At 44.3% G+C, this 144,179-nt stretch overlaps 3 protein-coding genes and 1 long non-coding RNA gene across 9 annotated transcripts; 2 read left to right on the forward strand and 2 right to left on the reverse strand.

Moving 5' to 3' along the window:
• Positions 1–2,092: 2,092 nt before the first annotated feature.
• Positions 2,093–58,521, forward strand: SUSD3 (sushi domain containing 3). The gene is made up of 5 exons (XM_081185258.1): positions 2,093–4,143; positions 36,579–36,767; positions 40,607–40,754; positions 44,139–44,303; positions 58,123–58,521. The coding sequence occupies exons 1-5, from the start codon at positions 4,056–4,058 to the stop codon at positions 58,337–58,339; spliced, it is 807 nt and encodes a 268-aa protein (XP_081041384.1). The 5' UTR covers positions 2,093–4,055; the 3' UTR covers positions 58,340–58,521.
• A 6,366-nt stretch (positions 58,522–64,887) lies between these two features.
• CARD19 (caspase recruitment domain family member 19) lies at positions 64,888–97,398 on the forward strand. Of its 6 annotated transcripts, XR_014005600.1 has the most exons (7): positions 64,888–65,386; positions 81,112–81,254; positions 84,899–85,052; positions 88,024–88,160; positions 91,659–91,718; positions 93,815–93,886; positions 95,809–95,876. XR_014005600.1 is itself a non-coding variant. In XM_081185261.1 (6 exons), exons 1-6 carry the CDS (start codon positions 65,371–65,373, stop codon positions 95,922–95,924), a joined length of 561 nt encoding a protein of 186 aa, XP_081041387.1. In that variant the 5' UTR covers positions 65,120–65,370; the 3' UTR covers positions 95,925–97,398. The 6 variants fall into 6 exon arrangements, 5 of the variants coding, with proteins under 5 accessions (XP_081041391.1, XP_081041387.1, XP_081041389.1 ...); XM_081185261.1 differs by lacking the exon at positions 88,024–88,160 and having other exon boundaries at positions 65,120–65,386; positions 95,809–97,398; XM_081185262.1 differs by lacking the exons at positions 64,888–65,386; positions 88,024–88,160 and adding an exon at positions 71,407–72,226 and having other exon boundaries at positions 95,809–97,398.
• LOC308582288 lies at positions 78,698–86,122 on the reverse strand. Its single transcript, XR_014005603.1, has 3 exons — positions 85,832–86,122; positions 80,062–80,111; positions 78,698–79,090 (listed from the first exon to the last, which is right to left on the reverse strand). It is a non-coding gene; the product is annotated as an uncharacterized lncRNA (long non-coding RNA).
• Positions 97,399–107,261: 9,863 nt separating the features above from the next.
• Positions 107,262–134,055, reverse strand: NINJ1 (ninjurin 1). The gene is made up of 4 exons (XM_081185266.1): positions 133,592–134,055; positions 121,158–121,389; positions 113,534–113,689; positions 107,262–110,562 (listed from the first exon to the last, which is right to left on the reverse strand). Exons 1-3 carry the CDS (start codon positions 133,664–133,666, stop codon positions 113,544–113,546), a joined length of 453 nt encoding a protein of 150 aa, XP_081041392.1. The 5' UTR covers positions 133,667–134,055; the 3' UTR covers positions 107,262–110,562; positions 113,534–113,543.
• Positions 134,056–144,179: the final 10,124 nt, after the last annotated feature.

Genomic DNA, 144,179 nt, shown 5'->3' on the forward strand with positions numbered 1-144,179 from the left:
CTCAAATTCTGTCCTATCTGGTCCTGCCAGCATTATAGGACCATCACAAACCTAGTTACTTGGCTTTGGCAAAGAACCATGGTGGGCAGCTCCCACATGAGACAGAATTTGGGAGCACGGATGAGTGTTACAGACTGTCTTGTTCTTAAAATGTATTGGCAGCCCCTCCTGACTAGCTCCTTCGGGAGCAACAAACACTGTTCACCTGCTCCCATGAACAGTTTTTGATAGTTTATTAGTGTCTGCTCATTTTTTTAAAAAAATGTTCAACGGGATTATATATCCCAATTACAAGAGATTAAAGGCCTTTTTCTGTAGCTGTGATGGAGGAGCAAAAGGAGGCTTAGCCTTATTGATTGTTCCAGCTCATAACTAGTTCTGTCTCCCTTTGGCTTTGGACCTGTGGAGCGTGTGGCTTGGTTTCTCCTGCCCAAACATCCAAGACTGCTGCTGTGTGTCACAGCCTTGCCTCAATGTGACAGGCTCTCTGGGATCAATTTGCGCTAAACACAGGGCTGATGACCTAAGGCTGAGAAAGTTGACAAATGCATTGTGGTGATGAGGCAAATGGATATCAGTGTGCAGGTAGTGTGGCAATTTACAACTGTTTGGGCTGCAGCCTTCAGGCCATGTCTAATAAGGGTGGCGGCGGTATTGGGCATATCTTAGCCAACGCTAAGCCCCTTCAAACGACGTTTATTTCCTTGGGAAAGCAATGCATAAATTTCCTACAGTTGGATGGGAGCATTCAAATTTCCTACAGCAGTGTTGGGGGATGAGGGCCACATTGCTTTCTGGCCATCTTCTGGGGGGTGTCTCATGTCAGTGGTTGGTGGTATCAGAAGCACCAGTGGTCAGAGAAGTAAATGTGAATGGTGCTTTTGTACAGTAGGCACCCCTCTCTATTCTCCATCCAGGAGAGAAATGGAGGATATGTGGCATGAGGAGGGCCTGAGAAAGAGATGTGGAGGGCCATAGCCAGCCCCAGAACATGAGGTTCCCCATCTCTGTCCTGTGAGTGACTTGGCTCTAGTCAGGTAGGTAGCAGTGTTGGTCTGATGCAGTCAAAACTTTTTTTTAAAATTGTCCAGTAGCACCTTAGAGACCAACTAAGAAGTTCTGGGTATAAGCTTTGAGTGCTACTGGACAATTTTTTTTTTTTTTGCTCTAGTCACCAATTCTTGGCCTAACCTACCTGACATGTGTGACACAAGGGTCAGTTGGACCCAGGCCCAGCCCATATGCTGTCCTGAGCTCCTCAAAGGAAAAGTGGGAGAGGGGCAACAGAATTAATAATGACAGCACTCCTTCGCTGAATTTTTTTAAGCACTTTTATGAAACGCCAATCATAATAAACATACAAAGACTACTTCTATCTGTAAGAATATTTTTCATTTGTGGTGGGGAAGGATTAGTCTTTTTAAATTTCTCATTGCCTCGTGCTTCAGGTGGTACCAGTGGCTAGCAGTGCTTTTAAACAACAGCATCCTAATAAGACTACAATCCTTTCTTCTTTCAGGTATAGAAGCACTATTGCTTGCTGCTGGAGCACATGGGAAAGGTCCCAGGTTTAATCTCTGACATCACTAGGTAAGGCTGAGAAAGACCCCAGAAAGCTGCTGTGTCAGTCAGTGTCAGCAGTGTTGAGCTGCAGTAAAACTTCAAATTGGTGCTTACCCTCAAAACTGGCAACTTAGCACTGCTAGCTGAATCTGTGTTGATCTTCTGTGATTTTTTGTATAATGAAGACTTGGAAAGAGGCCATGAGTGTAAGGAGTAGGTCAGTTTGGTCTCAGGGTTTGGATCTGAAATGTCAGGATTTCAGCCTCCTCAGGATCTCCAGGGGAAGAAGGAATTTGTACCACACAGAATCTTAGTAGGAAATTAAGTGACTGAAAACCATCAACACAAATCATACACATTCATTTTTTATAACTGAGCATTTGGTGATGTCACAGGAGCACAATGGAAGGCAAATTGAGCTCAGATTAAATCTAGCTTTGTTTGATGTTTTGTTTCTTTATATTTTGCTGGAAGCCGCTCGGTGTGGCTGATGTAACCCAGTCAGATGGACGGGGTATAATAAATTATTATTATTAATAATTGTTGTTCAGGACAATTTGTATTATTCTGGCCTTAAGACATCTGCATGCTTTTGTGCCCACAAGCATGCATGGCATCTGTCAACAGAAATGTGTAACTGCTTCAGAAGCAATCCCTAGTGCTGATTTTAAGATTGAAATTCCTAAGTACCTGATTTTCTACAGACCACCATTCCCTCTATTTCAATGCCACACTAACCAACATGATGGAGACTGTACCATCTACACTATAGGCTACGCACCCATGCAACAATTTGGGGGTCTTCTCTCTGTGACTGCTCACTATCTCTGTATGCGGTCTACCACAATCTAACCATCACAACAATAACAAAAAGCAGATTGCTCTTTCAGTAATCAGGTTCCCCTTCTTCTAGCCAGATTGTCAAATTGTCTGAGCCCCTCACTTAATAACCCAAGAATTCCACCTTGCTTTTGGTTCACATGGCCACAGCAAATCTGGGATTCCCACAGACAACGCCTTGCCTGCATTCATGCCTGTGGCTACATTTGGTGCTTTTGCTTAACCTGCATTCTTTCCCACCACTTCCTGATCTGCTGATCTGATAAGGCCTCCTTCTCACGAAAGGTGGCTTCTACCTTGAAAATTGCACCCTGCTCGCTGCAGATCATCAGGCCACGGGAATATAAACAGATGGCCTTGCCCTGACTTAGCCCAGCCCAGATCAGATTAATTTCCTGCAGCCAGCCAGTCAGCTGGTGGCGAAAGCTACCAGGCGGGGATTAGGTTATCATTTCCAAGGCTCAGAATTAATAATGACAAATTCATTAAGAGTTCTCTCTTGGGTAAGGTTGAGAGAAATATGTGAGATTCCTGGTGCTTCCTCTTTATTGCACACCATTTTTATCCTCTTTGGCTCTTGACTTTCCCCTCATTCATTTTCTTTGCCCTTGACTCTTCCTTTTTCTTCCTTTCCACAAACTGGGAGGTAATTTGCACAGAGGCGTTTTCAAAGGGCGAGTAGGTGCACATCTAAGGATCTCAGCACCCTTCACTCATTAGGGCGTTTTTAATATATGGGTAAAAAATTAAAATTGAAAGCCAAGTCTCCTAAAGGAAGTGCAAAGTATAAGCACAAAGTACGGTACAAATCTATGCTTTTGTAAACACCCAGGCACAGAGACACGTGCCTGATGGAAGCCTTCTCCTGATGTCTTCACCCATGATATTCTTACACGCGAGTAAGAAACTTCAGCCACGTGTGAAGATCGGGCAGGTCTGCGTTTTGCGCCAGATCAGCCGGGTAACCTTCCCACGAAGCGCCCATGATCCATCCGGCCCAGCAGGCACTTGCCTGTTTGTCTCACCTCCCGACCCGTATGCGTTTCCCCCGGGCAGCCTTAGTAGTGGAACCAGACGGGGCAGCGACCCTCCTCCTCCAGCCAGGCCTGCTGGCAGCTCTCTCCGGCCAGGAGAGGCGTCGCCGCTGCCCGCGCAGCCCCTGAGCATGTGGCTGAAGTGGAAGGAGCCCAGCCGATCTTGCCATCTGCAGCTCCGCGCTGCTGATCTCGGCTAAGGAGGTTGGGGGAAGCGGGCCAGAGGCGGGGGGCGGCGGAGGAGGAGGAGGAGGGCGGGGTCTTCAGGTGCTCAGCACCGTCCTTCGCTCGCTGCGAGCCAGACGCCGTTGGAGAAGTGCGAGGCGGCAGTTGGGCGGCGAGAAGTCGCGGGGAACGGATCGGGTCCCTCTGCCACGGCACCCTCGCGGAATCCTCTGCCTGCAAGCGACGCCGCCAGCCCTTCCCCGGAATCCCCTGCATGCCTGGATCCCTCGGCTGCCAGAGGAAGAGCCAGAGGCCGGCGGGCTGGAAGACCTCCGCTTTGAAGCTGCTGCACTCACCGTTGGGCAGTACTACCTCCTCCCTCCCTCCCACACGCACGCACACATTCTAGGTTGGGCGCCCCGAGGGTCGCGCGAAGGGTCCAGAGAGGGAGAGATGCAAACGGCGACTGCCTCGATCCTCGACGTTTCAAGGACGGTGGTGATCCGCGAGGACGGCAACCACCCCCAGAATAACTACACGGGTAAGGAAAGAGCCGTCTTGGCAGCTGAGGGTCGCCTGGAAGGGGGGCGGGGAGGGGGGTCTGCGCTGCGCTGCCTGACGCTTGAGATGGGCGCAACGACACAAAATTGGGGGGGGGGAGGGAAGAGGTCTTGGATTGTATGGGTGGGAAAGCCCAGCCAGGTGTGGGATCTGGGTTTGGGTAGGTACCCCGAGAGACACAACCCCCGCCCGCACACTTTCTCTGTAGGCATGATGAACCCCCTGAAAAGAGAAGCCCCGGGTTTCCTTTGGAAGGGTTGCTCTTCTGAGGGATCTGTCGTCCTTATGACTGCACGATGCTGAAGGATGGGCACTCTGCAGATGCCTCGAGGCGCTCTGGTTTGGAGCGTTGCTTGCTAAGCTCCAACCTTGGCGCTGAAACAGGTTCCGGGGCTGAGCCCAGCTTCTGTTCCGTGATGCGGAGGAGCCACCGCTCAGGCGCAAGCCATGAATGGAACAGGCTCCCGAGTTCATCTTCTGCCATCAGCGCCACTTAAAAGTTCAGAGGTGGCTGGTAGGAAAGATCTTTTCTTGAGCCCTTGGGGAACTGCTGCCTGTCAGAATACACAGTCCTGGGTTGCACTGACCAGCGGGCTGAGTCAATGCAAAGTTTGTTAGTGGTCAGGAAGATCCTTCAGAGGCTCACTCCTGAAGCCCTGCGGCGGTCTTTCATCTTCAAACGGGCCTAACCAAACTCTGTAACATTTCTAAGGAGCAAATTGCTTTGCATTTGGTCCCAGGTTCAATCCCCAGCCTCTCTAGGCAACCCTGGGAAATAATTCTGGAGAGCAGCTACTGTTCTCTTGTAGCCAGTGGATGGATCAAAGGTACGACTCTGTATAAGGCAGCTCCTTTTGTTTCTATCTCATTTACCCCAGCCTCATGAGACAGGCCACCTTCTTATTTTATAGACTTAGGGAGAAGTTTAGAGACAATGAGTTGTCTGCAATACCACCTCCAGATTCACAGAGAGATCAATCAGGATGCAGATTTCAAAGGCACTCAAGGTATCCTGTGCTGTATGTATCCTGCACGACTCTTCTCCTGTGTGGGAAACATTTCCCTGCAGTGAAATAAATGTTGGATTGAGCTTTTGGTGGGGGTGTTTGGAACCTATGAAGAGGCCCCCAAATCTGACATGCACGTCAGGCTGTATTTTTGGGTAACCCATATCAGATCAGAGGAGTGACTTAGGCGTAGTAAAGCAAGGTGCAGGATAATATATCTGCCTGTGCTGTAGTTTGCCCAATCCGGCTACCTGGAAGAGGAACTAGCTTCTGAATTTAAATTCAGATTTAATGAAGCTGACTTCAGGGCCAAAAATACACATTATGTGAGAAATCCATAACAGTTCTTGCTTTAAAGTGGAAGCTTTCTCCTTCCACTATTTTCCTGATCTAACCTTTTCCATCTCCGGAAAAAAAAGGTAACCAAGCTGCTGTTAGCCCACTGGAGGAAAGAAATTGCAGATACATCCCCCCTCTAGAGTTAAAAGCAGGTTGTTGAGTGTGATTTAGAACGAGAAAATGGTTTGTGTGTGTGTGTAAAATCATCAACACTGACACTGCTCCAGTCAAATGTGAAGCCCCCACAGCTGCTTTAATGTAAAAAAAAAGAAAGACGATGGGCAATCTAATAATAGAGTTTTCATGTAATGTCTATTTTGGCTTTAGTATACCTACAGAGGATTTTTCTCTTCCTCATCTTCAGAGGAAGCAACTTACTTTTGATTTGGGCACCCTTCAGGATATCCTAAAAAATATGCTCATCGTGATGGCATCTGTCAGAGCTGCTTCAAGATCCTAGCTCACAGAGGATCACGCTAGCCAGCGGTCATTAAGTAAAAGTCTTTATTGAATTACAGTTTCCATTCTCACGCTGCTGTCTGCAACTCTACGTCTACTAGCTAGATCGGCGAGGCTCCGTCTGAGTCTCCGCCCCGTGCGCACCAACTTAATATCCTAGCCTTGCTCCACCTTTTCCTCCTGACTGTCCTCCTCTGGGTCCCTCTACCCCCCGGGGCTTCTTCCTTCCGGGATTCTTCTGACGCTGACCCGGACCCTTCTGCCTCCTTGCGCCGGGCTTTAGGACCCGGTTCCCTTTCGGGGCTGCTCACTGCGCCGCCTTCCTCTGCATTTGAACTTGGCGCGCGCGCCCAACCTTCCACTTTCCTCTTAACCGTTTCCTCGCTCCCCGATGGAGGTGTGGCCACTCCTGACTCCTGCCCTCCCTCCTGTGGTGAGCTGCCAGCGCTTCCCTCCTGGCTCCTTTCCTCTTCCCTGCTTCCTGGCGGTGACGCTGGTCCCGATCTCCAGCTGCTCCCCCCTGAGTCTCCTCTGGCTCTATCTTCCTGGGGTGCCTCCCTAGACTCCCCCCTTGCCCTGGCCACTGGTGCTCCTTTCTGTGAATCCTCTGATTCACTGGAAAGACTGGGAGATCTCGGGTCGTCGTCATCACTCATCCTTTCCTCTGTCTCCTCCCCTTCGCTCTCTGTTTCCTCCCTTGCCCGTGCCTCTGCACCTAAACCCCTGACATCCATCCCCCCCTCGAAGCCCCCCAGTCCCCCCTCCCCTCCTTCCGGTGCTGGAGCTGGGGGCTGCTGTTGCAAAGGGACGAACGTCGGATATCGGTCGCTTCCCGTGGCAGGCCTCCAGCGGAACTCTTCCAGGTCTTCCTCTCTGCTCTCGTTGACGACAGTCACCTCTTCTTCCATCTCTGTGCCGCCGTGCTCGAAACCAGGGTCGTCCCCGAAAATGTCCATGTCCGTCTCTCCCGCACTTCCTCCAGGCGGCGTTGCTCTGCCGGAACAGTCCAGCCACTTCCTGCGGAACTGCTCCTCCGGCCTATCGTCCCACCAATACGAGGGTTCTGAGACCGATCCCGAGGGTGACCCCTCCGGGGAACGGACGTCTCGTGTTGGTTCCTCGTCCGAGTCGAACCCCCTGAACGTGCTGTCCGAAAGCGTGGGCGTGAAAAGCCAGTCGTCGAAAAAGTCTGCTGGCATAGGTCTATGTGGGAAGAGGGCATGAAACTCGTCTTTGAGCAGAGGTTCGTCTAAAGCGTAGCCCGGCACCCAGCTGTTCGCACTGGCCGGGGTGCCCTCCCTGGCGAGAAAGTATTCTACTCCCTCTTCCCCCCATCTGGAGTCCAAAATCTCCGTGACTTCGTTGATGCGCTCCTCCTGTGCCACTCCCGCGTGCCCCGTTCCTTCTCTGAGCGGACTCGGCGCCGTTCCGGGTTCCTGGAACCTGTGCGGTGCCTTGTAGGGAGTGAGCACCGATCTGTGGAACACCGGATGCATTCTGGAACCCTCCGGAAGCGCCAGCTTGAAAGCCACCGGGTTGACCTGCTCTTCGACTTGGTAGGGCCCCAGTTGTTTATGCCCTAGTTTCTTCTTGGCCAACGACCTGGCCGGCACTGCGTGGGCTGCTAACCAGACCCAGTCTCCCACGTGGAGCTCTTCACCAACCCTTCTGTGTTTGTCCGCTTGTACCTTGTATGCGTGTTTAGCCAGCTCCAGGTGGCGCCGCAGCTGATCGTGGACTTCCTGCAGCTCCGACGCGAACGCATCTGCTGACTGCGGCTCCCCTTCTCCCCTGCATTCCAGTCCCGGAAAGGTTCTAGGGTGCCGCCCGTTGTTGGCGAAGAACGGCGTGACGCCCGTGGATACGTGCTTCGTGTTGTTGTAGGCAAACTCTGCAAGCGGCAGGTAATCTACCCACGTCGCAGGCTGTTGGTTTGCATAACATCTCAGGTACTGCTGCATGATGGCATTGGCTCGCTCCGCTTGCCCGTTGGTCTGCGGGTGTCTCGCCGACGCCAGATTGATCTTGACGTTTAGGAAGCCCATCAGTTTCTGCCAGAAGTTCGAGATGAACTGCCGCCCGCGGTCGGACAGAATAGACCGTGGCAGACCGTGAACCTTGAACACGTGGTCTATGAACAGTTTGGCGGTTTGCTCCGCCGTGGCCACCTTAGCACACGGAATGAAATGCGCCATCTTGGAGAACAGGTCCACCACCACCAACACTGCCGTCTTGCCCCTTGAGCTGGGCAGATCCGTGACAAAGTCCAGGGCCACTCTCTCCCAAGGTTCGACCGGAGTTTGCAGCGGCTCCAACAGTCCAGCCGGCGGTTTGTGCACCGGCTTTGCCCTCTGGCAGGTGTCACACCTCGCTACGTAGTCTGCGACCTCCCCTCTCATTCCAGGCCACCAGAAATCCCTGGCTACTAATTCCACCGTCTTCTCCTTGCCGAAGTGCCCGGCCGTGGGTGCGTCGTGCAGCTGCTGTAGCACCTTGGCTCGAAGTTCGTCACCCGGCACGTAGATGGCCCCTTTACGGATGAGCAAGCCATCTCGTAGCTGGAAACCGTCGGCCGCTGCCTTGCCCCCTCGCACCTCTGCCATCTTCGTTCGTGCGAAGGAGTCCCCCTGCAACGCTCGCCGCACCGCCTCTAGGTCCACGGTCGCCGCGGCGCACGCCCACACTGTCGGTGCAAAGATGTGCATGGCGGCCGCTGGTGTTGCGTCCTCCAGATACTGTGGCTTGCGGGAGAGAGCGTCTGCCATGATGTTGGTGTCCCCCGGGACATACTCTATTCGGAAGTCGAAGTCCGCAAAGAACTCAGCCCAACGTATCTGCCTCTGGTTCAGGAACTGTGCCGTGCGCCAGTGTTCCAGATTCTTGTGGTCCGTGCAAACCTGCACCGTGTGCTTGGCGCCGATCAGAAAGTGCCTCCACGCCTTGAACGCTGCATGAATGGCCAGCAACTCCCTGTCCCATATGGTGTAGTTCTGCTCGGACTTGCTGAGCTTCCTGGAGTAAAACGCTCCCGGCCGCCACACGCCCTGCGGGTCCTTCTGCAGCAGGACCGCCCCCACTGCTCTGTCCGAAGCGTCTGTCTCCACCCTCATCGGCATGCTGGGGTTGACATGCAGCAGCTGCTCTTCCGACGCGAAGAGACGCTTGAGGGCCTGAAAGGACTGCTCCGCCTGCTCTGTCCAGATGAACTTCTTCTTCTTGGAGCTAAGGGTGTCAGTGATGGCCGCCGTCTGCATCGCGAAGCCCTTGATAAACTTGCGATAGAAGTTCGCAAAGCCGACAAACCGTTGGACCTCCTTCCGGTTGCGTGGGCTCTTCCAATCCAACACCGCTCGAACCTTGGCGCTGTCCATGGCGAGCCCCTTGGCAGACAGCTTGTAGCCCAGAAAATCCACCTCCGGCACGTCAAATTGGCACTTCTCCAGCTTGGCGTAGAGCCTGTGTTGCTTTAGCCTGCCCAGCACTTCCTTGACGTGCTTGTCATGTTCTTGCTGCGACTCCGAAAAGATCAGGATGTCATCCAAGAAACAGACGCACGTCTTGTAGAGAAGTCCCGCCAACACGTGATGCATAAATGCTTGAAAAACGTGAGCGCCATTTTGCAGTCCAAAAGGCATAACTCTGTATTCGTAGGTACCCAGTGGCGTGAACATGGCTGTCTTCCACTCATCACCTTCCCGCATGCGAATGAGGTTGTACGCCCCCCGCAGGTCCAACTTGGTGAACACCTTTCCCTTCCGTACCTTCGCCAGGAGGTCGTCGATGCGGGGCATGGGGAAGTCCGACGGCTTGGTCACACTGTTCAAAATCCTGTAATCCACTACGAGTCTTTTTTGGGGCGTGTCTCGCTTCTTAACAAAGAATACAGGACTGCCCCCCACTGCCTTAGACTCCCGGATGAAACCGCGCTCCAAATTATGATCGATGAAGTCTTTGAGTTCCTGCAGTTCGTCCTCAGACATGGAATACAGCTTCCCTTTAGGCAGCGCCGCCCCCGGCAGCAGGTCAATTTTGCAGTCATATGGTCTGTGAGGGGGTAGCCTGTCCGCCTCCTTCTCGCAGAAAACTTCCAGAAATTCTGCGTACTTGTGGGGAATCGCTTGCAGTGTGCCTAGCAGCAGCTGTGACTCCTCTTCCTCTCCTTCCTGCCTGGGTACGATGCAGTGTTCAGCACAAAAGGAAGAGCCGAAGACCAGCTGCCTCTGGAACCAAGCCATCGTTGGGCTGTGCTTGTCCAGCCAACTCATACCCAATACAATGGGCGTGTCAGACAGTTGAGTGACGTTGAAGCTGATGACTTCCCTGTGATTCCCAAGTCGCATCACCATTGGTGGCGTCTGCTTCACCACTTGCCCCCCTAGCAGCTCCCTGCCATCCACCGTGACAACCTGCAGGGGCAGTGTGGCCGGCAGCAACTGCACAGCGTGCCTGTCGACAAATTCCTGCCCTATAAAGTCCGCGTTGCTGCCGGAGTCGATGGTGATTGGCACGTCCATGGTGATTCCATTGGGCAGCTGGAGAGATGCTGTGAGCCTCACTACTGGTTTGGGCGGGAGGGGGTTCACTGGCTGTAAAATTTCTGGGGACTGCGTCACTAACACGTCTGGCTGGGCCCCAGTGCCTCTTCCTCCAGCCAGACATTGTCGTTTCCCTGCTGTGGTCCTCCCTGCTGCGTTGCTGCAGTCACCATTGCTGAGGCTGCAGTAAGCTTGTGGGGCCTCTGGGGACACTCTTTCGCCATATGCCCTGGCTGCTCACAGACGTAACACTTCCTGGTCCCTCTAGGAGGCTTCGCCTTCACTGCTGCCGGTGCTAGGGCTCTGGTTGCTGACTGAGCCCTTGCACCTCCAACCTCCATAGGTTCGGCTCCTCCTCCTGGCGGAGGCGTGGATTGCGTTCGCGCTGCTTCTCTGGGAAAGAAGGAGGGGCCCCCGGCTGGTTCGCGCCCTCCACGTCCTTCGTCCTTGCTCCACGGACGTCCTTCCAGCCTCACCCCCACGGCCAGTGCCCTCTGAACGACCTCCTGGGTGGTTCGGGGTCTCTCCCCCCTCGCTATCTCATCTTTAATCGAGTTGTGCAGTCCCTCCCAAAAGAGGTCTCTTACAGGAGCCGAATCTCTGTCCCATTCCAGGGCGCTGACCAAGGCGAAAAAGCGTGCATGATACTGTCTGACGCTGGCCCTCCCTTGTCTCAGCCCATGCACCTCCTTCCGTGCAAGATCAATGTCAATACTTGATAAGAAACACCCATCCATCGCTTTAATAAAGGCATCCGCATTCTGGAGCGCCGGATCGTTATCTCTCCATAAATTGCGCAACCATGCTTTCGCCTCCCCATGCAGATGGGACATGATGAACCCCACTCTCTCCTGTTCATCTCTAAAGTCTTTATGCAACAGTTGCAGTGCGCACAGTACGTCGGCTCTAAAGTTGGGATACTGTTGCAGGTTCCCATCGAAGTGAGAGAGCAGCCCGCCTGTCCGTCTCGCCAACCCAATTCCCTCCTGCCGGGGTGGTTGCTTTGCCAGTACGTCTAACCTGACCTGGAGATCCCTGCAGGCGGCAGCTGCCTCGTCCTCTCTCTTCCTGGATGCGAGAACCTCGGCGTTCAGTTGTGCCACTGCTTTTCTGAGGTCCTCTATCTGCTGCTCAGCCGTCATGTCTCCTGCCGTTCGTGAGCTCGCTAGTGGGCGCCTGTTTCTCTCCTCTCCTCGAGGCTGCAGATGCCCACAATGTGGAGACGGAGCCTACTGTCAGAGCTGCTTCAAGATCCTAGCTCACAGAGGATCACGCTAGCCAGCGGTCATTAAGTAAAAGTCTTTATTGAATTACAGTTTCCATTCTCACGCTGCTGTCTGCAACTCTACGTCTACTAGCTAGATCGGCGAGGCTCCGTCTGAGTCTCCGCCCCGTGCGCACCAACTTAATATCCTAGCCTTGCTCCACCTTTTCCTCCTGACTGTCCTCCTCTGGGTCCCTCTACCCCCCGGGGCTTCTTCCTTCCGGGATTCTTCTGACGCTGACCCGGACCCTTCTGCCTCCTTGCGCCGGGCTTTAGGACCCGGTTCCCTTTCGGGGCTGCTCACTGCGCCGCCTTCCTCTGCATTTGAACTTGGCGCGCGCGCCCAACCTTCCACTTTCCTCTTAACCGTTTCCTCGCTCCCCGATGGAGGTGTGGCCACTCCTGACTCCTGCCCTCCCTCCTGTGGTGAGCTGCCAGCGCTTCCCTCCTGGCTCCTTTCCTCTTCCCTGCTTCCTGGCGGTGACGCTGGTCCCGATCTCCAGCTGCTCCCCCCTGAGTCTCCTCTGGCTCTATCTTCCTGGGGTGCCTCCCTAGACTCCCCCCTTGCCCTGGCCACTGGTGCTCCTTTCTGTGAATCCTCTGATTCACTGGAAAGACTGGGAGATCTCGGGTCGTCGTCATCACTCATCCTTTCCTCTGTCTCCTCCCCTTCGCTCTCTGTTTCCTCCCTTGCCCGTGCCTCTGCACCTAAACCCCTGACAGCATCCTAAAGTGATATACTCAATGCTAAATGTACCAGGAGAGATATTTTTTTTTTTGGGGGGGGATTCATTGCTTTTGATAGGGGAAATCTAGGCACATCTAGGGACTCGGACGTGTGTATCTTTGGCCGGATACGACTGTTATTCAGAACTAAGAAATCACCAAGGGGCAAACTACCCAGTAAATGCATTACTTCGAAGCATGTCAGGGGTTTCCTTTTAAAAATGTAACAGTGAACATGCCCCCCCCATTGATTTCCATTGAGGCTATCAGGTGCAGGTAGGTAAGGATTAACTTTTCAGTCCCCAGCCACAGTCCCAATGAAACTTGCTTTCCCTGCCCTATTGCTGTTAGCCTTAGAAAAGCTCCCATTGTTGCTCTTCCTGGATGAAAATTCCCTCGTGTCTATTTTTTTAAAAAAAGAAAACAAAACTGGCATGCTTCCAAGTGACATGTAGTTGGCCCTGATTTAACTTTGCTGCTCAGCTTGTTAGTGTCTAGAACAAATGCTGCCCATTGTCTTTTAGTAGAGGAGGCAATAAAGAGAAACCTATTTTGACTTGCTGATTTCAGCTCAGTTTGAGCAGAGCAGAATGCACATCCTTTGAAAGAGACTAAAATCGTACCCTTCACTTCCCTCTTGCTGGTGCACCACTCATTTCTGCTTCCTTTACAATTCTTACCATAAAGAGGGAAGTGATGTCAGCTGAGGTCATGCAATAAGCTGGCCTCACGCAGAGCGAGGATTTCTCGGCAAGGACACTTTCAGTGGTCATTAGTGGAATGTGCTTGCAGACACACCGTGATACGGAGAATAGGACAATAGTACGTATTGAAAGTCAATAATGAGTTCCTTTATACTTAGGAGAAAATGAAACTGACGCTGTGGTGCAGCTCTCTTGAGAAGTCATCCATTCGCGGCAGCAGTAAACTTTATTTCCTATCCCCTTGAGCTAAAACGGAGGATTCATTGCGCTTTCCAAAATCTGGAACTGGGAGGAATGGCCTGCTGGGCAGTTCATGATGAGGATGATAAAATAAAGCAGTTTCCCTGCTTTTATTGCTATCTGGAATTTTGAGTGCAATGCTAAGCATTCACTGAACATCAAAATGAATGGGTACAGGATGTGCCAGTCCTTTTCTTTTAGCAGAAGCCATCTCAATATTTTCAGCTAAAACCAAACAAACCTTTTGCAAATGATGCTCTCCTTAATGCAGTTTCAGTTTTGAAGTAAACATTCCATCTTTTTCTGATGCTCTGAAGTCAATATGGCTACACACAAGATGGAGGTGTCAGCAGGGTCAGGGAAGCCCCCAGGTTTGCAGAACTATAAAACTATTTTGGGGCGAAACCCCAAAGTGAGGTGGGGAACCCCAAAAGCAGTCCAGTGAAGACTGGGTGCTGTCACTGAATGCTGACTGACAGTCAGGAGGAGATGGGAAAGCATGGTGGAGAAGCAGTGGAATGGAGTACTGTGAAGGGGGCATGGCTGGCTTGACTGGAACAACGAACAGGAGCACTCCACACGGCAATGTTTTGTTGCAGGTTCTACTTGTCATTTCATAATAGCTATTTAGCAGCTGGCGTTTGTACCATATATTTTTGAAAAGGCTCACTTGTGTTGTAGAATTGTACTGAAAATCTGTCAAGATTCTACTTAGAGGAAAGGCTATGGGAAAAGAAGGGGAGCATGTCAACATCATTTAGTTCAGAAAATTCCCTCAGCATGCTTAAGACTTATAAATGAGCTTTGCAAGATGTACATCTTTGCAAAGCTGCAAATGCATATTCTCTAACGTTAAAAGTATATATTGCTGGAGAAATCCACAGGTCCCTGATCACGTAAAAATGTAACGCTACCAAGATAGATATCTTACATTTATTTTTGCAGCCCAGATAAATATGAAGAACGGGGAAGTCTTCTGTTCCCCATTTACAGCCCAAACGTTTGTGCCAGTGGCAGAAGTTGCCTGTCTAAATCTCTTGCTCCCGGAGCAGCAGCACTGAGTGCACCTGTCTTTCACGTCCTTCTTTTCACTTGTATGTTTTGTTGCAAGGCTATTAGAAATGTAATCTACTTTGCTCACATAAAGCCTGATTCTGTGGGCTTTACTTTACTATTTATGGTACAGTAATGGACCACCAAGGGAGCCGTACACTAAGAAGAACGGCCTGTTCCAGGTTGGCTGCCTCACTGAACCCATACAGCTTATCAGTCAAAGGTGCTGGGAGGCTGGCAGTTGAAGCGACAGAGTGATCTGTATGAAAAGTGGCATCTCTCTCTTATGTTGCTGTTCTGCCCTCACTTACGAAACTATTCAAACAGAAATGCACAGTGGTGGGCACGCTTCCCTCTCCCAACAAATGTCACACACCCCTTAAATATGTTGCGGCATCAGGAGAGTGCAGTCCATAGCTCTTCCTGTCAACTGCCTCAAAATTCCTCTAAGAAAATGGCTGCCCTTCTGCTTGTCAGCCCTTTGAAACAGCTTACATTGGTGGTCATAGATCATGTGTGTCTGTGTATCGGGGGTGGTTTGTGCAATGCACCATGCTTTTCTAGAAGGAATTGTTGCTGGTTGTAGTTAAGTAGCCTACTGCAGGGCTGTGACGACAGTCCATAATGTTACACTCATACAACTTCTTCAAGGGATGAGAAGTTCAGATGTGCTGCTTTTACCAAGCATTGGTGTCCTAGAAAATGGGGTTATGGCATATTGTAGTGTTTGGGTTTATTTACCAGTATACAGGTTGAACTCCAAAAACAGCCAACTTCGTTACCTCACATCAGAGCTTTTTATTATATTCTAGAGGATGGTAAACATCAGGCCAGGGTGTGTGTGAAATGAGGTCCCCCAGGCTTGACCCTTAGGACTCTACCCAGATCATACACCCTCTCTCTAGGCTTCTGGCATTTCTTCACACACTAGGTATTTTGGTCACTGTCTGGCCCTGCTCACCATTGGTGTGTGGCTCTCAGAAGCTTACCCAGAAGGGATTGCGGCCCCCGGGCCCTACTGCTTGTAATGTTTATATTTTACTTTCATGCATTGCTGTAAGTCGTCTTCAGACCTTTGTAATGGAAGGCAATAAATCAAGTAATAAAAATGAAAGGCATTCAGCATTCCAGAATGTTCTTTATAGACAGCCTCTAATAGCGCAGCAATAAAATTGCTAGCACATTTGCAAAGCTAAGCAGGGTCCAGTATGGTTTTGAATTGGATGGGTGACCATGTGTAGAATTGCAGGGGGTTGGACTAGATGACACTTGGGGTCCCAGCTCTACAGTTATATGGTTCTATGATTCTTAATCTCTTTGTCTTTCTCTCTCTTGTCATATGTACACACCTATGGAGACCTATATTGCATCAAAGTTACCTAGGGAGAAAACTATGCCCGCCTGCTCCCTCTTCTGATCAGCTTTCCCTATTCAGAACATTCCTAAGTGGTCTTGCATCAAGAGGCAGTCTTCTAACAATTACGGTATCTCCAATGGAGACCCATTGCCAGAATACCCCGGGCTATTAACACTCCTTTGTCAAGTTCAAGACTATGTCCCCTGCATATTGACATGAGTAGTCAGTGTGGTTTCCTCCAAATTTTGTTGGGGAAGCACCATGTTGCCTTAAGGCAATCCACAGTGATGGCTCAGTCCATGTGAATTGGATTGTAAAAACCAATAGCAATGAATTGTCATGAGGAATTTGAAAGAAACTGTATGCAGGGAGTGGGCTGGGCCCTCTGATTTCCCTTGCCAAATACAGTTATGGCATCTAGTCAAGATAGATGCTCAAATCTTTTTGTCATAAAACGATAGCAGAAATCATGTCAGGATTGAGAGCACACTTAGAAATTCAGCTTCTCTTTGCTCAGGGTCTGGGTGAACAGACAGATTATCCTGGAGTGGACTTATTATTTGGAAAGACCTGCAGAGCCATAAAAATGTGTTTGTATATGAGAGGGTAGACCACACATATATCCCTGAAGTGACTGCATGGGAACTTCTCTGTGTGAAATGCTTACTGCCAATAAATAACTTCATTTACCTGAAAACCATTTATAACAGAAATTTTACACATGTAAAACAATTTCTTATTCATAGACAAAGCAGATTGGACAGGAATTTAGTGAGGGGAAAAGTGCGCCCATTTGCACTGTCTTAGGCTGCATTAAATGTCCCCTCCTGGCGCTGAGTTGCGCAAAAGGTCTAGAGTCCCCACTTTACGTATAGGCATAATTGTCATAGTCCTGTCATTTCTCAGCTTACATCAAAGGCCATTTACCTTATGGTTGCCATTACTGCCAAGGGACCCAATTTCACTGCAAAACAATGACTGACCAAAAACTAAAAGCGCAAAAAATTGCTTCTATATTTTTGCATTAACGGGGGATTGGATGAGGTGGCCTTTGAGGTCATTCCAGCTCCATGGTTTTACGATCACTCCCAGAAATCACCAGTCATTTAACTAGAGAACTCACAGCAGCAGGCAAAGACATTCAAATTGCCAGTCTCCAGAAGTAAAGCCAGTGCTTTTTTCTGGAGTACTCTAGGGTACACAGTACCAACACCTTTTTTTTTCTAGAAGAAAAGGCATTGGTTAAAAGCATGGCACGTACTGTAACAACTTGTGAGTACCAGCACCTTTTATTCTAGAAGAAAAACACTGAGTAAAACAATATAATATTCCCTTATAGAGGAGCTGCTTGAGTCCTGACTTTATTCCCCTCAGACACAGACCCTGGAGTGAATTAAGAGAATGTAAGTCTCAATCAGTCTTTAATTCAAGGTTCTACAATAGCCATTGATTGCTTTTTTATTAGTTAGGCAGACCAGAGGCCTGAGGTAGAAGCAGGGTAATTAATCTGGCTGGAAAACTATTAATAATTCCCAGGCACTCCCATTTTAGCCAGCATACTAATGGACACCGGAGTTCTGCATTTTGGAGCGTAACAAGAGGCCTTCTGGGGTCAGGCCAAAGGCCTTTCTAGTTCAGCATTCAGTTTCCCAGAGGCCTCTTGGGAAGCCCACAAACTGGGCATGAGAACAATATCCCTCTCATACTATGGCTCCTCCGGTGACTGGCATTCAGAGGTATGCTACCTCTGACCCTTATGTCCATGAAGACTAGCAGCTATTATTGATAGTGTTGTTCTCCATACATTTGTCTAATCCCATTTTAAAGCCGGCTGAGATGGTAGCCATCATTGCATCTAGTGGCAGCGATTTCCAAAGCTCTGCAGCGGTGTTTGTGTGAAGACAGGTGAAGGGAACAAAGGGGTTTGTGATATCTTTTGAACACAGCCAAATTGGCTCTCTCTCAGGGCATAGGCTGATGTGGTGGTTGGTTCCACAGAACTAGCCATAGCTCAGTGGCAGGGCATCTATGCTGTGTGTAGAAGCTCCCAGGTCCAATCCCAGTTAGGGCTGGGAGAGACTTCCTCTCTGAAACCTTGGAGAGCTGTTGCCAGTCAGTGCTGACAGTCCTGAGCTGGACAGATCAATGGACAGACTCAGAGTCAAAACCAAGGATGCCTTTCTACCAATATGGCAGATAGCATCCCCGCCCCCAAACAAAAAACCAGGCAAGTCCATTCTATGCTCATTGCATCCATAGAGTATCTTGAGTAAAGTTCAACAGGTGATGGGAATCATTCTCATTGAAACTGGGCCTCCTCTTCACAGGAAGAGGGCAAAAGGCTTTGTCAGCGATTCAGAATTAATAGGTAAAGGATAAAGGACGGGGTGTCTCTCTGTGTTGCCCAGCTGCTTGTAAATGATTTGTCTCAGTGATGTTACCTTGTGGGAAATGCTTAGAGATAAAGTGTGGGCAGGTGGGTGTGAGCGAAGACTTTACCTTGCAAGGCGCTTGCCTACCTTTCTGCCTCAGTCAGACCCGAGCAACCTTGTGAATCCCTTTTCAGACGTCAGTGTTTCCAGAAGCAATGGTCCGCAAATCTGCACTTTAAAAAGCTGCCTGCTGCTCAGCCATGAAAAGGTCAAGGGAACTGTGCTTCTAGCAATGTCCGTCCTCCCCGTTCCAAGCGAAGAGATCAAAGCCAGGATATAAGTAATATATTACCTGCAATATAAAATGTGAGCACACCAGGCGGGCTGCATATCCTTGCTTCAGTTAGAATCTGCCATAAAGGATAGTTGACTGTGTGGAAAGAATTAATATGACATATACTTAACATGACTTTGGTGCTCCAGGTGTGGATCCTTGCGTAATGAGAATGGCACTGTGCAATGTGTGCATGCACAAGAGGGCAGTATGAGCCGGCTTGGATATGGGAAGGGGAAAAAACTCCTTAAAGCCTTAAAACAGGCACTATTGCAAGCGTCACATCATACTTGTTCCACATTTGTAAGAAATTGGTCTTTTAATGTGGCAACACACACACTTTGGAACTCCCTGCCTATTGACATCAAGCACGCTCTTTCACTGTACTCTTTTCATTGCCTGCTAAAAACATTTTTGTTTAGGCAAGCCAATCCAGACATATTGAACAATTTAATGCGTTTTAACCTGGTTTTAGCTAATTGTAGATTTTGATTATTTTTTAATGTTTTAAATAGTTGTTTTTACTGATAATTTTATATTATTAGAATCATTTTACAGTGGTGCCTTGGGTTACAGACACTTCAGGTTGCAGACTCCACTAACGCAGAAATAGTACCTCGTGTTAAGAACTTTGTTTCAGGATGAGAACAGAAATCACATGGTGGTGGCGCGGCAGGCCCCATTAACTAAAGTGGTACCTCAGGTTAAGAACAGTTTCAGGTTAAGAACGGACCTCCAGAACGAATTAAGTTCTTAATCCAAGGTACCATTGTATTTTATTCCTTTTGGAAAAACCACTTGGATGTTTCATTACAATGAAGTGGTATATACAGTTTGTGAAATAAAACCAAATAAATAAATAAAGACATCTCAATAAGGACTGAACACATGGTTAGCGGCCACAGAATGCTGGGTGATGTTGGTGGGAGGCCGAAAATGGAGGAGTGAGGGAATGGAATGGAGTATCGTGGAAGGAGGTATGGCAGAATAGAAGTAGTCCACACCACAACATTCTGTCACAAGTTCCATTACACACACACACACACACACACACACACACACACACACCTGCCTTAGCCTTACTCTTCAATACTTTCTTTAGACCAGTGTTTCCCAAACTTTTTTGGGCAACGGCACACCTGTTTACTGAAAAAAAATCTCGCGGCACACCACCATTAAAGCCCCGCCCCGTGACGTCAGCGCGCAGCGTCACGCCGGGAGGGACGCACGAAAGTGAAAGTTTTTTCCCTCCCCCTTGCCGGGGAACCTTCAAGCTTTGGGGGTGGGAGGAGGCAGCAGAGCGAGGGACTGAGGGACGGCGGCAACTGAGGCGGCGGCGGCTGTTGTGGTGGTGGCGGCGATAGCGGGCGGAGGAGGGGGCGGCGGCAGGGCTTGAGGAGCCGTCGCCGGGAGTTGCTGCAGCTCCTCGAAAGGCTTCTCTCAGCTGCGCTCAATCCGCTTCGGAGAGGATTTCCCCTCCGGTCCCATGCGTTCGTTTGGGGCATCGCTCCGGCTGCTCCCTCTCCCGCCGCGCAGGAGCGATGCCTCTCTCTGGCTCTCCCTCCGCGCAGGCTGAGGGAGGGAGGGAGGTGCGCGTGTGACCCGTCTCTGCTGGGAGACCAAACCCAGTGAGGCAGAGTCGCGCGGAGGCGCCCAGGCAGCGCTGCCGGCTGCGAGGAGGAGCGCCAGGCAGCAGCAGGAGGCGCGGCCTCTCCTCGCCGCCGCCCCGCCTCTCGCCGCCCGACTCGCCCGCCTCCCTCCAGGCATCTCGCGGCACACGAGGCAACGTCTCACGGCACACTCGTGTGCCGCGGAACACCGGTTGGGAAACACTGCTTTAGACAATGTATGAAAAATTTGTCTTTCTACTTTATCATCATTTGAGAACTAAAAAAGTGGGGTGCTTTGAAGGGCTGGCTTGACAGAGTTGTGTGAAAATCCTCATGCTTCAGATGCTGTGAAGCTTTTGGAAAGTTCTAGTTGTGGTGCTTGGCCGATGACGACCACTTTGCTCATGGAAATCACATGCTGCACGAACACAGAAATAAACACATACACATGTGAAGCACCGTCAGAGTTGGACATATGAGCAAGGCCCAAACAAGGAGTGTGTGGCTGAAATCATAATATATAATAAACCCTGTGATAGTAGTCTGAATTTCGACTGTGAGAAGCACCTAGACAGCAGCTGTGGATGGGGTGGTGAGGCAGCACTACACACCTGACCTCTGGCTGGTCATTTTGCTGCTGCTTACTAGGAGGTACAGAGGGAGGTGGTGGTGAGTCTGGCACAGTGCGAATGCGCCTGCAGAGTCAGTCCAGACTCCTGCCAGTGTGTTCGCACCACATCCACCTCCCTTCTCTCTTTATCTCCTGTTAAGCAGCTGTGATGTGTCCAACCAGAGTCAGCTGAGTGATGGAACCCCACTGCTCGCTAGTGCTCAAAAGTCATATTCTCTCCATCTCTTTGTTTGTTTGTTTTTAAGAATTAGATTAGCTATCTTTTAAGTTTAACATGAGGTTAGAATTGGTACTGAGCAAGTAATCAGACACAATTAGGGTTTGCCTCTCTTGTTTTCTAGGCAGATGTGCTGATATTGATTGAAAAGGTGAGGGCCATCTCTGCTTTGCTACATTAACCAAGGAAGTCTGTTAGAACTAATTTGCAGCATTTTGCTTTGCCATTCTTTTCATTACAGTGATAAACAAGCTTAACTTGTGCTTGATCCCTGTCATCTTCCCCTCGTCCCCCAGGGTCAGGGGAGCAAAAACTTGGGCACAGCAGTTTAATCATTTGTAGGATGTGCAAAGGCTTCCCGGTTATCTTATGCATATTCCTGCCTTGCCAAACAACAGTGTTCGTGCGTTTGCCACAACATTTACCTGCCAAGGTTGGTGTGCGATTTTCAACAGGGTAGGATCACCTGAACGTGCATTGTCCATATTATTTTGGATGATGCTATAATTACGATCCCATCTCATAGGCATAGGGCAGGGCTGATGGGAGCTGAAATGATATCTGCTTAATTGTACAAGCTTAAATGTATATGATTTGCACAATTATTACATGTACAAGCATTTCATGTAGATGTGTGGGTGGGGGTCCAGCCGGATGTCCACCTCTCTGGTCAATACAACTGACTGCCTACATGATTCTGACATGAGCAAACTGTAAACACGAAGGCTCTGTATGCATAGTGCAAAAAGCACCCCCCTACATATTAGTAGTAAGAACAGCCATTGTATGAATAGTGCTAGTGCTGTGGTACTAATAGATCAATCACCACCTCCCAGCCTAACCCACCTCAAAAGGTTGTTGTGAGAATAAATAGAAGGGAAGGAAGAATAATGTACACCATTCTGAACAACTTGGAGGAACTGGCATAGTAAATAAATATGTACAAATGCTCTTGTTCATATTAAAAGATGGAATGGCTGACTAATTGGTCACGATACCCAGTGATGGCTACTGCAGATCATTCAGAAGAACAGACCATAGATTTACTAATTCTCTGCGATGAAAAGTACAGCTCTTGTTACCTTTCCTGTTCTGGTGAAGCTTTTTGGTTTCTGTCATAAAATGAACTGATCCACTCCTGTGCTTCCACTATTTTAATGGTTTTAGTGCAGGAATTCATGTGGCCACCTCCTCTGGGTTCAGTAAAGTACATTTCTGTTCTAGCGGTTCTGTAATGGAGGTCAAAATGGTGTGAAAAGAATGAGCCTCGCTTAGCCTTGAGCTGGGTCAGCTTGAAAATTCAGAAATGAAAAACTGGCTTGCATCTTCACCTTCCTCCCACAGAGAACGTTTCCCTTGTCTGGCACGATCCAGTCTGACGGATGTCATGTCACTCTTGCACGAGCATGGTCATGTTGCCATTGTGAGATTCTGTAGATGCACCATGGGCGTTATTTGGGGTGCTGAACAGCATTCGAATATAATAGCTTCCATGTTGTAAAAAGTTGAAATAAAAGGAAGCCCTGTGGAACTCTTTTCTTAGAAAGTGGGCTTGTGAGATTTACTATTTCTTTTCCAGAAAGAAAGAAGCTTGGCTGTTAAGACTGGGATCTTCTGTTGTTTTCATTTCGTACATCTTTTGCAGCTCCAAGGTTTACAGGTTAAAGCAAAACAAATGCAAACTATTAGAAGTTTTCACATTGTGTGTGTTCAGATAATATTTTCTGTTCTTCCTTTTGTCACCCGCCCCAGTAGTGCATACATTAAACCAGGTGTGGGTTACCTGTGACCCTCCAAATATTAAATCATGTGGATGGTGAACCTTTGACCTTCCAGCTCATATCAGCCCCCGCCAGCATGACCAATGGTTAGGGGTGATGGAAGCTGTAGTGCAGCAAGTATTTGGAGGGGCACAGGGACCTCATCCCTGCTGTACGTTTCTAGATTCTGATTAACAGCTGGCTCTAACTGGCATGGAGGGTGTAATAAATGCATCTGTTGATATTTGTGTTTCATAGAGACAGAACATCCACTTGGTATCAATAGTCTGTTGCTTGTCTTTATATTTTCTTTTTCTCCCCAGCACACCTTTTTCTGTGGCTGAGATTTAGTTTAAGCACAGCACTGTGACAACAAAATATGCCTCTTGCAGGACAGCACAAATTGATGACTATGACAGCTTTTTTTGATAACGTGCCAAGCAGCTAGTAAATGTAATGTTTAAAAATATATACGGTAATCTCCTCTGGACCAAACTGGCTGAGCATGTTCAGTGAGCTACCTGAACATAAACCATGCTCTGGTTTGAAATGCTGGATAATTTATGAAGGTAATGGCTGCTCAAAGAAGAACTGGGAAATGGGCAGCCTTTTCCATACAAATGTCCACACTTCCCTGCTTTGACAGTTCTGAGGGGGAGGTGAAGGATTGTTTTGTCTGCTAATGCTGGTTATACAAAGTGTGTGTGCTGCAACAAAAGGCAGGAAATTCCCTAAAGCTACTGCTGAGATGCTGTCTTGGGCCCTTTCTGCCAATTCAACCCCCATTTAATACTTCTTGTCCCTTCCTGGATTTCAGTATCCTCTAGTTTGGGGTCTGCCGGCCTTCCTCGGACCTTCAGCCATCCTGAGCTGCTTGCCTCTGTCCTCTAAACCAACCTTGGACAATGGGGCAGCTCTAGACTTGGTTATGCTAAGAGGACACCCAATGAAACGATGACTAATTTAAGGCATATTGATGCCACCCTGTCTCCAGCAAGTCTGGATCCCAAACCCCATGGTTGCAGCTTCCTTTACTACTGAGAAGTTTCCTTCCTTTTCATGGTGAAAATCTGCTATGGTTACCCTTTGTTCTGAATACTGGAGATGTGACCTAGGTGAGTATCATGGATCCTCATGCCTGGACTGAGAGGTGGCATAGAAGAAGGAAGTTGACATACTAGCTGCCTTGCCATTTTTAAAATGCAGCTCAGTGGTAGAGCATGTGCTTGACCTAGAAAAGGTTCTGGCTTCAGTCCTCAGCACTGCCAGGTAGTTTTGAAAAAGATTCCCGGTCCGGAATCAGGGGCACTGCTGCTAGTCAGGATTCCCTGAGCTTAATGGACCAATAGTGCTACTCAGTATGAGGCAGGTTCTTTGGCTCCTATGATATGCATTGTTCCCTTTAGGTACCTTATAGCACTCCTGGGGCTGTGTACACTATGCATTTATTTAAAGCACACACCCCCTCTGAATCCTGGGAACTGTAGTTTCTCCAGCACACAGCCACAATTCCCAGCACCCTTAATGAACTGCAGTTCCCGTAATTTTTTGTATGTGCATGATGGAATGATGTGCCTTAAAAGAATGGTATGCATGCAGTGTGTGTGTGTGTGTGTGAGAGAGAGAGAGAGAGAGAGAGAGAGAGAGAGAGAGAGAGAGAGAGAACTCCAGGAGGCCCTGGATGCCTGGGCACCCACAAAATCTTCACTGTGGGTGCCTGGCCTCCACCCATCGCCACTACCTGCTGCTTTACCTCTGGCTCCACGGTGGTGACTGGGCTGGGGCCTTCGCCTCGGGGCTTCTGTTGGGGCCTACTGTGGCCACGGACGTGTGCCCAGGGTGTGCTTGTGGCCTAAGTGGAGGTCTTAGCTTGGTCACTGCAGTGGTGGGAGGGTGTGGGGTGGCGGAACGCCATCTCCATGGGACTGTGGGCACCCATTCTCTGCTGCCCCCTGCCACCGTAGAAGCACATCCGCGACCACAGTGGCTCCCAACATAAGCCCCACGGTGGAGGCAGATGTGATGTCATGTCATCGTGATGTCATGTTGTGCACGTGTGTTGCTGGGCACCCAGAGTCTGGGGACCAAGTCAGTACCTCTGGGGTGTGGGTGTGTACACACACACACATCAAATATGATTTCCTGTGAAATGAGTGTAGGACGCTCAACATTCTTGTTCAGTCTCTTGACATCTTTCTTCCCAATACTGTGGTTTTTGTGAGCTGGCAAGCTGGAGATTGATCTGTTTGCTTTTGTAATGTTTGTCTGTTCGTTGTATATGGAATATTGTACAGGTTGGAAAGAGGATCTAACATGAAATATCTTTCAATAGGAGATATTTAAGTGTGTGCCCTTAATTTTTTCATTTGTAAGTGTGCTTTATTTTTGGTGAGCTGGCAAGATGTGGGTCTGTGTAATATTTATTTATTGCATGTTCAATATGATACAGTTTGAAAATTGAAGTTAAACACTCTAGTTTTCAATTTATTTCAGTGAGAGAGATTTAAGTGTGCGCTTAACTCTTTCATTGAAATCAATGGGAATTCAAAGTGTTTAATTGTAGCTGGATTTTGCTGAGGTTTGTTGTTTGCTAATGGCTTCCTGTGGAATTAAGTAACAAACATATTAATTAATAATGAATTAATTACACATACAAGAGTTGCACATGCATGCAAACATATTTAGTAATGTGAAGGATTTCTGCCACTTTTGCATTCTACGCACATAGAACCAAAACTAATAATAGATTCACTGTGAAAAGCCTTGTTTCTCTGTTGAGGCTTGATTCATAACATCAGCAAGATATTTAGATGGAGGTTAAGATTAGAATTTTTATGAGAAAGTTATACATGCCTCCCAAATGCATAGACTGGATTTTTTTTTTGCTTTTTTGTATTGAGTGCTGTGACACTTTTAATGGAACTCTTTTACGGTTATTGGAAATGTTGAACATTATTTAAACATTATCCCCAGATAACATGTCAGCTTCACTAAGGGCATGGGAAAGTTAACTTTTCTCTTCATTGCTGCTTCCATTTGAAAATATGGGTTGTAGTTAATAGGTACCATTTGGCACTGTCTCCAGAAGTAGCATGGTTGGCTGCACACATTTAACAAATGAGAGGCTATTCATGAGTACAGGTAGAGAATAATGATTAGGGCTGAGCCAAATGTTCTTCTGGTTTGCTTTTTGCCTCAGAAGCAGAAATTTGGGGTGTCTGGCCCTATCCCTGTGTTTAATCTTTAATCCTGCATTTCTTCATGGCTGCTAGTAGCAATTTATGTTTCCATTCTCTTGTGGTGCTTCAGTGCCACTTTCTATCTATATTAAAAATAATCAGTTTTATTTCTTCTTGAGTGGCATTATCCAATAAACTGGGCTTGCCATATTTCAAAAAGTGAAAATCTGTTTTTGGCCAAAGTTATTGAGCTTTTTCTGCAAAATCTCAAAAACAAAAAAAGTGAGAAGTATTTTGCCTGTTTTTGAGAGCCAGTGTGGTTTAGTGGTTAAGAGTGGGGGACTCATAATCTGGTGAACCGGGTTCGCATCCCCACTCCTCCACATGCAGCTGCTGGGTGACCTTGGGCTAGTCACACTTCTCTGAAGTCTCTCAGCCTCACTCACCTCACAGAGTGTTTGTTGTGGGGAGGGAAGGAGATTGTCAGCCGCTTTGAGACTCCTTAAGGAAAGTGATAAAGCGGGATATCAAATCCAAACTCTTCTATTTTGGGGGGGAAATTGCAAAAAAAATATAATAATCAACACTTCCGATATGGACATTTTTGCCGCTTTTAGATAATTCTGACCAGATGCCATTTTTGATGGCTATGTCTGGAAAATTCTGGATGTATGGCAGCCCTAAATAAACTGGACACTGGATGGTGATGTCTTTGTGCTAGTAATCCAATCAGATTTGGCTATATCCTGATGTCTTTGAGGGCAAATGAAGTAGGGGAAGCACTTCTAATATAGATTACAGGCAATATAGACAATACTAACCAATCAAGGATCACACTGGCCCATTAACGATTTCATTGCCTTTTGCAGTGATCCCTGGGAAAAAACAGTCCCAAGGGGTGGGGCTCCTGTTTGACACTTGACCATACGAAACTGCCTTATATGAAGTCAGATTGTTTTCTTTGTCCACCCAACCCACTATTGTCTACTCCAATTGGTGCCTTATTCTGCAGGAGCTTAAGGCTCACAATTATAACTTTCCATCATTGATTAGTTGCTACAGCCCCTTGATCTACTGCCCATTGAATGCAACATCTGCTTCTTTCTGTCCCCTATGAACCACACACACAACTCCTAATCTGCTCTGGAGGCTTGGGGAACCCAAGAGGAGGAAGAGGAAGGTCCACTCTTGTGACATTCAGTACAACCCATGGATGCTCTGTGCACAATCAATGGGTTGCGGTTAGGTTGTGGTCTTCCACCATCATCTCAATGCCCCTGTACATGATGATTGCACACAGTATTTAGTCAACCTCATTGGGCTATTAGACTGTGCTGATATTTGGGGTGGGGAAAATACTTCTGCTTCAAGTCCATGTACTGGTTCTTAGGATGATGAACAAGCAGTCGTGTTCTTCTGTTTCAGAGCTTGTTTTCAGTTCAATCCTTTTTAGACTTTCTGTTTAAAAGCACAGAAATTAAGTGATTTGGTAAATACTTCATTTTTCTACTCTCTATTTACTTTACAGTGGAATGATTGAAAGTATATAACGTGATTAAATTGTCCCCAGTGGCAAAGGAAGAAAACTCAAGAGTTAGCAACTAGTGATATATGTTAATTGCAAAAGAAATGAATGAAAGAATGGGCACTTTACATCTCTTCTGTGAGTAATTCAGATTTGCAGATGGCATTGCACAGAAGCATAATTGTTCCGACAATACCCGTTGCAGCCTATTTTTAAGTAGAAAATAACAGTCAAGATGTAACTCTATAACACCTTTTTGATTTCCTTTAATTAGACCATCTTTATAATTATCTGAGGTGTTTTATTGTAAGTCAGTTTTTCTATGCTGTTGATGGATGTTTTGATGCATTTGGAGGTTTTCATCTTTAAATAGACTAATTTGGCTGTTTTTTTCTTCTTCAAACGGTTGAATTCAGCAATGGAAGGACAGGAAGATTCAGTTTCCATGCTGCTCCATGACAGAGAACAACATCTTATTGAACATCTGGCTTCGATGTACATAATAAAACTTAGCAGCTGGAAGAAACAAACCCACTCCTCAGAAAGTAACATAAAAGACACAGGAAAGAATCTCCCTGTTAAGATTCCACATACTCTGACAAGGGAAGATGCACTAGTCTCTCTTTCAGTTGAAATACTGAAAATTTCTAAGGAGAGTCTTAGCTCATAATGGGCTAACAATACAGAAGCACAGATTTCACCTGAACATTGGGAGAAACTTCTAGAGCAGGGAGGGTAGGACTTTCTTTTCAGTCTGAAGGCCACAGGACCTTCTAGGCAATCTTCTGGGGTCACATGGGCAGGGCTAGAAGCCAAAGTGGTTGGAGCAACAAATACTAATTTACTCACACAGCTCTCACTACCCTTTCTTCCAGTCAAGCAAGACACATTAACGGAGTTCAAGGACACATTCTAGACAGGCAGAAACACTCAAGGATGGAGCAAAGCAGGAATGGTGAGGGATGTAGCCTGAAGGTAGTTCAGAGGGCCACACAGAGAGGCCTGGAGGGCCACATGCAGCCCCTGGGCTTGAGGTTTTCCAGACCCATTTTTGTTTTTGAAGGGGCAGGCTCTTTCAAAATGACACCAATTACCTCCTAGATTGGTAGTGGGTTCAGACTTGCTGGAAGTCTTCAAGCAAAAGTTGGGTCAGCCATCTGATGGGATTCCTCTAACTCTGGATTTTCTGAATCAGTTGTGGACTTAGACCAGGCATAGGAAAACTCAGCCATCCAGATGTTTTGAGACTACAATTCCTATAATCTCTGACCACTGGTCCTGTTAGCTAGGGATGATGGGAGTTGTAGTCCCAAAACACCTGGAGGGCCGAGTTTGCCTATGTGTGACTTAGCCTAAGTAACCTACAGGCACCAAAGATTTTGGCTGTTTACACCTATTACATTTTATTCTAGAGTCAATGGAAACTGGGCACTCCTTTGTTCTACCTAGTCCACTCATGTAATCTAGAGATCTACTGCATATTTTTTGGCCCCCAAAAGCACTTCTTGAGAAACTGTTTTCATTCTCAAAATAAAAAAAATTCCTTCCAGTAGCACCTTAAAGACCAACTAAGTTAGTTCTTGGTATGAGCTTTCGTGTGCATGCACACTTCTTCAGATACACTGAAACAGAAGTTGCCAGATCCTTCTATATAGTGAGAAGGTGGGGAGGGGTATTACTCAGAAGGGTGGTGGGAATGGGAGATTGGCAGATAGCTGAGATGAGCCTGTTGACGACTCTTAACGACTGCGATAGGTCTTACAGGAAAAGTTGCAACTCATTACCAAACTCAAAACCATGGAGAGACCTGGTCTGAACAAAGACATTGGATTCTTATCTCATTATACATGACTAAGCCATTTTTCACCTTCTCGCCCCTTGCCTTTTCCTGTAAGACCCATACCCACCCTTGTGGAAGGCAGTCTCTAGAATCCATCCACATTGAAAACAGCATGTTGAGGACAAGTGTGAATGCGTCGGGGTTGAGAAAAAAACAAATAAATACATTTTTGTGCTACAAAATGGTTAGTGTGTACACAGCCTCTGTGTTGTGGATGTGAAATTGAGATTTCCCTGTTGTAGTAAATTGTCTTGAGAGGATAAATTTTTAATTATTTGCTCAGATGTATAGCCTACCTAACACCTGCTGGTTCAGCTGGATAACATTTCCTCATAATGCTCGATGTGATTTGAGGTTTATCTGCATAGATATAATGTATTTGCTATGGTTGAAGAACAATATGAAACTGTGCTATTGCGTGAAATTGTGTTTATGCCAACAGCAGTAGAACCCAGTGAAATTAGGAGTGCCTGGTGAATAACATCTCCCGTAAGGGGCTATGCTAGCTGGGCATGTACCCTTCTAGCTGTGGCGAATCCTAGGAGTCAGCTAATTATTTGAGGTTGCACAAGCAAATAAGGTCGCCCCTATCACCTTTATCCATGAAGACCGTGCAATTTGTGCGGCTTAATGGTGGCGTAATATATTCTCTGTTTATTTCAGCTGTTTTTATGCAACAGGGGCACTAGGGTTTCTAAGCGGTGTTCAGAAGGGTTACATACATCATACGGTGGATAAAACCAATTTAAAAGTACTGTAATAATAAAATAAAAAAGGCAACCCTGTTTAGGGAAGTTTTTAATGTGTGACATTTTAATGTATTTTTAATCTTTGTTGGAAGCTGCTCAGAGTGGCTGGGGAAACCCAGCCAGATGGGCGGGGCAAAAATAGTAAATTATTATTATTATTATTATTATTATTATTATTATTATTATTATCATCATCATCATCATCTTCCTTAAAATGCCTGCTGAAATGGAAAGGACTTGATGAAGCACCTGAAGTTTGACAGGGAGTGGGCCTGTCTGATCTCAACCAGGAGATCAAAAATGAAGGGGAAATGTGTGTGCGTCCTATGGGGCGAATGCAGGCTTCAGGAAGCTATCCGCAAGCCTTGGGAGCCCGCGGGAGTTCCCGCCGGGCTCCCCCGGCTTGCGCAGCGCTGCCTCTTATCCCGAAGCCCTGGTACGCTCAGCAGTCGCGCCGGGGCTTCGGGTAGCTCTGCGCAAGCTGCAGGAGGGCTTGCGGAGAGCAGCCTGTTCTGGGGGCTAGGGTCGGGGGAAGCTCGGGCTTCCCCTGCCCCAGCCTCGCGCCTTGGGGGGGAAAAATAATTTCCCCCCCTTTATTCCCCCCCCAAAACTAGGCGCGCCTTATGGGCCAGTGCGCCCTATGGGGTGAAAAATACGGTAATTAGGATTTTAATTAGTGTTATTCTTCCATTAATTGCCCATCTTTTAAAGGAATTTTCCATTTGTCTTTTTCTGCCCCTTTTTTTGTTGGTACCATACAAATGATTTATAGGTAGGTATTGTGAAATTGCTCTCCCGTCTTTTGTTTTCTCATCAAGAAAGCTAAATCCACAGCTTACCAGCAGCGAAACCATATGGTAAGTGTTTCTAAGAAGTGCTCCAACTATGCAAATCATATAGGCATTGCAGAGGATGAGATTATGTTTTCAGCTCATTTAAGTCCTGGTAGATTACATTTGTTCATTTTTCAGTATCTGGAATATATATGGCATCCCCCCTAAAATTCTGCTCATTCTTAACTTTTCCTTCTTTGTGTATATAAAATTCACATATATAACTTATAATCTATTTATTAACCTATTGATTTGAAAAATGTACATGGCACTTTTCAGATTAAAATAAAACTTTTTCTAGGTTTTTTAAAAAATGAAGTTTTAGAGCAGCTAATAAAATCTGAAATGTAAGTACAACATTATAATATAAAACATTACAAAATCTTTAGCAGCGGAGATTAAAACAAGAACAGTGAGTCTTATTCAAACTTTAAAAAAGGTATTTAAGGCAAAAAAAATTTATCAAAGTCTGTGCCAGGCAAGTCTCAGGGAGAACATTCCGGAGGTGTGGTGCCACAACTGTAAAGACCCTGCCAAAGGTCACATTTATGTTTAAAGGTGGGGAGATCCAGGGGAGATTTAAGTGAAAGAAGGGGATTGTTAAAGTAACCTGGCCTCAAGCTCAAAACTTTTGAAATCAGTGGTGCTTACTTCTGAATATACATCCATAGGATTGCAACATTAAGGATGTTTACTCTGGCATCTTGAAAGTTTGTTGTATAAAACTGTAGGGTGGAATTCAGCATAGCGCTAAGGAGACTGTTTCATCAGTGCAAGCATTTCAGCTTGCCTCTTATTGCAGGCTAATTGTATCTGGCCCCTTATATTCTAAAGTGGCCTTTTTGGATGCAAATGAATGTGTGTGTGGGGGGGGAATCACAAAGCAAGTTTAAGCACACCCTAAGTGTCAATTCAACCTTCAAACTAGAATAAGCTTAGGCTTGTGTTAACAGACAAAGCAAAGTTTGCTGGTTTTTCAGACTATGACCAAGAATATGTAATCATTTAAGACTAATGAGCAACCATAAAATGTGAGCCTTTATGGAAAACTGATTCTGTCCAATGACTCTGCTTAGCAAACATTTTGTAAAATGATTTTCTCATTACCCAGCTAAAGCAGCCAGAGGTTAAAAACATCCCCCCCCCCACACATGTTATGACAGGACTCAAGGATTTGCCTCCTAGTATTTCCTTTCTTGAAATACAAAACATGGCAGATGCCAGTTCATTTGGAAGAGCAAATGGTGATGGGAATAGTTAATCCTTTCTTCCCATCATGTGCTCCTGCCTGGTAGCATTTCAGTGAAAAATAAATTTGAGCATAACGTGAGATTCCAATGCAAAAGATATGCTGATGTAGCATTTGGTATATTCCTTCCAATATGTCACAGGTGAAAATGGGGACATCCTTGTGACACCCCACTTCCCAAGGATCACTGCCCAGGCTACCTTCTCTCCTTCCTGGCTTTCCTCCACTTTCTCTATTCAGTCTTCATTCTATTTGCAGTTCTCTGTGTTCCACCAGAGAAAACCCAGGAAGGTGTTAAAGAGATACTTGGAAAAACACATTTTCTACCATATGTGATCAGTATTCAAGACAGCTGCTGTGTGTGTGTGTGTGTGTGTGTGTGTGTGTGTGTGTGTGTGTGTATGCTTGTGTAAGTCTGGCTGTGCACTGCATGGTGCCTTGGTATTCACGCATGCCTATTGGCCTACATGTGAGCTGAAGCCAAAATGTCTTCATTCACCGACTCGGATATATAACTTCTAGAGATGACCCTGGGGAGGAAACCGAAACCTGAAAAATGACAGCTCTTGTGAAGTGCAGTCAGAAGATAAAGACAGCGAAAAAGGAAAAAGCTGAGACAGTGTTTTACCAGGGACTAATAAATAGGGACAATGCCTGACAAACAGGGATAGTTGGAGTTACAGATAGGTAGCCGCGTTGGTCTGCCATAGTCAAAAAATAATAATAATAAAAAATCCTTCCTGTAGCACCTTAAAGACCAACTAAGTTAGTTCTTGGTATAAGATAGTTGGATTATAAGGATAGTTGGATTCAGGATAACCACAAGGAAGAGGAACTGTACCAGTAAAGAAGAGGGCAAACGAGGCACTGGATTGCATTAAATTTGCTAATTTATATGTATCCAACATTTTTTTCTCGGGGGACACAGGGGTACGTGTACCCCCAAACATTTTGTGAATCTAACAGGGGGAAAAACTTTAAAAATTTAGATTCTTCTCTAGCACGGTGAATCTTCAGTTCTGTTGCTACCCCCGATGGCGGCCTCATTTCCTGTCACAGTGTTTCCTGAGTCTCAGACGGAAGCGAGCGTTTAGTGTGTGAAGTAGGAGATGGAATCTAGCATGGTGATTGGTCAGTTTCGTAGTTTCCACCTCTGATGGCAGTTTCATTTCCTTGCCCGGTGTTTCTTGAGTCTCAGACACAAGCAGAGGAATCGGGAAGATGTTAGTGCACACAACCTCATGCTAATGTGGAAGTTACTGTGAGCTGTCAGCTGTGTAATTTACTGTATTTATTTCCCCCCGATTTGAAGTACAAAATGGTATTTTCTTGAGTCAAAATGAGAGTACCCCTAAACATTTTTAAAGAAACAAAGCAATGTATGTATCTATGCAAATTTAGAAGCGGTTATTGACAATTAGCAGAAATACAATACCTTTCACCATGGCAAAGAAGATGGAGATATTGATGGGCGACTTCAAGGTCCTTCCCTACTCTCTCATCTTAGGGTCCTTTATCTTTCAGTTGGACCTGGACTAGACAAGCCTTCAGAGAGAAGTCCCTCAAAGAGAGCATTGCCCTCTGTAAAGTAGGACACATGGGCGCCTTCATTGGCGTGTTTGAATCCAACTCAGTCCCAGGGAAGAAACACTGAGTCTGATCAAGGAAGATTCTAAGCTGTCTCTAGATCAGAGAGCTAAGTCAGTGGAACACCTTTCAGATAGACGTTTAAATGTTGAGATGCTCTGTTGAACACAGGTATTAAATCTTCGAAAACACACCCTTCGTGACAAATTGGCTCCCCTTTTAATCTAGTCCACACATACAAGTAGTAATGACGTAATACTATTAGGGCAGGAAGGGCCTGTCAGGCAAAGGACACGTAGCTTAATGGGCCATCGACTGACTAGTCCTAAGTACTCTTTGAAGGGATCAGGAGAAGGTAATGTTTGAAAATACATGGCTCAGGAAGAAAAGCCTACAAGCTCAATACTTTTTAATTACTCTACAAATACGACTTCAGGTAAATGACAACAGATAAAAAATCAAGCATGCCACCTCATAGACATCATTTTCCAGACATTAATTTGCCATTTGACAAGTCATTTTAATATGTTGTGATGAGTGTTGCCTATATTTATCTAAATCAGTACTATTCAAGATTTTCTGCACAGCAATCAGCCCTAGGAAGAACAGTTGGAATTTTTTAATTTCTTTTTGTCCACCCATCTGATTTCCCTCTTTCCCCTCTGTTTACTCCCCATTCCTCAAATCAATAAAGCTTTCTTTGTTAGGACCAGTCAACATAGTGCTTTGTCCTACTCAGCCTGGCTGTGCATTCACATTACAGAAAATGAGAGTGCAGAGAGTGAGGTTCTCTTCAGAACTGGCCACCCTGAGTGGCCCCCACCCCACTCCTGTCAGATATAGGCTAACGAAAGGGAATGTGTGTGGCCAATTTATGAAGCTTTTGTTGGTTTGGAGCCAGCAGGTCTGATTCTTGACATCCATGATGTTTCTCAGTTCTTCAGTCTGAACAGTTTCTGAGGATCTGACCTAGAAGAATACTCTTAATTCCTCTTCCTTTCCAGCCTGTCTTAGACTCACACTTTGCTCCCCTTTTTGAGTTTTTGGATTGCTATGTGACGGCTAATCTTGCTTCTTTCATCAGAGATCATATCTCTTGTCACCACTGTCCTCACTGACACCACCCCACCTGTGATTGGAGACTCCTCCTTAGGCTGTGGACTTCTACATCTTGAAGAAACCTATACAGACACAACCCTACAACTCTTGTGGGACCTCACATTATGTATACACCTGCCCCCCCCATATATATTATATAATGTAGCTTATATTGAACATAGGATCAAGTTCCATCAAAATTACTAAGATTTCCTTTCATAAACTGGTTGATCCCACTTGTTGTAGCCACCCTCTATAACTGTCTTTTCTTCTTCTTCTTTCAGTAGTATAGTAAACAGCTGTACTGGGAGATTTGATGTAGTGATAAATTCTATCCTGGGTTTCTCCAGCTGAAGTAATGGCCGTGACTGCTGCCAACAGTGTACTTACTAGTGACGCCAAGGACATAGAGTAAGGGGTGGATTGTTGCAGTGGCTGCTCTTTTGGGGCTGGCTGGCAGTGTTGGTGTAAAACTGTTCATGGGAGCAGAACGCTTCTAATGGTATCTTTGAATGCGCTGCACTGCTGTGATCAATTTTACTGATAAGTGTCCTCTAATTAAACGGAAAGAGAAGATCACGACTTATTTTAAACTGGGAAATGAGTTGGATGTAATTGTCTAACACTCCTAATGGTTTTCCTGTACCAGTCTTTCATTTTTATTTTGCTGGTGATGAAGATGCTGCTGTTGCAGCTGGAGACTTGAGCACCCTAGTCTTCATAAAAACGGGCCTAATATGTACTGAATGAAAGAGATCGCTATTCAAGTGAATCCCAGAATAGAAGAAAATGCCGCAATACTGCTAAAACCTTTGAAATAAATGCCGTGGTTATACAATTTAGTACTTATACCAAGCACTGCATTCAATTAAACTGAATTACAGCATAATCCTATGCACGTTTTCTCAAAAACATATCCCTGTATGCACATGATTATTCCCAGGAAACCGTGCATAGGATTGCTGCCATAATCATCCTGTAGCGGTATGTTTAAGACTAGATGCTTTTAGCGCCTGTATTGTTTAGTTGTTTATTTAATTAGTCAATGAAAAGCATGTCAGTATACTTTTTAGCCTTAACATATATACAACAATGTGAAGTGTTTATAAATTGCTTTGTGTCTGAACATTCTTCTTAGAATAAAGCTTTAATTTAGATATGGAAATCCTTGACTTAATGTACCTGGCTTTGTTTTCAGCATGAGATAGGGACCAGGATTCTTGCTGAAGAAGAGAGGGACCACAATTTATCTTTTTGAGATTGTCAGAGTCTGACAGCTATGCACTTACAATCCAGTTAGCTTGTTTGCTTTTCGTAGCTGAGATCGAGAGCTAGTAAATCTTCTCCCTCATCTCTGATATTCTAATGCTACTACTTAGCATTTATAGAGCACATTTCAAGCACGTAAAGCAGTTCTATGCATCATCTGAGTAATCTTTTTTGCCAACTCTGTAATGTAGGGCAGCACATTATCTCCCTATTGCAAATGGGAAACTGAGGCTGAGAGGCTAGCCTCACCCAGTGTTTGTGTGTATATGTACACGTGTGTGTGCTATTGAGTTGATCTGAACGCAGGATTTTTGGGATTATAGTGCACATGTGTGTCTTCACTGTTCTGCACCAGATATTAATGGCCATTTTAATCTGATGGTAATATGGGAATGGGCTAATGCCAAAGATGTTTCAGGTCTGCTGAAGGTACACGCTGATAAAAGCATAGCAGCTATTTACTCTCTCCTTTTAATAGGACAATGCAGCCGAATATTCCCACCTCACCTTGGCACATCACAGATAATCCATGGCAATGGTACCACCGTTGGCACAGTAATAACATTCCAGTGTTCTGCAGAACACCAGCTGATTGGACAAGGGGTTGTCACATGCATTTGGAAAGGAAACAGCACACAGTGGACAGCAGACATTCCTTCTTGTAAACGTAAGTATTTCCCCCCAACTGATTTGGACAATTCTTTTACCTTATCTTTTCCGAGTTGATCCATAACACTGGCAAAGCTGATGATGGATGTGTATGGAAATAATGAATGATTGTTACTGTATTTTTCCGTGTATAAGACGAGCTATATGAGGTTCAAAATTTAGGCTCATCTTATACATGGGTAGTGCTGAGGGGGGACGTGCGAATGGTTTTTTGGCAGGAACCTGAGATTGTAAGCGATTGGCTGCTTGATTGCTGGGGGAGGGGGGGTGCCGAAAATCACTCACCCACCAGAACGCAGCACGCAACCGCTCGCGTCACTTACAATTGCCACTTGCGTCGCAGAAACCACCTATCAGCTCCCTGATCGCTGCCAGCGGCCACCAATCACGCTCCCGCTTGCTGCGACAAAGGCAGCTGTTTATTGGCTGCCGCAGTGGCAAACAGAAGAGCTAATGGCAGCGATCAGGCAGCTGCGAAGCGAGCGATTGTGTGCTGCGTTCTGGTGGGTGAGCGATTTTCGGGATTCCCCCCCACAACAATCAAGCGGCCAATGCTGAAAATCGCTCACCCACTGGAACAAAGCGCAAGCCGAAGTTTTTAAGCGGTGATTGGCCACTTGATTGTTGGGAGGGGGGGCAGATGCCAAAAATCGCACACCTGTCAGAACGGAGTGCGAGCCTGAGATCATAAGCAGCAATTGTAAGTGACGCGAGTAGTTGTGTGCTGCATTCTGGCAGGTGAGCCATTTTCAACACACCCCCCCCCAAATAATCCTCCCCAAAAGCTCAATCCCCCCTATTTTCTAAATTTTGAAGCCCCAAAATAGGGGGCGTCTTATAGATGGAAACATATGGTGCTACCATGTGCAAGAATACTTGAGTCACATTCTGATACCACCAGCTACCATCAAAGAAAGGCTTGTGGAGAGCTTTATGAGGGATATAAATGCTTACGCTTGTACTTGTTTCATTTTTGCAACTGTGAGACATGTTCTGTACCCTTTCTCAGAAAACTGCAGGTCTGACCAATCAGGCTGATTTTTTATATAACTTGTCTGTGAATAGCTCTCGCTCGCTCTCTTTAATTTAATGCTAGGCTTTTGGGGGGAAAATTGATTCATCTCCTAAAAATATGGATAGTTCTGTAAAGCGCAATTAGGCTACTGCCGGTAGATAGCAGAAAGAAGAGGCTGTCACATTGACAGTGGGCCTTAAATGGCAACAATATTAGCCCCTTTTCACTCTGTGCTTTTTCTTATTTATTACATCAGTGGTAATGGTCCAACTGGGGGAAAAGAAGCTACAGCAAAGCCACAGGATTTCAGCAAGTTGCTATCAATCCTAAATAGACCGGAAGTGCATCCACATCTAATTTTAAAATGACAAGGGTCTGCGTGGCTTGCCCACTCATCTGAAATTTGCTTGCAAAGCTGAACCACAGTGGCGCATTCCTGGTTAATTGTGTTTCCAATCACAGCAAGACACTGCCAGCAACAGCTGCTCTAAAGAGTATAAAAGCCGTCTTTGGAAGGTGTCTTAATAAGATATTACCTAAATATCTGAGCCCCATGTTAAAGTCTTGACATCCACTTATTCAAATAAATCAATATGCACATTATACTCAGTTCTGTTCCTCCTTTTCTTTGCACTCTGGTGTACCTGTAGATTGTGGGCTGCTTAGTCTGATATCACTATTGAGGGCCAATATGTTCATGGCCCTGGAACTCCCTTCTTACGGTTCTTGAACTTCAAACCACAGCTAGAGTGGACAGCCCATCAAATAGAAGATTCTCATCTGATAGCCCTTCAGAGAGAGGACACCGGGCCACCCTAGTCAGTGGCAAACGAAGGTGTCATGACACCCGGGGTGGAGCATCACTATGTAGGGTGCATGTGCGACGTATGTGCATGTGCATGCACTGTACGTAGCGACGCCACACATGCACTGTACATAGCGGTTTGCTGCTGGAGCTGGGATCCTCCACATGTGGCTGCGGCGGCGCGATGGCTGCGGCCCCCACGGGGTGCCTTCTTGTCAGCCCCCCAAACCACCTGGGACAAACCACCCCACCCCCCGTTGTGACGCTACTGACCCTCGTACAAGCCATCAAGTGTGCCTAGTTTTGTGTGCTGACTTTAGCGGATGCAGCAGGTGATATAGCAGAACCAAAGATTATTCACATGTGCCTGATATCTACCTAGATCCAAGCTAGCAGAAAGAAACAGTCCTAGGAATTATTCTACCTTAATGTAATATGTGAAACTGCCAGGAGGATAGCACAGCAGTCAATGACTGCTGCTTACCTGTCTGTGCCTCACAGCTAGCCCTGTTAAATACCACACATGTTCCTTTCTAATATTAGGAGTATCACTTTTCTTATTGTTTGCCCCTTGATCCTTCCTGCTCCCTATTCTTTGGTGTGCTGAAGCATCACAAGTATGTCTACTAATATTGGATTGATGATAGAAAATCTCTTGCACCTCCTTAGACTTGAAAAAGTGTGACCCTGAGCAGCGTTATAGCTTTGCTTGCTGGGAAGATGAACCCTGACACTGTCATCCATAAACATAACCCGTTAAATATCAGCTGCCAGGCGAAGTATACAATTAAATTAAAGAGCTGTCCTAACCATTAACTTCTTTAAAGGTTTGCCTCCCATCATTCCCTCGCCCACCCATTTTTTTTGGTAGCTCTAGGATTTGTTAATGTCATTCGTTTAAAAATTCAAATGCATGCATTGTATTGATTCAAGACTGTACAGCATGCGACTCACTTATGTGGTGTCCGACCAAGGGCTTCATAAACATCCTGGTGTCCCCACCACCACCACCTCCCTAGGACTGAAAGAATAAAGAAACAATCTAGCACTGAACAGGCTGCAAAGACCTAACCGGTAGGCTGTGTTTGGATTGGCGTGCCACAACAGCGCCCAGGGCCGGCCCTCCCATTAGGCCAAATGAGGCAACTGCTTTAGGCAGCAGGTGCTGTGGGGCAGCAGTGGCAGCTGCCTGCTTCTCCCAAGCCACCTGTCCATTCTGCTCTGTCAGAAGGCAGAGATGTATGTTTGTCATGAACTGCCTATGCTGACTTGCTGCTTCAGGTGTATAGGGGATGCTATCCCATCACCAGTGCTGAAGTAAGATTCAGTTGCCAGTCCAGTCAACTTCTGTTCATGGAAAGGCATCTTGCCTTTTGCCCCAGGCAGCAAAATGTCTTGGGCCAGCCCTGGCCATGTCGGTTCTGAATTTGATGGGCGATATTGGAAAATAAGCTATCAGTGCCCTCCTCGCCGAGTACTTTAACTTCCTCTTCTTGCCGCTGTTGCTGATTGGTTGGCTGTTCCCTCTGGGCCCAATCAGCACTGCCTTCTAGAGGAAGAAGACAAGGTACATGCTCTTTGCTTTCTTGGAGATGGAAGGTGAACACTCAGCAGCAGGAAGAAGGGCAGTAGCACAACCAGGAGACTCCAGGAATTGGCAACTGGACCCTTATTGAGGCATGGCTCTGGGCAGGGTGCCTGGCAATGCCAGTCCCTGGCGCCAGGCCTGTGCCACAAGCTGTGCATATAGACAGAGTGCTTCCCTCTGCCTCCCTTTTCCGTTCTTCTTCTTCTCTGCAGGATTAGTTACTGTGCCAAGTTACTTGCGAGTATTTCATTGCTCACTTATAAATAGGACACTTTTAAATAGTCTGCCTTGAGATGCTCCCAGGTTGAACTGAAGCCAAAACACTCCACTTGTCAGCACATACCAAAGTGAGGGGTTCATTAGCAGGAATACAAAGGAGGTAGATATCAGGGCGGATGTCAATCTCTGACTGTGTTTGCTGTATTGCAGCCGTATCCAAATACGAAACCTTTGGATTTAAAGTTGCCGTCATTGCCTCCATTGTGAGCTGCGCCATTATTCTGCTGATGTCGATGGCTTTTTTAACCTGCTGTCTTATCAAGTGCGTTAAGAAAAGTGAGAGAAGAAGAGCTCAAAGGTATGTCATGTTTGACAGGGAACGTCGTTTCAGGGGAAAGGTTTAAGAGAGGTAACTTGAAGGCTCAGCTATACGAGAGATAGCATGTTATTGTTCTACTGCTGATTTTCTTTGAGACTTTCGCTGTACTTGTAGAATTGTAGAGTTGGAAGGGACCCCAAGGCCATCTAGTCCAACCCTCTGCAATGTTGTTGTTGATGTAGTCTGGAAGTGCAAAGTGGAAGATTCCCTTGGTTTCCCATGCTGCAGTGTCTGAAAATTTGGGGATGTGCTTTGCTGAGGGGAAGAAAGCCAGTTATGTGCTAGCATTACACATCATTTTTGGCTCTGTGAAACTGAAATAACTGATAACAAAACAAGTGTTTAAAGCATTGTTTGATTTTGACAGGTTCTCAGCTTGATTCTAGTGATGATACCCCAGTGTTTGCTGTGTCTAGGGAGAGGCAGCATACCTCAAGGAAGCCACGACTCGTCCAATCTGTGCAACACTCCCTGCCATATCAGCAGCCATTCTTCTCCTGCTGCTGCCTTGGAAACAATGTTTACACCATGCTGAACAATCACGGGCAGGGTCAGTGGAACAGAGCAGGCCTGACATGAGGACTGGGCTTAGGGAAGCAAATGTTGGGTGCCCACTGCAGCTGAGGCTGGTCACTGACTTCCCTTTAAGATAATATATATTCATATATATATTTGGAGAGCAGCAGTACTCAGCCTGGCACCGTGAAGAGAAGTGCATGGCAAACTACTGCAATAACCACCACCATTTTCATTTCCACAGAATGGTTCTGAGCCCTGATGTAGCAGCAGCTGAGTCCTGTAGTAACAAATTTTAGACTAGGCCAGGCAACCCTTTACAGACGGAGGGCCTCATTCCCTTCTGGAGGCCACACACAGGTGGTGGGCAGGGCCAGAGACAAAAGTGGCTGGACCAACAAATGTATACTTTCCTTTTATACAGTAGTTTCTGCTAGGGTTACCATATTTTGAAGAGCAAAAAAGAGGACATATTTGCCGACTTCTACTTTTAACTATGGGTCGGTATGAGGACTCTACCCATGAAAAAGAGGATGTGTCCTGGAAAAAGAGGACATATGACAACCCTAAACACACACACACACACACACACACACACAATTTTTCTTGAGGAACTGGCTTAAAAAAGGGACAGATGAGTTGCCCTGGGCAAGCTGAAGTGAGTAACAAATTTAATTTATAATAGGAATAATTTCAGGAGAAACTTCTTGAGCAGGGACAGGAAACATTTTACAGCCTGAGGGCCACAGTCCCTTCTAAGCAACCTTCTGGGGGCCACATGCAAGTGGTAGGCAGGAGCAGAAGAAAGAGTGGGTGGAGCAATATATGCCAAATTATTCTCAAACCCCTCTCTATCCTTGATCCAGCCAAGGAGAAGCCATTATCAGAGCTCAATAACACATTCTAGCCAGGCAGAAATACTCAAGGAGGGGCTCAAAGTTTAGGGGTATGGTCTGGGAAAGGAGGGGTGTGAGATTCTTCAAGAGGCATGGAGTGTAATTTCTGTATACAATTTTTGTAGCTGGGGAGGGAAACACAGTGGCATCTCCAGTTGGCAAATGTTATGTGTAGCCCAGCTTCTTATAATCTCCAATGCTATTTGTGAGGGTCGTACAAAGGCCACAAACACACCTTGATTTTTAAATAATGTAGATAGGGCAGAAGCAAAGAACTCACAAATATTACCAAGAAAAAGAACAGACTTTTAATTCTATCACCTGACTGAACCATGGAGGGGTGAGAGATGTGTCCCTTTTGTTAAAGATTTAACTATTATGTATGAGGAGGAAGTTAATCAGTATTATGTCCTGCAAATATAGGCCTGTGATGAGAGGGCAACAGGTGGGTTGTCAGTGCTTTAATGTAAAAGAAGGAAAGCCATGAAACCAATTAAAAAAATTTTAAGCTGGAAACAGCCAGTGACCGCAGCACAGCTTGTTTATATAAGTGCTGTTCAGGAAGGCAGATAATGGCAATTATACTTTACTTTCTGAAATACTAGTGCTTCCATATTATATAATTGAAGGGTTTTTGACACCTGTCTTTTGTTCTTACATCTCCTGAGAATTGTATTGGACTTTCCCAAATGCCAAATTCTTGTTTATGCAAGCATTTAGTGGATTAGATACTAAGGATGCTTAGTACCCTGCTGGATCCTTCCCATTCTTATCCACTACAAGCAGCCTCCTCACACACATGAAGATCTTCTTTCGGGGTTTAATTTGTATGTCAAAGGTAAAAAGAACAAAACAAAACACTGTTTTGCTTCAAAATCAGAAGTTTGTCTTGTGATGGCAGTTTTCCTGCATTTATTGCAGAAAACCGCAGTAAAAGTTTCTAAAAGTAATCTAAATGTGGCTATTGGAACTCTGGTGAAAGTTGTCCCATCTGTCTGTCTGCAATGACACGTCATTAATGCATGTGGCAACTTGCTCTGCTCCCAGCCGTTGTCATGTTCACAATCTCTTAAAAGGTGAAAGGTAAAGGACCCTTGGACGGTTAAGTCCAGTCAAAGGCGACTATGGAGTTGTGGCACTCATCTCGCTGTCAGGCCAAGGGTTGCCAGTGTTTGTCCACAGACAGCTTTCCAAGTCATGTGGCCAGCATGACTAAACTGCTTCTGGCATATCAGAACACCGTGATGGAAACCAGAGCACACAGAAACACCATTTACCTTTCCGCTGCAGCGGCACCTATTTATCTGCTCACACTGGTATGCTTTCGAACTGCTAGGTTGGCACGAGCTGGGACAGAGCAACAATATCTTACCATATTTTAAACACTTCCTGCTTCCCAAATGGCACCTTTACCCACCCTGATATTATTTAATAATATGCATTATTATTTTCCAGATTTATTAGTTGTTTGCTACAATTGTAAATACACACAATAAAACCACCCACGTCCAAATTGCACAGCTGTTCCAGAAGTCCTGATAGTGTGACTGATGGTGTCAAAAGCTACCAAGAGCTCAAGGAGCATGAAAAGCTCCCCGTCCCCCTGTCACTCCTTCACAGTCCCATATGTGTCTACATGATGGGTGTATACTTTCTAAAGCAGTAGCAGAAAAAGTGGAATAGCAGTAAAAATAAAAAAATGAAAGTATCCCCTGCAGATTTAATACTATTTCCTATTTATTTTCCCTGACTCCAAATTCTGCCTGTTGATGTTACGTGGTCTCTTTTCATGGGTTCTCTTCATATTTGGGTGTCCTTCCTTTGAAACTCTTCTCTGCTTTGCTCTTTGCCTGTGCTACTGAATCCTTTTTAGCTCAGTCACCTGCCTGGCTAACAACACTGTTGCCACCCATGTTTATTGCCATCCTTTCCTCTGTGTCCATTTTTACAGGGATATGCAACTATGGTACCAGCTCAGAAGTGAAGAACTGGAAAACATGCAAGCAGCTTACTTTGGTTTTAAAGGCAGAAATAACAACAATAACAAAAAGATAAAGAATAAGCCAGTATTTGATGATGGTAGTAACATGGCGTATGACAACCGAGGCTTCTGCAGGTAAGGTAGCCCAGGGTACTGGATTATGCAGCTTTGCAAGACCAAAACTCTTTAACATATTGAAGAGTCTACAAAGTACCTTGGACTGAGGTGGGCTGTTTGCTGAACTGCCAAATCAGGGTCTGAACTAATTCTTGAGGTCTGTGGACCCCTGTACTAGACAGTGGCAAATGACTGACTTCTCTGGTGTTCATACATAGCCCTGCATCATATACATTGTTTGACTGTATGGGCTCCATTCAGATAGTGCTAAAATGCCTCTGTTCTCCGTAAAAAACACACAGTTCCAAATGAAAACCTTTGATCATTCTTGGCATTGTGCCTCCATTTTTTGTCTACATGTCATGATTCACTGGTTTAACTTAATATTTATCACCTACGTGATGCTGTCTTATTTGGGATAATGCAACATAGAACACAGTATGAAGCTATAGTCCTGATTGTGCATACATTGGGGCTATGTAATTCGAACTGGTCAGTGACTCTGATTTGGATGTAGTAACAGAAAGTGCAGCCTTATTACCTTTTGCATTCACCAGTGTCGTCTGATGCTTGCATACACATCAGGTTCTGCTTTCCCTGGGCCATGGGCACACCCAATTCATGGGATGTGAAGTCCATTCGAGGTGTATGTGCTGATGGAATCTGCACCTTTTCACTCAATGCTTCTCTCCCTTCCTGGGAGGAAATCAAAATCTGGTTAAATCAGAATAGAAAATCTGATAGAGCAAAGTTGGATAGATTCTTGGGGGGGGGGGCAAACTTTTGTTGAAATCTCTCTGAGGCCACTGCATTCATTTGGGTCATCTCCTTGTTCCATACTTATCTGTCCTACAGGAGCACTAACCAGCCAACTGGTTGTCTCTTCAGAATAATTAAAGGAGAGACATGGTACCTCAGCCCCCTGGGCTGAATGTAACCCTCCAGGTATCTCTGCCCAGCCTGTGGAACTCTCCTCAGGCCATGCCCTTTCACAAACCATTGTTCATGCTTTTGCGTGGCTGGAATGTGTCCTTGAACTCTGGCAATGCCTCTCGGAGAGGTGTATGGAAACCTCTGTTGCTCTCACCATTTTTTGCCTCTGGCTTCCATCCACCAGAAGACTGCTTATGAGGGAATGTTGGATAGCTCAGTTGGTGGAGCACGAGACAGGGTCATGAGTTTGAGCCCCACGTTGGGCAAAAGATTCCTGCCCTTGTGGACTCTTCCAACTCTAGGATTCTATGACCCCCCAACTTAAAGCAATATATTTTTTAAAAAACTAATGTCATTTGCCTCTTCTTCCATTCTTGGCTAAGGAGGCAGACCAGTCTTTAGTGCCCCTGAGTGATAACAACAGTAGGGCAATGCCTTCATTTCCATTGAGGGCATTGGTGGGGAACCTTGGGCCAATTCCATCCTGCCAAGCCTTATTAAGAAGAAGAAGAGTTTGGATTTGATATCCCGCCTTTCACTCCCCTTCAGGAGTCTCAAAGCGGCTCACAAACTCCTTTCCCTTCCTTCCCCACAACAAACACTCTGTGAGGTGAGTGGGGCTGAGAGACTTCAAAGAAGTGTGACTGGCCCAAGGTCACCCAGCAGCTGCATGTGGAGGAGCGGAGACGCGAACCCGGTTCCCCAGATTACGAGACTACCGCTCTTAACCACTACACCACACTGGCTCTTTAGCGCTTTTCCTAGGCCACATTCCTCACCGGCTCTGCTCCACACCATCCTGAAGTGAATTTGCTTGGCAGGAATGTGTCCCTGCCGCTTGCCCAGATGGAGAGATTTGTATGTAGGAACTGCTGACCTGCGTGACTCAAATGCAGCCTCTATCCAAAAACCAGAGTCCCCTTCCTTGCCCTGCCCACTTCTTTGTCTCCGGCTGCTCCATTACCTCTGGCTTGCAGCCCCTGGAAGGCTGCCCATGAAGGCAGTGTGTCTACTCCTAATTTAGGGTTTTTAAAGGAGTCGTTTTACTTGTCGTGGAGGTTTTATTTGGTTGAATAAAGAGTATAGGCACAGTCTTCAATTTTTCTGGGAAGGAGATTTATTTAGAGCAGCAGGGAGCTGAGCTCTATAAGCTACCCCATAATAGCAATTGTTTTTATTGTCGGATATTCCACTCTTTGTTTTTGAATTTATTACTGCTGCTTTTTTTGCTGGAAGAGAGCGAGCAGTTTAAATGGCAGATGCATGTTGCAATAACACTCAGGCTGAGAGGGTCAGAGGAGATAATGCAAATAAATTACGGTACATTCAATTCAGCTCCTGCTTTGACGGATGCCTGATTCTGACTCATAGGCCAATCCTGGGCACTGCTTTGCTGCAGCACAGGAAAGTACTTCAAGGGAGGCATATGTGTTCATGCACTGCAACATTTTACAGGATATCCCTTAGCCTGCAGACTCTGGTCTACATAGCACAGGGAGCTCTCTTAACAGTTCTTAAGCTGTTGGGGATCTCCTTGGCATCAGCAGTACCACTTTAGCTGCTTTGTACTAGGTCAGACTTTTTCTTCCATCTGTTGTCTGCTGTGAGTGGCAGCCACTTTCCAGGGTCTCATGCACAGGTCTCTCTCATTAGTTGCTGCCTGATCCTTTTAACTAGAGATGCCAAGGATGAAATCTGGACCTGCTGATTGCAAAGCAAGAACCCTACTGCTAGGTTTCACCATGCACTAACCATTCCTGTTTTCTAGTAGCCGTCCCTGGAACTGCACATTGTTTTTCCTTTTAGGCCCCCAATTTTTCTGGTGGAATTGCTTTTTAAAATGTGGTTAGTGTGAATGGTGGAGTGTGTGGGGTGTTAGGGATGGAGTAGTACCTCTGGTGGGGGGCAAGTTAGGCTCCTTCTGGGATAGTTTGTCCACTTTTGATTCCTACCCTGCACTCAGCTCTCCCTTGTGGCTCCCAGAAGCTGCCAGCATGTGATAGCGGCCCCACCCCCAGGAATGGCTTTGACTGGCCAGCTAAACCAGGTGAGGGTTGCCAATGGGTTCCAAACGCTCAGTGAGTTAGGGACTTGCCCTGTGTGCAAAGACAAGCTCCGACAGATTGAGTGGACGAGACCAATAGTGGGTCCAACAGTCAAGAAAACTCTGATCCTAAACCTTTGCTGCCTTGTGTGATTTCTTTGGGAGGAAAATGAAAAGGCTGAGGAGTAAACCCTACACCAGGCATTGGCAAACTGGGCCCTCCAGATGTTTTGGGACTACAACTCCCATCATCCCTAGCTAACAGGACCAGTGGTCAGGGATGATGGGAGTTGTAGTCCCAAAACATCTGGAGGGCCCAGTTTGCCTATGCCTGCCCCACACCAATCCAGAGTGGAGTCCCTGAGATGGTTGGATGGTGCTTTTTATGCATTATTCTGGCACCTCCTGCAGCCCAGTTGGTGCCACGTGCTCTGCTTTCTTTCGCACCACATCAGTGAGGCCAAGAGAGGTTTCTTGTCATCTAGGAGGCTCAGGACCTCCATACACACTTGCCTAGGCTTGGAGCCTGGTGCTGCTAACGCAGTGGTTTGACTTCATCCCCGGAGGCACACTCCATTGCCTCTTAAGACAGATGGATGCCAGCGACCTCAACACAGTGAATGGCTGCAGTGGCAACTCTCCAGTGTATCGCTCCCTCCTTAGGATCAGATCTGTGACTGGGGCATGGACGTGTCCCATTTCTATTTGACATACAAAAACAGAAATGAGCTATGTATTTCAATCCCATATTTCCTTGCCCAAACCTGAGGTCTTCACCTAAGGCCTTTATTAAAATGTCTCAGCCCACTGAGCTGGCAGGTGGCTAAAAGTGAAAGGGTCTTTGTAAATGGGGTGCCACTGCTTTTTTTTATCTTGTCACTTTCAACTCTGTTTTAGCTTTGTTGATTTTTATTCTTTGCTCTCTGTTCTGCTCCTGATGTTACCTGAAGTTCTAATGCCACGTTTTACATTCTTGTCTTTTTATTGTATTATATTGGGGATAGCCAACTAAATCATACTCAGAGTAGACCCTTTAAAATCTCAGAGAACCTTTTGTCATTGGGCAGCACATAAATAACATAAAAGAATAAACAAATAAATTAAAACCTCTCATTTCATATGGTGGTGAGATATTTTTTAAAATTACTTTTGATAGCAGATTCTAGTGTAAGCATTAGCTTGGCTTTTAAAAGAGTGCCGGATAGACCACAGCAAATTCAATTAATTACTGTATAGTTTATCGCTAGCTTTAAACTAGTGTGATCCACCTGTAAAAAAACACGGGAAATGGTACGTTTGGTACAAAGTCTAGTGGCTACTTAATCAATTTTTGAGTTTTGAGGGGTTTTACATATACTTAAAAAGCTAATTACACAGTGATTATATCCTAAGGCACTTCGTCAAAAGGATTAAGAGCTTGCTTTTAATTTTAGACACCTGCATGTAATGAAGTGCTGAGATTAGTTCAATATGCAGTCCATATTTACATTTCTGGAATTTGTACCATTTTGTTTACTAAGCAGGACAGTTGTTTTCAATTTAAACACAAATAAAATATATAAAACAGCAAATACTTGGCATGCAACAGTCTGTTTCACTAAAATCTCAGAATCTCTATTCAAGGCCGTAGCTAGGGGGTGGTGAGCAAGGCCCCCGCCAGGGGCACAAGCAAGAAGGGGGTACAAAATCTGCTAGAAATATTTCCATAAATATGTCTATAAATAAAAATATCAATTATTGCCTCTTAAGAAAAGGTTTTAAATAGAGGGTATTTATATGATATGCGGGGGCCCTGTTTTCCCCCTACTTTTTTCTGTGCCACATTCCCTAGGGGGCGCAATCTGGACAGTTCTGCCAGGGGCGCAAGATCACCTAGCTACGGCTCTGTCTCTGTTCTGTGCTAATCTCTGTGGAGAACAGACTGTTTTACTATAGCCCTCACTCAGTTTCAGGGATATGAAGGGATGAGCAAGGCCACACTTCCTGGTTCCATTCTGTCATTCTCCTGGGCTTCATTCATGTGTTATGGAAAGGCATGTCTGAGGTTGAGTCCATGCTCTGCACACTTTGCCCTGGTTTGTATATCACATTAAACCGGGGTGGGAAGACCTCAGTCCATGGGCCACATTTCCATCTGTGCAATATTTTTGGGGCCAGATGCCAGGTAGCTGGAGCATTGCATTACCTTTCCCCCCTCTTTGCTGCTGCTGCTGCATCACACTGTTGACTCATGTTAAGTTTGTGGTCCACCAAGAGCCGTGGATCCTTTTCACATGTACTACTGGTAAGCCAAGTGTCCCCCATCTTATATCTGTGCAGCTGATTCTTCCTGCCTAAATGCTGAGCCTTACATTTGTCCCTATTGAAATGCATTTTGTTAGTTTGGGCCCAGTTCTCCAGTCTGTTAAGGTCTTCTGTTAAGGTGATTCCCTGGGAGATGGTGGTGGTTCTAGTGGACAGAAATAGTTGGAGGTGCCTACAGGAGACTGGACAAGAGCCTTTTGCTGCAAACCCTGCCCCTACTTCATTGCTTGAGTTGGAACTTCATTTTCCCTAATGGTAGGGCCAGCCTATGGCCCATTAATCAAACTCTTTTGGGCAATGTAGTAGGTTCTTGAATGCAAATCTATATTCACTAAATGACTTAACAGCCATGGGTCCAATGTATTATGTGGCATGCCTTGAAGCTGACAAATGGGGTGACAGCTTTGTGCATCACTTAAGGGACATTTGTTTTGTAATGAATTAGACAGAATCAAATCTTCTTCTTCATCCTGAACACATAAATTATTGCAAATAGCAAGGCAGTAAAGAGGAATTTGCAGGGTAAGTGCAGTCTGAAGAAGCCTTGTAATGCATTATATAACAAATGAAATTGGAAGACAACAAATGAAGTGTCATTGTAACACATTGTTTTTCAAGGTCTCTGTCCTCCCTCCCTCGGTTCTAATTTTCACAACATGGTTGTGCCACTGAAATGTAAGGCTGTCGTGTGAAAAAGCCTCATGTTATGGAGTTGGCTGCATATTCACTGCAGGAAATCCCTCCCTGGGCCTGCAGGCAGTGCTGTTCTGAAAAGACTGAACTGGACTTCTTACATTGAAAGCCAGACACTTCCCTTTTCTAGCCAAGTTCCCCTTGACCAAGAGTGTGGAACCTTTTTCACCTCAAGGGACACTTTCCAGGGGTGGGCAGGGCTAAAGGCAAAAGTGGGTGGAGCAACAAATGTGATTTTGTACAGTAGGCTAGTTCCTACACAGCCTCACATGCCCCTCCATCCATCCAGGGAAGCAAGAGGCATGACCAGAGCTCGAGGAGGCATCCCACCTAGGCAAAAAACACTCAAGGACCAGAGTGGGAAGAGTCTTAAGAGCCAGATAGAGAGGGCCCATATCTGCCCTTGACAAGCCAAAAGCTTTTTCCTTGCCCAGTGTTCAGAAATGGCTCTTCTTTCCATTACCTCTTGAGGCAATTGCTGTTGAGCATGTGGGGCAAATGCAAACAAGAACCTAAAGAGAATGTTTTGCATTTGACATCCAGTCTGTTCAAGTAAGAGGCATTCATTTTTTTAAGGGCCAAACTCAGTGTGATATGGGAGATTGGCAATGTCATATTTTCTTTCCCTTTGGTCAAAGCAGCCATGGAACAGGTGTGATTTGGATTTGAGAACTGGTGCTTGGCAGGAATAATTTATCTCTCTCCCCACTCCAATGGATATTCCAGTGGAAATTGTGTCCCAAAGCTTCTGTTAGCTGAAGAGGTGGGTAAGACAAGAGCCCCAGCCATTCCTACTTTTAACAAAAGCGTGTAAAGAGATATTCAGAGAAAGATTTTAGGAGCAGGGCCATAGCTCCGCGGCTGAGCCTATGCATCACATACAAGAAGCCCAAAGTCCAGTCCTTACTATTTCCAGTTTTAAAGGACCAGCTAAACAGATGATGGTGTAAACAATTTTTGCTTAAGACCCTCAACAGTGGATAATTCTGGACTAGATGGGTAAATCATCTGATGGCATAAAGTAGCTTCCTAAACTGAGGAATGTTAATCTAGTTTGGCCTTCAGAGCTATAGATGCTGAATATTGTTATATTTATATATTTTCTGGCATGATTGTTTTCAGAAGATTTGAATGCTACACACATACTGCACATCATCACACTTTTCAAAGGCTGAACATTCCCCACTTTGCCACAATTTTATCTAGCTGAAATGCTAATGGGGAAAAAGCCCTGGTTCAGTGAACTAATTGCTGGGTGACTTGTAAAGGCTGTGCATTTGACTCTAGGTGTAAGAGGCTGCGTTTTCTCCATTAGGAGCAGCTGGCGTGTATTTCCATGAAGAATCTTTCTTCCTTTTTTTTTTGTGGGGTTGCTAATTGGTGCACTCCTACAGAAGTATTTACTGGGTATTTTTAGAAGTTGCATCTGAAGGACTGAGATGCTGTGGCTTTTCTGAAGCGTTGATTCAGAATGCTTTAGCACTGTGTGTTATGAACAAAAAAGGGAAAATCTCTTAACAAGCAAGTGGCCCGTTTAGCAAAAACAAGCAAAGCAAGCATCCAGGGGGGGAACAAAAACAAAACAGCAATATCTTGGCTGCATTTGGAAAGGAAGGAATAAATGTACACAATGAAATGGGCTGTTGCCTGCGAGAGGCTATGCAAAAAATAAGTGAGTCGACCATATTTGGGGTCAGAGGGTGGAGATCACTTGGAGTATGGAAGATTAGGGGTAAGTGGGAGGTGGAAACGGAAGAGAGAATAGAATGACAGTTGGAGTGACGGTTGGAATTTATGCCAGAGGACTGTTGCAAGAGAGGGAGAGGGTGGGAAGCAGAGGTATTAACTGATGACCGGGAGTAGGTTTCAGAGATTAGTAGTTCTTACTAATTCATCCCACACTTCAGTTTACTTTGAATTTGTTTTACTGCTCCTCAAATAAACACTCTTGTCTGTTAACTGTGGGCAAATGTCAGTGAAACCCCTGCACTGACAGAGAGTATGAACATGCCACCAGGGTATCTACACAGTGCTTTTAGCACAGACAGCGACACAAGCCCTTTAAATAGCTAAAGAATGTTTTGCTGTCACAGCTAAGCATAGCCACAATTTAGAGAAAAGAAGTGCAAAGTCAGATTAGGGAACTGATCTCCCCGTTTTTTATTTTTATGGTAGGAATATAACGTGTGGAATTCAATGTTACACTAAGGTGATGGTTCCATCAGCCCAAGTGTTTCTGCTTGCTTGATGGAACAATCTCCTCCCTCTTCCTTCCTGTTGGGTGTTCTGGGCAGACCTCTTGACCTTCCCAAGCAGTATTGAGGAGGAAATAGGCGGACAGAAGTGAGACGTGTGGAAAGTACCATTACACTAGTGGGACTCATTGCAGTGGCTCCCACTAACACAGCTATTTAGTCGAACCTGGCCCAAACTATGTATATAGGACTGTACAGGTTATATCTGATTAAGAGGGAGTTACTTTTGAGTAGGCCTAGCCTTTGAATAGCAGTTGCTGGGAACCACAAAGTGGGGAGAGGCCTGTTGTGCCCAGGCCCTGCTTGTTCCCGTAGGCATTTGGTTGGCCACTGTGAGAACAGGATTCTGGCCTAGACAGGCCTTTGGCCAGATCTTCTGCTCTTAGGATTGCACTAAGTTTTAGTCAGCTATAAAAGGCATCTAAGCTGGTGGCCATTGATGTATCCTTTGGCAGAAAATTCATAAATTAACCCAGAATTTACATGTGCTTAAACTTTATATATATATAAAAGTGACAGTTAAAGTGCTATGAGTAGGCTTCAACACCTCAGTACTTAGCAGCATTGTGGGGGCAAATTGAGGGAGTAGGCTGTCAAATTGGTAGCAAGTTAAATTTTTTTGTAAAGGTTGCAATCTTTGTGAAATAGGGTCAAATGTATTTTTCAAGATGGTGTACTGTAAGGGAAAAGATTGGAAAGTTAACTTTAGAAAGTTAAGCTGCATTTAAAATTTTGTTTTTTATCATCAAATATCAAAATTCTCTTTTTTCCTCTGTGTTCAGAAGGTTTTTTCCCCTCTGGTGCCCTTTAAGGCTTGATGCTACTTGGTGTTCCTAGAAGGCAAGGGGATTTCTTTTTAACCTGATGATTCCACAAAACAGGGCTTAGTCCCAGTTAAATTCCTTTTTTTAATATATATATAATAATATTTATTAGTTTTCCAACAAATTGAACACAACACTACAAAAAACCAAAAAAGAAAAAAAAACAATACAATACAATACAAAAAAACTGCAAAACACTAACATGCAACTAACAAAACAAAACAAAAACCATTTAAAACACAGTCCAATTTCAATATCTTATCTTTCTTTCACTAATTTCCACGACCTCCTCTCACCTCCCTTTTTGTATTCCACTTCTATTAATTGTTTCAGCAATTCCTTTCCATCTTCCTCTGTTTTCTATCCTATAATTGTCTTAACACATTCTAACCTTATTTTTCCCTTTAATGCTCTGATAATCTATTTATACTTAATTCCTTATAACATTTCTACTAAAGCCATATAACTTCATTCCAACACCTTTCTAACATTCATTAATTTTACAATATTTCTGTAAATAGTCTTTAAACTTTTTCCAGTCTTTTTCCACCGACTCTTCTCCCTGGTCTCGGATTCTGCCAGTCATTTCTGCCAATTCCATGTAGTCCATCAACTTCATCTGCCATTCTTCCCTGGTGGGTAGATCTTGTGTCTTCCAATATTTCGCGATGAGTATTCTTGCTGCTGTTGTTGCATACATAAAAAAAGTTCTATCCTTCTTTAACACCAATTGGCCGACCATGCCCAGGAGAAAGGCCTCTGGTTTCTTAAGGAAGGTATATTTAAATACCTTTTTCATTTCATTATAAATCATCTCCCAGAATGCCTTAATCCTTGGACACGTCCACCAAAGGTGAAAGAATGTACCTTAAGTCTGGTTACATTTCCAACATTTATTATCGGGCAAATGGTAGATTTTTTGAAGCTTAACTGGTGTCATGTACCACCTATAAATCATTTTCATTAAATTTTCTCTTACCATTATTCCCACCAAAATGTTGTGCATTGTAACACAAGCAAAAATTTCTACCCGCCACCTTTCAGAAGAAATTCCAGTGCAAAGCAATTTCCAATGTCAATTAGGAAACAGAAGAGCATACTTGTTATGTGTTACAGTGCTGAAGTCTTATTGCAACTCCTGTTCGCATTATTATCATTAGGAAGAACACAAAGGGGAATTAAGTTGATTCTTCTGAACTCAACTGGTGATCACTTGTCTTTTCCTATCTGTTGTATAATGAATGGAGGGATGCAAACTGAGATCAAAGCTGCACACAACAACAAAATAAGACAGCCTCCCGCTGATCCAGCAAGACAGATCTGCTTATGAATGCAACCTTCTGCATGTATTTGCTGATATGGGGGTTCATGTGGATTCTCATCAGAACACTAATGAATTGGAGAAATGCATTTTTAAAAACCAAATAGACTTATCAAAGTGTTGAGAAGAATGAACAATGATCATTCAGATAGAAGTGGCCAAAGAGTGCAAATAATATAGCACTTCCACCCTCTTAGTGTCCATGGGCATTTTAAAAGAAATCCTAGATTTCCTTTTCATACAAGTATCCAAGCTTGTGGTGGTCTATGAACACAGAAACTATCCTTCTGATGGAAGATAAAGGGATGCCATGCTTTATGAAAGTCACCAGGTGTGGCAATATTTCACAATATCCCATACATGCACCTCTCTTGAAAGAGCTGGAATATGAGTCCTTCCAGCCTGCCATTTCATGATCTCTCATGTTACCCCCAAATCTTATCACATGTTCACATTCCCTCTACAAGTGCCATTAATCCCATGAGCCTCATATACCCCTTCAAGCACGGTGGAGACATTTCCTTTTTGTTACCAGTGGGGATGTGCAACTTGGGCACCAGACATTAATGCACAACTAGTTGCTTATCTCTTCAGCAGAATCAGGGCCCATGATGACAGGGGAGTCTCTTAACCTCTAACAGGTGAAATTGCTACTAGGATTTTATATGTAAGTGAAGAATTTGGCCAGGCAATTTCCTTTAGACACTGAGCAGAACCGGGCACTTGATTTCAACAGAATGCAAGTGCATATAATATAATTGTACACTACGTTGCGATTGCTATAAAGAGTTGACAGTAAAAGGAACCAATGATATGGCTGAGGGAAACAAGATTTTGCGTGTATGTGGTGGGGTCAAAATTTGTGAAAACACGTTCCTGTCTCCCTCCTCTCCCACAACTTCCAGCATCTATACCTGCAGTGGACAAATCATACGGAGTCAGATTGTTGTTATTTGAGTCAATTCGAATTTATCAAGGCTTTAATATCTAGTCCTTGGTGGCATTTGCACACTATCTAGCCACATGCAAAGGGCATCGTTTATCCAGATATCATTTGTTTTCTTTGACACTCTCCAAAAGACTCTTGAACACAAAGCTTCAGAGAACACTATCACTCTGGGATCAATTATAGAAGTTGGAAAGCAACTGTAGTATAAAGAGAACGTAACTTTTTTTTTTAAAAAAATGCTTCTATCTGGAAGGGTTTTTTCTTTTTTTAAAACCCTCCTCCCGACAGAGGCCTTGAAAATAAAAGTAGTTTTTATGTGTCACCTGGTATCTAGCAATCAGATATAAATGCAGAAAGCAACCACACCTTTCCCCTGAAGTAATCTTTATCTTCCTGCCTCCTTTTCTCCCTTGTCGTTATATCACTTTGGCTTTTGACCTGCAACCACTTGTATTATTACCTCAAGAAAATTGAATTCTGTATATGACACAATAGGGGAAGCATGTGCCTTTGACAACATATAGGATAAAGGAAAATGTTACCTGTAACTGCTGTAGCCTTCCCCCTCCTCCAAAGCTGATTCCTATAAGTCAAAAATTAGGTCAATAACATTTTGTGTTGGATGTCGGTTTCCAACGTTTGATTGGAAAATCTTTATCCTTTGATTTTTCTGTGGCTTCTCAAAGTACTTGCTTTTGAAAACCATGTATTTTACAACGTGTTGCCCTTGAACGGCAGTTGTTAAGCAATCTGCACACCTCTACAGTACTTCCTGTTGAAATATATTGATTTCCTCTTTGGCTGTGCTAAGCTAATATGAGAAAAAAGTGGATGTCTCTTCTGAGAAATAGCTTCAGGGATCTCTAATATGGTTCCAGTAGCCTACATGAATCACCTATTATTATTATTATTATTATTATTATTATTATTATTATTATTATTATAAAAGACTTGTATTTGTCTAGTACAGTCGTACCTTGGTTTTTGAACAGCTTAGTTCATGAACAACTTGGAACTTGAACGCCACAAACCCAGAAGCAGGTGTTCTGGTTTGCGAACTTTGCCTCGGAATCCGAATGTCTGGCGCAATTTCCGATTGGCTGCAGGACACTCCTGCAGCCAATCGGAAGCTGTGCCTTGGTTTCTGAATGTTTCGGAAGTCGAACAGACTGCCGGAACCCATTCTGTTTGAAAACCAAGGTACGACTTTATTATCTTAAAAATACGTTGAGCTTTTATGAAGGCATCAAATTGTCTGCCATAAAAGCACGTGTGTGTTTTTTTAAAGGTGTACTGTCCATCTGTGCAGAAACTTATAAAATCTCCATTTAGAACAGGAGTGGGAAATTTCAGGCCCATAGGCCACACATGGTCCTCCAGACCTCCCTATGTAGCCTACAGGCTTCTCCTCAGGTCACATTCCTCACTACCTTGCTTTGCCCTTCCTTGTGTGGTTTTTGCCTGGCTGGAATGTGTCCTTGAACTCTGAGAATGTCTCTTGCTTGCTGGGATGGAGGATACAGAGGTATGCGTAGAAACATGCAAAGATGTAAAATTTTACCTGTATGGAGGTAAAATTTAGTTGCTTTACTCATTTTTGCCTCTGGCACCTCCCACCACTGGGGTGTGGTTCCCGCTACCACCCGGTGCCCAGAACTGAATAAGGCCTCAGACTGAAAAAGGGTCCCCAGACCTGATCTAGGAAGAGCGCCACAAGGTGGAAATACAAGATCTAGGAATGTTATAAATAAATGTATAAGCAAGCTGGTAAGATCTGCTGTAGACAGAATGAATAAGCAAATCCCCCCTTTTTTAATTTTAAAAAAGGTTATTTATGTATGCTTCTACTGTGGCCCGTGTTTTGTTAGCCCCAAAATGGAAAACAAGCGAGGTCCCAACTAAAGAAAAATGGCAACTTAAGTTGACAGAATATGCACAACTTGCAGACTTAACATATAGAATAAGAGACCAGGAAGAACATACGTTTAAAGAAGATTGGACAACGTTTATTGAATATATGGTAAATAATTGTATACAGCTGAAAACGCTGGCAGCATTAAGATAAGTTCAACAGTGTAAACAAGTTTTGATGGATGCAATAATGGAATACTGAGTGGTATAGTTTTTGTAAAACATTCAGGGATTTATGATATGTAAAATGAACCAGGGAAAAAGGAGAAGGGAAATCATTGACATCTAAAGGATGTAATATGAGTATTTTAAATTGTAAAACAGAAAACTTAATAAAAATTATGTATAGATATGATAAGCAAATCTAAACAGTGAGGGAGGTAACCGAACCTCCCAAGGAAGGGACAACTCCCTATCTTGTGGTTGGCAGACCAGGGCGAGGCGTGCTATATTTATTGGGTATTCTAGATTTTTATCTGCTCTGCTATTTATTGACAACTTCTTTACTGCGGTGGCGGGGGGGGGGGAGAGAAATCCAATGACAGTACTATATCAAGGCTATAGTTTTATCTAATTTTTTTAAAGGTTTCTTTTCTTTTCCAGCTTCCATGACGAATGGGCTGGAGGCATCACAGAGACCAGCTGTTTTGGAGAAAACGATTTACACAGCAAACCAGCCAAACCCAGCACTGCACTTGGTAGACAGCTGGGACCGGGGCACAACGTTGCCATACATACCATAAGTACGATACATGTTGTCGAGGTCTATGGGCATGAAAAGGACCCGCAGGGGACAATGGATACTCATTTACCTGGATAGGCAGTCTCATAAACGCAACGAAGGATTTGCTGGACCAAAGCCAAATGTGAATAGAGATACCTGCTGAATGTGCCTTAAAACACTGTATAGAAAATGAATCACTGCATTGTTCCCATGTATCAGTTCCAATAAACGTCAGAATATCGACAGATTTAACAGATCTGACAAATGTTATTTGAAAATACATACTGTTTTTTTTGTTTTTAAATTAAACAGTACATCTCAGAATTTAACAGCAATTTGCTTTCCCAAAAAGAAGGTGATCCTATCATGAAAACAAGGAAACACGTATATCCGGTATATGTTTCTGCATCTCTGTTCTTAACAGTTTGTGCTTTTGCTGCCTGTGAAGGTTTTTGACAGCAACAAGGACAAATGCACATGACTGCGAATTTATTTTATCCTGTTTTTATAAGCATATCAGATAATACATGAAATGTATTTTTTCACAATAAATATGAGGGGATTATAATAAAGATTTTTAATTAAGAAAAAAATGTCAAATTTAGCTGTGATTTCATTGCTCAGATTCTGAGGAAACCTTCCATTTCTAACTTTTATTTTTAGTTTCTCATAGCCCATATTAAAGGCATCCATTTATTTAAAAGATTTCCATCCTGCCTTTCCCACATATGGCTGTCCAAGGCAGCTGGGAACACGGGTGGCACTGTGGTCTAAACCACTGAGCCTTTTGGGCTTGCTGATCGGAAGGTCGGCGTTTCGAATCCCCGCAACGGAGTGAGCTCCCATTGCTCTGTCCCAGCTCCTGCCAACCTAGCAGTTCGAAAGCATGCCAGTGCAAGTAGATAAATAAATACTGCTACAGGGGGAAGGTAAACGCTGTTTCCGTGTGCTCTGATTTCCGTCACAGTGTCCCCTTGTGCCAGAAGCGGTTTAGTCATGCTGGCCACATGACCCAGAAAGCTGTCTGTGGACAAACACAGTGAGTCTGAAAGTGAGATGAGCAGCACACCCCATAATTGCCTTTGACTGGGCTTAACTATCCAGGGGTCCTTTATCTTACCTTTACCAAGGCAGTTGGCATACAATTAAAACAAAACAACAGTTTGAAGGCAAAAATCAAACTAAAACATCAGACGAAAAGCTGCAATCACTTCGGATAGAATGAAAGCTTATTCATAAACTCAAACCCTTGAAAGCCTTTGGTGAACAAAAGCTTTCATCAGATGCTCAAAATAATTCAGGCATTATGTTATCTGTGTTCAAATGGACTCATTTAGGGGGCTCAGGGATGCAAATACCGGTATAGACAAAAGTAGGTATTTATTCACACACTGCATAATTAAGCTTTGGAGACATTGCTGGCCACCATCTTGGAGGGCTTTAAAAGAGGATTAGACAAATTTGTGAAAGAAGAGATTATCAGTGGCTCCTAACCCTGATGGATATGTTCTCCCTTCACTGCTAGAGGCACTGTGCTTCTCAACACCAGTTTCTGGAAACCGCAGAAGGGGAGAGTGCTGCTGTGTTCAGGCTCTGCTTATAGGCTTCTCTCGGGCATCTGGACAGCCAGGATGGGAAGAGAAAGCCAATTGCTGGAAACCATGGGAGGGGAAGTGTTTGTGATGGGTTTTTGCTCATCGAATGGCTCTTCCACAGGACCTTGAAGACAGAGTGATGAACAGAGGGGGGGAAGCTACAGGGATGCTTATAACACATTATACTTCTAGATGGGAAATTCAAAACGGAAATGGCTCGTTGGCTGAGCCGATACAGAAAAGGTAAGGTATGGTCCACATGAAGCCCCTTTCATTTGTGGCAGAGGTATTGCTGTGCTGCTGTTTTGCACGAATGAATCGCCGCTCATGGGGCACAGCGTACTACACGGCATCAGCCTTGCTTATAATGCATTCAGAGGGCACTAAAAAGGAGGAGGGCCTTAAGTCACGTGGGGATCAGGTGGTGCTTGAAAGGACACCTTTAAAAAACCTATGTGCACTGACAGTTAATGCAAGTTAATGGAGTGTGCAATCTCTACTTTGACTTGTATGGGGAAGAAAATCCCACCCCAGCTGTTTTTGAGGTACAGCATCTTCTCCCTTCTGCCTGCAAGTTTATGGGGAGAGTGCCCTTTTCCAATGGGAGTTAATAGAAAGAGAAGAGACTAGGCCCCATTAACAACTGGGAGGAGGAGGAGAAGCCCACACTCAATGGCACTTGGGGTAACAGGGTCCTGACTGGAGAGTCTGAGGTTCTCCCTCCCCACCAACTGTTTACGGAAAACCCGTACTGCTAGAGCAATCACATTCCTCCCATAATCACAAGTGTAGCTTCACACCCAGTTAAAACAGAAGGTCCAGGAAGGTTCAGGGAAGGTTCAGATTAAGCACAGATATCTACATGGCATTGAGAAGTAGCATTAAACAAAACTGAGGAGGACTGTCCAGTTGTTGAGAGTAAAATGGAACATAAACCTCATACCTACAAATTCACTCCCACCTTCCATCCTCAAAGTTAAAGGTTGAAGATGGGAAGTTGTGGGGGGGGGGGGCGCTTTGGTAATGTGTTGCCCTGAGCGAGGACAAAATTGGGTGCACCCCACCCCCAACTTTGAGTAGGTACTACTACTACTACTAATTTTATTATATTCTGTGCATGAGAACTGCCCTCACTGCCCTAAATCTGGCTGTGCCGAGGTGAGAGTGGTGTAGAACCAGCTCTGCAGGATCAAATCTATGCACACCAATTATAGATTATAGTGTAACAGGCCACTTGTCCACGGGATTCCAGGGGTCTTGACCCCCAACCAGTGTCTGTGCTTCTTTGGAGAACTGAGAATGCAGAGGAGGCTATAGTAGCTTTTAAAAATATGATTTATTCACATATTTACACCTGAATCTAAATGGAGGGAGTCCAGATCTTACTACATGGTCATCTCAAGAGGGGCTTGTTCCCCACAGCAGTGCAGCAGGTGGAGTCCAATGCATCCCTCTCCCTACTTACCTTCAGCCAGCCTGCCAAAATGGTTCTGGGCTTCTCTCAGCTATCCCAAGTTTTCTGCCAAAGGCCCCAAACTCTTCCTATGACATCATGCCCAGTTACCCTGGCAACCTTCCAAATCCCGTCTCTGTTTACACTTCAGGGCGGGCGGGGGGGGGGACGAAGGACAGTTCTCTTGAATTGCCAATGGCCCTCAATAACCTGTATTGTTTCTTAATGGGTCTAGCTTGGACAGGTCACTCTGCATAGGCTAGCCCAGGAATTCCTCTGCAGCTAGAATTTCTCCCATCTTGTCCCAAATGGTCAAAATCTTACTATTTATGAATTTCTTGGGTTTAGGTGGATCCCATCCTCCCAAAAACCTATAACAATAGTAGTAATAGTGACCAGCTGGTTCACATGGAAAGCCATAGTAGTAGAAAAATGCAAGTCACCATAAAAGTTATCATAAAAGTAGGATGAAAAAACCCAGAATGAAGGTGGCAGGAGTCGCAATATTGCTACAGGTTTGGGGCATGTGTTGTGTGCCTTGTGAGTGGGCAAGAAATGGCTGGAGCAAGAGATAAGGACTAATGTGAAGCAATAGGTGTGTATACAGAAGTGACAATATTAGAACACTGTAATTTATTTAAACAATCTGGTACTATTAACTGCATAGTTACAGCTATATAAATAAACTGCACTCAGATCATTTGGCGATGCCTGCGAATATGCTTTGTTTGTGATAGCTACCCCCACCCCGGAACTTGCTTTATTGCTCATGTAAAAATTACGTATCATCAGAAAGAAGTGCCTGAGAAAGATGAGAGCAGTGGAGAGTATTAAGCCAACACATAAAGAGAACCTGTTCATTAAATTAACCTCTTCCAGTGTTTACCATCTAATGAACTTCGGCAGGCAGCTCCTGTGGGTTCACTTTTGCAGTGGCAGCACAAAAGAGCATTCAGTCCTGGACAAGCCATCCTTCCAGGGAAGTCCCCATCTCTGAACTCCCACTACACAATCTGTACAAGATGTTACTGGCTTTCTGTTGGTCCTAACAGGGCGAGCCAAGCCAACAGCAGCTGAAAGAATGAGGACTTCTAGAATGAGGACTTCCACTGGCCCACCTTCAACACCACTAGTGCTCTCTGGCCAGATTCGGGGGGGGGGGTTGCAACGGGCTGGACCCTTGGGATACATTCCAACTCTACAATCTTTGATTCTGTAGGGCAATGGCCTCTGGGGTACAATTAGGCTACCCAGGTAGCTTTTACCCTGGATGGCCCATTATTATCTAAGGTAGTTCTGGTTTGTATGCATTTATGGGTAATTGGACACTGTGGTTTTACCAGACCTACAAAGGGGAACTATCACATGAGGGGTCTGGTGCTAGACCTAATTAGGCTGTGGGCCAGAGCCTTCCCACCTCAGGAATAAGTAATGCATTTAATCATTCATATGAGTTTCATGGTTAATCTATTCATTGAACTTGCATATGGGTAAACATGATTTCTGAAGCAAGAAGTGTACTTTTTCAAGCTTAGATGCTTAGACCTTCCCAGTGGCGTAGTGGATCAGGGCATCTGGCTGTTAACCAGAAGGTTGGTGTTTGAGACTGTGGGCAGCATTCGTGTACATTCCAACTTTAAGATTCTGTGTCTATGAGTCATGGCTGAGATATTCTGAAAAGAGATGTTTCTTCCAGCATAAGAGAAAAAAGCAGCAAGATCAATAATATGGTGCTTGCCACCTTCATTTTTTAAAAGTATTAAATATATAGTTTTTTCATTTTTTAAAAAAACTGCTGCAGTTATTAATTTGGGGCACCTTTTAGGTTGATTAATAGTTTTATTTTTATTTTTTAATTTCCTTTTATTGAGTTTCTCTTAAAAAAAAAACCAAAAGAAAAAAACACAAATCAACAAATTCAAAAGAAATATCCATACATAGCACAAAAATAACATCCATTACAGTTCTTTGTTTTCTTCCTTGAATCTTTATATCTTTAGATATTTAAACCTTTCCTCTACACACCCATTGACCTCCTTCCCTCCCGATTTCGGGCTTCTTAATAAAAATTCTTTCTTTTTTCTGCAGCTATTAATTGTTAATGGTTTACGCGTCGTAAGACTTATATCAAACCTGCTATAGTTTTTAGGTCTCTATAGTTTCCTTCAATGTATACCATAAATTTATTCCAGTCACTAATAAACTTTGTATTTTTTTGGTTTTTGATTTTTTGTGTCATTTTTGCTAAATCAACATATTCATATAATTTTGTTTGCCAATCTCTGATCGTTGGGGTATTTGGACTTTTCCAATTTTGTGCAATTAATATTCTAGTGGCAGCTGTGGCATATTGGAATAATGCCTTATCTTCTTTTTTTATTTCATCCCCAATTATTCCTAGTAAGAAGGCCTCTGGTCTTTTAGGGAAGGTATATTTAAATATTTTTTTTAACTCATTATAAATAAGTCCCCAGAACTTCTTCATTATTTTGCAGGTCCACCACATATGGTAGAAATTGCCTTCTTTGATTTTACACTTCCAGCAAGCCTTATTTCCTGTTTTGTACATTTTCCCTAGTTTTGCCGGTGTGATGTACCACCTATACATCATTTTTTCCAAATTTTCTCTGAGTAAGACACATGCCGTGAATTTCATTCCACTAGTCCATAATTTCAACCACTTATCATATTGTATATTGTATCCCAAGTCCATTGCCCATTTTGTCATGACCTCCTTTATTTCTTCATCTTTAGTGTCCCAATCTAATAATATGTTATACATTTTAGATAATAACTTGGATTTACCTTCAATTATTTCTATCTGGAATTTAGATTTCTTTCTCGTTTATCCCTACTTTTTTGTCTTCCTTCCATACTGCGTTTATTTGATGAAATTGCAGCCAGCCTGTTAATTTGTCTTTCAACTCCTCATATGTTCTCAATTTCCATCCACTCTCTGATCTTATCAGTAGGTCTTCATATGTCAGTCTTTCTCCTTCCATATTTGCTTTTTTGGTTGTTAAAATATCAATTGGAGATAACCACCAGGGTGTTTTCCATTCCAGAAGTTTTTTATTTTTCTCCCAAACTTCATATAGTGGCCCTCTAATAATGTGGTTTGAAAAACCTTTATGTACCTTTTCTTTATTTAGCCACAAATAGGCATGCCAACCGAATCTGTTGTTGAAGCCTTCTAAGTCTAACAGATCGGTGTCTTCCAAATTAATCCAATCTCTGATCCAGCAGAGGCAGGAGGCCTCAAAGTATAATTTCAGATTAGGTACCGAGAATCCCCCTCTTTCTTTCCAATCTGTAAGTAATTTGAATCTAATTCTCGGTCTTTTCCCTTGCCATATAAATTTCGAAAGAGTTTTTTTGCCAATCTTTAAACATTGAGGAACCTCTAATCACTGGGATGTTTTGGAACAAAAATATCATTCTTGGGAGTATGTTCATTTTTTATTAATAGTTTTAAAACTGATTAATCTGTTACATTAAACATTGTAGTCCTGCTATTTAGATACCTGGAACTATGCTATGGAAAATTTGTAAAAAGGTTTCACAGTCGTTTTTTAAAACGTTTCTGCCAGGAACACAAAACTTCTGTGGGAAGTATGCAATGTTTTGTTACACTGTGTGCCAGTACACCTGTTGGCACATCCCATTTTAAGCACTTAAGGCAGCTTTTGCAGAAGCAAGTGTTGGAACAGGCTGGAGTTCAATAGAAGCGATTGTGTGCATACATATTTAATAGCTTTACTCAAGTGTTTTTAAAACTGCAAAAGCCTCACTGCTTGATATTAAAGGACAAATGTTATCGGGTCACAGTGACCATTTTCTTCCGTTGTGAACCGTTTACAGAGTCGGCATCCATTTATTTTCCAAGGGCGGAATGAAGACCTCTGCTGGCCAAAGCCTTAAGTTGGCTCCCAGATTTTACTTTCGCTTTTCGCCCTCCCGAAGTCGTCACTGAACTTCCGTTCCTGACAGCAACTTCAGTAAGGGGACAGATTTTCAACTTGGCCGATTTCATGGATTTCTTTCAGCCATAGCAGGAAAAGCTGCCAAACCCATGGACAATGCTCTTCAGAAAATGTAAGTCATACAGAATTATTTTTCCTGAAGCTTATGTTCATAAAGAGGTGGGATTTTTAAAAAGACAAGACAAAAAGCCTTGCTTTGAAAACAAGAGCAGCTGTAAATGACTTTGGGGAAAATAGGGAGTGCCTGCCTGCAAGTCTGATTCACCCAGACTTGGTCCCTTTTGTGTGAATGTCTTTTGCATTCTTATTGCTGGGATATGTCATTCTTCCTGTTCATTATCTTTAACAAAGAATCTGTCTGTACAGCGATGATAGGAAAATAGTAGTCATATGGTCTGCTAACCCTTTTCAACTGAAAATAATATTTTGGGACTTGTTCTGCAGTATAAAGCTTTCTGCTTTTGTTTTCTACACCTGGCAACATAATATTTTAGTATATATTTAGCACATCACAAGGACTTGCAATGAAACATTATGCTTGAAGGGAAAGGTTTCCACACTGATAATTTTATTTGCGGATCAAAAATAGACGCACATTCTTCCAGAATTGCTACTGTGACCAATATTATCATGTGATGGCTGTGGGCTTGCTTTCAAAATTATTTAGATTAGTGTTTTCCTTCCAGCTTGAAAGTACAACTGTACCCCCCCAAAGCACTTTCCACAGACCTTTCTGTAAAATGGAGGATTTATTGGGGGGGGGGTGACGCACAGTTCCTTAGCGATGGCAAACTTTAAGGGTCCTCTTACATAATCTGCTATACCAAGGCAGCTTCAGATGTTGCTCTTGGTTCCTATTCCACATTAGCCACCTTAGCAGTTCACCAGGACATGGATTGACATGATTAGTTTGCAACAACTCCTTGGTTGCTAGTATAATGATGGTCAACATTGGCTACTAAATGGGGTCCCTTGAGTGTTTGTAATTCCTTGCTTCTAGACCTTTTGACAATACATCTGGGTTGCAGAACTAGCAGTAGCATCACACTGTACTGCTTCCACCCCCCAGCAAAAGCATTTTCACCAGTAGATAAAAACTCAAAAATCTATGAATCACACTCTTCCCAACAATACTTTCCCACTGCTTCTCCTCATCCCTGCTGGTGCATCAGAGACAGCGAGAGCTCAGCATGAGGACTGCATAAGCCATAAGGCAACGCCCTACCATGTTGATCTAAGAATGTCTGTGAAATGCAGGCACAACAGAGGGTTATTTGTTTCTAAGGTTGTTGCCTGGGTTAATATCTAATGCAACTCCGACTGCCATTTCAATTTCTGAACTCCACCCAACTCATTCTATCTGAAACAACATGCCTGGCATTATTCCCATGGCAGTTATGCCAAAGTGAGGAGAGCTTCCGATTAGTTCAGGCTCTGATCTTTACCTATATTTCCTTTCATTTTATGCATGTTAAAAAATGATTCATGATTGAAATAAGGGCAGCGTTCCTCAACCTTGTGCCCTCCTGATGCTTTGACTGTGGCTGATGGGAGGATGGTGGTTCAAATCACGTGTAGTAACCATGTTTATCCAGGGGTTAGTTAAAAACTTAGCACAAAATGGACCGATTATTTTAATGTGCAACAATTCAAGCATCACGCTGGGAATGAGTATGAAAACATTGCCGGTGTGATGTAATTGTCCATGTTGTGTTTGGGCATGGCAACCCAATATTCAAATCACAACTCTAAGCCAGCTCAGGAACATTCAGAGTTCTCTGCCGAGAACAATTGAGGTGTAAAAGAAGTACATCTCTAAACATTTGGGGACATGGCCATAGCCAAGGGGGGCAGCTGCCTCCCCATCATGTAAAACAATAGAAATACTTAACTAACTGACCAATCCCATTGATTCTGCCCCCATCCCCAAAGTCCAGCCACCCCTAACAAAAATCCTGGCTATGCCCATGCTTGGGTACATACACCTGGCAGTCATAAGCTGGAAAGTTGTTTGGCTTGGCAAAGAAACGCAGGAAACGTATGTGGTTTGGCCCCCAAATTGGTTGCTGGGCCTTCAATAGCTTCTGCTGCACATCCTAATGGTTTAGGGTTCTCAGAAGCTTACAACCTCTGAGGATTTCTCAGCTGAAAGGACTCACACCAGGGTGGTTCATTTGGTTAGTTTATGCAGAGGACTCATTTTGAAGAATGATGAGCAAATGTTAATCATTCCTTACCAGGTTATGCATCCCTCATGATCACAAATCGCTTTCCAACCCTGAGACAAATACCGTATTTTTCGTCCTATAGGGTGCACCGGCCCATAGGAGGCACCTCGGGGTTTTTTTGGGGGGGGGGAATGAATTAAAAAAAATTATTCCCCCCGCCTCGGCTGCCGCCCCAAGCTTTGCGCACACCTGCCTGAAGCATGGGGCACCCTCCGGAGGGCTCCCCGTGTTTCGGGCGACAGGCTGCCGCCCCAAGCCTCGCACGCTCAGCGGGACCTCCTGCCGGGCGCGCAAGGCTTGCGGACACTCGCCCGAAGCACGGGGAGCCCTTGCGGATAGCTTCCTTTCAGCGAAAGCCTGCATTCACCCCATAGGACGCACACACATTTCCCCTTCATTTTTGGAGGGGGGAAAGTGCGTCCTATGGGGCGAAAAATACGGTACGTTGCACTCCCTAGCAGACTTATAGAACAATTCTTTGCTCAGAGGGAAGTCACACTGAATTCCATTGGACTTACTCCCAGGTGAGAAGATTTAGATGCCTAGTTTCTTATGAAACAGCTGATTTTATTATCCTGAGGTCTGAGCTGTAGGTTGTCAATCACGTCAGCAACAGGTCAATTTTATGTAGTTAAAATAATATTTAGCTTCATATTTAATGTTGATCTAATTATGACAGTGCTAATCAGATGCCCAGGATGGGAAATTAGAGCGTTGGATCAGCGTGATTTCTGCTTTCTATCTTAGATCTGTATTTAGCCAGTGTTGCCTATGGGGCACTGCCCCAATGACACATGCATGTATATTTTTTGCGGACAGTGGAGTCTTGTGGGTTTGCATATATACACTGTGATCACAGCCTATACCGTTTAGCAATAACCAAATAATGCATAGACAACACTTTTGCATATACGCCATAATCCATACGGATTTATTTACGGTATTTTACAAACTTATATTTTTAAGTTTCTATTTTTATTTGCATTTTTGCGAACTTTATTTGTAGGTATCTAAAGAGACACTGTGGTGCAGATGGAATTACACTCTGCTTACTTGTAATGAATGTTACTTACAAGAAGGGGGGCCTGGGATTGCAGCATCAAATCCTAGCTCGGGAAGTGCTTTTTTATACTACAAAACGTATCAAAATGCATTTTATCTCCTAGCTGCACACAAATGGATGAGCTCATGTTTCTAATAATAATAATAAACTGCATATGCAAATTAGAAAAATGTAGAATTTTTTAAATTCGATAACTTATGTGAAAAAATAAATTATGTTGTTTGAAATTGTACAATTAATTGTTTCCAAAAGTGGCGATTAATTTTCTGTGTCTAAATTTATGTTCACTGTTCAAACTACAAGAAAATTAAATGTGCCATCAGCTCTTATTTATAGTCATGAATTATATTTCAATTCACAGGACAAGAAATGGAAATGGAAACGCTGATAGAATTTTGTCCTTCGGTTCAATATTGTTCCTATCTAAGCATTTCAAATTGGTTACAAATTTAACCTTTTAGAGCTTTGATAATTATACCATTAGAAAGAAATAATTACAACTACAGAAAATGTTTTACAGGGCAATTCCATGCATGTCACTTGGGAAGTAAATACACATAGGCAGTGCTTTTTTCTGGGAGTAAGCATACCCCTAAACATTTTGTGATTCTAAGTTTGGCCTCATTGAGGAGCAGTATTTCAAGATAAGTAGGAAAATGAGTACCCCCTAAACATTTTTTAAGAAAAAAAGCACTGTACATAGGAGACTTAGAATGACAATGAATCAAATACTCCATCCATTGCACTGAAGTGGCTCACTTTGTGACAGCCTATGTGTGTGTGGATGCCTATGTAGAGATTATAATCCCTGTCATAGGCACATTTGAATAAATCCTCATACGCCATTGGGAAACGCAGTCACATGATTTCCAGTTTTCTTCTATGAAAGTGCACTTAGAGCAACTTTGGACATAGCCCACACACGAGGTCCCCCTATATAAGATAGGTCACTGCTAGCAGATTGTGCAAATTCTTTGAGGTTGAACCCCACACACTGTCCATTTATAACCTCTGCTTTCAATGGGACCTACAGTATTGGCATTCCTATTTAGTTTGAGTAATCCAGATGATGTTACCCTCAAACACCAGTCTTCATGCTTTCCCCCTGTAAATTCAGGTTTACCCAATTATGGGGATAATCTGATAAACTGGGGAGAACTGGGCTCTGAACCACTTCACTTGGGAGTCAAAGATGATTTGTTTCAGTGTTTTTTGGGTGGTGTAACACCTCTGGAGCTCCCCCCCCCTTTGTGCTTGCATGTGAGCATAGGTTTTGTGTAGTGGCTGTGGCAGTTGGGACTGGTATGGCATGTGCAGTTCTGCCCCCAATTCATTTTAACAGCATTACAGTGGTACCTCTGGTTGCAAACGGGATCCGTTCTGGAGCCCCGTTCGCAACACGAGCAGAACGCAACCCGCATCTGCGTGGGTCGCAATTTGCCGCTTCTGCGCATGACGTCATTTTGAGCGTCTGCACATGCGCGAGTGGCGAAACCTGGAAGTAACCCGTTCCATTACTTCCGGGTCGCTGCGGGACATATCCTGAAAGAACGTAACCTGAACCAAACGTAACAAGAGGTATGACTGTACAAGTTTTCTGCTCAGGTCCAGCTATCTAGGACAGGGTTCAGCAACCTTTTCCAGCTGTGGGCTGGTCCATTGTCCCTCAGACCATGTAGTGGGCCGGACTATATTTTGGAAAAAAAATATGAATGAATTCTTATGCCCCACAAATAACCCAGAGATGCATTTTAAATAAAAGCACACATTCTACTCATGTAAAAAACACCAGGCAGGCCCCACAAATAACCCAGAGATGCATCTTAAATAAAAGGACACATTCGACTCATGTAAAAACATGCTGATTCCCGGACTGTCCGTGGGCCAGATTGAGAAGGCGACTGGGCCGCATCTGGCCCACAGGCCTTAGGTTGCCTACCCCTGATCTAGGAAGTGTAGATGGATGCTGCTTCTGGAAGGAGGCACTTGATTTATCCAGACTGGGAGACCACAACATGTTATCGGATTCTTCCCTAACATGTTTTTGTTTTTATTTTTAAGGAAGCATTTATTTGCTATTCTTGAGAAAGAACATGGGCACTTCCAGACAATTTGTTTATTTACCCTGATTTGTTTGCAGGGATATTTAATGCGCATTCACTAGAGATTTGCTTGTGGGGAGGCGAGATGTGCCAAAAGCAAGCAGGCACGCACTATCCCATACTTTCCAGTGCATTTCTCCCTCACTTTGCTTACTGCAAGAAGTTTGATCTTTCGAAGAAGTGGGTTCGATGCACAAGAGCTCCAAATCAACTTTGATCACACAACTTAGATTTGCCAGTACAATCCCACCTGAAAGTAGGGACAGCCTAGAAGCACCCTTAGGCTCAGGCCTAACTTCAGCATCTACCCCCAAGCAAAAACTCAATACAGTAAGCCCGCAACTTCCATGGGCAGGGGTTACGTTCTGGGGATCATGCCTAAAGCAGGTGGGATTGCTGAAGTCTTTTTTCCCTGGATGCCTGCCCATTTTTTATTTATTTTGCCAAGTGCATAAAGCTGAATGTGCACAATGTGCCTACGTTGGGGATTTACCATACACATTTCTTGGTAGTTTATCAAAAACAGGGTAACAGGCGGCTTTCTCGGTAGCTCATACAGGGGCAGACTTTGGTCATCTTTTGTATTATGGTGCCTGTGCGAGGCCAAAATCTGGAGTTCCCAAATGGGATTTTCTCAGGTATGGATCTTCTCACTTGAAGGAGCATCTCTACCCCATCATTCAGCCCGGACACTGAGGTCCAGCTCCGAGGGCCTTCTGGTGGTTCCCTCACTGCGTGAAGTGAGGTTACAGGGAACCAGGCAGAGGGCCTTCTTGGTAGTGGTGCCCTCCCAGTTGATGTCAAGGCAATAAGTAACTATTTTACTTTTAAAAGACAACTGAAGGTGGCCCTGTTTAGGGAAGTTTTTTAATGTTTAATCTTTTATCTTGTTTTTAATATTCTGTTGGGAGCTGCCCAGAGTGACTGGGGAAACCCAGCCAAATCGGCAGGGTATAAACAATAAATTATTATTATCTCAATTTTGTGCCCCCTCTGCTTGGCTCCCTGTGTGCCTGAATCCAGCCTAGGCTCATTTTGTTTACGTTTACCACACCGTTTGCCCTTTTGCTCCGCACATTGATGAACTCCCAAGGAAAACGTGGCGCTTGGGAGAAAGGAAGCCCCGGACCCCGGGCCCCAACATGAGCACTTGGGATAGCAGCAGCGTGTGCAACTCCCTGCTCGTCGCTGCGCACGGGAATGGCGCGGCAGCTCCTTTTCCTCCTGCCCGGACAAGTGAGAAGGGAAAGCGCGCGACTCTTCCGTCGAGGAGCTGCGAGGGAGAAGCCGCTTTCTTGCCCCCCTTGTCAGCCGGGCGGCGGCTCCTCCTGCGGCGGCCCTTCTGGCAACTTTGCCTGAGCGCCGCGTGGCCGAGGCCGGCCTACAAGCGGAGCGGCGCGTCCGGAAGGCCTCCTGCCTGCTTGCCTGCCCGGGAGGAAGGAGCAAGACGCGCCCGCCAGAGCTCGCAGGGGCGGGACTGGCAGCGGCGGCGGCAGCTCGAGGAACCTTCCCAACCTTGCCGGGCCGGCCTTCCTTCCCGCTGGACGCCATTATGCCAGGTTCGTACGCCCCTCGGAGGAGGGAGAGGACAGCGGGCCACCGCCAAGTCCCGGCTGCAGGGGGCGCACAGAGCAGGGCGGCAAGGACACCTCGGAGGGCCGGTGTGTGTGTGCGCAAAGGAAGCCCCAGGCGCTGCTAGAGGAGACTTTCGCTCCCCTTTTGCATGCACCGGAGCCGAGGTCTCCTCTTACCATTGTGCATCCCGATCTCGTCCGTGGGTGCTGGCTCGCGTTTTATTTCCGAGGAAGCGGGCGCGAGGTTGCAGACGTGCAGTGCCTCGGGGCGTTTCTCTCCGACGGTGCGTTTAAGCAGCCCGATCTTAGGCATGTTTACTCAGAAGTAAGCTCTGCGGAGGTCAGCACACGACTGCCTTGCAAGGCGACGGAAGAATGTGCCCTGCACAACTTTGCACCCTCCTTTTGAAAGACAGCCTTCAGTATGTTGGGAGATGCTTCTCCCGTGGAAGCAAGTTGTTTAAACCTGCATTTCTGTTTGTTGTCTTAAGTCGTCTGCAATCCTACACCCTGTTACCAGCCGCGTCGATCTTAATGGGACTGCACAGTTACGGTTGCTTTTAGACATTGGTTTGCTCGCGGCAGCTGTTTACAAGCTTTGTGTGTTTTAGAGTTTCTTGATTGTCACCCGCTTTAAAAACGTCGGGTTCTCTTGCTAACAGCATAACATAATGGGCAAGGCAGGGCACTTTTTTCAGAGCAGGAGTTTCAAAAGATGGAAGTAATTGATGCCAAGTGAGTCAGCTTCTCCGCCTGAGTCATCAGCCCCGGTAACAGAGGCAGCCTCTGTGTAGTACACTGGGAAAGCAAGTAAATACTACTTGGATAAACTTTAATAATATAAGAAACTAAGAAGAGCCTGCTGGATCAGTGAATCTAGTGATCTAGGCCAGCATCCCACAGTGGCCACCCAGATTACAGTGGTACCTCAGGTTAAGAACTTAATTCATTCTGGAGGTCCGTTCTTAAGCTGAAACTCTTCTTAACCTGAAGCACCACTTTAGCTAGTGGGGCCTCCTGCTGTCGCACAATTTCTGTTCTCATCCTGAAGCAAAGTTCTTAACCCGAGGTACTATTTCTGGGTTAGCGGAGTCTGTAACCTGAAGCATCTGTAACCCGAGGTACCACTGTACTGTGGGAAACCAACAAAATGCATTTTAATACAAGAGCACTCTCCCCTCCTGGGGCTTCTGCCAACTGGTGTTCAGAAGCATTGCTGCCTTGAACTGTGGCAGCAGAGTATAGCCATCACGACTAGTTGCCATTAATAGTCCTCTCCTCCATGAATTTGTCTAATTCTCTTTTAAAGCCAACATTTAGAGTGCCACTGGTTTTCCCCAACCCTACTACAGTACTGATGTATCATCAGTTGAGCAGTATGTTGCTTGGTCTCAAGATGCCCAATGAATAATTGCATTATATAATTATATAATATTTTTCTAAGACACCCCCATGTATAAGACACCCCCTATTTTGGGGGGCTCCGATTTAAGAAAATGGGGGGGGGAGATGGCCTCCGTGTATAAGACGCCCACACATTCTTGACATTATTTTAAAGGGAAAAAACCTAGTCTTATACATGGAAAAATACGGTAAATGGGGGGTGGCATTTAAATCAGGAGTAGGCTCTTCACATAATGATGCTGCATATTCCTTACTTTTTGCAATACTTTTTGCAATAGCCATTGGTCATCATGCAACTAGAGTGATGCCACTGGTTAAAGCATCAGAATTGCCATTAATAACAACAATAATATTTGACTTGCTACTCACTTGTTGCGCAGATGTACAAAAACACACACAACTACAGCTACAGGAAGCTTTGGCGGAATTGATCTTGTAAATAAACACAAGAAGATAATTTGGTTGTGTAAGTAAAAGGTTTGAGACAGTAACACACGTAACTTGTTATATATATATTAAACAGCAGCGTTTACTGCGAGCCAGGTTAGTATAATAGACTATAGAAACTACTTTTCCAAAAATAGCTGTGATGTTCAAGTTGCTCATGCTAGAAGAATCTGAACATGCGGATGCTTGAGATGGAAACATTTATTTTAGCTCTTGTGTGAAGGTGAGACAAAAGTTAAGCAGACATAAGATTGCAATGATCAGAGGCAGTGCTTTTGGCCTATACAGAAATGGTTTGCTGATTCTGCTACCCTGTATAGTCTTTATTTTAACTGCTGACCTTCAGATACACTATTTTCTTGAGCTAATGCCTGTGTGTTTCACATGGCTGGTTGCTCGACCTTTCACTTAGAAGGCATCACTTCAAATCCAGCTTAGATCATTGGAGACTGAAACTTATCAGCATCGGCCGGCTGTTCCCTGATGCGAAGCAATTGTGGAGCATTTGAACTGTATCTCCAAGGACAGATGTCTGCTATTTAGCTCCCTCACAACCCCACCAACCCCTGAGTTGGGAGGCCAAGGAGCCAATGAAAGTTGGGAAGCTAGTTTGCACCTCTATGAATTCCCTCAGGTGTTTACCCCTAAACACTTACCCTTCAGGGTCTTCAACCTTTTTGGATTTGGGGGCATATTTGGAAACCTGAGAAACTGTTGTGGACACCACAAAAAAGTTTCACAGAAGGAAAGCTGGTGATGCTCAGATTCCCCCTACCAACACACACACACACACACACACACACACACACGCACGCACGACCAAAAAAGCAGGCAACATTCCACTCCAACCAAACAAGATGCTTTAAAAGTTGATACCAGCATCTTGAATGGAAACCAGTTCCTAATTCAAGCAAGATAGAGATAGCCATTCCCCGCTGCTTGCCTCCAGTGTCTGGATATCTGAGAGAACACCCAAAAAATAGGCAGACAGGACATAAATGAGGCAAAACAAAAACAAATAAGAGTGATCTCCAAATCTATATCTGGAAAACCTCCTGATTTTTAATGGCTTTGTAACATCCTACTTTCATAAAATGATCTCCTCTTTATGTTTGGCTGCCAGCAGCAATAAAATCCTCAGTCTGTTTGCAGAATCTGCACCAAACTATGGATTTGTTTGATTCTTTCCAAGAACAGAATGAATGGAAGTAGGGAGAAAGCTTTAAACCATCTGCAGTTATCATAATGACCTGGTCATTCAGCAATCATTGTTAGTGCTATAATTGCCTGCTTTGTGGGAAGAGTAATCTCTCATTTTATGATCTGCCTGAAGGCCAAAATGATGAGCATTTTGCTTTGTTAGCATTGCTTGTTGTTTGGTGTACTAAAATAGTTGCATTATTGTTTTCTGTATTGCTGAATTGCTTTGACGATGTAAACTGTGGGGATGTGGTTTGTTTTGGGATAGGCTTTGGATTAAATGTTAAATGAGCTCTTTGCATGTGTTTTTTTAAAAAATTGTGTGTAGCAATACTGCAGTTATTTAGTGTAATGTTAACACATGCCAAATATAACTATGGCATGTTTACACGTGCCAAACATAAATGTGTTCATGGTAATATACATACAATATATACCTCCAGTTTGCCATAATTGGCCAAGGAAAGTGCTAAGCATTAAGGGTGGAGCGTGCAAGCCTTGGAAACAGTGCACTCAGCTATACAACTGCAAATAAAATATTTTAAATGTGTTGTAAAGTACAATATACAAATGTGACACTAGATGGCGACAGTGAGCTATGCCAAATTCAATGTATTTTTCAAAACATTTTTTTAAAAAGCCATTTCCACAGCGTTTTTTTTTTATATGTATGTAGATTCCACCAGAATGTGTATCTTTAAGAGCTCCAGGGTGATGACAACAGGGGCCATGTTTGCATGTAGCACTAAGGCAAACCATGGCTTAGCATGAACCTACTGGTGCCAACTTTGCTCTTCTCTGGGTCCTCTTAGCACCCATAGAAGCTAAGCCAAGGTTTCACTTGGTGTGTCCTCTGGTGCTCTGTCCTCTTTAACCAAGAACAAAACTTGGCTACAGATTGTGGTTAAGGAGTAATGAGTTTAACCATGATACAGTGGTACCTCGGGTTACAGACGCTTCAGGTTACAGACTCTGCTAACCCAGAAATAGAACCTCGGGTTAAGAACTTGGCTTCAGGATGAGAACAGAAATCGCGTGGCGGCAGTGGGAGGCCCCATTAGCTAAAGTGGTGCTTCAGGTTAAGAACAGTTTCAGGTTAAGAACAGACCTCCAGTATGAATTAAGTTCTTAACCCGAGGTACCACTGTACTGCGTTCAGGCAACACTCTAAGCCAGATCTTAGCTTTGCAGAGTTTAGGAGCAAAGTGGATGCAAGCTTTTCCCTGGGAAAGGAAGTCCTGAGAAGCCATAGTTACAGTTTGACAGGTCCTTGTGCAGCACTAGTGACCTCTGCATTCCCTGGGCTCACTGCTGGCATTTTACTCCCTGGAGCCTGCAGCAGACGGGAGAATAAGACAAGTGAACAAAGCATCGAACATTTGACAATTGGTAAGGCTGCTGCAGGACAAAACTCAGGTCTGTAGCTAGCAATTCTGTAAACATTCCTCAAGCATTGGAGGTACCAAACTGTATACGTCTCTCTATTGCAATGAAATGCTGAGATTTCTTCCTGTGTTAGATTTCTTTCCTCATCGTTTTTATAGGCTGTTTTCTTTTTCTCTGATAAAAAATACCAGTGCCTTTAAAACATTATGTCAGTCAAGTTTCATTGAAATACCTCTAGTCTACCTTGCATATCTGTTTCCACGGTGGAGTCCAAGATAAGGCTGAATTCATTTCAGCATCTAGCGAGTTCAGAGTCTGTGATCTTCTATGGTTACAGCTTCATGAGGGAATAAAGCTAGGGCCGGATTAAAAGATTACAGGCTGGATATTTTCAAAAACTCATTTTGTTAATGGTGATAGAGCAGTTGTCAAAGAAAGAAAAATGAAATAGTTGATCTACATTGATTTTTAACAACAACACATTTTTATTTAGCTGTTGGCCCATACAATAGACAAAAACAGTACAATGGGAGTCCTATTTACGATTTGAGATTCTGCATTCTGTGCGTTCCTAAATAATAAGAGACTGATTAGAAATCTTCCAAGTGTTAGGCATGCCATTGTTTGCAAATTGTCTTGTGAGTTGTGATGTATTCAGATAAAGTCAGTGACAAAACTTGATTTTAATGGCAGTAATTGATACCCTCAGAGCTATTTCTGAAGGAACTGTGAAAGGTCCAGGAGCACACTTGGATGGGACTGGGGTGTGTTTAGTCGAAATATCCAAATTCTATACTTTGGAAGGTAGAGTTCCTTGGAAGTTTGCAATGGAAAGATCAGTAATGGTGGACAGACCAAGTGCTCACAGCACTTTTTCAGAATTCTGTATGCGTCCACTGGCCTGAAAAGACTAGTTACCCCTACCATACATTTATTGTTATGCTTGAAGGTTAAGGTTAACACATTTAAATTGCATGTAAGGATTTTGAGCAGACGGAACTCATAGAAAGGTAGCGTAGTGGGGAGGGGGACTTGCCCTTTACATAATGCTGCCTTGCATTTGCCGTTGATTGAAGAAAATAAAAAGGAGCCTTGCCTGAAATCCCAGAGAAGCTTACATTGCATAATTATGTGTGCTGCATAAAATACAAGATTTGTGTGGGTCAGCACAAAGCAGATAATAACAGTTGTTTGGAGGCATAATTTAAAGAGCTGCAGTTGTAGGCAGAATTCCAGTTTACTGAAATACATTTTTAAAAAAGAGAGAGGCTTAACTGATGTAAACTCTCTTTGCTGCTAATATGCTCTTGTATGTTGTTGCATATGTGACTTGTAGCAGAAGACATTGGAGAGAGCCAAGGGAGGGAAGCCACCCTGAGCTTGCCTTGCTTTCCTGTTCATTCACAGCACTTAGACTACATACACACCACATATTAAAGCACATTCCTCCCTGCTCCCCCCCCCCCCAAGAATGGCAGTGTAGCCAGCACCCTTAACAGTTCCCAGGATTCTTGGAAAGAGGGAATGTGCATTAAATGTGTTTTAACTGTGGTATGTATGTAGCCTTAGACACAAGTTCTACCTCATTCATTGGGACATTCTCACAGGTAAACCTTGAAACTAAAGAACCCCAGACTCTCAAGAGTACCTTGGCCTTGATTTGTTAAGCAGCACAGCAAATGGCGTCAAAAGAAGTTTGTGATATGGCAGGAGTTTCATTTTTAAAACCTCACTTGATGCCCAATGCAGGGAAATTACATGAATTTGATGTCTAATTTTCTTGACGTATATTGTGAGGAGTTCATATGGAAGGACAATCGCGTCTGTCGTGTGACGCCTCTTTCAAAGACATTTCAATCATCATGTTAGGAAGTTTCCGACGGGGAGAATCAGGTATTCTTGATTTTCTGAAATGGTACTGTACACTTTGACTTACGGAAGAAAAAAAAGGCTGTTCCCTGCCTCCAGAAGTGTACAATCTAGGGGTGGGTCTACTCATGGGGGGGACACGCTAAAAATAAATCATAAATTGTTATAAGAAAAAAACACTGTAGAAACACATAGAAAAGTTTTGTGCTCTACAGCGTCTGTTTTTAATGCATTCAAAACACTGTTTTTTGACTAATGTAGCTGAGTCCTAGGTTTCAAAGTGGGTAAGGGGTGAGGGGTCAGCATAGGAAAGAGATGACTAATTTGCGAGCCACTGCTAATTTCACCCCTGGGGACAGAATATAGTTGTAGAAAATGTTGTCCTATGTGAAACAACCCTAATCATTGATATGCTGTGTTGTCACCATCTCTATATTTGTCTTCGGTTTCTCCTTATCCCCATCCATGTATTCTCAGTACATCTTTCAAAACGTAGCTCTTGACTTGACTCCCGCCCTCTTCAATCTTCCTTTCTCACCGCATCTTGAAACAAAAGAAGACTATATAACATCTCAACTGGAAAAGAATTTTAGTAAACAGTATAATGAAAGCACATGGATTTTATTGAGGTGCATTGAGACAATGCGGAAAAAGATGCTTTGCTTGCCATTTGAACCATTAATTTTATGGGGTGAATGGTAACAGTCTGCTGGAAATCCAGTTGATACTTATGGAATTGCAAAAGTTGTGCAATGCCAGTAGAAAGCTTTTCTTTTTTTCATTTTAATGGGAATGACTCAGGCTCTCAAAAAGCCTTTGCTTATTACAATAATCATGGGAGGTTTTTATGAATATTTTTTGGGGAATATCACATTATTTAAAAAGAGAGGACAGAATCTGAAGGCAATGAAAGGTTTAAAGCTGAACAGCAAAATCATCCTCTTTTAAGGCCATCCCGCTGTTTTTATAGCAGAATCTCTGGATTTTGAAGCACTGATTAGCAAACAAATCCCATGCTTGGCTATGCAGCAATAAAAATACAGCAATTGAAATTGTTCTGAGGTCAGGTTAGGCTGCACAGTTTCCCTTTTAGTGGCTAGGATTTGAAGGGAGATATAAAAATTGAGCATTCCAACTTTTTAAAAATGCATTTTTTACTGAGGCCTCTTCAGTTGTGATATTGCCCAATCTCCTAAGCATTTATAGGAGATCAGAAGCTCCCCAACTCTGTTCTGTTATTTCTCCGCTGAGCTTGTCTGCGTCTTCCCTCTCCCTCTCTGTCTTCCTCTGTATCTTTTCATTTTCAAAGGTAACAAGACTTATATGCAGCTTTGTTTTCTAACCATTAGCTCAGCCCAGGCACCCCCAAACTCGGCCCTCCAGATGTTTTGGGACTACAATTCCCATCACCCCTAGCTAACAGGACCAGTGGTCAGGGGTGATGGGAATTGTAGTCCCAAAACATCTGGAGGGCCTGGTTTGGGGATGCCTGGCTCAGCCCCCTGCAAACTCACTTCTGATCATGGTTGTAAAACTGCAACTGTGATGCTGACCATGGTTGGCTCTGAAAAGAAAAGGAAGAGGTGAGTTCACAAGTAGAGTTCAGGAACGTGAAGAAACACATGGGACCACAAGCAGGATGGGAGAGTAGCTTGCAGTGCACTGGGAGGGCTGCTATGTTGAAATTTAAACCACTTGGAAATGCCTCGCTACACACACAGACTCAGACACTGTTTTGGTGGTCTGCCACTGATGAGACCTTGTGGCTTGTTGGTTTTATCTGAGATCTTGTACTACGCAACGTGTAAAGATTGCATTGTATGTGAAATACACCCTATGAATGCTCAGTATTTGTATTATTATTATTATTATTGTATTCATTTTTTTAAAAAAAAATTTTTTTATTGTGTTTCTTTCCATAGGTTAACAGATTAATTTACATAGCAACATGCAGGAAACATTTTTTTTATATGTATATAAAGAAGAGTAAGAACAGAAAAGAAAAACAGAAGTCAAACATCAACAATTCACTTTCTTTTGGACCTCCTCACATCCTCTCGACATTGCATTCATTATTCTAGCCAGTTCAGCAATTTGTTATCTTGTTTCAAATCTTATTATACCTTTGAGTTTATTATGTTACCAACTTCAGAAGTTTGTAATTTAGTTTCTATATTTTTAATAAACATAATATTTTGTTTCCAATTTGTCTCATTTTTCCGTCATTATTTACTTTATCATTTACTTAAATAAATTGCAGAAGCATAACGTTTCTTAGTCGTGCAAAATCTTAACATTCAAACAACTTATAGTGTTTTTGCAAATAGTCCTTAAATTTTTTCCATATTATTATTATTATTGTATTCATGAATGTCAGCTGCTCTTAATGGTTCCTGAGAGCATTCATGGCGCTCCCAGCATGTTCCTGAAGCTTGACAGTGCACACAAAGTCATGTCCTAGTGTGAAACATTTAGTAGCTGATGTGAATTATATGGCACTTCCATCCAGTTGGTCTTTGTGATACCAGGGGCCTGTTTTTAAATGTGTTGCTTCTGTTTTGTAGATCCGACTTACTGTGATCGTTTACGGCAAGACATGGCATTCCTAACGAGCAACGGCAGGCTGAGCGAGCAGCTGGTTGACAAAATTATCCTTCAGCTGAACAGAGTTTACCCTCAAATTCTTACCAATAAAGAAGCAGAAAAGGTAATTGAAGGAATCCGACCTGCAGTGTTTCTTTGCTAGTGCTGTAGCTCATTTGACCTGAGATTAGGGTTGCTGGTTTTTTAAATGCAAAACTTCTGGTACCTCTTTGAGACTAGGGGTGGTGGCACCCAGGAGAGCCAAAGGCAGCTCTGGGGACAGACAATGGGAACCGGAGAAAAAACTATTTGTTCAGCTAAGGTATACAGCAATTGAGCTTCCTTAAATTCCTCTCCACACATGATATCAGTGCTTCCCCGCTCTTCAACGTTCCTCTTAACACAAACCACACCAAAATTCTGGACCTGATAAATTCAAACAGATAAGAAAATGAGCCAAGTTTAGACTCCACATGTGAAGTGTACGTTTGAATAATCACACAGAAAACACTTCCCAGATGACTGTACTATACATTTAAAGCAGTATTGTACAGCCACAATTTCCCTCAAAGAATCTTGGGAACTGTAGTTTGTTGCTGAGAATTGTTAGATGACCACTGTTCCCTTCACAGAACTACAACTGCAAGCACATTTGCGAAGCTAAACAGAGTCCAGTGTGGTTTCAAATTGGATGGGGGATCGCGTTTTGAGATTCCTGCCTTGCAGGGGGTTGGACTAGATGACCCTTGGAATCCCTTCCGACTCTATGATTCTATGAACTCTCAGAGTGATTTAATACCCAGTCTCTCTTGCCAGGGAAGTTGGGGAATGGCAGCTCTTCTTAATCAGTAAAGCCATTGCAGAGAATTCTTTATCATCTGTAGAAACCAATCAAAGGGGAGTCCAGTTAAATCTAAGCAGGCTTACTCCCAAGTAAGTGTGTTTAGGATTATACCCTTTTATAGCATAGGAACACCAATCCTGATGGCCAATGAGTGAACCTATGCAGATAATTGCATAGCACTCGCTCTCATGTGCATGCATACACACACACACAAACGTATACCTGAGCAGAGAAAAACTCACATCTGTTTAATTCTGGTTGTTTAAAACCAGTTCCAACAGCAAGGTCTTACAATACCACTTAGACACTTAAGTGATTAAGTGGTATAAAAATAGCTGCAATAATTTAGGTTTTTAAAAATAGAGAATCCTTCTGAGATCAGCTCCTTGGCAAAATGCAGTGGCAAATGAGGAGAGAGGAATGAGCAAACTGCTTTCTCCTCTGGTTCTTCTCAGAGTTTATTAGAAAAAGCTGAACGGTTCCAACCGTCTCCCATTTGGCAAATAGCTTGGCTAATTCTAAGCATATCTGCACTAAACTGGATCCCATTAGTTGCAATAAGGTCCAATTGCTGCACCAGCTACCTTCTAGCCTCCTTTCTTCTACTTTCCTTATGGGGGTGGTGGCAGCAGCAGCTGTGGCTCCAGCTCTGTTGGTGAGGCGATCTCCCTCTCCTCCCTGCTCGCTGGCACTTGCACTGCTAAGCCAAGTTCCAGAAGAACTTGGAAATATTATTTCTCCAGTGCTCCAGAAAAAAATTATTGCATTCCTGGCACTTCACAGGCTGTTGTGGTTCCTTCCTCCCATGAGTGGAACTGGAACAGAGGGTTGGGTGGGGGTTAAGGAGAGAAATGTGAGTTCTTCTTTGGTTTGAATTAAAATCTGAATGAGGGAAGATTTCAAGAGGGCTCTGTGTTGTAATGCTTGTCTCTTGTTTGAGGAGAGAGTTAACGAGTAGCTGCAATCTGCAGTCCAAGGAGTGATGAAGCCCAGTGACATCCGTAAATAGGTAGGGAATTTTATGCAGAAGGTGGAAAATGGCTCCCACTTCCTAGATCCCTATTATAATACCTTAAGCTAAAGTTGTTTTGTCAAGACAAACCATAAACGTTTATGTAAACAAGCCCCAGGTCTCAAAATGCTGTGATCGTACACCCACAGCGTTTGAACTCTTCTTCTGAAATTACAGTAAACATTTCCATGTGTTCATTCATATTCATGAGGCAGTGTAGTCCTCTATTTGCAATCCAAACTTCCCGTTAGGAACAGAATTTTGTCTGTCTCACCAGATTCAATTATCTCTTTTTGCATTCACAGACAAGTATGCATTTTCACACTAATGAAATAACTATTGGATTCCTAAGAAAAAGTGTGCCGCTGTAAAGACAGATAAATCTTTTTCTCACTTCTAGATGTGAATGCTTATGACTGACGACGCCGTGAGCTTAGATTCTTATTTCTGAGCAGGTCCAATTTGTGGCCGGTTAGGCCGATCTCTGTGTATCTGGGAATTTCTGTTAAAGAAGCAGGAAGGTGTAGCATGTGGCATTGATCAAGATCACCAAAAAGTTCTTGTACGCAAACTGGAATTAAGGAAATGGCTGAACTGTGCCATAGATCAGTATACATCAAGTCCATGGAACATCCTTATGCGGACTCTGTGCTCGGTCGCAGAATACTTCTGAATACCAATCTTGGCACTATCTGACTGGCCATTGTGGAAATGAGATGCGGCCCTTGATTTAATCCAGTAGGGCTCCTCATAGGCAGCTGTTGACTTGCTGGGAACTGGAATTGGTAAGAACATAAAAAAGAACATAAGAGCCCTGCTAGATCAGGCCAGTGACCCACCTTGTCCAGTGTCCTGTTTTCACAGTGGTCAACAAGCAAGACATGAGTACAGCAACGTTCTCCCCTTCTGCGTTTTCCAGCAACTGGTATTCAGAAGCATTACTGCGTCCAGTAGTACAGGTAAGGCATAGCCCTCAGGCTTAGTAGCCATGGGTAGTCTTACCCTTCATGAATTTGTCTGATGTCAAGTGTCAGAGGATCCAACCCCCACGGTAGGTTGCCTCTAACGGATAAGACAAGGAAGTTCTTGCCAATTGCTTTTTATTCAATGTTCACAGACAGAGGCTTAGAAAGGCAGCCTCTTGGAATAATGGCATAAATCTTCCCTCCCCTTCTCTCCCACTTCCTTATGCGCCATCCCTTCTACGGTTGGCACTGAGGGCCCTTTGCTTCTGGGCCCTTTGCTCTCCTATTTTTAAGGCTCGCCAATTCTAGGAGATGGTGGGTCTGGAATGCTTTCTAGTGATAACGTGTCAGCCAGCTGCTCTGGCTCTGCCGCCTCCTCCTCTCCCATTATTTCCCAATTTCCCCCCTCATCTTCCTCTAAGCTGTGATTTCCCTCAAACCCCTGTTGTAATTCTGAACTGTCTTCTTCTCTGGAAGGGTCAGGCTGGGGAGACGGTCTTCACCATTCCTTCTCTGTCCATTTGACCTCTGATCCTTATACAAAGCTTATTTGTATATTATTTATATGCACAAGCCATATACAACAAAGACGGATAAGATTAAAAGAATATCTAAAATATTTATATGTGATTTAGTGCTGAACGTATAGCCTTTTAGATCTTCTGCAAATAGTAGAAAGACGGACACCGCTGCTTGTTTGTCCTACTGTGTACAATGGAGAAAGTCTGTTATTTATTCTCCTTTGGAATAGCTAACTCTCGTGACGTAGAAGCACCATAAACATTCGTGATAGAATCTTACACTCTGCTATAAAGAACGTTTAAACAAAAATATAAAGCTACATTTGTATTCTTTCATGTACCATCGAAGGGAGGCAGAGGTTGCTTTAACATTGGTGTTTGTTTTTTACATCCTTGCTAATAAATTCGTTCCCACCCTCCCTGCAGTTCCGAAATCCCAAAGCTTCTCTTCATAGTCGGCTGTCAAACCTTCTAGCCCACTTGCAGAAGGAAGGCGACAAACCCTGTCAAGAATTTTACCGTGCTTTGCAGATCAATGCTGAACAGCTGTATAACAACTTGCCAAGCAGAAGAATTCTAAGTAAGTCGGAGTGCTAGCAGATTTCTTTGGGTGCCCTGTTACAATGCTGCCTCTTCAGGGACTAAATGGAACTTTCTGTGCGCTGTTGCTTTCATATACCTAAAAACTGACCAAATTATATGTGGCAGACAAATGCTTATTTATAGCTGCTGCAGCTGTACTTGCACACCAATCTGGCAATTTTGAATCTTTGTTTTATATATAAATAATAAATCTGGCAGTTTTGCAACCTTTTCAAACATTTTGTGTTCCCTTTATGAGCTGCAAAGGCTGGATTCCGGATTAAAGTGGTGGTGTTGCCCAGGAAAAGCGATCCAGTGTTTGGCTTGGAGTGTTTTTATTCTATCCAGGGTTTTTCTCCCACTTTTGCACAGGATCAATGTGAGATTATTTTGAGTCCAGGTTGTTTTTCTATGTAGTCAGCTTAAAACAGCAGTGGCCAACTTTTCTTCCACAAGGGTCCAGGATTTTGTTTTCTGTTAATATTTATTTTAAAGGCAAATGTAGCTACATAAATAATCAGCCAGTCATATAATCAACTGAGGTTGACATCATTTCCCAATAACTTTCAGGGGGATTTCTGTTTTTACCCAGCTTGATAGCCAGTTGCAATCAGTTCTTCAACTTTGAGAGTCATTAGTAATAGCCAGTTACATTTAAATACATAGTCCTGCATCACCCTTGTTTCTAAACTGACAGAAAGTTAAGCAAGAAAAGTGCTGTGTTCAACTCTGGACAAATAAGATAAATGGTTACAGGCCAACTAGAGACATACTTACCTCAGCTATATCTAGACTGGTCTGGAATCTATTTAGTCCTTTTTGGCCTAGACAGTTCTGCCATTTTCAGAGTGTTTTGCGGTTGTGTATGTGTGTTGTTAATGCATTGCTGAAACTGCCCTGTGATTCTTCGGGGGGGGGGGCGGCATCTGGAAACATGCAAAACTGTTTTGTGGGGACATCAACTCCTCAAACAAAACCACAGTGAGGAAAAAAGGTGCAGAAAATGACCAAGAGGCTGGAGCAACTCCCCTAGGAGGAAAGATAACAGATTTAGTTAAGTTTAGAGAAAAGGTGAGTGGGCGAGGGGCGGGGGAAGCAACATATCGTTGAGGTCTATAAGATTACGCACAGTGTGGAGAAAGTGGATAGAGAGGTGTTTTTCTCTCTCTTTTCTAATCCTAGAACTGGGGGCATCCAGTCCTGAAAGATTTAAGACAGACGAAAGGAAGTTGCAGCACGTAGTTAAAACTATGAAACTTACTCTTACAAGATGTAGTGACAGCCACTAATTTGAATGGCTCTCGGACAGCGCTGGCCCCCGGCCTCTTAAGCAAGATGGGCGCGCAACCCCAGAGTTGGACACGACTGGCCCGTACGGGCAGGGGTACCTTTACCTTTTAAAGGAAGATTAGGCAAAGTCATGGAGGATAAGGTTGCCGATCTTATACCCCCAGTGTTAGAAGCAATCTACCTCTGAATGCCAGTTACTGGAAATCATTACGATTACGATTACGATATCTTTATTGTCATTGTCCCTTGCGGAACAATGAAATTGAAAAACTACATAAAACTACATAAAACTACCACATGAGTGAGAAGTGTGTTGTTGTGCTCAGAACCTGCTTGCAAGCTTCCCAGAAGAACCTGGTGGGCCACTGTGAGAACAGCAGTCCAGACTAGACAGGCTTTTGGTGTGGCCCGACAGGGTTCTGTTGTTCTTAATTGTCTGCCTACAACCTCTGTGTCTCTGCCTCTCTGTGTCTCTGTCTCATGCTGGGATCCTAGCATGCAGGGGTGGAAAGGCTTCAACCCTTTGTTTCCCCTTGAGGCCCTGATCCAGTTAGAGGCTCCCGTCCCTGCAGCTGCATTTTAAAAAGTCCCCATTCTGTGGTACCTTTACTTCAAGGCAGATTACTGTGGAGGGCAAAGAGCTAAAGCCCCTGTAGACCCCTGTGGTGGCGTTCCTATGTGTACTGGGGGCATGCTGACAATTTGTGAAAAAACACCCAACCTCCAAGGACACTCTGCTGCCATGCAGTGATCGGGAAGCACCCTCCCCTCCTTTTTGCACCTGCTCTAAAGAATGTCTTTAAAAAATAAATAAATTCACAAAATGGTGCAGGCAAAGTGAAGAAGCACTATCATGGTCTCATTTGGACTCAGCACTAAACCATGGGTTAGCATCAAAAGAATTAACCTTTGCCTTGCGTGCTCCCCCTCCTTTCTCCTTCTCTCCATAGCTGTAAGGAGGAATTTGGAAATTTTCACTCCAGCTCGCTTTGTCATCCAAACTTTGGTGAAACGTAGTGATGGCTTTTTGAAGCAAACTAACTTCAAACCATAGTTTATAAAGCAGGCTTGTTTCATCTAACCATAGTTAAGATTTGCCACAGTTTAGCATGTCCATAAACAGAACCATAAACTAGGTAATCCAAAATGGAAGTAGAAACTTCTAATCTCCTCAAGCTGCACCATTGGAGTGGGGAGGAATATGTGATCCCAAGGTTTGTGGAGATTTGTTCTCACAATGCTAAGCCATGGTTTAGTGTTAGATCTGAATGAAGCCAGTATCTACCATCCAGTTGGTGTCCTTTCCTCTTGTGCAGCCACATACTACATTGTATCAACTCCCCTCTCCTGTGGTGATTAAGACAAAACATGAATCAAATAGACTTAGTTCCTGGAATACCTCTTTTGCTAAAATGGCATCAAGGTTAGTAGTACCAGGTTGCTCTACCAGAAAGGCAGTGGGGGGTAGATAGAAACCAATCCTTGCTATATTATGTCCCTGTGTACTGGGTTACATGGAAATAATTTTCTGTTGTCCAGAAGAGCACATAACACTTGTATAGACAGCAAGAAAATAACAACATTCTGGGACTTCTCTTTCTTTCTCCTGCACTGAGACATGCTGAATATGTTCAGAGCTGGATTTAATAATCATATTTGTATTCTGTCCTTTCTCCAAGGAATTCAGATCAGCAACAACAACTGTAAGGCAGGCAAGATTGAGAGAAAGGGAGAGAGACAGAGAGGGAGAGAAACTTGCCCAAGGCTATCCAGTGAGCCCAGGGCCATTCTACACATTAAGTGGCAGCAAACTCAGGTTTGTGATGTTAGGCGTAGGTGTTAACAGGGAGCTGCAGCCAGTCTTGGCTGCCTTTTATATGCATATCTGCACAGTACCTTCATTTTCTAAACATACTTTGTGCCCATCGTTTTAAGTTTTAGGTTTATGCCTAAGAAGAGGCATCTCTGAACAGGAAGTTGAAGCTGGTCTTCCCCATGCCAGCCCAGCTCCTTAGCCATTGACACCAGACATGGAGAACAAAGGAAGTCATGCCAGAATTATGATGCCTTTCTTGTGGAGACTGGCTTTTCCCGTTTTTGCAACTCTGCTTACTTCAGCCCTCCAGAAGATGTTGTTGGACTCCAACTCCCATCATTCCCAAGCAGCATGGCCAATGGAAAGGGATGATGGGAGTTGTAGTCCAACAACATCTGGAGACCTAAAGGCTGGCCACCCCTCTGATAAAGCACTTTGTACTGTGATGGTGCTATAAGTCTGCAATCCTATCCACAATTACCTGGGAACAAACCTCATTGAGCTGAGTGGAACTTACTTCCAAATCAACCTGCATAGGATTGGGCAGTTAAGGTGAAGGCCTACGCACGTTTACTTGGGAGTAAGGGCTTTTCTTTAAAGCACCTGGAAAGTTTGGATGAAAGGAAAATGTGGATAAGTCCCAAGTCTCACAGACCTGAATGAAACTTTCTTCTATGTGGACATACATAGGATTGCACTGTGCATGAAACTGAACCGCAGTATCATGGGAAGAAATAAGTCATTGGCTTTGGCACCAGTGGCTATAAAATACCTAGTTATGTTCACTTAATATATTTCTTTGTGTCATGGGAAAGATTAATTCGGGAGCCGACAATGTATTTAGCACCAAGGGCCCATATTAGAAATATATCACGGACTGGATGGTGTCAGCTAATCTGAATCTTTGACTCAATACATTAGCAACCCAGTTTGCAAATTGAAGACCATGGTTGACAGCTAATGGGCATATTTCTTCAGCGATAGCCTTTGTGCCAATTACACATTGCTGAACTAGCCAGAAGTTAACTGTCTTCAAAAGCCGGCATATTTTCCAGAACTCTGCTTTTCTGACTTTCAGAAACCATGTAGTACTGGAAACCTTCAGCCTTTGTGAGAACACAAACATTAATTGATTCCATCTGTAGCTGAGGGGCAGGATGTTCAAGTAAGAAAGTGAAAAGATCAGTCACAACAGATACTTTTGGCTATATTTAAAGGTGAAGTAGCTTCATTCCAAACTTGAGTTCTAGGCCATTTTCCACTTGTGTCAGATAAACCTTTTGCATGATGCTTTCCAGCAAGCAATATGCTACACTGCAGCTGTGTGTAATGAAACCCCAGAGGACTTCATCCCAGTTGCAAAATGCCTTCAAGTTTGAAGGAGACAATTCACAACCGCAAAGTCCAGTGTTCCTCAAACTTGGGTCTCCAGGTGTTGTTAGACTACAGCTCCCATCATCCCTAGCTAGCAAGACCAGTGGTCAGGGATGATGGGAGTTGTAGTTCAACAACACCTGGAGACCCAAGTTTGAGGAACACTGGATCCCTTCCCACCAGCCATTTTCCCTCTAATACTATTTCCACATGCACACTCATAACTGCATTTTACCCTTGCTAGTATTGTAGCTTTCCAGACTCGTGCTTACCTGGCCAACTTGGGTCTGGGAAAATGCATGGAAAAAGAAGTTGGAGGGAAGAGGAGTTTATGGAGAAAGTGACTGGTGTTTAAACAAATGTTTGAGAGATAAACAAATTGCACGTTCCAGCTACATTCAAACCAGTGTATTATCAAATGGTGCCAGGAAAATGCTTAACCGTTTGAGAGAAAACGAAAAACACAGGTTTGCTCAAGATTCTTCTAAACACAGGCATTTATCCTGCTATGCATCTTCTACACTTGATGTGCACATAAACTTTTGAGATGTCTGCATTGCACATGAGCTGGGTGAAAGTGGAATGAAAAATCAGTGCTTGCGTTATTGCAGCTAAATTAATCTTTGTCATGCCAAGCAACCTGCTTCACCAGATGTTCCTGATGTTGGCTGAAAAGTGTGCTTGAAAGCGTTTTTCAGAAATTGGCAGGGTGGGATCCACGTGGCAGGCTGGTGCGCAGCACTCCAGTGCTTCTACTGAGAGCAGCATGAAGGTTGATCTGCAGGTGCAACTAAGGAGAAAAAGTCCTTGGAAAATACCACAAGCTGTCAATTGACTGTAAAGAGCACAAAGATTTGAGTGACCTTGGAAGACAACAATTGTTGGCTTAAACAATGGCATTGCCTGTAATTAAAACTTATTTAGTGTGGAAAGAAAATAGATAGGTTTAATACTGTACTTGGCCTCTCATGAAAGTTCTCTACCACCCCACTTTTAAATGTTGTTTATTCGCCAACTTTGTATATGAAACGCACAAAGATGATAAGTTGGTTGCCTTTGGCCCTACGCTTGCAAGCCAACCTACACAAATGTTTAAGCCAACGTATTTTACCACTGCCTTTTGTTCATATGTTAATGGCCCTAATTATGCCAGTGGTATTCGAAGACCCCTGTGATTCATCACGGGTTACCCAATGAGAAGATCAATAGTAGCCAACATGATTGAGCTTTCCTGAGAATGCACACAACCACAGGGGGTATATTGGTTGTGATCTAGATGCACTTTTGGATCACAAACTCAGTGGTGAAGCCTACCCAGAGCCTGATGTGAATGGAGTGTCCCCCTAGAATACTCCTCTGTCTTCACTGTTCCTCTGCCCCACAGAGGGGTGCTATGTCAGCTGTGCAGGAGTCCCTTGGTAGACAAGCCTATGTGCAATGGGCTCCCATGGGGTAGAATGGGTTGCTCAGTTTCAAGTGAGTTAGAGGGGGGCAGGACCCATGGGCGCCTTTTACAACTGCCCCTTAGCTGCTTTTTCGAGAACAGCATTATTTGGCTAAAACTGGAGGGAATCAGGGAGAGCATGGGTTGCGGATGCCATTAAGGTAAGGTTACCAGATGTCCCCATTTCCCAGGGACAGTCCCCGGATTTACAAATCAGTCCCCTGACAAAATCCATCTATTTAGTAGAAAGTAGAATAGTGTCCCCGGATTCACTGGAAAAAATGTAACCTTACATTAAGGCCACCCCCACTCCTCTCATAATTTGAACACTAACGTCACATAAAGTTGGAATGGGGGAATTAGCAGCCATTTTATGTTGCGTTATTGTATTACCATATTTACTCGAATCTAATGCTCATCTTTGCTGGCCAAAATACATTGTGAAAATTAAGGCGCACATTAGACCCAATGGCACATTGACATTCGCCAGCAAATACTTTGTTTTGTTTCAAGGTTCTGAAAATTGAGGTGCGCATTAGATCTGATGGCGCATTAGGCTCGAGTAAATGCGGTACTTTGAAAACTGGTCCTTGCTTTCCTCCCACTGTGCATGACGTGCTTCAGACGTGTGTTGCGCTGAATATTACACTAACTCTTTGGTGTGTTGCTTTTGTTTCTAGAAACCTCAGATTCCACAGGGATAAACCCTGAGAAGGAGAAATGTATTCTAAATGACAGGGGTAAATAATGCGTGTAAAGTATTGTTGGCTAAATCAATATTGGACAGTAAGGTTAACAAGGAAAATATATATAAATATATGTTGCAATTGAATGTCATGATACTAATTCTAAGTGTGTTTGCTCTGGGCATGTGCTTTGGCTTTAATAAATGAAAGATACGCATGTATAATCAATAATTTTTTCCCCAGTAGTAATTTCTGGGTTGTTCAAACTGTTGATGATTATTGTTATTAATTAAATTTGCTTGCTGTCCTTTATCCGAAGATCACGGGGCAGTTCACAACATAAAAATACAAAATACATAATAAAACAAAAACAAAGAAAAAACCATAACCCTTTCCCATTTTATGTAATATAAAATCCAAAGTTTTCTAGGGATGTGTTTAGGAAACAATCTAGACACCACTGCAGTTAATAGGCGTTGTGCAAGAGCTTGTTGACCCCATTTATCTCACTGGGGCATGCACAGAAAAACTGTGTCCCTGATCTCTAAAGTACTAACTACAGTGGGGCACAGCCTTTTACGTCACATTTGTGTTGGCATTTTAAAACATTTGCATAGGCTTCAGTAAGTTTCTACCTTTAAGTGGCGACTCTATATTAATGTTAACCCACACCCATGATTTTTCTTGGTATAGCTGCTGGGTTTGTTTTGTGGAGCTTCTGAGTTTGCAGATCTGTGCAGTGGATAAGCTTAAGGCAGCAGTGGAAATAATATTTAAGATGCCTGCTCCACTCAGTCGAGCTGTTCCGCCCTCTTAATGCTCTTACTCCCTCCCTTTGGCCCTCATTGTGCACATTTAAAGCCAGAAGACAGGACAGGACACCAGGCATGCAGTTACGGTTAACGTTGCATCGTGGAAATACAGAGTGCAGTGATCACGTGCACACTCTTGGCTCTTCTGTTCTAAAACCTCCTTTTTAAAAAAGTTAGATTTTGGGTACAATCAGCACTGTGCCCATGGACCCTGCCTTGACCTCTACACATTCAGAGATGCTGTTTTCACAGAGCCTACATGTGCACACCCATATGTCTGAAGGCTCAGGTATGCATGACCCAGGACCCTGGGAAATGAAAGGTGCACGCACGTAGTTTCTGTGCAAAGGGTGCCTTTGAGCATGTGGAGGGCAACGCTGGGACTGCTCATTTGTACCCAAATAGCATATTAGGGGTTCTTAGGCTAGGAAGAAAGAAGAAGCCCTTTCTGTTCTAACACTAGAGCAGGCGTTCAACTGCCTTATAATAGTTGCACACAAAACTCACATAGTTAAGGGTAGAAGCAAGGCTAAAGGGGGGGGGAGGGAGAAACAACTAAAGACAGAAACACAGGATGGTAGAGTTGGAAGGGACCACAAGGATCATCTAGTCCATCCCCCTTCAATGCAGATATATTTTGCCCCATGTGGGGCTCGAACCCATTCCTCTGAGATTAAGCATCTCGTGTTCTACTGACTGAGTTATCCTCTGGTCATCATAGAGAAGCCCTGTGGTATTTCTATAGGAATCATTTGGTTGCTTGAATAATGTTCTAATTATTATATTCACATAAGTAGATAATGACAAGCCTGATTTAATTTTAAAGGCTGGAAGATATTGAAATTTCTGGGTTATATCCATTGTTGCATGAGCAGGCAGAATTTCTCCTTCCTCTCCTCTCACTGCATCCCACCAGTTGTTCTCCAGAGGTTCCTCACAGCCCTTCAGAGCACTTTTGGGATATGCACAGGAGATGAGGAAGGGGAATTCCAATTCTCAGGTGGAATTCTGCTCCATTTATACAAGGACACTATTAAATGCGACCCTAAAATTTCTTCTCTTGCCCTGCAAGTTTTTAATAAGGATTAATTTTTCGAAAAAGAAAAATAAGTGGGCTACAAGCAATAGAGGCCTTCACAATGGTAATAATAATTGTAATAAAAAATAATTGCTGCAGGAAATGATGATTATATATTATAGTAGATGAAGCCTAAAGCAAACATAATTGTGCCAGTTACACTTGAATCACTGTAGTCACAGTAACAACAATGATAACTGATGAACCATTAATTTGAACACATAATTTTAATCCTCCTCTGTCGGTTTTTTATTCTCTAGGTCCTACATTCTTCCTTGCCTGCTTCAGCATCGCCGCAGGATTAGCCTTCTACATGTATTGCTGTAACTCAGGTAAATTACTCTTGCGTTTTTTCTTTCTTTCTGAGAGGATAGGTTGAGTAGTTGTCTTGTTAAACTGTTTATCTTGGCATAAAACATGTTTTGGAAGTGTTCTTGCATCAGGATCATGAAAGAATACACCAGAAAAGGCTGATGTGTGGGGCCCTAGCTATATCATTCATGGCTACACATTTTGGCAAGACTGACAAGTTCTTCATAAGCTGCCTGGAAGTCAGGAATATAAACTGGGTGAGGAACATATGACTCTTGTCATATGCCTTGACACTACATGTGTCATTCACTGCAGTCTCCAGTGTGGTGTAATGGGATCAGTTTCAGTTGAAGTAGCCTGATGGTGTCTACAAGGTGCCTACAGCAACACAGCCAACAGATGACACTTACCCATCTAGGCTTGCTGACGGGGTATGGCTGGGGGGGGGGGATCCAGGATGTGGTCAACACATCTTTGTGGCCCTGGACATTTTGAAAGAGGTGGTGATTTGACAATTTCTGAAAAAGCCTATCTAGGTCCCACTCTGGTTTGCCAGAACAAGTACCCCCCCCACACACGTTTGTGGCACAACTGTTGCAAGTATTCTGGAATGAAACCAATTATCTTGAACCAATCCAGTTTGGGTTCAGATTTGGTGATGGGGACTGAATCGGCCTTGCTTTCCCTGATGAATGATCATTATTGAGAGAGGGGACCTGTTCATCTTACTTAATCTTTCACTGGGTTATACATATATACATACATACATGCATACATTTAATGGATTTCCTTTTACCTGAATCTCAAGGTGATTTACATACATATTTAAAAACCGATTTGCATTGGCTCTGATCCTATCTCTCAGGCTATTTTCAGGTAGTTACATTCAGTGATTGTCTTTCATGCCCCCAAAAGTTGTGCTGTTGTGCCATCTGGTCCCTAATGCTATGTAACACCTACATGAAAGCTATTTGGGGCAGGGTGTCACAGGTATGCTGATGACACTCAGCTCTACCCCTCTGTAACATCTGAATAAGTTGAGGCTGTGCAAGTCTTGGACCAGTGTCTGCAGTCAATGAGGGAATGGATGAGGGTTAATAAACTGAAGCAGAAATGCTGCTAAGTAGTGGTTCAACCAAGTGGACATATGCTAAGGATCACTACATTGGTGAACAGTGCTAGATAGAATTCAGCTCCTCTAGTAGCTTGTAAGTTCTTTCATACAAAAGCCCCGGTCCTGGTACCCCCCCCCCATTATTATTTTTCAGCAACCTAATCTTGGGAGGCGAGTGTGTGTGTTAGTTTTTGTCTATTGTTGGGTGGATGGGAGTCACAGAAACCCTTGTTGATCTACTGCAGATTACACAGGGATCTTCCAATCCACTACTTTCTGCATCTGCTCTACCATGTGTGGCTTTTTTTTGGCAGTGATTCCTTAATCTTGTATTGCTAGTCTTGGGAAGCTTTCTGTATGAGTTTGGTAATATGGAAAATGAGGCATTTTGGGGGTCCAAACCTGACGAGGCAAGGCCAGTGGGAAAGATATTCCATAGTACAAAATCATCAGGCTGGTATAAAACACGCAGAAAACTTTTTATTATCCCTACAATTTGGTTGTCAAAGCTGCAGAGTTGATTTATAGCTAATTGTAGACTTCAGCAGAAGCAGTGATTTGAATGAATATTTTATTCATGACAAAAATAATCAGTCACTCAAAATTAGGTGAAGAGCTCTTCTTTTTACAATTCACAATTTCTTCTGTTACTTAATTTGCAAGTCATAGAATAGATCAAATCTCCTTGGCCAAAATTCCGGCAAGTTTTTTTTGGTGTGTGTGTCAAATATCATTTGTGGAAACAAAACCCATTATGGCTGCAAATCTGACTCACTTCAGCTTTTTTTCTCATTTCCATCCCCTCCCCCTGTTCATGTTTCATTCTAGATTCAAAAGTCCTAGGAGGAGCCAAGAAGATACTGGGGTTTTCTCCAATCATCATAGGAAGACATGTTAGGAATATTTGTATGTTGTACATGGAAGACGCACCAAGAAACAAATAAGCATAAACTGGCTCACCAGTCTAGCATGAAATTTTCCTGCCGGCGGAAGGGCTACATTGTCAAAAGATATGCTATTTTCTTATACCAAAGATATAACTAACCTGTGGCTTCAGCAATGTATATTTGCTGCTTCCAAGGGCTTTCAAAGGGTCAGCTATATATGCCTTTTACTTGTGGGAGTGGATGTTTTTATTTTTGTACAAGCTTAAACTATTTATCACTTGAATTTAAAAAAAATAATTTTTAATGCAAGCTTTTAAACATGTGCCCTAAGTCATTGCAAAGTCTTAAAAGTCCTTCCATGTTGTATATTTGTATTCTATTCTGGTCTAGAGGAATACCAAAAAGTGATTCCCTCTCCAAGATGGACAGAGAGCTTTTGCTCAGTGTTTGAACCCTAATACCTGATGGCAGGGGGCAGGCAATCTTTATCCAGAGAGCTATGAAATCCACATAGAAGGCCTCTCCGTTTCCCTGCTTCACAGAGAACAAACAGAAGGATTCCCCTGAATATCAGTGTAAACTTTGTGTTACTGCTGGTTGAAGTTTCCTCAGAAGACATCATGCTTGGTGCATCAGTTAATCCATTAGCAATGGTGGGAGATCCTCTGTGCAAATAGTAAACTCAGGTGGCTTCAGATAAGGGAACTTAAAAAAAAAGCTAACTTTAGAGCAGCATTTGAAACAAATTAACCCCAAACCTTTTTAAGATTACAGTGGTACCTTGGGTTACATACGTTTCAGGTTACAGACTCCGCTAACCCAGAAATAGTACCTCAGGTTAAGAACTTTGCTTCAGGATGAGAACAGAAATCGTGCTCTGGTGGCGCAGCGGCGGTAGGAGGCCCCATTAGCTAAAGTGGTGCTTTAAGAACAGTTTCAGGTTAAGAACGGACCTCCGGAACGAATTAAGTACTTAACCCGAGGTACCACTGTATAGAGGTTTTCTTCTTCTTCTTCTTCTTCTTCTTCTTCTTACTTTTAAATGGTAGACTGCATGTTCTTTCTGTACTTTGTATGCAAGAATTCAAAAAACAAACGCCTGTCTTTTTGTTTGCTAGTCTATCTGTGCAAGATTTACTGCCTATCCTAGGCCAGATTCCAGGTGCCCTGTTTAAGGTAGGAGGGGAGGGGGAAGAAATTTAGCAGGGTCGAAAATCCTGACCTGCGTATGTTCAAGGTTAATTTGAGGAGGGTGGATTGTGCATTTTAAGAGCTTTTGTTTTTGTACCTCATGATACCTATAACAGTGTTACTAGTAAGACAACATCAACAACAACAACAACCACCACCACAACCCTAAACCAAAGCCACCTTCCATGCTTTTTTGAAGCTGGGTGGGACCCAAATTAATTGGTGCCTCTGGAATGTGTACCTATTCTATAGCACCATTTCATTGTTTGTGAAAACTCATATAAAACCGTGAGCTGGCCAGAAATAGAAAGATTACTGAAGCATAACTTGTGGTCTGAAACGTGTGTGTGTGTACATGCAAATATTCTCTCATCCTCCCCAAGTGATACCCTGCTAGGTTCCACCTTCTTTGTGTAGGTTTCTAAGGACTGTTTTCATTCGACTTCCAGAAGGGTAGTTACGTTAGTCTGTTGAAACAAAAGCAGTAAGAGGTATTGTGGCACGTTAACAGGTTTATTTATGGCATGAGCTTTTTTGGGACTAGAGCCCACGTCATGATTGGATGAAATGGATTCTAGCCTATGATACCTTGTGCCTTAATAAATTCATTTTTTCTTTAATGTGCCACAATCATAGCATTGTAGACACCTCATTGTTTTTTCTTTGGCTAAGGGCTGGATTCTGACACAATGCTAAACTATGGTTTAGTGCTTTGTGAACATGTTTAGGCATGTGGGTGCTCCCCCCCCCCAACCCTTTTCCTCTGACACGAACTGGCTAATCTTTACTATGGTTTTAAGTATACAGTACAGCCTAATTTCATAAGCAACAGTTTGAAGTTTGCCTGTTTCAATAAACCATCGTTTTGAATGAAAGTGGAAGCTTCTGGTTTCCTCATGGGGAGCTGATGAGTCTGAGACTCATTAATGTAATTATTGAGGCCATAAAATGTGGGAAGTTGGAGAATGACAATAGGAAGCTCTGGGGCTGTGGGATTAGGCTTTTCATGCTGTTTGTATAAATTAAATCATAACACCATTCATAGGTGCAAAAAAACGTTTTACTTACCAATTTTCACTGTTGCTCGGCAAACCTTAAAGTTAAAAAGACATCATCATGGTTATGATGGATAGATGGGTTTGTTTGTTTGTTTAAATTTAGCCTCACTTGTGTTGTTTTATTTCATTTGAGATATCTGCACTGTTGTGTGACGTGAACAGGTATTTGACTTTATGGTTATAGTTGTAGCCTCTTTTCAGGGTTTACCTTACAGATATATAAGATTTAACGTGTCACGGCCACCTAAAGAGACTGAGCAAAAACAGCTGAGACCACACCCAGCAGCAGCAGCTTCATCTACATGCATTTCCTAGAATCACCACGAGAGGGAGAAGGAGCACCACAACCTGTATGTGAATTACTTTGCAATAAACTACACACAGCTTTTTGCATACACAGCAAGAGAGGCCAGTATAGAAACACTAGATTGTTAATTCAGTCTTGTTCTTAGCTTGGCTAAGAGAAGCACTGTTGTGTCTGTTCTGGGGAATTCTAGTTAGACATGTTCCTTTCATCAGATTTATGTTCTAGGAAAGGCATAGGCAATCTCGGCCCTCCAGATGTTTTGGGACTACAACTCCCATCATCCCTGACCACTGGTCCTGTTAGCTAGGGGTGATGAGAGTTGTAGTCCCAAAACATCTGCAGGGCTGAATTTGCCTATGCCTGTTCTAGGATTTCCTGTGTGGATTGAAAAGAACACAGATATTTCAGATATGCCAACAGAGAGGCACTTGGATTTAATGTTAGCAAATATAATTTAAAATGAAGCATCAGTTCAATTACCGCTTAGGAGTTACGCAATCTGTATGTAAGAGTTAAAAAAAAAATCTCCCTATACTCCCCATGTTATAAAGTAAGAATTAGACCTGTCAACTGAGCTGTGTTTCTGATTGCTACCTGGATTTTCCAATTAAATAAATGAGTCTTAGTTACAAAATAATGTCTTCTAAATCGAGGCGTCAGCCACTTATATTCTACACAGCAGTAGGAGTCAAGTGCTTAGCCGTTAGTCATTTTAAAGACAGTCGACAGTTTTGAGATAGGAGTATCTAATTACTAGTGTGGAAAGGATACTGTCCACTTAACCTTTTGGAAATAAAGATTTTGACCATCTGGAAACTTAAGAGCTTCTTGCAGTCATGGGGTAAACTGGGGTCTTGTGGAGGCTCCTGGGGCAGAATGGCATTTTTCACTTAACTTCCCTGTTCCGTTTCTCATGTCGCTGCCAAGAGACCCAGAAGATTTGAGGGACAAAAGAGCTGTAATTAAAAAGGAAGATCAGTGAAAACTACACCCCCATTCAATTAATAGGATTATTCTGTGAGCAGACGGCTGCTTACAGGACTCTTCCACCAGTGGAACCTTAGGAGTTAAGTCAGGGGATTTATTTAGAAAAAGGGTATTACTTAGTTATGTTTCAGAACATGCTGTAATGGAGTCTGCGGCAGGGCAGTGTGTACCTAAGAATTCTTAGAAATCTTGAGCAGCTTCAAAGTTTACTTTTAGTATCAAAGTTAAAGACAAATAAATCAGGTTTGAAAGTTAAGCTATGGCTCCAGCGAGGATTGAAAGTAGTTTTAAAGTGTCACACTGGCTATGTGGCCAATATATCAACCGGCTCCAAAGTAAACAACTTACGCCATCATGCTAGAAGCATCTAGAAAGAGAAATTGCATTTTCTCTCTCTGAGCAATACCGAGAAGAGTTAAAGAGCAGGTAGAAGTCTGGATTTCTCTCTCTCACACACATTACTTGCAGGGATAGGGAATAAAGCATTTTGATGTTGTATATGTACATAGAAATGCCTGGGTCCTTTATGCATTGTGCCAGACAGAGGCTCACTTAACATGTTGCTTCTGTAGCCTACTTGCAAGTAAGACGCCAGAATGCATGGTTCAATCTTTAGGTGAAATGATACCTAGCAGAAAGGTACATACTTTCTGGATTTCATTTCCTCAAGTCTTCCCCCCACCAGCCGCAATTATATATTCCTGTAACTCAGGATAACATTTGCATCTGATGAAGTGGACTGTGCTCCATAAAAGCTTCTTGTTGTTGGCATCTGTCTGTCTCCAGACAATGGAGTGCGCCTCTGCGCATGAAGTCAAACCATTGCAATTGCAGCTTAGAAGTGACATCTCCTGGGTACAAGCCTGGGCAGTAGGTATGGAGTTCCTGGGTTGCCCAGACGACAAGATCGAGTCTCACTGATGTCAGTGACAACCTTAAAACGTACTGATTGTGTAGTTTTGTCATAACTACGGACTAATACTGATTTTGATGAAAGCTTTCTTAATTTATTCCATCCATTGCTAGGGAAGAAAACCCCCACCCTCTTCAGTTTTATGCAAATCTGGCTTGTTTTGGTGATGCTTTCTTTTTTAACGTTGAGCAAGTGGCCACCCTAGGAGGGCTTTCTTGCCTATAGCATCAAGGTTTCTATTCTGCTCAGTTTGTGGTTTGTACTCCTGGAATATAGCTACCCTTTGCTTTCAAAGTCAAAACTCAGTGGAATAGCTGCTCAGCAATGCTTGCCAGCTCTGTGTTCTTGGCACAATTTCCGTGTCTTGCATGTTGCTGCTGGAGGAGCACTGCCACTGCCATGTGTTTGTGTGCATTCAAGCAGGATGAAGGGAGGGTCCAAACCAACTCGTTTTGTTTATTGCATTGTCCCTGGTTAAATTTTAGATTACTGTCGTGATTTGACCGCTAGCGGTGCTCTGTTCAAAATGTTGTGTGTTGTTATTAATGTAACAATCAAAGTGCCTCACAATGCATTAGAGCTGGGCTATTGTTTTCTCGACTGACTTGCTTACAAAGGAGAAGAACAACTTCTAACCAAAATCCTTTAGAGGACAGTAAAGAGCTTTAGAAGATGAATTCACACAACCAAATTGGTGTGTTAAGGTGGCGGGTTTCAAAAATCTAAGGAAGCGTCACACCATCCCTTCACCATGCAGTATTTATTTGCCTGCTTATTTCTCCGCTCATATTTGCCACATTGTTCTAAAGCTTCTCTTTAAGTGCATTGGAAGTGGGTGTGGTAAAGGTTACTCAACTGAATCAATCATTATAAAAAAATTCCTTCCAGTAGCACCTTAAAGACCAACTAAGATTGTATCTGAAGAAGTGTGCATGCACACGAAAGCTCATACCAAGAACTAACTTAGTTGGTCTTTAAGGTGCTACTGGAAGGAATTTTTTTATTTTGACTATGGCAGACCAACACGGCTACCTATCTGCAACTGAATCAATCATTGTTGGCCTAAGGCGTTTCAGACCAGCCCTGGCTGAACTTCCCCAAAGGGCTGTTCAGCTCACATTCTTAGCACATACTGGTTGTATATGCTGACTTGGAGAAGCTCATATGAATAGATGTTTGGGCACGATGAACACGCAAAGGGAATAATGTTTAAATGGCAGGCCTGTAGTTGGGTTTGCACCAATTCAGGTTGAATAAGGGCACTACGCTGATGTAAACATATCAATAAATATGCTAGTGGTGAAGATAGTCATAACATAAAAACAGAATTCACAGCAAGTTCTCCAGTTGCTCTGCAAGGATGTCTTCACAGCAAAATGATAGGTGTGCATGCCAGCAGATCAAATGCTGGCATAGCCTTTATATTCAATCCTCTTATTTTCTCCAACTAGACTATTCACTTTTTATTTATTATTAAAGTACCGTGTGAACCTTCCTATACATATTATGTTTAACATAGAGATTGGGGAGTGTTCTTGGTGAAGGTGATCACGTATGATCTAGATGAGATTCTTGCATTGCAGCGGGTTGGGCTAGATGACCCTCGGGATCCCTTCTATCACTAAAATTAAATGATTGTGTGACATCACAGGCTCATCTGCTTGGAATTTGCAGAGCCTCTCCCCCATCCACCCCTGAGCTGGAACCTAAGGAGGACTGAGTATAAATTAAGTGAATGCAGTGATGTAGTTTTCAGGGAAGCCTCACTGTTATGAGTATCTTCACTCTCAGATTCTGATTCTCTCAGGTATCTGCTGCAGCTCCTACAGTATTTGACTTGATTTTGGGGCTCAGATTCCATTTCTTAAAATGAATCCCAGGGTTATGTCTTTTTTAAAAAAAACCAAAACAAAACACCCAAGAAACCTTATACAGCTTTTTGGGTCTCTGTGTGCACAAATTTCCAAAAAAATAATAAAGCATTTGACACTTTGGAATTTTTACTTATTTCTGATAATGACATTCTTAAGTGTATGGCCAGTATGAACGAAAGAAAACAAAAACCAGGTTTGTGTAATGTGCACTATAAAATGCTTCTTTCTTTTTTAAAAAAAGTAATGTTGACTGAACATGGTTGTGTGGCTTTAAGAACATTTGTGTTAAAAGCAAAATAAAAGTGTCTCAATTCAATCTTGAAAATAATCTCTCTTTGGAATCTGCTTTTGAGTATGTTGTATTTATTAGCATTGCTGGCTAGCAGGCTTTTTCATACAGGGCTGACTATTTATGTATTTATTTAAAGGTTACTAGGGCTTGGGTTTGGGGAGTCGGGTTTAAGCTGGAGATCTGACAGAATGGATGCAAGCCATAATTCTCCGCTGTTGGAATGACGATAAAGCCCAGTCAGTTTGAAGGGAATTAAAAGGGGGGGGCAGGCAGAGGTGGAGGTGGTTGAATTGTGGCAGGATAACAACCTCAGGGGTTGGAAGCACATATGTGCTGAATGGAAGAAGTGGAGGCGAGTAAGAGGCATTGGGGTGAGCATCAGAGGGGACTGAACACCCTCCCAAAATTTCACTGAGAACAAGGATGGGTGAAGACCCAGTCATCTTAGGTACCGTAATCATCAGCCTTACAGATGGGTTCTTGCGTATTCTCCATGGTCTGTAATACCTTTAGGGAGTTTGGCGCTGTGTGTAAAACCACAGAGCCTAGGGCTTGCCGATCAGAAGGTCGGCGGTTCGAATCCCCGCGACAGGGTGAGCTCCCGTTGCTCAGTCCCAGCTCCTACCAACCTAGCAGTTCAAAAGCACATCAAAGTGCAAGTAGATAAATAGGTACCACTCCGGCGGGAAGGTAAACGGCGTTTCTGTGCGCTGCTCTGGTTCGCCAGAAGCGGCTTAGTCCTGCTGGCCACATGACCCGGAAGCTGTACGCCGGCTCCCTTGGCCAATAAAGTCAGATGAGCGCTGCAACCCCAGAGTCGGCCATGACTGGACCTAATGGTCAGGGGTCCCTTTACCTTTACCTTTTATGCCAGCTGAGGCTTCCTGTTTCTTTCAAGACAGGATCTCACCACATCTAGACTAAATTATTGCAAGGCACTTCCCTGTCTCTGAAGACTTGTTTTCAAAACTTAATTTCGTCCAGGACACAGTGGCAAAGCTGTTAAGTAGTATTGGCAACAGGGCTTGTATCTTGCCAGTACTTAAAAGAGCTTTGCTGACCTCCATTTTATGTGTCCAGGCACAATTTGCTGTGGCGACTTTGACCAATGAAGCCCTAAATAGCTTGAGATTGGGGTATCTGTTCCCATTTGAACCTGCCTCACTATTAAAGCTCTCCACCCTTGAAGGGAGGTGGCTGGCAGTAAGGAACGGTGCCATTTCACTTGTGTTACCTTGTCTGTGGCATTCCACCCCTCACCCCACAAAAAAGTCTATTCACCAAAATGCTCTTTGGTGGTGTTGAAATGCCAACTAAAAATGCCTATTTAAATGGGATATAAGAGTAATCTGATATTTTTATTTAGTGATTTAGCACAATTATATACCACTTGATTGTCACAAAACCTCTAAGCAGTTTACAAGAAATGCTAAATTTGTTTTTAAAAAACATTTGAAAATAAATAAAATTAACAGTAAAAAAGTTTGAAACAGGTCAACACCTCAGTTTCTGAATAATAATAATAATAATAATAATAATAATAATAATAATAATATTTTTATTTATACCCCGCCCATCTGACTGGGTTTCCTCAGCCACTCTGGGCGGCTTACAGCACATAAAGATTGGAAAAAAATTAGACATTAAAAACTTCCCTAAACAGGGTTGCCTTCAGAGGACTTCTAAAAGTCACAATAGTTGTTTGTTTCCTTGACATCTGATGGGAGCATAGGCGCCGACTCCATGGGGCTTGAGGGGGCCTGAGCCCCCTCAAAAATTCGTTTGGGGGGGCTCCGTCCCCCCAATAATCTCGGGCGCCCCTCCAGCAGAGTGCCATCGCCGCCCCTCCCCCAGCCCAAAATGCACAGGGTTGGGCTGCATGCCTCCTGCCCTCCCGAGCAAAAGCTCCACCCAATTTCCTTCGGAGCTGATTAATAGGCGCAGCACGCTCTCCCCTATTCGCTCACGAGGAGGCGGCGTCACTTTATTTGCATATTCATGAGCTTATTTATTATTCATGAGCTTTCCCGGGCCCCCCCAATATTTTTTATAAGTCCGCGTCCCTGGATGGGAGGGTGTTCCACAGGACGGGCGCCACTACTGAGAAGGCCTGCCTAAACAAAAAATGTTTATTGCATTTAACCAAAGTAATGTATGCTGCCTAATTGTGGTAAAACCCTAAGGCTGTATGCAAGAAATATTACAATTATCGATAAAAAAGTTAAAACAATTTACAACATTAAAAAAAAGATGTGTACATTTTGCTCCTAAATTGCAGTATGCCACAGCACCATCCTCCCTGTCGCCAATTTACAAATGTATGTTTTGGGGGTTGGGGTGCAGAATTTAGGAGGCCAATTTTAGCTTGGCACTAATTAGAAGAAAATTTATAGTGACTTTTGTGTACTTCATGTTGTCAAGAGATAGTGCTAAATGGTGTCTCCCATAACCAGGACATTGACCCCTGAGGCAGGAAGTGCTGACAAGAAAAACGTGCTTCCTTTTGGGTAATCGTGTTTCTTCATAGTTGGAATTTTGTTTTATGAGGCTCAAACGACCACGCAAAGGAAATGGGAGGCGTTGAATGGGATATTCTGGGGAGATATAAGGAAACGGAACATGAGAGATAGGCATAGTGAGCAGGAATGGCGCAAATGTGGAAACAGCGATAATGTAGAGAGCAGATTAAACAAAACAAAAAAAAGTTGTAAAGGGAAGCAAAACAATACAACCCTTAAGTCACTTACTGTGCAGATTCCTGTAAAACGAGAGGTTTCTTAGCACTGTTAGCAGCAGCTTATTGCGGCTGCTTTAGTGCTTGTTCGGGAAGTGGGGATTATGAAACAAATCCTATAATCTTGGTCACCTTCGCCATATGAAATCATAAGGGCTGGAGGGGCTTTGTCAGCTACCTAGCCCAGAGGTGGGGAATCTTTGGCCCTCCAGATGTTGCTGAATTACAACCCCATCAGCCCCAGCCAGCATGGCCAAGGGCCAGGGATAATGGCAGCTGTCAGCAACATCTGGAGGGACACAGGAGCCCCATACCTGATCTAGTCCAACTGCCAGCTTAGTAACAAAGATTTCCCAATTCTTGCTTCAGTGGTTCCAGGTGCATGCAGGCACCTGTCTGAGTTCTTCTCCCAGGTGTGCATAGGGAGGTAAGCAACACAGCTCTGTGCCAGCTCCAGGCTTAAATTGCTGGCTTAAATAAAGGTAAGTTTGGAGATTGTACTGGGCTAGTGGTCTTTGTAGGAAACATTCACAACTGCATATTATGGCATCACTAAGAGGTGGGAGCTGGGAGCAGCCTGCGACAGACTGCAGCCACCAGGCGATGAGGCTTTTCATAATAGGATGATAAAAAAAGAAAACCACAACCACAGAGCGACTTGCTAACTGATGTATATCCTATATCAACCTGCTCTTGAAGGCCCAGCCGCAGGGCCTGTTAAAAGGAAGGGCAGAAATTACATGGAGGTAAATCTCAAGCATTAGGAGATAGTTAGACTGTGGAACAGGCTGCCTTGAGAGGTGCTGGGATTTCTCTCCCTGAAAGTATTTAGACAGAGGCTGGATGACTGCCTATCAGGGGTGCTGTAGGTGCAGCCTTCATCAAGCAAGGGTAGCTTGGATGACATCTGAAGTCCTTTCCAACTCTGTGATCATGTGTAAAGTCAGCAAGGTCAGCTGAGAAGGCATTACAGAAAAGAACAGAGGTATGCTTCAGTGGGCCATATTAGCACAGTTTCTGGCACTGGGGTGGGGGTGGGGGAACGGAGAAGTTACAGGGTAAAGGCAAGACAAGAATTCCTTGAATGGGGAACAAATGAGAGCATTTAAAAGCTTTGTTCTCCTCACCGAATGTGCTTTTATGTCACCAGACCATACTTTGTGGATCGGAAAGAGCCAGTTCCTTGAATACCTGATGAGGTTAATAGGGAGGTAAATAAAACTGGACTCCAGGCATGATGAACCCTTCTCAAATCAAGGGCCACATTCTCTGGGGGGCAGGGTGGGGGGGGGGGACATGCTTGTGGCAGGCAGGGCTAGAGGCTAATGTGGGCAGAGCAGCACATTCCATTTTATTTGTACAGTAGGCTAATTTCTACCCACTCAACCATCCCACACTCTTCATCCGAGCATGCAAGAAGCACTGTCAGTGTTCAATGGCACGTTCTAGCCGAAGAATTGATGCTTTTGAATTATGGTGCTGTAGGAAATTCTTGTGAGTCCCATGGAATGCAAGAAGATCAAACATATCCATTCTTAAGGAAATCAGCCCTGAGTGCTCACTGGAAGGACAGATCCTGAATCTGAGGCTCCAATACTTTGGCCACCTCATGAGAAGAGAAGATTCTCTAGAAAAGACCCCGATGCTGGGAAAGATTAAGGGCACAAGGAGAAGGGGACGACAGAGGACAAGATGGTTGAACAGTGTTCTCGAAGCTACAAACATGAGATTGACCAAACTGCGGGAGGCAATGGAAGACAGGAGTGCCTGGCGTGCTCTGGTCCATGGGGTCACGAAGAGTCGGACACGACTAAACGACTAAACAACAACAAGTCAGGCAAAAACACTTGAGGAGGGTGCAGAGCAGGGTCAGTGAGGGTGTCTTGCCGGGGCAGAGTTGCAAGGGACAGAGAGGTGCCTGGAGCACTCAACTGAGTTTTGGCCTGCACTCACGGGGGTCCTCATTCACACCAGATTCATGTTTTAAGTACTGCAACTGGATCAGTGGGTCACTGTAGATGAAATGAAACAAATGATATACACAACGAACAAAAATGCTTTATTTATCAGAGAAAGAAAATTCATCTTCATCACTGGAAAACATGTTTCAGCGGCAGTAAAAAATAAAGATCCCAACCTGAGAAGAAGGATCGGAAGCATTTCAGTTCCTGTCTCCAGCTTTGGGATGAGGCACTCAGGATAGAAAAATCTGGTCCTCTATGGCTTGGAAGTCATTAGCATTCTATTCTCCTTCCTCCCCTGCACACTTCTCCCATTTAAAAAATTGTATGTATGTTTTATGCTGTACAGTGCTCTATATGTCTACTCAGAAGAAAGTCCCATTGAGTTTAATAGTCCTTTCTTCCAGGTGAATGTGTACAGTACAGGACTTACAGCCTTAACACAATATTGAGTAAAAAAGCATGTTTAAACTTACGGGAATAAATGCACTCCATTCCACATTAATTGCAAGCAACCAGGAGCATGGAAGATAAAGGCAGATCCTAAGCATATCTGCTTAAAAGTTTCTTCCAAGTAAGTATTCTTTAAGATTGCATCCTTAATGCCACAAAAGTTTAAGTAACTATATTTCTAAAGCTTTCTTTAAAAATCTGTAAAATCAGTGCTATACGTTCTGTTCTTGAAAAAGTTCACACAAAAACCTGCACTACCTCTAGAGATCATAAAAAAGCATTGCACTTCTTCTATAAATGAGAAATCTTATTTTATTGCACCATTCACTACGCCCCAAGGGTTGAATATTGTGCTGCATTATTTAAGCAGCTGAAATGGATGAGAAAGCACAATACATGTTAGCCAAACCACTCCTTAATTCTGCAGCCCTTTATGGAACATTTATATTCTAACAAGAAGAAACTGTACATTGCATGTCTTACGACACATTCTTCTTCTCACTAACATACAGTTTTAGAAAAATCCAACCATTTTCACTGAAATAGAACCACCTCATGTCTCAAGAGACATCTGTGCTCTTCTTATTCTCTATTTTCCTACTGGCAAAACAGAAAAATAATAATAATTCTTTTGGTGATAGTCAACTTCAGTCTTCCTCAAAGTACACACAGTGAAATCAATAAACTTAAGTAAGTATACAAATTTCAGTGGGTCTACTCTGAGGATGCCTACCATGGAATATTACTCCAAAAATTAGTCCCTAATAATCTGCTATTCTTACAATCAGTGGGGGAAAATAGCAACTGAAATGGTAAATGAAAATGCCACACTTTCTGACTAATTACCTTAAGTTCTATGTACATTTAAATATTTATACATATAATAAATGAAAACAATAATGGAATACAATAATTACATAGCTATATCTTAGGAGCAGGTTCTAACATACAGTACATTAAGAAAAATATTGAGTATATTTTCTTATAGAAAATATGTGTGATGCATACAATTGCCAGCAACAGTATATATTCAAGAATAGTTTTGTTTCTTGTGTTCATGCAGAATTACCCAAGAAGGCACTGAAAATAAGAAATCACATTACGTAAAAAAATATATATATAGTGATAGTCCAGCAGAGAGTTAGAAGCCCTAAAGCCCATTTTGATAGGTAAGCATGCATAACTGTCTTTCCTACTGAAGATGACCTTTGCTTACAATTTGTTACCTTTGGAAGTCTGGAATAAATGCACCATGGCTTTTGTAGAGTGAACCTGAGAGTTAACTCAAGTAAAAGTAGATGTCTCAAGTACATCACTGCAGAATCAAAGAGGTCTGAACAGAGCCTCTTTAATACAGAGTCTGGGAATGAAAAGTCTATGGCCTTTCCTCCCTTAAGCACTAAAAATAGGGAAAGCTTTAAGACTTTCCTCTAAGAAGTCCTCTGCGAAAATCGTCGTACAACAAGGATCATATGAGAAGTGCTATCAAAAGACAGAAGACCTTTCAGTAGAGAGTTAATGTTGAATAATGCTGCAATCCTAACTCCACTTACCTGGAAGTGAGCCCCATTGAATTCAATAAGTCTTCAATGAGTCGACATTGTTAGAATCACAGTCTGAATCGGAAACTTTTTGCCTATTATAATAAAGAACTGAAAGGAAACCTCTCTGGGGTGCAAGTCCGGGCCGTTTGCATGGAGGGCCTGGGCTGCCCAGACAACAAGACCCCCCTCTTGGCCTTGCTGACGTGGTCCAAAGCAAGGCAATACATTTGGCACCAGCTTGGCTGCAGGAGTCGCCAGAAGGGGGCATACAAGACACCATCCAACTGCCTTTGGGACCACTTTGGATTTGTACAGGTCTTACTCTTTAGCCTTTTCTCCTCCCCAATTAGGGTTATTTCACATAGATATTTGTATATGTTTAGAGAGGGTTTGGGAATATGCCCCCTCTTTTAATTTTCTTGCCTTCTGGATCTCCTTATATCATTTGTTTTTATTGTCATTCTTTTACAGAACTGAAACTAGTGGCCACCTGAGCCCTCAAATCTGATAAACTATAAATCCAAATAAATATCCCCCCACATTGCTGTAAAAAAACCACAAAGCCATGTCCATAGTCAGCATGAGTCTACAACCATGTGCCATCTTCACATCCAACAGAGCACTAGGGTACACATTTCCCCTCATACATGTCTTTATAAATATGTGCAGTCCTCAGAGTAAATCTGGAGGATGGCTGGGGATATCTCTCTAGAGTTGTGATCAGCTAAGTATCATGCTACCATTATCTATCAACACTGTTAAATGACTGACCATAAGCTGGGATTGCACTGAGAAGTGTATGCTACGGACTGCATTTTAAGATACTGCTCTCAAAGCAGTAGAGTTTACGCCAACAGTTCTGTAAAGACTCAGAAAGAAGTACAGCAAATTATTTCTAAAAAGAACTGCGGGGCTGAAGCCTTGTTTCTTGGAACATTTGAGTTCTGAAGGAGCATGAGGTATAGTGGCCTTTGCAGAAGAGAAAAAGCTCCAAATACGAGACATTTTACGGCTAGAATTATGTAAAGAAAAAAATACAAAAATTAGTTCATTTGTGTTAAATATTGGGATCAGAAAGTTGAGTTTTGCAAGATGAACTAGCTTTCTTTTAGTGCAGAATTTTCAGCTGTCTTTCTACTCCTGTGAAGCCCATACTTTCAAGTGTAGAAATCACCTCTTTCTCTGTTCAACATATAAGGCACAGAGAGCAAGGAATTCTGAGCTGCCATTGGAGGCATGGGATAACAGTTCCTGGAGAAACAGTTCAAATGAAAGAGAATAATGCTTTTTTGAATTGCTTCGGGTTCTTCATGTTTTCCATTTAAGAGTTACTGGCTCAAGTTCATAACATTTATCTCCCAACATTTAAGATCTTGGGTCTCTGTAAAAAGAAAAGATAAAAGAAAAGAAAAGAAAAGAAAAGAAAGTAGTTAAAAGGATGCAAGCAGATGTCAAAGAGAACAACAACTACCAGACTTTTAGAAGACATCTGAAGGCAGCCTTGTTTAGGGAAGCTTTTAATGTTTGATGCATTACAGTATTTTAATATTTTGTTGGAAGCAGCCCAGAGTGGCCGGGGAAGCCCAGCCAGATGGGCGGGGTATAAATAATAAATTATTATTATTATTATTATTATTATTATTATTATTATTAGCAGAATGGTGACTATTTTGTAAGACATTCCCTTTTCAAGTCACTTCACCATTTCACCCCAAAATTCCCATATGACCTTCCAGTCCTTTTTGATTCCTACTGTTCTATAGAGCATGCTAAATACAAGGATAAGTATATAAAACTATTGACCTTCAGTTGGTGAGTCATGACCCACAACTGGGTCACGCTGTGCCCCCCAGTAGATTGCACCAGCGACACCACCACTTTCCTTAAACTAGAAATGGGCATGCCATTTTACAAAGTATAAGAGAACAGGTCTCTACAGGAAGAGCTTCCAATCTGAATTGTTGGGTCTGGACCTGCCATTACACAGAGTAAGCAACCACCCTAGGCAACAGATGTTGGGGGTAATGGCAACAGCCTCCAGCTGTTCCTCCCCAGTCATTTGTCTTTTTTGTCAACTAATGAAAATAATCAAGGGGATGGAACAACTCCCCTATGAGGAAAGTAGTTAGAGAAAAGTTATTCTCCATCTCATTACACTAGACCTCATGGACATCCAAATGTGACTGAATGTTTGACAATTCAAGATGGGATAAAATACATTACTTCTCCATGTAATGGAACTACAGAACTCGCTGTCATAGGAAGCAGTGATGGCCACCAACCCAGATGGCTTTAAAAGGAGATTAGACAAATTCATGGAGGATAAGGCTGTCAATGGCTACTGGCCGTGATGTTCCATCACTGTTGGAGGAAGTGTGAATACTGCAGGTAGACAGTGTTGCTGAGCTCTGGTCCTGCTTTCATGCTTCCCACAAGCATCAGTTGGCCACAGGGAGGACGGGATGCTGGACTAGATGGGTCATTGGCCCGATCCTACAGGCTCTTCTTATGTTCTAATACTGGGCATGCAGACGGCCTACCCCTCTAAATTAGTCTGCTGCCTACCAGCAGGTTGGCTGGTGACTGCATACCTTTCTTCTTTCCTGTATGTAGCCTTGCCACACCCTTTCTGGCACACCCCAGAATGCAGAGCTCTCCAGGTGGCCCAGTAGCTCCTTACAACTCATTTGCCTTCATATAAGCTAACGTCTCCCAGATAACATGCTACCTGAAATACGGTTTCTCCTCCTGTCACTTTGATAGATGGTGTCAGCAAATACTGGCGTTAGTATTTTGACAAGGCAATGTGACATTTGAGAGTAGGTGTACTGTCAGAGGGCCTAGAAATTCCATCTTGGTCCAAAATAACCTGAACTTGTTAACGTTTGTGTCAACAAGGGTGAGGGGTGCGGAGACACCCTTCACAGTCCCTCAAGGGAGGAGCCCAAATTTTACCAGCTCCCTGTAAATGAGAAGACTGTGTAAGCAAGGAGCCACCCATTTCCATTGGTTGGTCTTTTCCACTCATTGCTGCTCTCTCTCTGAATGTCTGTCTGTCTGTCTACATCCCCGCCACCCCCTTGTCCCACTTCCTCCTTCACAGTGGCACAGTTCTGGGTTCTGCTTTTCTAACAATTTGCTGACTCCATTCCTTTAGCATTCTCATACTTGATCAGCTCACTGCCTGCTCTGCACTTCTGCCTTTCTGCTGCCTTTGGAAGGGCTAAATGTGGAGCACTGGTAGTAAATGAGTATTTGTGGAAGGTGTGAATTTCCATAATGATTTCTTATATTAACCAGGCACTGACTTTGACCCTTTACAAGCCGGGGGGGGGGAGCAGGGTGGTGCTTTGAGGCAGCTTGGTTTTCTTAAAGTGATCTAGTGAGGAAAAAGCCCAAACAGTTCTAAGTTTCCACAAATATGTGGTTCAAACTGTGGTTCAGAATTTCCTAGGCTGGGTTTCCTGTAGAGACGAGGTGAAGTGTATTGAGCAGGGGGAAACACTGTCCAGTCTAAAAACTGCATATTTAGGTTACGTCAGAATGAGTCTCCCATATATTTAATGCTTACAGATGCGGTTTAATGCAAATTCGTGACTGCATTAAAAAGGTTATTTATTATAATATAACGACAGAGGGCATTAATTTTACTGTGCTTTCACTCATGGGCAACAGTGAAGAGAAAACATTTCTGCTTCTGAGAGAATGTCATTTATGACAAGGGGAGGGGGAAAGAGGGGCTAAAAGACCACTAGTTATTCTTCCTTTTTGCACTCTAAATCTTTATCCATATCCTGATTCAGTGGCTGCATTCAAACACAATGCTAAACCACAGCTTAACATTACACAAACAAGCTTCAGACATACCGGTAACTTGGTGGGACTCTGAAGAGTTCAGAAGCTTTTGCTTCCATTTTCAACTAACTGCAGTTGGTTGTTGTGGGTGAACCCAGACAACACTAGTCAAACTTAACTACGGTTTAGTGAAAGAAGCCATCCTCAAAGCACAATTTCAAAGCCTGTCTTGTTTCCCTAAACCACAGTTTGGATAATCACAACTCTGTTTTTAGGGTTTTGCCCTAATAACAAACCAAGGGTAGCTGAAAATGGAAGGGAACGTTTCTAGTCTCATTGTGGGAAAAGAAAACCCAGAAGCCACAGGTTTGTGCATGGAATGCTAAACTACAACCACAACCATGGCAGGAAAATCGTGAGGAAAATACAGATGAGGAGGAAATACGGGCTGCTCCATTCAAGGGAGGGGCTCCCTCAGTGCCTCAGATCTGGGGACACAGAGGCCCACATCACAGATGAAAAATAATCGGGAAACTATATTATGGGTAGGAACTCACCTTCTTTGACCTATACTTTTGAGTCCATTGGCTTCTGAACTCCAAAGGCCGTAATGAAGATATTCACAACCACTATAATAAACACCAGTCCAGTTGTCAGATTATTGAGGAAATCCAGCTTGCCATGTTTTGCAGGATTATTAAGGTCATATTTGACTGCAAGGGGGGGAAATAACAAAAGAAATATTACCAATGAGAAACAAGCACAAATATGAGAACTATGTTGCTGTTATTATTGGAATTCTGCTGGGGGGGGGGGGAGATATCAGCAAGGGAAGGTAACAAAATTTGTGTGCCAGTAGAACTCAAGAGAGATATGCGTGCCAACTATCTGAATAATAAAAAAGCAAAAAAAACATTATTCTTGGATGCTTTTCAGTGGCTGTCTTGACAAAGAATTTGCAATCACAGGCCGATATTTGAAGTAGTAGGTGAAATGAAATGCTTTTTTTATTAAGGAAATGATTACTTTAATCATCCATACAAACTAGGCTTTATCAACTACAACAGCCAGGGAACCTTTTTCAGCCTGAGGGACATTATTTTTTAGTTGGCAATCTTCGGAGGCCACAAGCCAGAAGCAAAGTGGGTGGAGCAATTGCTGGAGCACTTTTCTTTGCATAAGTGGGCTACATTCCAGCCACAAAAGCCAGGTTTCTACACATACACATACACACTCACACACATGCACCTATCCCTGTTCTCCATCCAGGCAAGCATTGCCACAGTTCAAGGACACCTTCGAGCTCTTGAGGGTGGCTTGGAGCAGGCCTGGTGAGGAGGTGTGGCTTGACAGGACATAGCCTGAAGAGAATACCAAATGTTTTACAATTTAAAATATTCATTTAAACAACCTTAAAATATCAGTGACTTCCCTTCTCTTTCCATGGTTCATTTTGCATATCATAAATCCCTGCAAATTTTACATAAACTGAACCACTCAGTATTCCATTATTACATCCCACAAAACGTGTCTACACTGTTGAGTTTATCTTAATGCTGCCAATGATTTCAAGTGTACACAATTCCTCCCCATATATTCAATAAACATTTTCCAATCTTCTTTAAATGTATGTTCTTGTCCTCTCATTCTATATGTTAGGTCACCAAGCTGTGCATCTTTCATGAGTTTAAGCTGCCACTCTTCTTTAGTCAGGACCTCGCTCGTTTTCAGTTTTGGGGCTAACAAAACACGGGCCGCAGTAGTAGCATACATAAATGACCTTTTTTGACACCTGGGAATTTCCGTCTGAGTTATCCCCAACAAAAAGGACGCTGGTTTTGGGGGGAAAGTACTTTAAAATTTTCAATTCATTATGGATTTCCCAATACTCTTTTACCCTTTTACAGGGCCACCACATATGAAAGAATGTTCCCTCAACCTCACTGCACCAGGCCTGAGGTCTTCTATCCTAAGCTAGAATGTTTCTAGAGTTTCCCTAATTTTATGTGACATTTTGTCATTTGCTTTGCTTTATCCATTTCTTGCTACCTTGTTACTAGAGACAGTGCTGCTTAAGATTACTTAAAAGCCTCTACCACAGGTTTCTGCCTGGTCTCTCCGACCTTTGAATTCTAAATGAGCTCACTGCTCACTTCCTACTGCTTTATTTTTTACTAAAGAAAACATTTATGCCTGCTCAACTAAATGACATGGACTTGCAAGCGATGGGCTTCAGTTGTGTGAATCACAATTACCTGCTGTTTTCTTGCATTTTTTCTTTGCCTGAGTGGCTGAGGTGGAAAGAGAGCAGGATGAAAAGAGAGATGGGATTTGCATCGTGTTATTTTTACTTCCAGGTTTTGAAAAATGTATAAATGGGCCGTATTAAATATGCATGCTCTTGTATGGAATTGCATGAAGTCTGAAGGAACTGCTCCACATTTGGAGAGAGTGAAGGCTCTCCTCAGATGACCTTCTATGAGCAGATTTTCCATAAGGCAGGAGATGACTAGGGCAACTTGAGCAGTGATGGTTTTGTCTTGTTTTTCCTACCACAGAAATTTGTGAGACAGAAACTATTGTGAGAAATTGGCATTAGCAAAGACTTAGCACCAAAGTCTCCTCTTATTTTGAATTGTTTGAAGTGGCTTGTACAAAATAAGAAGCACAATAAAAGTTCCAACTACACAGATTCTTCATGTTTTATAAATATTGCCTTTCAAAATGCTCTCACTTGTCTGGAAACAATGTAAAATTGCTTAATATTTAATTCAGAGTTTTAAAAATAAAGTTTGCACAGACATGAGGCAGAATCTAAAGAAGAAGAAGAAGAAGAAGAAGAGTTTGGATTTGATATACGGCTTTATCACTACCCGAAGGAGTCTCAAAGCGGCTAACATTCTCCTTTCCCTTCCTCCCCCACAACAAACACTCTGTGACGTGAGTGGGGCTGAGAGACTTCAGAGAAGTGTGACTGGCCCAAGGTCACCCAGCAGCTGCATGTGGAGGAGCAGAGACGCGAACCCGGTTCCCCAGATTACGAGACTACTGCTCTTAACCACTACACCACACTGAATCAGTGAGCCATGACCCATGGGTGCTATATGATGTGAACCTCCTGGTCCTCCAAAATTAAACCCGGACATGTTTCTCCACAAGCAAATTCCTAACAATGCAACAGACCAGGCTCTCCTAATTGCCAGAACACTGCATTCTATGAGGAATTAGGAGTAATAAGGGAGAAACGAGGCTCAGTTATTTCAGTATTCAAAAGTGATAAGCTGTTGATACAGCACAATCAATCTATTACAGAGCAGAGTACTATGGGGGGGGAAAATAGTAACAAAGTTCAATCAACGAAGAGCAAGACACTTTTTTCAAAAGCATTAGGCAGGATGGGTAACATAGCTTCATATTGAAGAAGTGTGCATGCACACGAAAGCTCATACCAAGAACTAACTTAGTTGGTCTTTAAGGTGCTACTGGAAGGAATTTTTTTATTTTGACTATAGCTTCATATTGAGACAGAGAAAAGCACCGTGAAGTGACTGGAGAGGATCCAAAAATGCTTAATTTTAAATTCAGACTTTTCAAAATAAAGTTTGCAGCGGATATGAACCACGATTCAAAGAACCTGTTGAGAAATGCCAGATTGAGGCGTGTGCAGGTTCAACGAAATTTCTTTTTCTTTATTTGAACAGAAGACTTCCCATATTACAACATTAGCAGCTTTGGAAACTCCCAAAAATTTCAAAAGCAATTTCTTGTATGATGGGAAGAGCTGCTCTCTGTGGGAAATGTGTGCCCTAAAATTAACTTTGGTGTACAGACTCAATCATGTGGATGCTATCCTCTTTCTTCTAAAATCACAATAATATGATTTTGGGGTGCCACAGGGGTTCTGTCTTGGGCCCGGTCTTATTCAACATCTTTATCAATGACTTGGATGATGGACTCAAGGGCATCCTGATCAAATTTGCAGATGACACCAAATTGGGAGGGGTGGCTAACACCCCAGAGGACAGGATCACACTTCAAAACGACCTTGACAGATTAGAGAACTGGGCAAAAACAAACAAGATGAATTTTAACAGGGAGAAATGTAAAGTATTGCACTTGGGCAAAAAAAATGAGAGGCACAAATACAAGATGGGGGACACCTGGCTTGAGAGCAGTACATGTGAAAAGGATCTAGGAGTCTTGGTTGACCATAAACTTGACATGAGCCAACAGTGTGACGCGGCAGCTAAAAAAGCCAATGCAATTCTGGGCTGCATCAATAGGAGTATAGCATCTAGATCAAGGGAAGTAATAGTGCCACTGTATTCTGCTCTGGTCAGACCTCACCTAGAGTACTGTGTCCAGTTCTGGGCACCACAGTTCAAGAAGGACACTGACAAACTGGAACGTGTCCAGAGGAGGGCAACCAAAATGGTCAAAGGCCTGGAAACGATGCCTTATGAGGAACGGCTAAGGGAGCTGGGCATGTTTAGCCTGGAGAAGAGGAGGTTAAGGGGTGATATGATAGCCATGTTCAAATATATAAAAGGATGTCACATAGAGGAGGGAGAAAGGTTGTTTTCTGCTGCTCCAGAGAAGCGGACACGGAGCAATGGATCCAAACTACAAGAAAGAAGATTCCACCTAAACATTAGGAAGAACTTCCTGACAGAATTTGCTGCCAAGGAGTGTGGTGGAGTCTCCTACTTTGGAGGTCTTTAAGCAGAGGCTTGACAACCATATGTCAGGAGTGCTCTGATGGTGTTTCCTGCTTGGCAGGGGGTTGGACTCGATGGCCCTTGTGGTCTCTTCCAACTCTATGATTCTATGATTCCAAGAAATGCAAGCAGTCCAGAGTGACTGCTATTACACAACATGATTTTTAAGAGCTGACACAGCTGTTAGAAAAAAAATAATACTGTAATAATCAATGAGGTGGGCTGCTGGCAGGAAAGAAACCAGTGAGCTCAGGGTATAACTCCCTGGTTTATGCATTCAGACATCACCCAGTTTCAGGTGATTCACCAGCACTGGAGATCTAAAGTATGGGTTTGATTATTTCTTTTAAAATACAACACTGTCTATTAACAAAGCCAGGCTCCGAGCTTTCAGAGGGAATTGCAGTAATCTTATTTCATTATTGTAGTACTACACAATAGAGCTAAACTTGAAACCATTCGTAAGTACAGGTATTGTTAAGCATTTTATTATAGTAATCCAATCCCACTGTCATTTCATGTAGCCTAATCTATTTCATCCCCCTGCCAATGAAAAAGGTCTTACAAAAGGGTTTTTGGTACTACAGAATCTATGGGATGAATGTCTGTATTTGGTTGCCTTATGAATAAATTTGAACTTCAGTGCCACCAAAAGGAGACATTCCACATACAAAGTGTTTGCTCTCTCTTTCTTTTAAAGTGTGATCTGGGCTGGTAATTTTGGCATTTTAAAACTGGTTAATAGTTCACTTTAGCTCAATTCCCAGTTCAACTTGGAGCAAGGAAAGTAAATTTATGCTCTCATTTGCAGCATGGCAATACAGGACACAGGGGTGAAGGATTTAAACTTCTCTGGCTCTCGCAATTTAAAAGACAGATACAGTGGTACCTCGGGTTACATACGCTTCAGGTTACATACGCTTCAGGTTACAGACTCCGCTAACCCAGAAATAGTACCTCAGGTTAAGAACTTTGCTTCAGGATGAGAACAGAAATCGCACAGCGGCGGTACGGGAGGCCCCATTAGCTAAAGTGGTGCTTCAGGTTAAAAACAGTTTCAGGTTAAGAACGGACCCCCAGAACAAATTAAGTTCTTAACCTGAGGTACCACTGTAAAGGGGTAGGGGAAGAGTCCTACTGCTAAAATATAGGCTTGGAATCTGGCAAGAGAAGCTGCCAGGCCACATTTGGAACAAAACATCTCTCAGGCTACGGATCTGACCACTTCCTTCCTTCCCTTTCTGCCCTGGAATGAACAGGCCTGATAACAAGTGAGCTGCTCCTAGAAACCTCTCAATATCCCTGTGTGGGTAGGGGAAAAAGTAGTCCAACATTTGGACTACCCAGTTCTACCCTGAATCAAGAAAAATGATTACTAAAGGCAAACTTTGAGGTGAAACTGAGGCTGCCAATAAACCAATGTTTTCAACCCTGCCTTTTGTACTGGATGGGTATGCAGGAATCTTTTTGCCCAATGTGGGGCTTGAACCCACGACGCCAGGATTAAGAATCTCATACTCTACCAACATTAATTGTTACGTATTTAAAATCTATTTTTTAAAAAGTGCTTTTTAAAGCCAAGCCCTCACAACGTGCTTTCATTTCATACACACAAAATATAAAATCACAGCATTTGATGAAAATTCTGGTTGGGTATAAACTCACTCTTCTGCGAAAAGTGGATTTTTGGCAGGGGGGTGGTTAGGGAGGATAGGTGGCTGTATGGAGAAAGAGGAATTGCCAAAAACTGCCTTCTCTGCTTTTGCACTTGGGAGCATTTAGTTCAGAGACGTCTGCTCTGAGCAAATTTGGATCTAACTCAATGTTCCACAAGGTGTCTGAGAAACATTATCCCCTTCCTGACCAGCTGACATGGAGGGAGACAGCATCATAAGCTGCTTTTCTTCCTTATAAATTGACCTCACGTTTATACTTTCTAAACAGATGGACATTTGTTTCATTTCTGCGTGAACCAAGCATAGTAGCACTAGTAATTTGGAACCATGTTCTTATTGCAATCAGACAAGCATCTACAATCCTGATAGTTTGTTGCCTGCTTAAAACATTTTCGTTTTCCTCAATAGAGAATGAATTTTATTCAATGTTGGTCACTTGTTGTGCATTTTATGGTTTTACAATGATTTAATTATGATATTTCATGATATTTATTATGAACTGGTGGTCTATAAATATTCTTAAAAAGTAAAAGCAAAATGTGGTCAGTGACTGATTATCTCCTGTTGCAGAAGCAGAAATATCATTTAGCTACTTTCGTAAGTACCTTGGAACATTATGTAATAGAAAACTATTTTGACGTTGATAAGATGCCCAAGGGAATCCTATATAATAAACCCATTGTGGTGAAAGGCTATACAAGCTTTGGAGTTTTCCAGTCACAAGTCCTTGGCTTCCAAGCCATATTTACTACTTTCCTTTTCAAAATCTTGGAGGGCTTGCTTTTGAAGCAATTACTTTTATTTCCTAATGAGACTATAGTGTTGTAATGCTATAAGCCAAAATAAAACTATTTATAGATCTGAGAAAATGACAGAGTAGTTAAAATACTGAGTATGACTTCCTCAGCATGGAAGAAGAGTATAGTTCAGATGGAAGAAAAGTATAGTTCAGGCTACATAAATTCAGGGTTTGGAAGGACAGTTCCTATATACTTCTTGAGCTAAAAATTACACCTCAGAAACAAATGTCATAACTGTAGTCTTTTGATACTTCTTTTCCACAACATGAATGGTAAAATTTTAGGAAAGCTTTCAGAAAAGAATATATTTAGTATCTTATTTCAGTAAATATTTCATGTAAGTAATTCCATGGCAGCCTTGCAAAATAACCCAACAAAAGATACTGTAGAGTTTGCACATATATTTCCTAACCTGCACATGTTCGTAGTCTGATGGAAGCCTATTTTCTTCATGAATGGGAAACCTGATCACACAGGGCACACAGTCTGCTTTCCTTCATTGATGTCCCTTACAAAGTTTGGGAGTACGACCTGTGAGGGACCTATGGATTAGGCTAGCAGTTGGCTCCACCTTCCCCATTGACACAATTGCAATAACATCAAGGGGACTACCTGAAAGGGGCTAATCAATAATATTCTTATTCAAAGAGAACTGGTCCTATATTGTATTTATTCATGTATTATATGTATTCATTTTGTCTCTCACGCAGTGCACAGAATCTGATAAGAACATAATAATAATAATAATAAAATATAATAATACACCCATCCACTTATATGGAACTATTTAAAGGAACTTTGTTATAAGAGTAGGATATAGCTATTTTTTAAAGAAGTTTCTTTTTACATGCCCATTTTAAAATAGAAAAATGAACACCAAGATTGTAGCAATTATTTTTACAAAATATGAGCATGCCTCTTTTGAAACAGAGAAACGAATACTATAAACGGCACAAAATCAGAAGAAATTCATGTGACTATACATACCAAGGAATATTAGAAGCACGCCTACTATGATCTGAAGTGAGAGTGAGATGCCGATGAGGACAACAAGTGGAACGTAGGCTGAAAAGGTAGGTCCTTGGTCCACAACTGCTTTGAGCTGGGATGCATTCGCCATAAGCAAAGCAATGTCCAACATACTTTCTGCCGCACTCTTCTTATTGGCATAATGGTTGATGTTAATTTGTCTGTTTCTCTGCAGCCATTGTGTTCGAGGCTGAAAGGCACAACATTTCAAAGAGTCATGATTCAGGCAGCATTAGAAGCATGGTCAGAGTGTGATAATACCCTGTTTCCTATCAGCTACAGCTGTGTTTAAAAGTACCAGTACACTGTATGGGAAGCAGGTTGCACAGAATACATTTCAACTAAGCAAGCAAAGAGGGCCTGGCTTTGAGCAGTGCTGAGATGGGAAACCCCATATAAGCCCTTCTGTGCTCTCTGGCAGGACAGTGTGACATATATACAGAACACCAACTGGCCATGGTTGTTTCATGGTTGAAAGCAGCTCTCCTTCACCATTTGAAAAGTTATGTTCTAGGAATAAGTGAGTAAGATGGATATTCGTGTAAAGTCCTGGTTAAACTGTAGGAAGTAAGAGCTTCAGAACTACTTGGAGAAAGTTGCACTGTTTGACAAAGATAAGTTTTATACTCTGCTGCCTGTAGCTATTTTTTAAATTACCAATCATGCCCCATCACAATAGCAGAATGAAGTTTATTACCACGATTTGGTTTACACTAACAAGTTTAGTTAGGGTTGCCATATTCCAAACAGTGAAAATCTGGACTGAAAAGTTGTGGCACTTTTTTTTTTTTTTTTTTTTGCAAAGTTGTCAAGCTTTTCTGGCAAAATTGCAAAAAACTTGCCTTTTTGGGCAATTTTAATGGGCTGCCATGTGGCCGGATTTTCCTGGACATTTTTGCTGATTTCAGCCCAGACACTACAGTATTCCAAATAGGATGTATGGCAACCCTATTAGTGTTGAGATTTGTCCTTTCAGATATTTGATGAAATCTTCCGTAAGTTATACATTTCATCAGACCTTAGGTTTCTAAAGAGTCACACATTGCGCCACGGATGCCCTCAGCCTGCCAGCCAATCTGTGGTGAGCCCAACCACCCCCACATACATACAAAGTGGTTTCACTTTTGCCTTTGTCGGCTTGTCCCATCCCACCTCCCAAGACCGATGGCCTTTCCTTCGCTGTCCCCTCACTTTGCCTATTCCAAAGGGAAGAGTGCCCCCTCCATGTCTGCAGCACCAGCCCTTCCCTCTCTCATGTGCTTCTGTGCCCCAGCATCTATGCCACCTTGCTGCTTCCTGTAACTAGTCATGTCAGCATCCTTTCCCTATCCCAATGTCTTGACATTTGTTTGGAAGAAACTGTAGTTTGGGTCTGTTCTAATACTTATGGTAAATTAATTCCTGGCACAGGGTGGAATTAAAATCAGGTTGAATGAGAGACTTCCTCTCAAATGACAATGGCTGCTCAGAAGCTTCTGCTCACAAATCATTGCTCCTCTACCCCTGTTGAATATCTGATATTCAAAGGATATTGTGGGCCTCACCATCACATCAGCAACCTGCTTGAGGCAAATGCGGTTTCCCTCACTGTAGCATGGAAGGTGCTCATGAAAAATGGAACATTGACCTGTCCATCATCAGCTGGTAAATTTCAGTTTACCAAGCAAAAAGTTAACAAGGTGTGCAATTAAGCATCCAGTAAGCTTGTTAATTGTGCCACCACAGATCATGTATTTGCAGTAAAATGTAGTTGGATATTTTTCCTAACAGCATAAATCAGTTTGATGGGGTTTTTTCCCCTGCTGACTTCCAACATGCCCTTCTCCTTTCTTGTCACTTTTATTTGAGCTCTAAATTGGGGGTAAGGAATCATAGAATCATAGAGTTGGAAGAGACCACAAGGGCCATCGAGTCCAACCCCCTGCCAAGCAGGAAACAAGGAACTCTTCTTGAGAAGCGTGACACTTCAGTATTGCTGCAATGCAATACAATGCAATGTGCAGTGAGGGGTTTTTTTGTGTGTGTGTGTTTGGAAATTTCCCAGTATGACTCATGCTTTTCAGTTTACAAGAACATACTTTCTGTGCAGAAAGAAGTTATATGACTAGTTACAAAACATAAAAGAAGTCAGTGTTTCACACTAATGGAAAAAGATTAACAGGGTAAATTTGCCCTAATTTCAGGGTATCTTCCTATATACATAAAAACGTATAGCTGTCATCACGCTAGCACTCTTGTGCACATGTGCAGCTGGCCAAAGAGGGAACAACTTTGGCATTTGTGTGTGAGAGGAGAAAGGACCATGGGAGCCAAGTTGTTCTGAGGGAAGCCTATCTGCTGCCAGTGGATCTTTCTGCCATTAAACCAGTGTCAGTTCCACAGGGACCTCCATGAATGAGCACAGCAACATCCTACACATTCTTAAAGGCATGCACAGATAGTGCATCTTTCCCTGGGCAGGCAGAGGCTTCACATGCTTCCTGTGCCCCACCCTACCCTATGGACCACATGCATTTAGTCTAAGGAAGAAGAACAGGGCTGCCAGGAAAACAGGAGTAGTATATATGGTAGGAGAAGGAGTACACATGTACCTCCCCTGACCCATGCGAGCCACTGGGTGGAAAAGAAGCAACAGCTCTCTGGTCATTACAGCTCTCTTTTTTGCATTTCTTTCTGCCCAGCACACACCTCCTGATGGGTGGAATGGAATCGGATGGGGTAAGACAGTGCTGGGAGAGGTGACAGGAAATGATTAGAAGCAGTTGTAAGAGCAGGACGCAAAAGCTGCATTGGCTCTGCAGAGAGGAGGAATGGGAGAGCTTAATGTCAAAGGAACAGAGCTGGGGTGGTGAACTTTGTGGGCGTCTATGAAGCAGAGACTGCTGGGAACAGGGTGCTGTGCCATGTGAACTTTTGGTCCTACTCCATCAAGGAAGCTCTGAGTTGTGGGGGAAGTGGAACTTCAATGTGCAATATTTTGGCAAGCATTTCCCAACATTTACTTAATAATCAGGTTTCTGACCTTTTTGCAGAATATACACACTTGGGCAGACCTTCCCTGCAATCAAAATATCTAAGGCTAAGAGGGGACCCCAATATCCGGACCCTGAAAACTTTCATATATATTTCCAAGATACACATATGTGCAGCATGTACAGTACTTTCATCCTACTGTCATCTGGTAAACACTGGCCCTGGATCAGCAAAATCTCATTAAACATTTCAAGCCTATGAAGAACTTGTGGGGGAAAAGAATATTGTTTTATGGTTGAGTTTTAGGAGCTGGACAAAATCAGATGTTATCTTGTTTCATAGGAACAGGATGCAGAAATTCTCTTGTTCCATTATTGACTCTGGTGAAACAGATTTTGCAGAGTTTTGAAGCATTACAGAGACATTAAAATCTGTGAAAAGAGACAGCAGTGGATGAGGGTGACACAACACAGAAGACAACAAAGCTTCTATGATGCCATCTGGAAAATAAATATATTGTCTTTTTCCAGCCATTAGCATTCCACTTCATTTTTGCTTTCTTGCCTCACTAAAGAGGTACAAGTCTTCTTGTTAATATAAACTATGGGTAGGCAAACTAAGGCCTGGGGGCCGGATCTGGCCCAATCGCCTTCTAAATCCAGCCTGCGGACGGTCCGGGAATCAGTGTGTTTTTACATGAGTAGAATGTGCCCTTTTATTTAAAATGCATCTCTGGGTTATTTGTGGGGCCTGCCTGGTGTTTTTACATGAGTAGAATGTGTGCTTCTATTTAAAATGAATCTCTGGTTTATTTGTGGGGCATAGGAACTTGTTCTTATATCCCCCCCAAAAAAATATAGTCTGCCCCCCCACCAAGGTCTGAGGGACAGTGGACCGGGCCCCTGCTGAAAAAGTTTGCGGACCCCTGATATAAACTAAATGCATGTGTTTCCCCACCTCCCTGCTACTGCCCCATCCTGCCTTCCACCCCCAGTTATTAGAACTTTTTTTCAAGTTACATTGGTTTTTGTGCAAATACACCCACTTTTTATTCCCCTAATTTTGAATACCATCTTTTTGCACATTTGTGCAAAAATGTGGGATGGTGTAGGGTGGGGCATACTCCTTGTTAAAGTGAGGTCAGGGGTCTTGATTTGTTAGTATATTTATACATTGTCCAAGCAGCTCAAGACAGCATACACCATCCACTTTATCCTGATAACAGTCTGTGAGATGGCTTAGGCCAGCTGAGGTCACCCATTAAGCTACATGGCAAAGTAGGTCTCATTTGAATTTGAGTCTCCCTAGTCTAACTCTCTAACCACAGCACCACACTGACTTTCCCCCCTGCCCCCTCTGGGCCCATGAACACAATCTGCCCTGCATTTTTTAGAGATTTGTAAATGACCCGTCATAGTATTTATCCAGGTTTCTATCAGGAATATGCATTTCTGACATCTTTTTAGGATAAACAAGTGCATACATGAAGAAAAAACACAAATATTAACTGTTGGACAAGAAGTGAAATAAAATTAAATGCCGCAAACAACAAAGTCCAGCACTGAGATACTTTTTTCTTTTTTTTTTTAGGAAGTGAGGCAGAGCTGGGCATCTCCCTCCTGCCTAATTCCCGGAACAGGAAAATGTTCTCATTTCTGATTGCTTGCATCAAAACTGCTGAAACAGCGGGGTAGTGGGGGAAAGAACTGAGACTTTTGTTTGAGGGAGATATTACAGGGAGGAGGGAGAGAACATGCCAGTCGGGCATGTGTCTCTGCCAGGGTCCTACTCGAGTGTAGGAATCATAGAATCATAGAATTGGAAGAGACCACAAGGGCCATCGAGTCCAACCCCCTGCCAAGCAGGAAACACCATCAGAGCACTCCTGACGTATGGTTGTCAAGCCTCTGCTTAAAGACCTCCAAAGTAGGAGACTCCACCACACTCCTTGGCAGCAAATTCCACTGTCGAACAGCTCTTACTGTCAGGAAGTTCTTCCTAATGTTTAGGTGGAATCTTCTTTCTTGTAGTTTGGATCCATTGCTCCGTGTCCGCTTCTCTGGAGCAGCAGAAAACAACCTTTCTCCCCCCTCTATGTGACATCCTTTTATATATTTGAACATGGCTATCATGAAGAGGTGCCTCCCTGCAGCTGCTCCAATGCAGCAGTCCATTTTAACCTGAAAGAAAATCATTTCCCACTCCTTATTTTGGGGCTGTATGTTGGTCTTCACAATTATAAGCATATGATTAGCAAACATACATTTTAATACTAACTGCTTTTCTGGTGGATTAGACATCTTGCTTACTTATAATGTTTTTGGAACCATGAGATGTACAGAATTATTTTATTCGTTTTGAAACTGTGATCTGTGTTGTTTGGCTCTTCCTTGTTCTCTTTTTAACTTGCTTTTTCTTCTAGAAAAAGCTTTACATCTGTTAAGCACTTAAAAGTGGTGTTTTAATCTTGGCATGTGGGTGGGTATTGTTCTGGTTAGCATCATGCGTTCTGTTCCCTTCAAGCATATGTTTTCTTACTATCATGCTCATCTGCTTCTTATTCACTTTCCCAACTTTGAGCATTTAAGAGCTAAGGCAGGGCTATATTAATGGGATGTGACAGGGCTCCTCAAGGTAGTATGGCTCTATGTATGCATTGTGTAATATTGGTCATCTATAAGTTAAGCCCTGGCTTAAACAGAATCAAGACCTGAACTGCTTTTAAGATATCCAGTTAAACTCTAGCTATGTGTTTCTTTACCTCTTCAGAAATCAGTGACTTTTTCCAAAAGCATGTCTGAAAAACATAGTACAGATCAACATAAAGAAACAATTCACTTGTAGCAAATGCAAATTTATTAGAATTAAACTGGAAATCTCAAACATTTAATTAACACAATAAACTGCTTCCCAGAATACATGTCTTTTAACATCCATATTCTATTTAGATCTTTTTTCGTATTCTTAAATAATGCTTAAGACTCTTGATCTGACCACCTCATCTGTCTCCTGTGAAATCTCTATGTGGGACAAGAAGCAACAGTTAGAACTGGAAATGGAACAACTGATTGGTTCAAAATTGGAAATGGAGTACGACAAGGCTGTATATTGTCTCCCTGCTTATTTAACTTATATGCAGAATACATCATGCGAAAGGCTGGACTGGATGAATCCCAAGCCAGAATTAAGATCCGTATAGTTAAAGCTATAGTTTTCCCAGTAGTGTTGTATGGAAGTGAGAGCTGGACCATAAAAAAGGCTGGTGCTTTTGAATTGTGGAGACTACTGAGAGTCCCATGGACTGCAAAAAGATCAAACTGATCCATCCTGAAGGAAATCAACCCTGAGTGCTCACTGGAAGGACAGATCCTGAAGCTGAGGCTCCAATACTTTGGCCACCTCATGAGAAGATAATAATAATAATAATAATAATAATAATTATTATTATTATTATTATTATTAATACCCCGCCCATCTGGCTGAGTTTCCCCAACCACTCTGGGCGGCTCCCAATCAGTGTTAAAAACAGTAGACTCCCTGGAAAAGACCCTGATGTTGGGAAAGATTGAAGGCACAAGGAGAAGGGGACAATAGAGGACGAGATGGTTGGACAGTGTTCTCGAATCTACGAACATGAGTTTGACCAAACTGCGGGAGGCAGTGGAAGACAGGAGTGCCTGGCGTGCTCTGGTCCATGGGGTCACCAAGAGTCAGACACAACTAAACAACAACAACAAGAAGAAGACTCTTGATAGGAATTTGCACTAGGGAAGCTAGTAGGCCTGTGGTAAAGTATGATTTAAATGCCGTATTTTTCCATCTATAAGATGCCCCCATGTATAAGACACCCCCTATTTTTGGAGACTCAGATTTAAGAAAATGTGAGGAGATGTATCCATGTATAAGACTCCCCCTAATTTTTGACATTATTTTAAAGGGAAAAACCTAGTCTTATACACGAAAAAATACTACATTGAGAAGATTTTCATTTATAAATAAAGCCTGTTAAAATATTTGACTAGAATCTAGAAGAAATGTGGACCAAACCCCACTTCCCTGCTTCTCTACATGGTCCCCACGTGGACTGGAGACTTCTACGTTTAATGGTTGTAACACTGATGCTGTGCCAAACCATAGATTTAAAGTAACAGATAGTTAGGCCGTTAAAACTGTGCAGAACCACTCTGGAGGACTTGTCTACAAAATAGCTTCATCTCAAAGAAGCTACACACATAAGCCGTGACACAATGGACCATTCACACCGCTACCTAACTATATTTTGATTCTTTCACATTACACAGAGAGTCTCTATGCCAGCAGCACATTATTATGGCCAGTGCTGAGACAGACATTCACCACAGAATAATTATGCGATGGATGACTGCACACAGTACATGAAGACTCCCATCACATGGAGACCATTTCCAGCTTCTGTTTTATAAGGAAGGTAACATGTAGACAGTCTCACACCAAAATCCTGCATGTGTGACCTCATGGGGGAAAGTATAAGCTGCAGACTTGCTTATGCTGAGGCTGCACCTGGCCTTCAAATGTGAAGCTCAGTGGTTTTAAATGAATAACCCCACCCTGTTATAACAAACATTTGATTCAACATAGCGAGGACTTGCGCCATTCCCTTAAAAGTACATATTTAAAAATCTCCTTTTTTGAAACAAATTTCAAGCAAACAAAACATTTTTTTTAAGTATTCAGAGATTTGGATCCTGATTATGCAAACTCCAGAAACAGTACTCCTGAAGCTCTTGTACTAAGAGGGAAAGGTTTGCAGGGAAATTGCTGCATTTCACACTCACAGCAGTGCAGTTGTGTCCTTGCATTATAGTAGATCCACATGTGAAAGCATTCCCATCTGTAGGTCAGACTTCCTGAGATGAATGGCAGTTTCTCAAAATATGGCCTTTACATTTTATATCCTGTCTATATGTCAAGGTCTTAATTTACTCAGGAATATTCTCTTGGAAGATGTTCCAAAAAATCATATCCAGCAGAATCTTGCTGTGGCTTGTGGGCATACTATTATGTTGCAGAAGTACTCATGCCTGCACATAGACCTACATTTGCATAAGATCAGAATATAAACAGGGATCTGAGTCATAGGATTAATGTTATGACACACAGGCATTTTCTAATGCCTTCACGCATGGAGTAATTAGCTGAAAGTCAAATCCAACCAGACTAGCAGTTCTGTGCTGCTACTGATTGTTTTCCTACAAATGAGAACCACTGAACCACTGGACTGTGCGCAGCTGCCTCATGAAAATGTATATATAATAAAAATGGTTAGCTAGTAAGCCTAATTGTTTAATTCTGCGTGGTAAATTTGGTATGCAAGTATGCATTTCTGGCCCAACTAATATTACCACCGTCCTTCAGAACACACGGAATTGGGCGGGGCGGGGGGGAAGGGGAAGCGGGTGGAATGCAAAACTAAACCTTCCATAAATTATTGATTGATTGTAATTGCTATATATTTAACTCACTCTGTCCATTCTTTACTTTCACACCTGATCAGAAGTTACTCCAAACACTCATGTGGGGCAGGGGAAGAAAAATGAGCTTGGGGGTGTGAACAGGGTGCTTGGAGATATATGGGCTACCACTTGCCAGTTTGACCCTTGCCTTTTAATTAGTTTATTAAAAAAAATACTTATATGCCAAATATAATTTTAAAAAGCAGTTTTCAACTATTATACAGACTGTTGTAAATAAAACCACATAATCCCCTCACAAATTAAAATCACAAATTACTAGCTAGCTATTCCAAAAAAAATATTGTTCCTAATTGTCTGCATAAGCCTGGCAGCATAACAAAGTTTTCAGCACACATTTAAAAGTTAATGCAGAAGGTGCCTGCCGAATATCTACTGGAAGAGTTTTCCACAGGACTGGGATGATAACACAAAGACTTGGTTTCATGTCGACATCAGATGAGCCTCCCCAACTCAGGACACAATCAACAGTGATCTTAGCAACAGAGCTGGGATATAAGGGTTCAGCTGATCCCTAAAGTACCACAGATCTCCTAAATTGTTCAGAAATGCTGAACAGGTACTTCTCTATCCTAGGACTATATGATCTGCAGTATGACACTTGATTTGTACTTGATCACTACCAGGGCTACAACTCTAGTGATCACCAGTGGATCTCCACAGATTCTAGAATTCTCAAACCATCAATACTTCTAGTTCTTCTTTGCAATAATTCAGTGTCACCTTATTTGTTTTCATTCAATTTTCCATGACCACCAAATCTCATTTTATGCTCTAAGACTGGTGTTCCTGGATGTGAAGAATACAGAGGTGAGTGTCAACAGAATGTTGCTAACATTGCACTCCAAAACTTCAGGCTTTCTCTACAAATGGTTTCATACAGATGTTAAAAATGGCTGGGATAAAACCATTTAAGTGAAGATAGTTGCAGAGAACTAAAAATAACAGTTGGCCGGTGGCTATTTCCGAAACTGTCCTGTCAGAGAGAAGTGGAACCACTTAAAAGCAGTCCCCTAACTCTTGGCAGGTCGATCAGGTACTCAAGTGGAATGCCATGGTCTTCTAGATCAAAAGCTGTTGACAGGTCCAGTAAAAATCAAAAAGATTTTACAACTTCTCAGCCTCCAGGCACCACTCATTCACCATGGCAAATAAAGCAATCTCAGTCTGAGGGCCAAACCAGAAACCAGACTAAAGCATATCAAAAAAATGTCTACCACCCAAAGTTGCTTAGAGTTGCAAAATAAACTACAAGTTCAATCATGTTTCCCCCAAAAAGGTGAACTAAGAAACCAATCAAAAATTTGAGGATTCGCCACCAGCCTATAATCCATTTTCAAGGCAGTTATGATGAGAACTCCCACTCTGATAGGCTTATGCTTAAATTTTCTTAGACAAAGAGGAGATTGTCTTGAAAGACCACGCTTATGAACTGAAAGCCCTTCTCTTGAATCTATGATGGGGGAGGGGGGATTCAGTAGTTGCTCAGTAGTAACTGAAATGCATTCTGTGACTTAGAGGCATTTTCAAGTGTCCACAAATCTACTCAACAAATCACCAGGGACAAATGCTTCTAATCTTCTGAGGAAGAGAACCCAGCAGCACATATACCCTCCTTGGAGTATTCTTACCCTATTCTAACAACACGAGAAACATCTCCCCACCCCCAAATCTCTTCCAAACTCTAGGGCAAAAGCAGAAGACTTGGGAGACTAACAGGGGTTTATTTCTAAGGTTTGGACAAGAGAACATCTTGTTGGTGTTCTCTAAAGTCCAATGCAAATGAGAGAGATCCTCACCTCCCTCTCCCAAGTCTTCTGCACTTGCCAGTGGAACTGGGTGAGGGGAGGAAGTTGGTGGTGGGAGCAGGAGCTGACTAGGAAGCCAAAGCCTTGGCCTTTGAATCTATGGCTTTGAATCTGTTCCACCTTTGTTGTGTGTTGCTTTGAGCTGTGGCACTTAAAATAAATGCCAGGGCTGAGCCCTGGTGCACAAAGGACCTCCTGCCCTTTTCAGACAGGACAAACAGCTCCAATGAGCAAGTGGATACTAGCTCCCCATCCAGCAATATCTCACATCAGAGGGAAAGGGGAACTGAAATTGGATCTAAGGAAATTTGACAAGAGGAAGGGCAAGCTTTTGTATGAAAATCAAAACAAAATGAGCAGGGCAGGGCAAACAGTACCAATGTTCTCGGTAGTGGCGCCCTCCCTGTGGAACGCCCTCCCACCAAATGTCAAAGAGAACAACAACTACCAGACTTTTAGAAGACATCTGAAGGCAGCCCTGTTTAGGGAAGCTTCTAATGTTTGATGTATCATAGTATTTTAATATTCTTTTGGAAGCCGCCCAGAGTGGCTGGGGAAACCCAGCCAGATGGGCGGGGTATAAATAAATTATTATTATTATTATTATTATTATTATTATTATTATTATTACCAATGTAATATAATAAAATTTGTTGAGAAGCTGGAATGCTTGCAGAGGAGGGCAACGAAGATGATCAAGGGTCTGGAAAGTAAGCCTTATGAGGAGCGCTTGAAGGAGCTGGGTATGTTTAGCCAGGAAAAGAGGAGACTGAGAGGAGATATGATAGCCATCTTCAAAAAACCTAAGAGCTGTCACATGGAGGAGGGAGCATGCTTGTTTTCTCCTGCTCTGGAGGGTAGGACTCAAACCAATAGCTTCAAATTGCAAGAAAGGAAATTCCGACTAAACATTCGGAAAAACTTTCTGACAGTAAGAACTGTTCAGCAGTGGAACAGACTCCCACGAGACATGGTGGACTCTCCTTCCTTGGAGGTTTTTAAACAGAGGCTGGATGGCCACCTGTCATGGATGAATCAGTGTGTTTTTACATAAGTAGAATGTGTCCTTTTATTTAAAATGCATCACTGGGTTATTTGGGGGGGGCATAGGAATTTGTTCATTTTTTTTCCAAAATCTAGTTCGGCCCCCCACAAGGTCTGAGGGACAGTGGACCGGCCCCCTGCTGAAAAAGTTTGCTGACCCCTGATCTACCCGGTAGGTGGATGGGCCAGTGCATCAAAACAGACTTTCAGTGAAATCAGGTTTTGTTGCCACGGATACCGCTCCACACCTCTTTTGTCTCTAAGGTGGTAACTGGGTGGGTCATGGGGGAGACACAAGTAAACTTCAGTTGGCAAGCCTTCAGCTTAAGGACATGAATTCCTCCTGGGCCTGATGCAGTTCCCTGCTCATTCTGAAGTCTACATGTCACCTTGTTTACATTCTTTTGTAGATCAGTAGAAGAAAGCTATCCTCTGGCTCCTCGTCTTTCGGGCTATTTTCATTTCCAACACTCTTCACTGTGACAGTGATGGGCAATAATAATAATAATTTGTAGCCCACCCGTCTGCCGGGGTTGCCCCAGCTACACTATGCAAAAGCAGCTGTGAGTGCAGCAGAACTAGGGAACACAAATCTACTGCCAGCCTGGGCCCAGAGGCTCCTTTTCCCTCCTCCGTCGCCCAGAAGCCGCCCTCGCTGTTTACTCCCTGCCCTTCCCTGGAGGCCGAGATTTGTGGGAGGCTGGCTGAGATTTGCGGGAAATCCCTGCCAAGCAGCAGCCAGGCTGGCACTGACCTCGCCGATTTCCTAAAGTCTTTTCGGCCAGGCAAGACAGGTCTCCTCTACGTCCCCGTCCTCCCCCCAGCTGCCTCCCAGAGCGGACTTTTGCCCGTTTTGCCGCCCGGGAAACAAACAAGGCCCCTCAGGGCGCCCGGCGTCTGAAACGCCAGCTCCCCGTCTCCTGCTGCATCGCCTGCCTTCCTCTTCTCCCTCAGGCGGCGACGCCGGACTCGCGGAAAGCGCGCTCAATAGCCCGCGGCTACTGCAAAGCCGTTCCGCGCGCGCGAACTCCCTCTCCTTTCCCCGGGCGTTCCTTACTTGCTCGGGCAGCGTCGCGTCGCCGTTCTCCGCGGTCAGCCCATTCATCTCGTGGGTGTCCGTGGGGGAGCCCATGTCGCCGCCGCCGCCGCTGCTGCTGTGGGAGCTGCCTTCTCCGCCTTTCTTCCTGGCCAGCCGGGAATGGGAGCCTTGCTAGGCCCGGGAGCTCCGCTCGCGCTGTGGGCTACGGGCACTTTGGAGAGCGCAAGGAGGGAGGGAGCGAGAAAGCGGAGCGCCGGGTTTCCTTCCCGCCTCGCAGGCTTGCAGGCGGGGGGGGGGAGCCCCGTCCCGCCTCCGAGGGCCGGGCGCTGCTACAGATGGGGAGCGGTCCGCGGTACTTCCCTTTTGCCTGCTGGGGCGGCGCCGACGGCGCGCTGCTCCTGTTTGCAAAGGGCAGTTTCTTCTGCTGCTGCTGCTGCTCCTGCTATTGGTGCAACCTGGGCCAGGCGCGTGTCGGGCTCTCCTTGCCAGAGAATGACTTCAGCCGGCGGCCCGGCGCCTAATCATCCTAGTGGATTTTGCACGCTCTTTGACAATGCTGCACTCCACATGGCGAGATGGAAGACACCCTGACAGTAGATCAAAGTATATTCTGTCCCAAAGTAGCCATTCACGTCTCACAATGCATTAAGGCAGCTTTAAGCTTACACAGGGCTCTTCTTCAAACTAGATCTTCAAGAAGAAATCCACACACACACCCTGACATGTTGCTTATTCTTGTCTGGATATTTCTTAGTAGTGCCTAGCTACACATTTACACACAGTTCCTCCCACCTTTTATTTTACTTGAGAAGCAGCCTCAGACAACAACAACAACAACAACAATAATTTATTTATACCCGCCCACTCTGGGCGGCTTCCAACAAAACACTAAAATACAATAACCTATTAAACATTATAAGAATAAGAAGAATAAGAATATCTTTATTGTCATATCTTAATTACTTGACTGCTCCATAAAAACACTAATTAAACAATACAATATAATACAGCAAGGGAGATTAGATGACTTTCATTATAAACTTCCCTAAACAGGGTTGCCTTCAGATGTCTTCTAAAACTCAAGATATCTGTTTATTTCCTTGACATCTGATGGGAGGGCGTTCCACAGGGCGGGTGCCACTACTGAGAAGGCCCTCTGCCTGGTTCCCTGTAACTTGGCTTCTCGTAGCGAGGGAACCGCCAGAAGGCCCTCAGCGCTGGACCTCAGTGTCCCGGTAGAACGATGGAGGTGGAGACGCTCCTTTAGGTATACTGGGCCGAGGCCGTTTAGGGCTTTAAAGGTCAGCACCAACACTTTGAATCAACCCTTGTCAGAGGTTGATAAGGGAGCAGATGAAATAGCAGTGGAATGATCTTCTTAGCTGAATGCCTTCTTGCCCTTTGTCCAGTCAAAAGTGCCTACAATTTGCCAATTTGCTTGCTTGGCATGGGGGGAAATGTATTTATTTATGTATTTTAATTGTTAGTTGAACTTTTATAATGACATTGTTAAAGAGAGAAAAACACTCCCAAGGTGGCGTACAATGAAAATGCAATGCAATTCCACAACAGCAGAAACACGAAAGGCTAGTTAAAATAAACCATGAACATCCTGTACCCCAAAAGTTACCAAACTACAGTATGCAATAATGAAAGCCATCAGCAGAAGGCAGGGATCAGCAGGTCTTCTGGGCTTTCCTAAACACATGAAGTGATGGGAGTCTGTTGGATTACAGCTCGCTTAGCATATCAGAGATGTGAGGCAGCATCCCAGAAATATGGGATCTCAGTATCTGTCTTTGCAGGGAGAAAAGTAGCTTGGGCAAGGTGATTTTGAGTGGGCAAATGGCAGGAAGAGAAAGGCCTGCATTTAAAAGCCTGCTTGTGCACTCTTCTGGTAAGAAAGTCTCTTAGCCTAACACACCCACCCCTTCTGATCACCAGCAACAAAGTATGATTATCACGCTGGGAAGGAATAGCTTAAATAGGGTTCCCATATTTCCAAAGGCAAAAATCAGGACAAAAAAAGTTTCTTTGGGTATTTTTCCAAAGGTGTTGAGTTTTTTTGTGAAATCTCAAAAAACTATAATGAAGTTTTTGAGCTATTTTAAAGCAAATTCACAGAAAAAGTACGCTACAGACATGGCTTCCCATACATCCAAGTCCCCGTCATCGTCACTATCATCTCACAGCTGCCTCCAAGAGCAGACATTTCAGCTATTTCCATCCAGACACAGTTTACGATGGCCAAATGGTGACCCTAAACTTACATAATATTCAGGCCTCAGCTACCCACCTTCACTTCCCTGGTCTTTATTTCACACCTCCATCTTCAACAAACTGAAGGGTTTTTGTTTTTTTACCTCCATTTACTGTTCTTTCTTTCTGTATTGTTTTCATTTTCTAAAACAAAAAGCAATACATAATAACAACAATAAAGATCAAAGCAAGAAAGGAAGGGTGCGAGAAAGGAGGGAGTGGTGGTATTCCCAAAGCAGCATTATAGTTCAGAAAGTTTTCTTTCACAAACACAAATGTTTTCCCAAAGGAATCCATGACAATAGGGCAACTGCCAATCACGTTCCTTTACTTAAATGTATTTAATAAAGGGATGCTGAACTTTAGGGCAGTGTTTCCCAACCTTTTTTGGCCAAAGGCACACTTGTTTGATGAAAAAAATCTCGAGGCACACCACCATTACAGCCCCGTGACGTCAGCGCGCAGCGTCATGCCGGGAGGGACGCACGAAAGTGTAAGTTTCAATTTTTCCCCTCCCCCTTGCCGGGGAACCTCCAAGCTTTGGGGATGGGGGGGGGGGGAGGAGGCAGCAAAGCGAGGCAGGAAGGAGAGCGCGGCTTGGCTGGGTGAGCTTTGGCAGGGGCAGGGAATGAGAGCCGCGAGGCGGGCGCTGCGGACGGAGGCGCTGCCCGCCGAGCTCGCAGGCAGCCAGGCAGGCAGACGGCGAGAGCCCAGCGCTGGGCGGCCTCTCCTCGCCGCCGCCGCCCCGCCTCTCGCCGCCCGACTCGCCCGCCTCCCTCCAGGCAACATCTCGCGGCACACCAGGCAACATCTCGCGGCACACTAGTGTGCCGCGGAACAGTGGTTGGGAAACACTGCTTTAGGGAACTCATCCTTGATCATCGAATCATCGAAGCATAGAGTTGGAATAGACCACAAGGGCCATCGAGTCCAACCCCCTGTCAAGCAGGAAACACCATCAGAACACTCCTGACATATGGTTGTCAAGCCTCTGCTTAAAGACCTCCAAAGTAGGAGACTCCACCACACTCCTTGGCAGCAAATTCCACTGTCGAACAGCTCTTACTGTCAGGAAGTTCTTCCTAATGTTTAGGTGGAATCTTCTTTCTTTGTAGTTTGGATCCATTGATTTTAGGATGATGTAGGGTTCGGGTAAATGGACCATATCTGGAGTAACCAATAGGCTTGCATGTGATCCATAGCTGACTTCGGCTGAGTTTACTGTTCTTTGTTCACGTAGCAGAACCTCCAGCCAGCCAGAATCTGTTGTTTCCTGGACAACAGTGAGTCCACCTAAATCATAGGCCCCATCTATAAATACCAGTGCTGGATTTATGTATAAGCTAAACAAGCTATAGCTTAGGGCCCCACTCTCTTGGGGGGGGGGGCAAAAAAATTAAAGGGGAAAAAAACCCCTGGATGTACATTTCCAAAATATAAGATAAAAAAAACCAACCTACATATCGCAACAGTGTTTTGTGTTGTGTAGACTCCTAGTAATAGGCCCTGCCTGCTAGCCTGCTCCCTAAAATATCACTGCTTTGCTCATTTCTATATATATGTGTCAGGGGTTCAGAGACAGAGGCACAGGTGAGGGAGGAGACGGAGAGCGACGAGGAAGAATCCCAGGACAGTGAGGAAGAGGATGACAATGACTTGAGATCTTCCATGAGTCTCTCAAGTGAATCGGAGGATTCTCAGGAGGGGGCGCCCCTAGTCAGGACAAGGGGGGTCACAGGGGGGACCTGCCAGGAGCAGGGAAGCAGCAGGGAAACCCCGAGCGGGAGTGGGAGATCGGGGCCGGCTTCCCAGCAGGAACGAAGGGAAGAGAGGGGGGTTCCCAGTGTGACACACGGAGCGGAGCAGGAAAGAGACAGGGGAAGGAGATCTGGGGAGAACGTCCTGCCGGAAGAGGGGGAGAGTAGTACAGGGAGTAGTGTCAGTGTCAAAAGGAAGGTCAGGGGTAGCGAGCGAGCGCCAAGTTCAAATGTGGAGGCGCGCGGAAATGGAGAAAGCCTGGAGGAGGAGCCCAGCCCCAAAGCACGAAGGAGGGGGGAAGAGGCATCTCAGGAATCCGCTTCGGGAGAGAGCAGGAGGGAAGGAACCCAGGGGGGCAGAAAGACCCTGCGGAAAAGGAAAGACAGGAAGCGGTGGTCTAGCACAAGCCTCATAAGTTGGTGCAGGGGCGGGGCCGAGTCAGAGGGGACTTCAAATGTCTGACGTTAGACACTCGGGGCTGCACGCCTCGGTTGTGGAACCAATAATGAACTGCAATAAACATCCTTGTATATAAGAAGAGCTTGGCATTGGTCTTTTGTGAGCTGAGACCAGAGGCAGCCCGTGACAGTAAGTCCCCTCAAAAACTACGCAAAATTTTTTTTTGCAAAGCTCACGAAGTTTGGCAGCCATGAGTATGGACCAGCAGATAGCTGAGCTACGCGACGCAGTCTCCCAGCTTACCACTGCGGTAACGATCTCCCAGAAGAGGGGGGAAGAGGCGGAAAAGCGGTGCCAAGATCTGCAAGCCAGGTGGGATCATGCATGCCAAGTGGGGTTCCCGGGGACCAAAGCTGCTGGAATAGCACTGGGCAGAAGAGGGGGCAACTTAGTAGCCCACTTGTGGTTGTAGACCTGTTCACCAAGATGGCGCATTTCATTCCTTGCGCGAAGGTGGCGACAGCGGAGCAGACAGCCAAACTGTTCATCGACCACGTGTTCAAGGTGCATGGGTTGCCACGGTCCATTCTGTCCGACAGGGGGCGCCAGTTTGTGTCCAGTTTCTGGCGGAAGCTCCTAGGGATCCTGCACGTCAAAATCAACCTGTCGTCGGCGAGACATCCGCAGACCAACGGCCAAGCAGAGAGGGTCAACGCGATCATGCAGCAGTACCTGAGATGTTACGCCAATCAGCGACCCGCGGCTTGGGTGGATTACCTGCCGATGGCTGAGTTTGCCTACAACAACACGAAGCACGCGTCTACGGGGGTGACGCCGTTCTTCGCTAACAATGGAAGGCATCCCAGAACCTTCCCGGGGCTCGTAACGACGGGGGAGGGGGAGCCACGGGAAGCCGACCATTTCGCAGCAGAATTGCAAGAGGTGCACGACGAGCTACGGAGACATTTAGAGCTAGCTAAACAAGCCTATAAGGTGCAGGCGGACAAACACAGGAGGGAGGGGGAAGACATCCAGGTGGGAGACTGGGTATGGTTAGCGGCCCAAGCGGTGCCGGCCAAGTCGTTAGCTAAAAAGAAGCTAGGACACAGGCAACTAGGGCCGTACCAAGTTGAGGCCAGGATCAATCCCGTAGCGTTTCGATTGGCCCTCCCCGAGGGTTCCAGAATGCACCCGGTCTTTCATAGGTCGATGCTCACCCCCTACAAGGCCCCACACAGATTTCAGGAGTCAGGGACGGCACCAGAACCAAGCAGGGAGTCGCCCAAGAGGGGGAGGTCACCTAAGGACGAACCAGTCAACGAGGTCACAGAGATTCTGGACTCAAGATGGGGGGAAGAGGGAGTAGAATATTTTCTCGCCAGGGAGGGCGCCCCGGCCAGCACCAACAGTTGGGTGCCAGACTACGCTTTGGACGAACCCCTCCTCAAGGACGAGTTCCATGCCCTTTTCCCACACAGGCCCATGCCAGCACAGTTTTTCGACGATTGGCTTTTTACGCCCACACTTTCCGCCAGCACCTTCCGAGGGTTCTCCTCCGCAGAGGAGATGACGCCAGAGTCGAGCCCTCCAAGGGGATCGTGTTCGGGGGTGGACACCGACCCTTCTTACTGGTGGGACGACCAACCAGAAGAGGACTGGCGCATGAGGTGGCGGGTGGGTCCTTGGCAAGCAGACCCCACCCAGGCAACAGGGGGAGGGGAGGACGTGAACATGTTGGGAGAGGACAATGGGTTCGAGTACACAAACAATGAACTGGAAGCAGAGGAGATCGACGTCGACGACCTGTGTCCGGCAGCGACCTCCGCAACGACGGAGCCCCCGGAACCTGCGCCCGAGCAGCGGGAGGGGGGAAGGGGGGGCTTCGAGGGGGGGATGGATGTCAGGGGTTCAGAGACAGAGGCACAGGTGAGGGAGGAGACGGAGAGCGACGAGGAAGAATCCCAGGACAGTGAGGAAGAGGATGACAATGACTTGAGATCTTCCATGAGTCTCTCAAGTGAATCGGAGGATTCTCAGGAGGGGGCGCCCCTAGTCAGGACAAGGGGGGTCACAGGGGGGACCTGCCAGGAGCAGGGAAGCAGCAGGGAAACCCCGAGCGGGAGTGGGAGATCGGGGCCGGCTTCCCAGCAGGAACGAAGGGAAGAGAGGGGGGTTCCCAGTGTGACACACGGAGCGGAGCAGGAAAGAGACAGGGGAAGGAGATCTGGGGAGAACGTCCTGCCGGAAGAGGGGGAGAGTAGTACAGGGAGTAGTGTCAGTGTCAAAAGGAAGGTCAGGGGTAGCGAGCGAGCGCCAAGTTCAAATGTGGAGGCGCGCGGAAATGGAGAAAGCCCGGAGGAGGAGCCCAGCCCCAAAGCACGAAGGAGGGGGGAAGAGGCATCTCAGGAATCCGCTTCGGGAGAGAGCAGGAGGGAAGGAACCCAGGGGGGCAGAAAGACCCTGCGGAAAAGGAAAGACAGGAAGCGGTGGTCTAGCACAAGCCTCATAAGTTGGTGCAGGGGCGGGGCCGAGTCAGAGGGGACTTCAAATGTCTGACGTTAGACACTCGGGGCTGCACGCCTCGGTTGTGGAACCAATAATGAACTGCAATAAACATCCTTGTATATAAGAAGAGCTTGGCATTGGTCTTTTGTGAGCTGAGACCAGAGGCAGCCCGTGACAGTAAGTCCCCTCAAAAACTACGCAAAATTTTTTTTTGCAAAGCTCACGAAGTTTGGCAGCCATGAGTATGGACCAGCAGATAGCTGAGCTACGCGACGCAGTCTCCCAGCTTACCACTGCGGTAACGATCTCCCAGAAGAGGGGGGAAGAGGCGGAAAAGCGGTGCCAAGATCTGCAAGCCAGGTGGGATCATGCATGCCAAGTGGGGTTCCCGGGGACCAAAGCTGCTGGAATAGCACTGGGCAGAAGAGGGGGCAACTTAGTAGCCCACTTCGATGGGAACCTGCAGCAATACCCCAGTTTTAAGGCAGACGTAGAATATGCGTTGCATTTGCTTCGCGACGACTTTAAAGATGAAGAGGAAAAAGTGGGTTTCATTGTGTCCCACTTGCATGGGGAAGCGAGGGCTTGGCTGCGCAATCTGTGGCGCGAGGATTGCCCTGCTCGAAGGGACTCTAATGAATTTATCAAATGCATGGACGCTTGTTTCCAGTCTAGTGTGGATGTGGATGTGGCACGCCAGCAGCTCCATAGTTTAAGGCAAGGCAAGGCTTCCGTGCGTCAGTACCATGCTCGCTTTTTCGCCTTGCTGAATGTGCTGCGATGGGAGAAAGATTCTCTGGCTGTCAGAGACTTATTTTGGGAGGGGCTCTCTGGCCCGGTGAAGGACGAATTGGCTAGGGGGGACAGACCTAAAACCCTGGCAGACGTGGTGCAGCGTGCGCTTGCCATTGGAGTGCGCCAGGAAGAACGCCCTTGGCGCAATGAGGGGGGTAGCCAGCTTCACGCACCGTCTAGAGTGCCTCCTTTGTTTCCCAGAGATCCAGGACGTCCGCGTCTCTCCCCTCAGCTGCAGCCAGGGGAGGAGCCTATGGAACTGGGGAGTGCAAAGGCTCAGTCAGTGGCCGGAGCCCCAGCGTCCGGAACAGTCAAGAAGAAGCCTCCTAGAGGGAACAGGAAGTGTTACGTCTGTGACAGTGCAACGCACATGGCCAAAGAGTGTCCCCAGAGGCTCCGGCAGCACACTGCAGCCTTGGCGACAGTAAATGCAGCAGCACAACATGAAGAGCTGTATCAGGGAAACGACAATGCCTGGCTGGAATCAGCAATGTTGGGGCACAGCCAGGCAAGTCAATAGAGCAGTCCCCAGCGCCTTTGCAGCCTACAGACCCCCTGCCACCCAAACCTGTAGTGCAGCTCACTGCAACACTCCAGCTACCTAATGGACGCACCCTGGAGGTCCCCATCACAATTGACAGTGGGAGCAACGCAGACTTCGTGGGGGTGCAGTTCGTCAAGCAGCATCGCATAGAGCTCCTACCAGCCACGCTGCCATTGAACGTCGTCACAGTGGATGGCAGGAGGCTGCTGGGGGGGCAAGTGGTACAACAGACGCCGCCCATGGTGATGCAGATTGGCAATCACCAAGAAGTCATCAGTTTCAACGTCACCCGCCTTTCAGACACGCCTATAGTGTTAGGCATGAGTTGGCTGGATAGGCACAGCCCGACCATGGCGTGGTACCAGCGACAGCTCACCTTCGGCTCGTCCTATTGCGCGCAGCATTGCATCCAGACCGGTCAGGAGGAGGAGGGCCAAGAGGAGGGGCAGCAGCTACGTCTCAGCATGGCGCAAGCAGTACCCCTCAAGTACAAGGGGTTTTTGGAGGTTTTCTGCGAGAAGGAGGCTGACCAGTTGCCACCTCACCGGCCCTACGATTGCGCTATTGACCTCTTGCCAGGGACAACGCTGCCGCCTGTGAGGCTGTATTCCATGTCCGAGGAGGAGCTGCAGGAGCTCCGGGAATTCATAGATCACAATCTACAGCGGGGATTCATCCGAGAATCGAAGGCTGTAGGGGGCAGTCCTGTGTTTTTTGTGAAGAAGAAAAACACGCCCCAAAAGAGACTGATCGTAGACTTCAGATTCATAAACTCAAAGACAAAGCCCGCGGCCTTTCCCATGCCCAAGATCGACGACCTGCTCGCGACGGTGCGGAAAGGGAAGATCTTCACCAAGTTGGATCTCCGCGGAGCTTACAATCTCATACGCGTGCGAGAGGGTGATGAGTGGAAGACGGCCATGTTCACGCCGTTGGGCACCTACGAATACAGAGTTATGCCGTTTGGTCTCCAAAATGGCTCCCACTTTTTCCAAGCTTTTATGCATCATGTGCTAGCGGGACTCCTCTACAAGAAGTGCGTATGTTTCCTCGACGACATTCTGATCTTCTCAGAATCGCCGGAGGCTCACGAGAGCGACGTGAAGGAGGTCCTGCAGAGGCTACGGGAGCACAGGCTCTACGCCAAGTTGGAGAAGTGCCAATTCGACGTGACGGAGGTGGATTTTCTGGGCTATAGGCTGTCCGACAGGGGACTAGCCATGGACAGTGCCAAGGTCCGCGCGGTGTTGGACTGGAAGAGCCCGCGAAATCGGAAAGAGGTCCAGAGGTTCGTCGGCTTCGCCAACTTTTACCGCAAGTTCATCAGGGGTTTCGCCAAGGAGACGGCAGCTATCACGGACACTCTCAGCTCCAAGAAGAAGAAGTTCACCTGGACGGACCAAGCGGAGCAGTCCTTCAGGAGACTTAAGAGTCTCTTCGCGTCCGAAGAACAGCTGCTACACGTGAATCCTGGCAGGCCCATGAGGGTGGAGACTGACGCATCTGACAGAGCGGTGGGGGCCGTCCTCTTACAGGAAGACCCGCAGGGAAACTGGAGGCCCTGTGCTTTCTACTCCAGAAAGCTCAGCAAGTCGGAGCAGAACTACACCATTTGGGACAGGGAGTTGCTGGCCATACACGCAGCTTTCAAGGCGTGGAGGCACTTTCTCATCGGAGCCAAGCACACCGTGCAGGTCCGCACGGACCACAAGAACCTAGAGTACTGGCGCACGGCGAAGCTACAGAGCCAGAGGCACATACGCTGGGCGGAGTTCTTTGCGGATTTCGATTTCAGGATAGAGTACATCCCAGGCGACAACAATGTCATAGCAGATGCGCTCTCCAGGAAACCGCAGTATCTCGAGGCAGCGGCACCGGTGGCAGCCAAGCACATTTTTGCACCGCAGGCGTGGGCGTGCGCTTCAGCCGCCGTGGACCTGGAGGCGGTGCGTCACGCGTTGCAGGCGGATCCGTTCGCACAGTCCAAGATGGAAGAGGTGCGGAGGGGCACAGCGAAGGACGACGAGTTCCAGATACGCGACGGCCTGCTGACCCGTAAAGGTGCTCTCTACATTCCGGGAGACGATCTCCGCGCGAAAGTTCTGCAGCAGTTGCACGACGCACCCAGCGCTGGCCACTTCGGCAAGGAAAAGACGACAGAATTAGTGGCCAGAGACTTTTGGTGGCCCCAGATGCGAGGGGAGGTCGCGGAGTACGTCGCCAGGTGTGACACGTGCCAAAGGTCCAAGCCAGTGCACCAGAAGCCAGCGGGACTGCTGGAACCGCTGGAAACGCCACTGCAACCGTGGGAGAGGGTGGCGCTGGACTTTGTCACTGATCTGCCCA

This window comes from Podarcis bocagei (assembly GCF_964188305.1).
Source record: "Podarcis bocagei genome assembly, chromosome: 2".
Lineage (NCBI taxonomy): Eukaryota > Metazoa > Chordata > Lepidosauria > Squamata > Lacertidae > Podarcis > Podarcis bocagei.

What these genes read in the sequence shown, in the direction of transcription:
- CARD19 (XM_081185261.1), top strand. An exon ending in CCAATAAAGAAGCAGAAAAG is followed by an intron (nt 81,255 to 84,898) that starts GTAATTGAAGGA and finishes CCCTCCCTGCAG; the next exon opens with TTCCGAAATCCCAAAGCTTC. An exon ending in GCCAAGCAGAAGAATTCTAA is followed by an intron (nt 85,053 to 91,658) that starts GTAAGTCGGAGT and finishes TTTTGTTTCTAG; the next exon opens with AAACCTCAGATTCCACAGGG.
- SUSD3 (XM_081185258.1), top strand. Translation starts at nt 4,056, where the DNA reads ATGCAAACGGCGACTGCCTCGATCCTCGACGTTTCAAGGACGGTGGTG. An exon ending in GAGAGAAGAAGAGCTCAAAG is followed by an intron (nt 40,755 to 44,138) that starts GTATGTCATGTT and finishes CCATTTTTACAG; the next exon opens with GGATATGCAACTATGGTACC. An exon ending in GACAACCGAGGCTTCTGCAG is followed by an intron (nt 44,304 to 58,122) that starts GTAAGGTAGCCC and finishes TTTCTTTTCCAG; the next exon opens with CTTCCATGACGAATGGGCTG.
- NINJ1 (XM_081185266.1), bottom strand. Translation starts at nt 133,666, where the DNA reads ATGGGCTCCCCCACGGACACCCACGAGATGAATGGGCTGACCGCGGAG. An exon ending in ACGCGACGCTGCCCGAGCAA is followed by an intron (nt 121,390 to 133,591) that starts GTAAGGAACGCC and finishes TGTGCCTTTCAG; the next exon opens with CCTCGAACACAATGGCTGCA. An exon ending in CGTGCTTCTAATATTCCTTG is followed by an intron (nt 113,690 to 121,157) that starts GTATGTATAGTC and finishes CCCCCCTTGCAG; the next exon opens with TCAAATATGACCTTAATAAT.